The sequence below is a fragment of the Mirounga angustirostris genome, unplaced genomic scaffold (assembly GCF_029215605.1).
Source record: "Mirounga angustirostris isolate CCGP_5_RB_7025 unplaced genomic scaffold, mMirAng1.0.hap1 SCAF_5, whole genome shotgun sequence".
In the NCBI taxonomy this organism is placed as follows: Eukaryota; Metazoa; Chordata; class Mammalia; order Carnivora; family Phocidae; genus Mirounga; species Mirounga angustirostris.
In genome coordinates, this window is record NW_026991713.1 from 170,895,340 (window position 1) to 171,015,523 (window position 120,184).

Genomic DNA, 120,184 nt, shown 5'->3' on the forward strand with positions numbered 1-120,184 from the left:
TAGGTGAGTCTTCTGTGCACCATCATTTACCTTGATCATGGCCTTACCTGTGGGAATCCTGGGTGGCCTCAGTGGAGGTCCTGTGGTTTTAGAGCAAGTTTTGAGTTCGTCTCTGTTAAGTACCCCCACAGATATTACTAAGCCTGGGACCAACAGTTATGTTAATCTCTCGGTTTTAGGTTTCACAGAGGAGCGTCCCTGTGAATCTATTTTTTTTTTCTTTTTTTTTCTTTAAAGATTTTATTTATTTATTTGACAGAGAGAGACACAGCGAGAGAGGGAACACAAGCAGGGGGAATGGGAGAGGGAGAAGCAGGCTTCCCGCAGAGCAGGGAGCCCGACGCGGGGCTTGATCCCAGGACCCTGGGATCATGACCTGAGCTGAAGGCAGATGCTTAACGAACGACTGAGCCACCCAGGCGCCCCGTCCCTGTGAATCTAAAACTTGTGTAAGCACTGGCTCATTGTAAGAAACCCTCAGGAGGGATTTTTAAAAATTCTACCAGCCAGGTTGAGAAAGGCAGATTTCTTTCTTGTCCTTCTGTGCCTAAAGGTCCTTTCTTTTCTTCCTTCCTTTCCTTCTCTCTCTTTCTCTAAGATTTTTTTATTTATTTGAGAGAGAGACAGCATGAGCAGGGGGCAGGGGCAGAGAGAGAGGGAGAAGCAGACTCGTCACTAAGCGGGGAGCCTGATGCAGGGCCCTGATCCCAAGACCCTGAGATCATGACCCGAGCCGAAGGCAGGCACTTAACTGACTGAGCCACCAGGTACCACAAGGTCCGATTTCTTTTTCCCCAGCACATTATCCCACTGAGGGTACAGCCCCAGACAGCTTCAGCTATAGCTGGGGACTCCGTTTCAATGCCCACTTCCAACGCGTCACCTTCTCTGGATGACAACCAGCCCCCGGTTTCTGCTGGTGCCCTCACCACTCCCCCGGCCCCCCAGAGAGGGCAGTTGTGGCCCACTTCATTTCTGGTTGGAGATTTCCTTTTGTTTCTTAATTTCTTGGACTTAAAAGGATGTGGTTTGTTTCTTAACTTCTTGGATTTAAAAAGATACTGTTGGTGGGTTTTTTTGTTTGTTTGATTGTTTTTGTTTGAGTCTAACTCTCCTAGGTGTTTACAGCAGGATGGTTTTCAAGTTATACAATCCACTCTGTTGCTCGAAACAGAAGTCCAAACCTAAATACTTTTTTTTTTTTTTTTTTTTAAGAATCAGAATCATAAATTTTCAGAGCCCTCAAAGCAGGTAGAAGCTTGGCAGAACACAGCTTGGAAACCACCCATGGAGAAGGAAGAACTCAGCCTTCCTGCCACCTGCTTCCACATTTCCAGTCCTAGCACCCTCATGCTCTGGGACTTGGGGTAAGTTACTTAGCTTCTCTGAGCCATCCTTTTCCCTACAGGAAAGTTAGGAGAATCATGCCCACCTCCCAGGGCCTGGGACGACATTTAGAAAGTCCTGGCCCGGTGATGCTTGAGGTGGGAGTCTCTCTAAATGTCTTTGGTATAATCTTGAAAATTTTCTTAGGTGTAACACCCCTTTGCACCGCCCAGTGAATGGTGGCTGGCTGGTGACAAGTTCCCAGGAACAGAACCCGGGACACAGAGGTCCTGTCTCCTTTTCTGTTCATTTCTGGGAGGACAGCCCGGGGCTGGCCCCACCTGATGGCAGTACTCTGACCAGCCCCTGGCATGGACCCCTTGAGAAGGCACCCCACTCCCTCCCCACTGACCTTTCCAAGCAGCCCATTCATCCTGGGGTTGGGGTGTGGGCCGTGGTTACAGACGAATCCCCATCCTCCTCCCCCAGACCCCAAGCCCACGAGGGCGGACACCCCAGTGGAGGCGGCGACGCCCGGGGAAGGCCTCTGCGCAGGAAGAAAGGCATTTCTGTCTCGCTCTGAACCCGCCTCGGGTTTCGCACTTCCCCTCCCCTGGACAATCCCGACCTTCACCGTGAAGGAACTTTTGCAAACACACACGCGAGCGCATGTATTTTTGGAAGAAGGGGAAAAATTCCAAGAGAACCTCTGCTCGGTTAAAAATGAAGTGAAGATTATATTAAGAATGAAAGGCGAGCGGGGCCGCTCGGCGCACACAGAAGGCCCTTTCATCGCGCCCGGCCGCGCGCCGCGGGAAGCTGCCAACACAAACGCGGGCGGAACAGAACCTGCGGAGCCGCCGGCCGCGCTGCCAGGCCGCGTCCCGGCCGATCCGGGGCTGGCGCCGCTCCCGTTTCCGCTCTGCTGACGCGCCGAAATCGCGGGCGGCGGGGACCCCGGGAGCCGCGCGGGGAGAGCGCCTGGCCGGGCTGCGGGCGCGGCGTCCCCCGAGCGCCACCTGCGCGCGGGGGCCACCCTCCCCTCGCCCCGGGGCGGCCCAGGGTAGCGGGTCTCCGGACTTTGGGCCCCACCCCCGCCTGCCTCGCCTCGCCTCGCTGGGACCGCCCCTCGGCTCCGGGGCTGCTTGTCCTCATCCCGGGTCCCCCCCTTCCCCCGCGCATGGGGAGCGCTCAGGGGGCTCAAGGCCGCCTCCTCCGCGAAGCCCGCCTGGGTCATCCCTGCGCTGGACTCCTGCAGGGCTTCCTCGCGATCCTGGTTAGGTCCGAGCCCCTGCCCGGCAGGGTCTGTGTCCCTCCTGCAGCCCCTTACCCAGTGCGAGCCTTCCCCAGCCCCCAAACTTGTTCGTGGGGTGAAGAACGAACCCATGCCTGCCACAGGCTCCAATGGAAATCCCGCTGGAGGACGGGCAGCCTAAGGGTTTGCCAACTGGGAACTAACTCCCATTAATGTTGGGAAAGCCATGCAACCTCACCCCATACATTCTGTCATTTGGAATTGAAAAAGTCCCACTTAATCCCCTCACTATACCTGAAAAGTAAAGCCTGAGCACTTTTCACTTGATAATTGTGGCCTTGACAATGTGCAACCTGCTTCCCTCTCTGACCTTGAGTGGCCTTACACTCCTCCAGCACTTTACCATTTACAAAGGACTTTCAGGGGTGAGATCAGAGGTGATTCTCCCCCCCCCCCCCCCCGCCCCTTGCCCCAGGCCCGGCGCTGGATAAAGAAACTGAGGCTTTAGTATTAAGTGCCGCATCCGAGGTCACAAAGGCATAAAGGATGCCGGTGAACTGCAGCCAAGTTGTCTCAGACCATGGCACCCAGCCATGCTCCCTCTGTGCTCCTGTGCCCTCCCACCCGCTTGGCCTAGGACTGCCTGCTCTGGAACCCACACTCGGGGGGTCTCCACGGCTGTGTGGCTCTGGTCCTCCCTCCCTCCTCCTCTCTGCTCACCTCTGTGTGTGCCCGCCTAGCCGCCCCTCCTCTGAGCCGGCAGCCTGCTTTGGGTCCCTTGGTACTTGTACTCCTGACGCTGTGGGCTGGGCTTCTGCACGCCCACCCTACTCCTCCCTGTGCACAGCCTGCCCTATGCCACCTTAGATCTGCCTTTTAAATGTTTAGAGGGCAAAAGCCAGAAGAGGTGACAGTGGATGAGATTTGGGAGTGAAGGCAAGAGAGAGGAGACAAGCATGGGGGCGACTAGGTTTGCTCCTATCTGGGGTGTTACCACTAGCCAGCCTCAGGAGCATGAGAGAAAGGAGAGACCAGGGAGGGGTGGTCTCAGGGTCCCTGCGGGTACAGCGCTGAAGGTCCCGAGAGGGTGAGGCTGGAGGAGGAGGTCTGGGAGGCTCTGACGTAAAGATGGAGGCTGACGCCTTGGCAATCAGTGAGCTTGTCCAAGATGAACTCATTCATATGCAAGAGAAGATGACCCAGGACAGAACCCCAACATTTAAGGGGCTGGGGGAAGATGGGGAGAGGAGGAAAGGGCAGGAGGGAGGGGAGGAGGAGGGTCAGTGAAGGAAGCAGAGAGAATGGGAGAGTGGTTTGTAAAAGTGGCATGAGAAGGAATTTTAAGAAAGGAGTGTTCAAAACTGGTGGAAGATTACAGAGGTCTGTAGGAAACTTTCCAGAAGGAACCTTCTCACCAGTCAACTCAGGGGTCACTGAGGACCTAGGTCAGAGTGGTGTCCTTAGCATGGTGACAGTAATGGGCCAAGGGGCATGAGTGAGAGCGGACAACTGAAGCCTGGCTAGTTTGGGCTTACCAGACAGGAGAAAGACACACTGGAAACTACATAGTACAACCGAAAGAAATCAAAGGAGTCCTAAATGGAAAGACATCCATGTTCATGGATCGGGAAGATCAAATATCGTTAAAATGGCAACATTCCCCAACTTGATCTAGATTCAAATCCATCCCTACCACAGTTCCCCCAAAAGCTGTCTCTGTGCAGAAATAGACAAGCTGATCCCGAAAGTCATATGGAAAAATTCAGGAAACCTGGACTGTCTAAAACAAAAATGGAAAAAAAAAAAAAAGGAACAGTGCTGGAGAACTCACAGTTCCTGATTACAAAACTTACCACTAGGCTACAGTAATCAACACTGTATGGCTGCGGGCATGAGAATACAGACTTATAGATTAGTAAAATAGAACCAAGAGTTGAGAAAGAAACCCATGTATCTATGGTCAATTGATTTTTTAAAAAATATTTTATTTATTTGAGAGAGCACGAGCGGGGGGAGAGGCAGAGGGAGAAGCAGACTCCCCGCTGAGCAGGGAGCCCGATGCGGGGCTCGATCCCAGGACCCTGAGATCATGACCTGATCCGAAAGCAGACGCTTAACTGAGCCACCTAGGCGCCCCATGGCCAACTGATTTTTGACAAGGGTGCCAAGACCATTCAATGGGTCTTGAATCATTTGTTTTACAAATGGTGCTTGGAAACTGGATATCCATGTGCCAAAGAATGAAGTTGGACTCTTACTTCATACCATATACAAAAATTAACTCAAAATGGACCAACAGGGCGCCTGGGTGGCTCAGTTGGTTAAGCGACTGCCTTCGGCTCGGGTCATGATCCTGGGGTCCCGGGATCGAGTCCCACATCGGGCTCCCTGTTCAGCGGGGAGTCTGCTTCTCCCTCTGACCCTCCCCCCTCTCATGCTCTCTCTATCTCATTCTCTCTCTCAAATAAATAAATAAAATCTTAAAAAAAAAAAAAAAGGACCAACAACCTAAAGGTAAGAGCTAAAGCTATAAAGTTCTTAAAAGAAGACCTAGGGGTAAATCTTCATGACCTTCAATTTGGCAACAGTTTCTTGTTGACAATGACACCAATAGCAAGCAACAACAACAAAAGATAGATATATTTGGACAGCATCAAAACTCTTTTTTTTTTTTAAAGATTTTATTTATTTATTTGAGAGAGAGAATGAGAGAGAGAGAGAGAGAGAGAGAGCATGAGAAGCGGGAGGGTCAGAGGGAGAAGCAGACTCTCTGCCGAGCAGGGAGCCCGATGCGGGACTCGATCCCGGGACTCCAGGATCATGACCTGAGCCGAAGGCAGTGGCTTAATCAACTGAGCCACCCAGGCGCCCAGCATCAAAACTCTTGTGTTTCAAAGGACACCATCAAGAAAGTGGAAAGGCAAGCTACAGAATGGGAGAACAATTTTGTAAATCATAAATCTGATATGGGACTCATTTTGGAATGTATAAAGAACTCAGTAAAAAGACCAGTGACCCAATTAAAATACGGTCAAAGGACCTAAACAGATATTTCTTCAAAGAAGATATGTAAGTGGCTAATAAGCACATGAAAAGATGCTTGACTTCAGTTGTCATTAGGGAAATGCAAATCAGAACCACAATGAGATGCCATTTCGTGCTCACTAGCATGGCTATATTAAAAAGGAAAAAGAAGAAAGAAGAAAAAAAAGGAAAGAAAGAAAAAAGAAAAAAAGAAAAGAAAAAAAAGAAAGAAAAAAGGAAGGAGAGAAGGAGGGGAGAGGGAAGGAGAGGAAAGGAGAGGGAAGGAGAGGGAATGAGAGGGAAGGAGAGGGAAAGAGGAAAGAGGAAAAGGAAAGAAGAAAAGAAAAGAAAAGAGAAGAAGAAAAGAAGAAAAAGAAGAAAGAAAGAAAAGAAGAAGAAAGAAAAGAAGAAAAAGAAAGAAAAGAAGCAAGAAAAGAAGAAAAAAAAGAAGAAAGAAGAAAAAGAGCAAGTGTTAGTGAGGATGTGGAGAAACCAGAACACGCATACGTGGCTGGTGGTACAGCCTCTGTGGAAAACAGGACTGTTCCTCCAAAATTTACACATGGAATTATCATAGGACACAGTGATTCCATTCATAGGTATATACCCCAAAGAAGTGAAAACAGGTGTTCAAAAACATACATGAGTGCTAATAGTAGCCTTATGCGTAATAGCCAAAAAGTGGAAACAAACCAAATGTCTATCAGCCGATAAATGGATGAAGGAAGTGTATCCATACAATGGGATGCTATTCGACTGTAAAAAGGAACGAAGTCGTGACACATAGTATGACGTGGATGAACATTATGCTGAGCAAAAGAAGCCAGACACGGAAGGACAAATGTCGTAATAATTGCCTTTACACGAGATCTCCAGAATACATAAATCCATAGAGATAGACTAGTGGTTGTCAGAACCTAAAGGGAGGAGGGGAAAGGGAGTGACTGCAAATGGGTATGGCTCTTCTTTTGGGTGATCAAAATATCTTCTGATTAGAGAGGGTGATGGTTGGACAACTTTGTGATCATGCTTAAAAAAAAACAACCCACTAAATTGCATACTTTAAACGAGTGAAATTCATGGTATGTGAATCATCTCTTTTTTTCAACAAAGGAGAAATATATGAAGAGATCCTCTTATAAAAATTGTGAATTCCGGGTGCCTGGGTGGCTCAGATGGTTGAGCGTCTGCCTTCGGCTCAGGTCATGATCCCAGAGTCCTGGGATCGAGTCCCGCATCGGGCTCTCTGCTCCTTGGGAGCCTGCTTCTCCCTCTGCCTCTCTCTCTCTCTCAGTCTCTCATGAATAAATAAATAAAAATCTTTAAAAAAAAAAATTGTGAATTCCCCCAGCGACGGGGAAAAGGGACAGAGATTGGGTGAGGGGCAAGGGTTGACTGAATGGATGACATTTTCATGAAGTGATTGAACAGAATAGAATGAAAGTGGTCTGGCTGTGGCTGAGGAGAGGGGTGGGACCGAAGGAGTGTTCTGGTGGGAAGCAGAGGCTAGGCCGTGTGCAGAGGCAAGAGGGAAGGTCGGCTGATGACCCTCATGAGGTCAATTGCACAGACACAGGCAAGGGGCGGGGCCTTCGACTCCTCTGGGACCCAGGGGAGGGGGCGGGAGGGGCAAGAATACAGAAGAGGTAGGGGTGAGGAGAAAGGGGGACCTTTACCGTCTCTGTGGAAGAGAAGGCCAGGTCTCTGGGCCTGGAGAGCAGAATGGGGGTGCTTGGAGGGGAAGGGGGTTCTGAGCATCAGGGCGAGGCTAGGAAGGACCTCCTCATGGAATTGAAAAAGGAACCAGTGACGCATGAAAGGCTGCTGAGTAATTCTGTGGTTGGAAACGCACCTTGGTGATTTTCACATCCATTCCACGGAGCCTGAGTGAGGCTCTTTGTGCTCTGGGGACACTGTATTATTGATGGCCCGTAGCTATCGGCTGTGGCCATACAGGGAGGGGTTGGCCAGCCTGGGTGTCTGCTTTACCCCCCCAGCCCCCCCCAAGTCACCGAGAGGGGAGGAGGTAGTGGGGGTAGAGCTGCTCAGCCCTTGCAAAGGAACACAGTTGATGGTGCCCAAGGGAGTGGCCCCCGGGGCTGGGGAGTCGCTTCATATCTCGGGGGTGCGGACTGAATGGTTAGGGCCGTAAGAGGTGGCTGAGTCTGCTGTGGTCTTCAACCTTCCCAGCCAATGCCAAGTTTTGGACAACTATTCACAACCTGGGTTCAAACCCCCTCATTGCATTTCCCGCCCCTGATTGCTGTCTGCCGTGGCCCCTAGGGCTCCCCCCACACCGGAGGATGCCCATCCCATGTGGCTTATCACAAGCAGCACAGAGGGAGGTAGACCCTCATGAAAGTGGAGAGGCAGGGTGCAGAGCATGACTTTGTCCACATGCCCACGGCCCTTCTCTGGGTTGGTGACTGTCTGCAGATCTGGAGCCTGCAGACCTGCCTGGGGTCCGTGGCTGGGGTGTGAGCCAGCACGCACCAGGGGCCCCCGCCTGCTTTTTTTTTTTTTTAAGATTTTATTTATTTATTCATTAGAGACAGAGAGAGAGAGGCAGAGGGAGAAGCAGCCTCCCAAGGAGCAGGGAGCCTGATGCGGAACTCGATCCCAGGACCCTGAGATCATGACCTGAGCTGAAGGCAGACGCTTAACCGTCTGAGCCACCCAGGCGCCCACCCCCCGCCTGCTTTATGGGTCTGTCCCCAAGCCTGCCCCCAGCAGCACCTGTCTTGTCCCGTGTAGCGGTCACTGCACCCCCCTCCCCCATATGAGCTCATGGTCACAGTCACAGAAAAAAGGGTTTGTCTTTTTTCATCAAGGGTTCTTGAACCAGATTTTCTTGATTTCCTTTTCGGCAAACCAGTACAGACCCCTCATTTCCAAGCCACCTATTCTATTATTTTTCTGACTTGTCCATAAAGTTTTCATAATGAGATCTATGCATTCCTCCGACAAACTGGGGCTGGTGTCTATCAGAGGGCGCTGAGGGATGGGGAACCAAAGTCGGATGGAGTACGGTCGCTGCCCTCAAGAAGTTCTCACACCTGGGGAAGTTGGGTCAGACCATCTGATTCCTGCAGTGAGACGGGGACCCAGGCCTGGGCGTCATAGAAATAGCTATGTCAGGGTGGTCAGGAAGGGCTGCCTGGAGGAGGAGGGGCTTAAGCTGTAAGTTCCCCTCCCCCCCAGATTTATGCTTTTTTTTTAAGATTTTATTTGAGAGTGAGCGAGAGAGAGAGAGAGAGAGAGAGAGAGAGAGCACAAACAGGGGGAGGGGCAGAGGCAGAAGCAGGCTCCCCACTGAGCAAATCCCAGGACTCTGGGATCATGACCTGAACCGAAGGCAGATGCTTTACCGACTGAGCCACCCAGGCGCCCCTATGCATATATTTTTAACTATCTTATGTGTGCGGTTTTGTATAAAGAAATTAAAATGATTTTTAAAAACAGAAATATTTTAATACTAAAGAAGAAAGTTTCTGTGATTTTATTTGATGGATTGGGGGATAGAGAAATTCCCTCTTGTGCTGAGTGGCCCCTTTTCCGTGCTTGCTGGGACAGCCGATGGTGGCTAGGGACACATGTGTCTTCACTCCCAGTCCTGCCACTGTAGGCTTGGGAGACTTGGGGGCTTCCACTGGAAAGTTCCTATTTTCAACTAAGCTTTGGAAAAGGATTGGAAATGCAGTCTGGTTAGAGCAGCACAGAGGTGTGGACCGGTGTGAACAGTTAGCGACCGACGGACAGCAACTCAGTGGGGTTGGAAGGCAGAGAGCCTGGCAGACAGTGGCTGGAGGGGGGCCAGGCCTTCTGTGCTAAATCAGGGAGTTTGAACTTTATCTCAAAAGCTACTGGGAGCTACTGAAGCATTTAAGTCGGGGCAGGACAGAGCTAGCAGGTGGAGGAGGGATGGTGGAGCCCAGATTGGCTGGGGAGGCCAGCTGGGAAGGCCATCAAGGTTAGTGGAGGAGGGATGGTGGAGCCCAGACTGGCTGGGGAGGCCAGCTGGGAAGGCCATCAAGGTTAATGTCAGATTCACGCGTGGCAGAGATGAAGAGTTAGGGGCGACACCAGGGACATTAAGGAGGCAAAACTCTCAGCCCTGGAGACACGGGATGCGGCTGAGTGGGAGGGAGAAGAGCAGGACCCGGGAGTCTGGCTCAGGGGACTGAGGCGGGGGGGAGGGGGACAGGCGTGGCAGCAATTGAGGGAAATGACAATCTCCCTTCGGCCAGGGTGTTGAGGGACACTCTGTATGTGGGGGTCTCATGAGCTACATAGGGGTCCTCCCAATACAGGCCACACTGAACAAGCAGGAATGAGTTTGGGAAGCCTAGTCCTCAAGTTCAGGCAATGATGAGAAAACATCCCACTCACCCACCTCACAATTTGCCTCAAAATGTTCTTGGAAACCCACACGAGGTTTCCCATCCGGAATTTGGATTTGGATTCAGCTAGCGTACAAGGAGCACCCATTACTGAGTGAACACCCCTCCTGGCACAGTCCCCCTAGGGTCCCTACAGAGATGCCCAGTGACTTGGCAGAAGTTTGGGGTTCCGTCTGGGGTCATGTGGCCCCTTTTCTAGAAGCCCTCTTTTCTAACGTAGCCATTTGTCTGCAGGCTGTCTCCTGGTGCTGTCCTTGTTTCCTGGGGTTTCTCAAGAGCAGCCAAAGCCACACTCACCCCCAAGTCCCATCCCTTTCGGGATGTGGATTTGCTGGGCATTCCCCCCTCCCCATGTGAGCAGTGAGGGGAAGGTCAGTGGGAGGGAGCTGGTGAGGGAGCAGTACAGGAAATGGGGATCCGGCTGAAGGTCCCCCCCACCCCCCGCGGCTGTGCTTTTCGTTTGAAGGGAATTAATATCACGTTTTTAAGGAAGATAAAACATTTTTTGGTTTATTACAATATTTATATTCTATTGTATTATCTGCTGACATTTCTTTTTCTAGAACGTTTGCCTCCAAGGCCAAAACCATGAGTGCATGTGTGTAAACATGCACACACAGACACGGGCATTTTTTTGCTTAACGGAGGCTTTGGGTTAAGTCAGACCACTCATATTGTTACATCATTATCATTTCCAAAGAGTTGACCAAAGAGATTAGAGAGGTCAAGGTAAGCTTCTTAACCAGGTGAGGAAAGAGAAGGAAAGAGAGCAGTCTCTCCCTGCAGCCAGCCTGACCCTTGGACATGAGAGGATGAGGGATGTCGCTGGTTTCCCCAGGAGAAGGAGAGCCTCAGGACTCCCCACTGCCGACAGGAAGGTCTGGGTCTCTCAGCCAGACACACACAACCTTCTGGGGTCTGGTCTGCCCACGCTCAGCAAACCTTCAGGTCAAGTGGCCTCCCAGCTACGTTTGTCCCAGCACCTGAGCGACCATGCTGAGTGGGGGCGGGGGAGCAGAGGGAAGCCCAGGGCCCTTCTCAACAGGCCACCACCTCCCATAAAGGGTAGCTGCCGTGGCACATGAGCGCAAGTCACTTGCTGTGGCCAAGGCGGCCACGGTTTCTCTGAGGCCCCCTGGCTTGCTCGGGGAAGCATACAGTGAGTTATGTCGCCACCTATCGCCTGGTTTGCTCAGCAAGTCAGCCAGGGGAAAGAGAGGGGAAAGAACTCAAATCCTTCCTGAAGACAGCACCTGGCCTTGGGTGGAGACAGAGGGGAGAGAGTCTTGACGACCTAGGGGAAGGTTCAACCAGCCCTTGCTCGGCTCTAGCCACACGGCCTGGGGCAAGTCCTTCCTCCCCTGGGCTTCAGCCCCCTTCCCTCCGAGGAGATGCTAAGTGGCGTGGGTGCTGGCAGATCAGTGGGGAGGGTTAGAGTGAGGAAAGCAAGGCTCCCAGAGCCTGGGCTGAGCTCGGGCGGCTATGCGGGGGAAGGCTTGTGGAGGCCAGAGGCCCCGTCCCCACCAGTCCCGTGGCAGTGCTGAGGCAGGAAAGGCGGCAGCTCCACCCAGGCTCTCACAAGGAAGAGTTGGGAGACCCTCGGTTAGTTTATCCTTTTTTTTTGGAGAGGCAGAGAGAGACTATCTCAAGCAGGCTCCACGCCCAGCATGGAGCCCAGTGGGGCTCGATCCCACAACCCTGGGACCATGACCTGAGCTGAAATCAAGAGTCAGACCCTCAACTGACTGAGACCCCAGGCACCCCTCTCGGTTAGTTTGTTTTTTGGAGAGGAAGAGAGAGACTATCTCAAGCAGGCTCCATGCCCAGCGTGGAGCCCAATGAGGCTCGATCCCACAACTGCGGGACCCTGACCTGAGCTGAAATCAAGAGTCAGACCCTCAACTGACTGAGCCCCCCAGGCACCCCTCTCGGTTAGTTTTTTTTTTTTTGGAGAGGAAGAGAGAGACTATCTCAAGCATGGAGCCCAATGAGGCTTGATCCCACAACTGCAGGACCCTGACCTGAGCTGAAATCAAGAGTCAGACCCTCAACTGACTGAGCCCCCAGGCACCCCTCTCGGTTAGTTTGTTTTTTGGAGAGGAAGAGAGAGACTATCTTAAGCAGGCTCCATGCCCAGCGTGGAGCCCAGTGGGGCTCGATCCCACAACCCTGGGACCCTGACCTGAGCTGAAATCAAGAGTCAGACCCTCAACTGACTGAGCTCCCCCAGGGGCTCTCGGTTTCTTGACCTGCCCCCCAAGCCAGTTTCTTCCTCCCTTGGTAAGTTCGCCTCAGAGTCTCCCCAGGAATGACCAAAGCCCTCCCATGAGGGGCCTGATTGGCCCCACGGACAAGCAGCGTCCCCACCCCGCCACCACACAGCCCAAGTAGCCGTGGGAAGGCTGACTTCGTACCACCTCCCGATGCACACATCTCGTGAGAAGGCAAGACAAAGACCCACGCGGAGCAGGCCGACCCAGCGGTCTGAGCGGGAGGAGAGTCACAAAGCCGGAGGGCCGTGCAGACTGGTGAGACGCCAGGACTGAGGAGTGTCACGAGCTCGCGTCTCCGCACCTGCACTTACTGCCTCCGAACCCACGTCAGGTGAAAGGTGGTTTGCTGAGAACAAACCGCGTGACGTGGCCCGAGGGGTGGGCCAGACCAGCGCCCCCTGGAAGGCATCCATGCCTTGTGCCGCCCACGTGAGGAGCCCTTTCAGACGTGTTTTTGGACATCAGCCTATACAAGCTGGCTTCCTTGTTCTTCGCGTGTCCCCCTGGCAGAAGGAAGAGACGCCACTGTCCCACTCCGACACGCGTGGCGGGTTGGGAGCAGCCGGCTGGCGTTCCTTCAAGGCGCGCCCCGCAGTCCCAGATCCCAGCCCCGTGCCACCCCTCTGATGCATCCTCCGCGGATCCACGGCAGCCAGGTCCCCGGGTTTTGATGACGCTAATAATGCACGGAGACATTGTAAACTGTATAGAAGCCCTCAGAACAAAACGTGGAGGCCTTGGTCTCCCATGCTGCGCTGGTCGGAAGGGCCACTGCTAAGAGTGTGAAGCACATTCTCCCAGTTCTTTTTTTTTAAAGATTTTATTTATTTATGAGCGAGAGAATGAGAGAGAGAGAGAGAGCACATGAGAGGGGGGAGGGTCAGAGGGAGAAGCAGACTCCCCGCCGAGCAGGGAGCCCGATGCGGGACTCGATCCCGGGACTCCGGGATCATGACCTGAGCCGAAGGCAGTCGCTTAACCGACTGAGCCACCCAGGCGCCCACCACTCCCCTTTGAAGGGCTCACAGTTGCTCCCAATTCTGCCACATCCTCAATAGTGGTGTAGCAAACGGGCTTTTAGTCCACAAGTGTAAGTGGTTTTGAGAGACGGAGTCCTACAAGGGGGCACTGCTGGGTTGAGGAGCGGGTATTCTTTAACTTTTAATACATTCACGTGGTCTTCCCAAAAGGCTTCACCACACAGTGATCTTCCTGAAACACCCCTGTCAGGCCACCCCTCTGCTAAGGCTTCCAGCAAGTCTCCTCCGAGGGAAAGCCGGGGAAAGCTGCCGAGCAGGAGGTGGGCAGTGATGGGGCACTCCCACCCCTCCAGGGTGCTGTGTGCACCACACACGTGTGTACGTGCGTGTTGTGGGGGTGCAGGCCAGGCCGGGGAAAGGAGAGAAGCAGCCAGAACAGAGGCAGAGGAGGTCGGTGAGGGCTAAGGAGTGAAGACAGAGAGACACTTAAGACAGCGGGGCTTTGTGGTCACACCAGAGGCCAAGGACGAAAGGGCAGTTGGGTGGATGCCCTTGCTGGCTGTGGAGACAGGGCATGGCAGAGCAGGCTGGGTGGGGTGTACGTGTGGGGAAAGGTGGTGGTTTTGGTCTGGGCCCTCCTGAACCTGGAGGGACTGAGGGAGGTCTGACCCCAGGTGATCCCAGGTCAAGATCATGAGGCCTGAGACACCTGGGTGGCTCAGTCAATTGGGCATCTGCCTTTGGCTCGGGCCGTGGCGGAGCCCCACATGGGGCTCCCCACTCAGCAGAGGGTCTGCCTCTCTCTCTCCCTCTGCCTGCCGCTTTCCCTGCTTGTGCGCTTACATGCTGTGTGTCAAATAGATAAATCTTTTTTTAAAAAAGATTTTTATTTATTTATTGAGAGAAAGAGAATGATAGCATGAGAGGGAGGAGGGTCAGAGGGAGAAGCAGACTCCCCGCTGAGCAGGGAGCCCGATGTGGGACTCGATCCTGGGACTCCAGGATCATGACCTGAGCTGAAGGCAGTCGCTTAACCAACTGAGCCACCCAGGCGCCCCTAGATAAATAAAATCTTAAAAAAAAAAAAATCATGAGGCCTGGAGCAGATCTGGGAACCATCAGCAAGGTGTTCATGGCCTCTAGAGAAAATCATGCTTCTAAGGCTACCACTCCAGTCCCCGGGTTGAAGGAAGCCCCGGGGGGGGGGGGGGGGAGACAGGAGTCACCCAGGGGGCCTCTCAGCACCCTGCTTCCCCAGGAACAGAGGCAGCACCTCTTTCAGCTGATCCTGTTAGGAAGGGAGGCGCCAGAAGGTGGGAGCACAGACCAGGTGCCTCTTGGGTCAGGGAACGTGCTCAACCCTTGAGCAAGACAAGACCTGTGGTCTGGTTGGGTCACTTGTGAGTGGCTGATCGTGGGAACTCACTTGAAATGCTCTGTTTTTTGGAAGGGAGGGATGGTGGTAATGAGAAGAGTGAAAACAAAGGGCTGCCCAGGGTTGGGAGAAAATCAAGAGCTTCCAGCTGGGAAATTGAGGGACGAGATAAAGAGGGAACCACCCACTGGATTTGACTGCGTAGCAAGTCAGGGTGAGATGGTGGGAAGGCAGTGGGCTGGAGAGTAACCGGCGGCGAGTGGAGAAAGCCAGTGTAGACAACTCCCTTGAAGAAGGGTGGTCAGGATGGAAGATGAGGGTCAGGGAGGCTGCAGAGGGAGGATGCAGGACTGGTAAAAGGACCTAAGGGCAGTGTGGGTGCTGTAGGACTGGGTGCACTTACAGAGGATGAAACAAAGCTGTGGGGAGACTGCAGGGGTCAGGGCCAGAGCCCAGAAGGGGGCACCCCCGCCTCAGCACTGCAGGGAGCCAGGAAGGCCAGGCCAGGGGGGAACCAAGTGCCCAAGGACTGGTGGCTCCCAGGTTTCTCCAGGATTCATCCCAGAGCAGCAGCTCCCCACAGAAGGGAGCGGGCGAGGGAGCCCCATCTGAATGCTCAGGCATTTCCTTATTGGGTACATCAGAAAGAATTGCTCTGGCTCTTGCTGATCCAACCGGTCTTCATGAATGGCTGTCCCTCCACCCCACCTACTGACTTCACAAGTTTAGTTGAATTCACACAATTTATACTGGATCTTGCAAGGACAGAGAAAGGTTTTATTTATTTAGAACAAAAACATATGTAACATAATTCTCTAAAACAGAAAACCCTATAAAATACACAAAGTAATCTCTATTTGTATTTACCCAGGGACATTAACAGCCGGAAGGGGGGCTAGGACTGGGAGAAAAGCCAAGGACTAATTCCATTTAAGAAAAACAAGAAACTGCCTTTTAAAAAAATAGCATTTTTCTACTTGTCAGTAGCTACACTTTCCCCGACTCTGTGTATGAAAACGTGAAACAAAATAGCACCTGTGAAAACACATTTGAGCCGCGTCAGTCAGAGATGAGGCAATGACCGGGGCTGTGGAATTCCAGCCCCGACTTCTAAGCGCGTCCCTACAACACAGTGTGTGCTGGGGAGTTCTTTCTAGAAAGCCCCCCTAGCCCCAGTGATGGAGAACTCCAGCAGCCCGGCCACTCTCGTCTGTAGTTTAGTTGAAGAATCTAGGAATCAAACACAGCAGTTAGAAACGCAACAGGACTCAGCTGCCCGACGCAGAGCAATCACAATCTGGAGGTGCCACGTGTGGCCACGGCCACGCGTCCGAGAGCCAAAGCCGGCCCTGGGTCTGCGGTGACCGCACTGGGCAGGACCGGGGGACAGCGGCCCCTACTGGATGGGTTCTGGGAGACGGTAGCTGATTAACGTGGTGGCTCTGAAAGTTCAGATCAAAAACACAGGACAGTCTCCAAAGATCAGAACAGAAAGGACCCTAAGATCATCCAGCTCAACTTCATTTTTCAGATGAGGCCCCAAAAGAAAAGACTAATTTTTGAACGCAGGCAGAGCTTTATTCATTGCAATTTCTCGACTGTTCCCCAAGGAGTGACACTTCCTTAGCCATTTAAAGATGTGAACCCCCCCCCCCAAACAGCCGAATGCTTGCGGTAGCTGCTTTTCAACCGGCAACCACCAGCACCTGCCGCACAAACTGGGGCAGCACGAGCTGCTCGGGATGCAACCAAACCAGGAGCCCGGGGGAACCTGTTCCGGGCAGCTCCGGGCACAAGCGGCGTCACGCTGCCGGACAGACGACACGCACACTGGTGCGGAGAGACAGAGCTCCACCGTTCAAGTCCTGGGGGCCACCGCCTCCGCTCTGTGTCCCTCTGTCCCGAACCCGCGCTTCGAGCCTCACGCAGGTGCCGTCGCACGAGTGGGCTGGCGGCTTTCCCAGCGCTGCTGGAACAGAGGTGCGAGCATGGACACTTCTTCCTTCACGCGCAGCGGCGGTCTCAGGGGAGGGGACCTTGCCTGCGCACCCCCCCGCCCCCGGGGGGCAGCTGTAGCAGCCGGTGGCTACAATCCAAGGCGGGAGGGGGAAGGGGGAAGGCCAACGCCCCCTCCTCAAGTAGTTGATGTGGCTTCTCGCCTAAATCTACGTGGAGTGCTTTCTGTGCCTGTAAGGACTACGGCACTCGGCTCGTGAAGCCTTTGTTGGCTGGCCTTCGTCAGAAACTACAGAAAAATATGGCACCTATAAAATTCAACTTACAAATCTCAAAGGCACCGCTCTTATGGAACTCGTTTTTAGTGGGATAAAGAGATGAATAAACACACAAATCTAAGTGCTATAAAAAAACAAGCAGGCTACGGGGATGCAGAATGATGCACGGTGCTCTTCGACATGAAGTAACGCGAAGACCTCTCTCAGGGGACATTTACGCAGACGGAGCTCTGTGAACAGCCAGGAGAAGGGCTTTCCAGGCTACAGGAACACGGATGCAAAGGCCGGGAGTCCGAGACACGGCATGGCTGGGATGGAGTGAGCAAGGGGAAGAAAGACCGCGACACTGGACTGGCACCAGGCGCCAAGTCACTGGGGCCACGGAGCCCTCGGGCAGGACTTTCAGGTGCACCACTGGGAGTTCTGAGCAGAGAAACAACTTTTTAAGAAAAGAAAGGTGAGTCTGGCTGCTTTGCGGGGAAGAGACTGCAGGGGCATAAGAAGAGCAGTGGGGAGAGCAGTCCCCTCTAAGCTGGGCTCTCGGGCTACTCTGCCCAGCACCCCGAGGTGGCCGCTGCGAGGTGGTGCCAGGTTCCTGGTCCAGGCCTTTGGAGACTGGCATCTTCACTCTCCGTTGGGCAGCACCTCACGTCCCATTTATTCCTCCACGAACCCAAGCTGCCATGTAAGTGCAACCATTCTAAGGCCATCGCACTGGACGGGCCACGTGTGGGCTCCAGTCAACAGTCCACTCACCTGCCTGACTAGAGTGAGATCCCCTGCCCACAGCCACTGACGTGGGAAGCATTTGCTGTACTCTGCTGGGCGACCGGACAAGGAGAGGATGGGGGTATGACCACACAGGATGCATGACGGCGGAATCATCAAAAGCACCTGCCTGTCCAACCCCAAGCAAAGTCCTGGAGAAACAACACGCTGGCAGTAATCTCCTGATTATTGGCAGGATCTCTGATGCAATCACCCCGAGAAATGGCCAGCCCTGGTGCCAAAACCAATTTGACATTGCTTCTGATCACTGGCAACTGCTGTCCAGCTTGAGGCCCAGCAGGATTTGCAATGTTCAGGCTCAGAACCTACCGGTGAATCAAGACCGAGCTCAAGCCCCAGAGTCAGTAACGGGAGAGGGAGACTCACCGGAGCATCATGGAGCATGATTAAGTCATTCCACCACTAATGCTACCTGTTTGTCACACAAACAAGAGTCATTCTATTGTTAAAGTGAAGGAGTTAATTTACCCTGTATAGATGTGAACCCTTTGCTTCAGGTATCATATATGGTATTTTAAGTCCATAAACAGAAATTTTGGTATAATTATTTAAAAATAAAATCTTGAAAAAATAATCATCTCTGCACCCCAATGGGGCTCGAACCCACAACCCTGAGATCAAGAGTGGCACGCTCTACTGACCAAGGCAGCCAGGTGCTCTGGTTCAACTATTCAGGCATTTGAATAAAAAATACAGATCTAGGGGCGCCTGGGTGGCTCAGCTATTAAGCATCTGCCTTCGGCTCAGGTCACGATCCCAGGGTCCTGGGATCAAGCCCCGCATCGGGCTCCCTGCTCGGCGGGAAGCCTGCTTCTCCCTCTCCCACTCCCCCTGCTTGTGTTCCCTCTCTCGCTCTCTGTCAAATAAATAAATAAAATCTTTAAAAAAAAAATAAAGATCTAAGGGCGCCTGGGTGGCTCAGCTGGTTAGGTGTCTGCCTTTGGATCAGGTCATGATTCCAGGGTCCTGGGGTCGAGCCCCACATGGGGCTCCCTGCTCAGTGGAGAGCCTGTTTCTCCCTCTCCTGCTCTCTCTCTCAAATAAATAATCTTTTTTTGTGTGTGTGTGTTTTTTTTTTAAGACTTTATTTATTCATTTGAGACACACAGAGAGAGAGAGCATGAGCAGAGAGAGAGGGAGAAGGAGAAGCAGGCTCCCCGCTGAGCCAGGAGCCCGATGCGGGGCTCGATCCCAGGACTCTGGGATCATGACCTGAGCCGAAGGCAGACGCTTAGCCATCTGAGCCACCCAGGCGCCCCAATAATCTTTTTTTTTTAAATACTAGAAGGACACAGACATTTCTTGCTAGTTATGGAGAAATGTAAATAGACAATAAGCAAATGAGGAGAAGCTTCCCTACACAAATTCAAACATCAGAAAGGCACGACGGGGCCCCTCCCACAGGTAGCGGCACTTCTGCACTCTAGTCCACAGAAATGGGAGCATCAGCGCCTGGAGCCTGGGCAAAGCTGGCCGCCTTAGCACACCCAGCTGGGGAGCCCCCCCCATCCACAAGGTTATGCTTAGGCTTGTCCGCACCCCCTTCAATGGGGCTTTCGGGCTCTCCTTTTGCTTCCTTCCCAAGTCCAAAAGTCCCCCACACTCCACCCTCTCAGGCATCAAGCTGCCTATTAACCTGGGAGGAGGAGCAAATTTGGTCTCCTTTTACTTCAAACTCTTCTACTAAGTTTCAAGGTCTTTCATTAAACAATGTCCTAGAGATGTGCTTTCTTAGGGAAGGAACTGTTCTTTTGTGTACCTCTTCTGCTCTCCCAAAGCAACCAATTAAAAATGCACAATATTTCTATCCCTGCCACATCAAAGATTCAGTATTATAAAAACATTAACAGCAGGTCAAAGGGTAAAAAAAAAAAAAGCTTATCTTTGTGACAGGAAGCCGTCTGCTACCAATCACTCCTGATAGAAGCTTTTAATAAAAACCTTTCCTTAACATGATGAAAAGACGACTGTCTCAGCCCGAAGTTCACATCATGCCTACGAGTGGAGAGTGGCAGTCCCATCACAGCCAGGAAAGATGCGGGTGCTCAGGGCTGTCTTCATTTTCAACACTTCTGGAAGCACTAGCCCACATGTTTTGATGGGCTCTGAGTAAAATAAGAAATGCAACTGGTAGAAATATTTGGATATGATGATCATATACCTAGAACATCAGGAAAGCAACTGACCAACTAATGTGACAGAACTATCAAAAAACTAAAAAATTCACAAACGTGTTTGGTTACACAGAAACAGGCAATATTTATAGAAAGGACACCTGACTGTAAAGTTGCTTGACCAGGGACATGCTAATTCTAATGAGATCCCCTCTCAGATGCACCAAACTGGCAAAGATTAAACTAACAACAGAAATGACAGCAAAGCTATGGGACAGAATCTCTCAGATGCTACCAGAGGGGACATAATTGCTATAGCCACTGAAGAGATCAATTTAGCAATACCTAGTTCAGTTGAAGAAATACAGATCGCAACTCAAGGATACATTTAGTTAAGTGTCACAGAAAGCTCAGGTGTGGGGACAGTAACTACAAGGCCTCCTGCTACTGTTAATAATATTGTAAAACCGGGCACCTGGGTGGCTCAGTGGGTTAAGCATCTGCTTTGGCCTAGGTCATGATCCTGGGGTCCTGGGATCGAGCCCCACATCAGGCTCCCCTCCCTGCTCAGCTGGGAGTCTGCTTCTCCTTCTGCCTCTGCCCCTTCCCCACTACTTGTGCTCTTTTTCATGGGAAAAAGAATACTGTAATACCCTCCTAAGATGGAATGCTACTCGTTTTTTTTTAAGATTTTATTTGTCAGAGAGAGAGAGAGAGCACACGCGCACAAGCAGGGGGAGGGGCTGAGGGAGAGGGAGAAGCAGGCTCCCCACTGAGCAAGGAGCCTGGTGCAGGACTTGATCCCAGGACCCTGAGACCATGACCTGAGCTGAAGGCAGACCCTTAACTGACTGAGCCACCCAAGCGCCCCTAACTCATCGTTTTTTAAAAATGAGGTGGTAGTTCTTTGAGTGTTAACTTAGAGATCACCCAAAATGTATTTAAATTTTATTTATGTACTTTAAGCAATCTCTATGTCCAATGTGCAGCTTGAACTCATGGACCCCAAGGTCAAGAGTCACATGCTCTTCTGATTGAGCCAGTCAGGTGCCCCCAAAATGTATTTGAACACAGTATGGTACAAAATATAGGATTCTATTTGTGGGGAAGATTGCATATACACCCACATTCTCAAATATTCACAATAAACCCTGCAGGAAGGATGCACATAAAACCTCAACAGTGGTTACCTCTGGAGAGTGGGCTTGGGGACTGGGAGCTTTATACTTCACCCCCTCTTTTTTTTAAACTGTAAGCATATAGCATTTTATAATTTAAATACTGACAAAAAGTTGTGGGGGTGGGGTGGGTAGAAAGCACTGAAGTGCAGAATGCTGATAATTGTCAGACAGGTAATGCATACATGGGCAGATCGGCATGCCGGCCTTTTCTACCTTTAGGTTTGAAAATCTCAAGGAAAAGCTTAATAATAATCAACTGAAAAAAGAAAAAAATGTTTCAATCTAGTCTGTGTTCCATGAAATGACTTGACACATAAATCCTGTGATCAATATTCACTCAGCACAAAGATGTTCCCAGGAACGCTGATGGTAGAGATAACCAAAGGATCAGATAACCAAAGGATCATTTTAGGAGATTCAGTTAGTTGAATTTTCAAATTGGAACCAATAAGAAGTAACACTTTAGCATAAAAGAAAAGGTATCAAAATGGAAAAGTTCACATTTTGCAAATCCAATTCTCGTAGCACACTGAGGTGCAGTCAGAGAAAAAGGTCATCATGTCTCCACGGCTCAAGGAAAGATAAGCCTGGAGACCTACAAAGACAAAAGCAGCCAGACTTAGGCAGGGAACACAGACCAAGTTCCAACAGGCAGACTCCCGCTGAATATATGAATACTAAACAAGTGGCTTCCGAAGAGGACATACCCAGGCCTGGAGAAAAGGCAGCCAATGTGAAATCGGAACTCCAGCAAGGATATGATCGGTGTCTACAATAATTGCACATAATAGCGAGCAGTAATCAAAGAAGAGTGTGAAAGTGTAACAGAGAAGCCCAAGAAGTGATGTAATCCTGGAAGCCTGAGCCGGAGGCTGCAGAGCCCAGAATGTTGATGCTGGAGACCCGAGTACAAAGCCCTGGGGCCAGCCGGGCAGGGTGAGCAGGGTTCCCACGGAGTCTGGTGCCAGCCCCGCCCTGTCTCCCAGCGCCGTCCAGAGCACTTCCCTCTAGGGCCATGACAGGGAACCAGAGTGAACGACCGACCGTCAGCCTTGAGCGGCATCTATGAGGAACGTCGGCAACAGTGGGTCTTTGAAAAAATTGACGAGAGCTGCAGATCCCTCTTCAAAATCCCAGAAAATGCACAAACACTGTCCATAAAGGTGAAAATTCATAGCCCCTCTCTGAAGCTGTTCTCTTAACTGGTTCTTTCTTAAAACACATTACTCAGCCAATTGGAAGAACCTAGTCTGGGTATCTCGAGTGATTCAACTGAAGAGAAGAATGTGAGAAGGAGCCCTAGCCCATTCATACTCTGATGTGATGTTCTGGCCTGTAAGGTCCTCCTCCAATGCGTCTCTCCTGCTCCTGCCACGCAACTGTTCAAAGTGGACCCTCACTGCTGGGCCCTCCTTCATCTGCCGCTCCCCACCCTGGCCCTGGTTCTCTGGCTCCACACGGACCCTTACTATGCTGTCCAGGGTTGGCCTCTGCCTGGCGGTCGTCCGGCTCAGCAACCTGGCCCTCCCCTCGGCTACATCCCTCCACTTCTCACTGCTGGCATGCATCGGGGGCTATTCAGTGATCTTCCCTACCTGCTGGGGAATGCTGTCAAGCTCTCTGAGTGGTCCCCCAAGCCCAGGCTTTCTAGGCTTAAACTGATCCAGAGAGCACTGCCGGGCCCTCCCCCCAGTGGGGGTGGCCAGGACCCACCACACAGCCCTGCTGCACGTCCTCCAATGACCACTGTCAGAGCTCATGGCCCTCGGGTGCCACAGTGCCATGGTGAAGGCAGCAGGGTATATGGTCAAAGAGGTAAAAAGTGCCACCCAACTGCCACCTTCATTTCAAAACCAGGTTTGTATTTAATGATGCAACGGAAGCCCAGAGGGATTAATGGACTTGGCCAGGGTCACAGTAACGGAGTGAAGATAGAGGAGCCACATTTCCCGTTTCTCAAGCCCGTGATGAATGGTAAAGGGCACTTCCATAATTGCAGATTTTGAAAATTAGAAAAAGGAACCTAGTTATCTCCTGAAATTTAATTAAGTCGCCCTCACTGATTCCTTACCACAACAAACACAGAATCCACTGAAGGAAACCTTAGGAGGAAGCAGGTCTGGGGCCCATTACAGCTGCCAAGAGAGGATGTGAAGAGAGGTGAAGGGGCCAAAAACCCTGCCAGGGGAAATGTTTTCCCAGGAAGGGGCACAATGAAAAGGTGCCAACCTCAGTGGAGCTATTTATAGTCACACAACAAAGGGAGGACTTCAAGGATCCCTCCTGAGCTGGGAGAAAAGGCATTTCACAGATCTTCAAAAGATCAAGGGACCGTGTCTAACAGTTTGCCTGAAAAACGACATGGTCCTCATCTGACAACAAGAGAATGCCTGCCCGGCCCAGTTACCCTTGAGAAAATACAACTACATTTTGAAGAGAAAAAAAAAAGTGAAGATTCAGAGAAAGAAAATCTGACGAATTAATGATATATAAAATTACAAAAATACCTTATTATTTGTTTAGGACTCAGACAAATCTTACTGGAGACATGAAATGTCTTTATAGACTTAAGAGTAGATTTGAGAATTTCTTCTTAATCTCTTTGGGAAGAGCGGGGATTCAAATAAATTCCCCATCTAGATCCAGTCACATGCTGTGGGGAAACAATGATTGCCTCCCAGGGTTTTCCTGGCAAATGACCAGTCCAGCCCGGACACAGGAAGGCTATTTTGGAACAAGGGAACCCCTGACCCCAGAGGACACCTCTAGCTTCAGCGTTGGCATCAAGTTCTGTGGGGCCTGCTGCTTTAGTGCTCACTTCCGGCCGACTCTCTGAACCAGGATTAAATCTCAGAATTTCAGCTACTAAGAATGTACTCTCTGCAGCGTGGCCTTTATTCCCACCTGAGCCTCCGAGGAACTTCTCTGGCTTCCCAGAAAACATTTCTTATTTTTATTTATTTCTTTTTAATTTATTTGAGAGAGAGAACATGTGCATGGGAGGGGGGGGGGAAGGAGCAGAGGGAGAGGGACAAGCAGACTCCATGCTGGGTGCAGAGCCCAACGTGGGGCTTGATCTCTTGACCCGTGGAGATCATGACCTGAGCTGAAATCAAGAGTTGGTCGCTTAACTGACTGAGCCACCCAGGTTCCCTGAGACAACATTTAAAAAAAAATCTGTTAAGATACTCTTTTCCTGGGCGCCTGGGTGGCTCAGTTGGTTAAGCGACTGCCTTCGGCTCAGGTCATGATCCCGGAGTCCTGGGATCGAGCCCCACATCGGGCTTCCTGCTCAGCGGGGAGTCTGCTTCTCCCTCTGACCCTCTCCCCTTCTCATGCTGTTTCTCTCTCTCTCACATAAATAAAATCTTAAAAAAAAAAAATACTCTTCCTGAGGCTGCTCATGCAACATGGCTCAGTCCTCTTAATTCTACAGCTCAAAGGCTTCAGCTTAAGTATGGAAAGCTGAGAAAAAGGGAGAAACTCCTAAATACCTAAGAGAGGGAGAAAAATCCAGGGGCACCCAGTGGTAACACTCCAACTGAAAAAAGCTGCTGAATATACTTAAAGCTTCAGATTTCATCTGGGGTTTAAATTTCAAATCCAATGAAAATGGTCACAGTTGTTCATACATAAGCATAAAGACCTCCACAGGAAGGGTCTAATTCTCTGAGCTTCATTCCTTCCCAAATCTGCAAAGTGGAAACAATAATTTCTCCCTCAGAAATGTTGCGAAGATTAATGGGCTTGTGAATAGTGTGAAGCGTTGCAGACCTGGAATAATGCTCAGACTCTAGGAAGAACTGTTGAAAACCCTTCACCCCGAGCACTCCTGTTCACTCACTACAGACCTTGGCTTACTCCCACAGGTCAAACATAAGCATAATAGGAATTCCAAAAACCATACAGAAACAGTGACCTGTGTAACTATATACATACTCAAAACAGCTGGAAGAAGAGATTTGAACTTACAAAACATTTAATTAACATCCTTCACATGAAAAAGGGTTCTTACAAATCAATACTTAAAAAGACCCAAGAGAAGAGTAGGCAAAGGAGGTCAACAGGCAGTTCGCATAAAGAATATAGATGGCCAATAAACACACAAAAAGCTGCTCAACCTCACTAGAAATTGGGGATATACAGATTAAGATGACATAGCACTTGTATCCACTATTTCAGGGGGGGAAAATCCACCTGGGGAAAAACTGGGGAAGCCACTATAAGAGTTGGTACCCAGTGCAGAGGATCCTGAAACATTTTGATTGGTTCCCACCTGCTCAGCCTTAAGAAGGAGGAGTGGATACCCTGCCCGTGTATAAGAACTCCTGACCAATTTTTCAACTGCTACATTTTTTAAAAAAGATTTTATTTATTTATTTGGCAAAGAGAGACACAGCAAGAGAGGGAACACAAGCAGGGGGAGTGGGAGAGGGAGAAGCAGGCTTCCTGCGGAGCAGGGAGCCCGATGCGGGGCTTGATCCCAGAACCCTGGCATCATGACCTGAGCTGAAGGCAGACGCTTAATGACTGAGCCACCCAGGCGCCCCTCAACTGCTACATTTTTAAATGTGAATAGGCAACCAAGAAAACACCAACTATTTGTGGAAAGTCTGCAATATGGGAAAGAGAAAGGTCAAAGCAAACAGGCAGAAAAATAAACATTTCAGAGAACAAGAGACAATGTACAAGAATGGTCCTTAGCTTCTAGAGATACATAGGGAAATGGGAAATCCTGTGGATGAAATGATAGCATTACTGGGATCCACTTCCAATTAACCTGACAGTGCTAGGGGTAGGGAGGAAATGTGTGGGGTCAGAGATGGAAACATTGGCTTTATGTTGGTAACTGTTAAACCTAATGGCTGAATACACGGGAGAATCATTATTCTACTTGTCGAAGTTTGAGATTTTTCATAATACAAAAGTGTGTGTGTAGGGGGAACGTGGGATACTATGAAAAAGGGAAATTGGGAAAGATCTTGTGGTTTCAATATTTGACTGCTGAAATGAAAAAAGCCAACAAGAAAGAGATGGAAGATGTGGTATGTTTCCCTGGAGGGTGAGGGAGGAGGAGAGAAAACTTAAAAGAGACATAAAGGACATAAAGAATCCCTGCAGAAGGTCCAACATCCAACGAACAGGAGTCCTAGAACAAGAGAAGAGGGGGGGGGAAAAAGGGAGGAAAATTTCATTAAAGAAATCTGGAATTGCTTAGCTCTCAAGAACCTGAACCTCTAGAATTAAGGTGCCTATATAAAGGACTTGAGCTTCTGGGGGTACCTGGACACACTACTGTGAAATTTTAGAGAAGGTAAAAATAAAGAGAGATACTTTTACCAACATCTGGAGTTGCTGAGGAGGAGCTCTGAGAAGGGAGAGGAGTACAGACAGGAGAGCCATTTGGGGGTGGGGTGAGGTCTGAGGGGAGAGCTGTGAGGGCTAGGTGTAGAGGGAGGCACAGTGTGAGAGCAGAGATCTTTTAAATGGGGTCTGGGCAGGGGGACAGAACTAACTGGGGGGCAAGTCCTAAAAGGGGGAGAGTTTCTAATGAGGAAGGGAGCTTTCAACTGGGGGATAGGCTGTAAGTGGGGAGGGGGTTCTTTTCACTCTAAAATCTATACCCAGCTATGTGTCTGTAATCAAGTGTGAGTTGGACATATAAGGAGGTGAAAAATTTATCTCTTCTATATCCAGTTTTTGGATGTTACTTGAGAATATCAGAAGAAGGAAGTAAACCAAGAAAAGAGATCCAGTAGACAGTGGATTCGACCCAGGAGAAAAACAAAATCCCAGAATGGCAGCTATGCATCAGCCTATGGGACACTCTGTATAGACTGTTATATAAAACAGGACATTTCTAAGAGAAAGAACCCTGAGAAGAAAGGAGAGTCATTGACTAAATGGTACCACACAGTTTTTGAAGAGGTAAGGATAAAAGCAAACAGTTCAAGAAACAAAAACAAACGCAGTTTGAAATTGTAGGAAAAACAAAAGCTCTTAAAAGGGGCGCCTCGGTGGCTCATTCGTTAAACGTCCTGCCTTTGGCTCAGGTCATGATCTTGGGGTCCTGGGATCGAGCCCCGCATTGGGCTCCCTGCTTGGCGGGAAGCCTGCTTCTCCCTCTCCCACTCCCCCTGCTTGTGTTCCCTCTCTCGCTGTGTCTCTCTCTGTCAAATAAATAAATAAAATCTTAAAAAAACAACAACAACACAGCATTGGCTTTTCAGTTAGTAACAGTCTCATCATAAAGTGGAGCAGAGAAAATACTGTCTTTAGCTTATGAAATCAGAAACATCACTGTAATATTTTCATTACAATAATCTAACAGGGGCTGAGAACAGTGACCTAACTATAAAGGAGGAAAGAAATGGTATTGTATCATATCACAAGAAGTCAACCGATAAAAGTCCAAAACTGACCAAAAAAAAAAAATCAAGAAATCGCAGTATAAACATAACATTTAGCTACGTAGAATACGGAATATCTAGTTACGTGGAACAATCCCCAGGAGAAACAGAAGTTAAAATCGGTTTCCTTTGGTAAATGCTTTAGTATTTTTTTTTTCCAATGTGTGGCTCCAGATTTGACTCTGGCTCTTTCACTTACTAGCTACGTAACTGTGGCAGGTTAGCCTCTTCACGTCGAACTCATCGTTTATAAAACGGAGAGGACACCTATGTTCTAGAAATATTGAATTTATCCACGTAAAACATGTTAAGAGTACCTGACACATTGAATATGTTTAATAAATAGTTTGATCAAAATTAAACTATGAAAAAAATGAATAAACAGTAAGTAATGCTACCAAAACAATCTAGAAAAAAAGTAAGACAAACCGAAAGCCAAGTACATTAAAACCATGCCTAGGTAAGATGGCGGGTCGGGGAGTCTCCTCGGTCTATCCAAACCTACGAGTTAACCTTGTAAACTCGCTCAAGTTCTGCCTTCTCCAGGAAGCTTTCCCCATCACTCCTGGTGTGTACCAGGATCACCTCTGAACTTCCAATTCTGTCCCCCCACTGCCCCCTTAAAGCTTCTCTTCTCCAGAACAGCTTTAGTCCCTTCTTCCACTGCCCACAGGTCATCCTGTAGAGCCTTTGGCATTATGGTCCTCTTCCTCCTCCAGCCAAATTCCCACTTGGTACTAGAATCCTACTGACAGAAAGCTCCCTCTCAGCCTTTCCAGATGGGAGGCTTCATGCTCCTGCCTCCTTTCCATTCCTGCTCGTGTGTTTAACTCCAGGCTGTCATTGCCTCTCCAATACCTGCCACCTGCCCTTCCAATGTGCCCTTCCCCTGCCCCCCTTCAGAACCTGCTTAGCATGAGCTGGAAAGATCACATCTTTCCCCTCCTCTGAAACCTACAGAGCACAGCCCACACTCCAAAGAAGACTGAAATGCTGGGTGATCCACAACGGACCTCAGCTCTGAATTCCTGGTCTTCTCCCCACCGCTCACACCTGTGCCCAGTGCTGCCCTTCTTTGAGGCTGGGCTCAGCAGAGTTTTCCCCCTCTTCCTCCCCTTGCTCTCTGGGACAAGCGGCCTTCTTACTCGTCATTGCTCCCCACGTCCCTGCTCTGTGGTGCTAGGAAGGGGTGCCACTCATGGGTCTCTATACACCCAAACAGGCCAAAGTCCTGCTTTGGGATTTTTCAAACTGGAGCCCTGGCTGGTACAGGAAGAAGAGGGAGGTATGGGGTAGGGAAGAGTTCGCTCTCAAATAGAAAGGCTGTGGAAGGGACCCCTGTTCACGCTTTACGGTGGGAGAGCATGCAGCAGAGATGGGATGAGGTCCTCGAGGCCTTCAGAGCTGCAGGTCTCCACCTGCCCAAGGCCTGGCTGTTCAATAACTGATTCTGCGAGCTCCCCAAATCCCTTCAGCAAATCTCTTTTTTAGCTGATGCTAGCTGAAGACAGGTTTCTGTCACTGGCAAGGACGAGTGTCCTGACAGCCAATATGAGAGCCAGCCTGGAGGATATGGTTTCAAAGAGGCTGGTCTAGCATTTCAGCTATTTTACACTTGATCCAACCAACATTTACTGAGTGCCCGTCATGTGCTGGGCATGGTTTCAGATGCTAGAAAATACAAAGACAAAAAAAAGACGTGGTCTCTGATCTCACAAAATGTAGTCTGTTATGACCAGGAGCTTCGAGAACATAATTGAGAGAACACTCATTCTACCAGAAGGCTCAACATCTTGGAAAACAAGATGAAGACAGATCACTAGGATTTAACATCTTGGAAAATAACAAATTTTGTCAAAACTAGGTTGTCAAAAAAGAATCTGAAAACTTGGACATTTTAAGTAACTGACTAGTCACAAGTACAACAGAAAAAGAGCGTAGCAGAAAGAACACCAAAGACCCAGAAGCCAAAATATGTTACAATCTCAACAGCAGTGGGAGTAGAATAATAATGGCTATTTTAGACCGAAACACAGTCATTGGTAATTTGACAAAACACCCAAGACATAGGAATATCTGGGAAACCATCTAAAAACTCATCAGGTCCAAAATGCCTTGGAGACAGAGAAAGGGCAGGAGGAGGGGAGAGTAGAGACGACAAGAAGTAGCTGCCCTGCTGGATTTTCCCAGATCTGTTTCCAGGATGGACTGTGGAAGAACTGGGTCTTTGCTAAATGGCAGGACATGCCAGATGACAGTCCAAAATGTCTGGTAAGAAGCCAGCAAACCTCCCTTCCTGCTGCACATCAACAGCTGCCAAACAGGAGAAGTCCTCTGGCTCACGTCTCCGTTCAGAAGACCTACAAATACTCCAATGTCCCCGAAAGACCTGAAGGCCAGGGTCACAGGGTCAGAGTCCATGATAAAGGCAACGTTAACTTCTGATACCGACCGGTTGTTTTTGACAGGGCTGAGAACAGCAGTTTTTAGATCACTTGTGAAAATGTCTGGGATGAATAGGCCTTTTCACTGCCGCCTTCTCTCCAACCTCTTTTGTAGAGAGATGTAGGTAGCAACAAAGGGGAGATTTATTACCATGAGCCCATTCGGCAGCTGTTTTCTTGTTGCTCCTTGTTTAACTTCTCCCAAGAGAGCAGAGTTATCTACCCAGCTAAGCAGGTGTTGAAGGCAGGTGATTTTGTTTCCATTAATTTTCTTAAGTAATAGTAAACCAGACTAGAGAGTCCGCTCATGAACTCCCGGGGAAACCTTAACCCTATGGCTGCTAGACCACAGGGCGTCTGTTGCAGCTGGAAGGCTAGGTTCTGATCCCCGGTGGTTCTAACACCTTCCAATCTCTTGGACTAACAGTAAGCAGAACCTAAGAGTCCTGGCCCATCCCTGCCCCTCAACATCTGGATTTTGTCTTCGTTAACAATGTGTTCATTGTAAAGTGATGTTGGAGGCTTTCAGGAAAAACAGATTAAGAAAGGCATTCCTCTTCATTTCAAAGCCCAGATAAACCACCACATTAATGACTATACTCACAGCTTCATGTTCCAAGCTCCCGTGAGGGAGAGGTTAACATAAAACGGAGAAGTTTTTAATTTTAAAGCTTAATAACCTCCCAAACCTATCAATTTAACCTCAGTTCTGGGTGCACTTTGCAATCTTCTCCCTGATCTTCTTCACGAGAAGGCCCGTGGTATGTGCACTCCACAAGGAACTTTCGACTCCTCCCATCTATGCTCAATTGTAGACAGCCACTATTCAATAGTGGACTGAGGAGAACAACCAACCTTCCATGTGTTGGACAAAATCCTGAAGCCTATTATGCTTCAGCCCTTTGATTACCTTCAATTTTCTCCTACTGTAGAGCCGTTATCATAAGGAGCGAACATTCGGTGACACATCTCTTTCTCTTTATCTGTGTAGTCCCTGTAATAGCTGGAGACAGAAACATACACTAGTTAAAGTCTGTCTTTGCAGGAGGTGACATCTGGTGGTTGGAATACCACACTCAGGTCCAGAAATACTGAAAATTCAGCAGGTCCTGAAGTGAATTAGGAGGGGATGGAGAAGCCATGCTGGAGGTAGGGGAGCCAGGAAACTCCCCTCAGAGGGGACCGTAACAGTAAACCTCTACCTCAGAGGCTGTTCAAGAAGCCCTTGGACAGAAAGCCCACAACCTGAAAAGACTGCAGCCTTAAAGGCTGGGAGCCACTTTATAAGGGCTGCCAGGCTGAGCGTCTTGCCAAGTGGCCTCATACTCCGTGGCTTCTAAATTATCTTCAGATTTCTTTGCTAAAGAATGGTCAGATTCCAAAATTTCTACATTTAACTTATAAGTATCCTGACAGGATACTTCTCTTAAAAATTATTTTTGGTACCCTAGGTGGGACTGACAGGATACTTTTAAAAACCAGAAAAGGGGGATGCCTGGCTGGCTCAGTTGGTAGAGCATGCAACTCTGATCCTGGGGTTGTAAGTTTGAGCCCCACACTGGGTATAGAGATTACTTAAAAATAAGGTAGTTTTAAAATAAAAATCATTTCGGGCGCCTGGGTGGCTCAGATGGTTAAGCGTCTGCCTTCGGCTCAGGTCATGATCCCAGGGTCCTGGGATCGAGTCCCGCATCGGGCTCCCTGCTCCTTGGGAGCCTGCTTCTCCCTCTGCCTCTCTCTCTCTTTCTCTCTGTCTCTCATGAATAAATAAATAAAATCTTTAAATAAAAATAAAAATGAAATAAAATAAAATAAAAATCATTTCAGGAAAAAAAAAAAAAGGAAATTGCTGGACAGTCCTAGAAGGCCTGAAATATAACAAATGGATCTAAGTATAAGAGGTGCACACACCTCAGACTTTTTTAACATCAAAAGCTTTAACTAGCAATCTAGAGTAAATGTTTAATGTCAACAGGAGCAATACAGAAGAACAAAAACAAAACAAAACAAAACAAACCACCTAAAAAGACAGTGGATAGATTATGAGGTGTTGGAATTACAGACTATTTATATGCCAATATAGTCATTGTAGAAAACTTTGAAAACGACGTCTATAATCACAAAATGTTGTATTACTGAAACACTGGTACAGATTTTACTTGGGTAACAAGAAAGTCACCCTATGCATAGGAGTCAGACCTGAAAGATGCATTGCAGACCAAACAGGATCTGTAAGACAACTTTCTGCCATCTGTTAAGAACACTGGTTTTCAATTGATGGCAAGTAGGGAGGAGTAGCTGAAGAACAAGGCCCTTTTTAAAAATTACACTGGCCCACCTGTTTTAAGGTGCTTACTTTGGGGGTAGGAAGTGGGGAACAGACTTGTAGTCTGGAGGAAGCTGTTGGTTTAGCACTTCACAAAGTCAGCTCTAGGGGGCGCTGCCTCCCAACACATGCTGGGCAACATTCCCAAACAGTCCTTTACCCAGGTGGAGACACCAGAACCCCAGCCATGGCACTCGCCTCTTTCTTTGGTTTGTACTCCTGCAAACAGGTCTCACCTGGCCAGTTTCTTCAGCTCATTATTGATGTCATGATTGAAGGGCTGTTCCTGCTGGGCTCGGACTAGAAAATTTCGGGCCTTCTGATACTCAGTCATGAGTAGACAGGCCTGTCAAAGGTTAGTTTTAAAAACACACTTGGTTAGGAAAGACAGCATTTTTTCACTATCTTTTCCTGGGCATTCGTTCTCAAGTCCCTGGCCTCCAACACACCTGTCCACACCGGAAGAGGGCCTTAGCATTCTTCCGGTCGATGATCAGAGCTTGTTCTCCATAGCGCAAGGCTGTGGTAGGTCGCTCCAGCTTCAGGTACGTAAAGGACAGGTTAAGGAGAAGAAGAAGCTTGGCTGCTGCCACCAGATGCTGCTCTTCAGGGGGTGCTGATCGTCGGTGGAGAAGCAACAAGGCCTGTGGAGATGGAAAACAGGTAGTCAAGAGGAAGCACATAATCTTACTATTGAAAGCCTGAAGAATCAAAAAAAAAAAAAATTAGAGGTTAAAAAAAAATGAGCTCAACAAGTTGCAGGACATAATATCAATATATGAGAGGTAGTTGTAGGTCTATACTCCAGCAATAAACAATCCAAAAATGAAGAAAACCACTCCATTTACAACAGCATGAAGAGAAGTCACAATAAATTTAAAGTGTAAGAATTGAATATTGAAAACTACAAAATACTGTTGAAGACATTAAAGAAGATATAAATAAATAGAAACACATCCCATATTCATGGCTCAAAGGACTTAATATAGTTAAGGCAATATTCCCCAATTGATCTACAGATTCAAAGCAACCACTACCAAAATTTCAATAGCCTTTTTTGCAGAAATGGTCAAGCTGACCTGAAGATTCACATGCAAATTCAAGGGATGCCAAGGAGCCAAAACAGTATTTACAAAGAGAAAATGGAAGACTCACACTTCCAAATTTCAAAGCTTATGACAAAGCTACAGCAGCAAAGCCAGTGTGGTAATAGCATAAGGACACACATAGATCAATAGAATAGAATTAACAATGCAGACTGAGAGTCCAGAAATGAACCCATACTTCTGTAGTCAACTGATTTTTCAACAAGGGAACCAGCCCCATTCAACAGGAAAAAAGTAGTCTTTTCAAAAAAAGGTGCTGTGACAACTGGACGTCAACACGCAAAAGAGTGAGGTTGGATTCCCACTTCAAGCTACAAACACAAGTTAACAAAATGGATCATAGACCTAAACGTAGAAGCTAAACTGTAAGACTCTCAGAAGAAACCTTGACGTGTAAATCTTCATGACTTTGAATTAGACAATGGTTTCTTAGATATTACGTGAAAAGCACACATCACCAAAAGAATAAACTGGACTTCAAAAGTAAAAACTTCCGTGTTTCAAAGGACATTATCAAGAAAATGACTGAAGAAAAATCACTATAGCCATTACTTACTGGTTTAAGCTGATAACACAATTAATGGTCCATACCTACAGATAATTCTGTATCTTTAAATAAAAAGACATTCATACATTCCTGAAAAGAAAAAGAATGTAAAAACAAAACCCGCAGAATGGGAGAAAGTATTTGTAAATCATATTTTTAAAAAAATCTAGTATCCAGACAATATAAAGAACTTTTATAAGAATAAAAAGACAGAAAACCCAATTAAAAATGGGTAAAGAATATGAACTGACATTTCTCCAAAGATGACATACAAATAGCCAATCAACACATTAGTTATTGGGAAATGCAAATCAAACTTAACAAGATACTGCTTCATACCCACTAGGATGGCTATAATTCGAAAGATGGAAAATAAGTGTTGGTGATGATGTGGAGTAATTGGAACCCTCGTACTGTTGGTGGGAAAGTAAAGTGTTGCGGCCACTATGGAAAACGGTTTGGCAGTATTTCAAAAAGTTAAACATGGGAGTTACTACATGACCCAGCACTTGCACTCCTAGGTACAAACCCAAGAAAAATGAAAATCTGGGTCTACACAAGACCTTGTACACCAATGTAAAAAGCAACATTATTCACAGTAGCCAAAAAGAGGAAGCAATCCAAATGTCGACCAACTGATGAACAAAACACAGTAGGATCCACACAATATACTGCTCAGCCTTAAAATGAATGAAGTTTGGTATATGCTACAACACGGATGAACCTTGAAAACCTCATGCTAAGTGAAAGAAGCCAATCACAAAAGGACAATACTGTAGGATTCCATTCATAGGAGTACCCATGGCAGACAGACAAATTCCTAGAGGCATGAAGTAGAATGAAGATAACTGGGGCTGGAGGAGCAGGGAGAACTGGCAGTTACTGTTTAATGACTAAACAATGTTTGGGATGAGGAAAAAGTTCCAGAAATGGGTAGTGATGATGGCTGCATAACACTGAATGCATTTAAATGCCACTGGATGGTATAGCTGAAAATAACTGAAAAGACAAATTTAGTTCTCACTAGTGTTCTCACTAGTGTTATTAAAAAATAAAAAATTTTAAGACAGAATGGAGTATGAATACACATTACAACATGGATGAACCTTGAGAATATTTTGCCAACTGAAAGAAGCCAGGCGCAAAGCATCACACGTTTGATGATTCTGTTTACATAAAATGTCCAGGAATAGGCAAACCCACAGAAACAAAGTAAAACAGGGGCTACCAGGGTGTGTTGGGGGAATGGAATATAACTGCCAACAGGTACAGGGTTTTTTTTTTGAGGTGATGAAATGATCTGGAATTAGTGTTGATAGATGCACAACCTTACAAATACATGAAAAACCACTCACCTGTACACTTTAAAATGTGAATTTAGAAAAGCACAATCCCACGAGAACAAAGAATGAAAGGATCGATAGCAAACCCAAGATGTCAGAACAGATGGCAGAGTCATGACCGGAGAACGGAGGCCCACGTCCGAGGGGCTGGCCCTCCAGTGCAGAGCCGCAGGAACGGACAGAACCAGCGATCGGAACTGGCCAACAAGTGGGGCTGAGTAAGAGAGGACAACAAGATGGACATCGAGAGTAAAAAAAAGGAAAGCAGAAGCTCAATCCAGGAGGCCTAACAATTAACAAAGAGTCCCCAAAAAGAGAAGACAGAGACAAGGGCAAATTACCAAAGAAATAGCTCAAGAAAGTTTCCCAGAAGACAAGTTTCCTGAATGAAGTGATACACCCGGGGCTTAATACAACAAATTTTTAAACACACACAACCCCCACTGTAAAATTTATTAACACCAAAGGAAAAAAGATCCTTAAGTCTTTACAGAGAAAAAAGAGAAAAGGTCACATAGAAAAGAACAGGAACCTAAAAGACATCAGGCTTCCTCACAGCAACTGTAAAAGCTAGAATCAAACAGTATTCTTCAAATCTGACGAATAGTGACTGCATGCTAGAATTCTATACTCTGTTATGCCAACTGTTAAGCATGTGGTAAGTACAAGAATATTTTTAGAAATGCACGGATATACTTACTCTATCAACACAAGGGATAAGTGGAAAAAAGCAACAGGAAGTCCACAAACAGAATCACAGGGCAGCCCAGGACAAGAACTCTGAACCAGAACACCAGAGAGCAGAGGGAAAACACTAGTGAGAACTAAAGATCCACCTTCCAGAACGAGAAGTAGAAGATATTAAAAACAGCAACTAAAGCATGTCAAGTACCAACTCACAATGCCAGAAAAAGCTGCAAACTTAAAGAGGGCCTGGGAAATGAGACTAACGATGGAAGGACTGAACTGATCTTTCTTCATTGGAAAATTCTTTTCCCCCGTGTGAGCAGGCTCTGTCTCAAGAAACCTTACAACATTGATAGTTATCTGTGATTTGAGCCGACCGTGAGCCCAAGCCTGTACCCTTCATGTTTAGGACCTTGATTCCGTCAGCATTCCGAAGGACAACACACTCATCATGCACTCTCCTGTCTCTTGAGCATATGCATAGAAACGAAACGTCGTAAATACCATGAGCCACCTACCCCAAATCCTATCTCCCCCCTCCTCTAGCAGAGCCTTGAGTTCATTCACAGCAGTGGTATACAAATTAAACTACAGTTCCCAGATTCCTACACAGTTACTGGGGTCCACTGAATATAGGTCTGGCCAGTGATATAGAAAAGGAAGTCACTGGCTGAGGGGGTACTTCTGGAAAGCTCTTAACATAAATACACCAGACTCCTCTCCCCTCCCTTCTTCCTGCCTGGGTGACCATGTGATGCTACAGGACCATCTTGGGGTAAAAAAGGATATGTTTAAGGGTAGTGGAGCAGAAAGAGGGAATCTGGATTCCTTTACGGCTTCATAGAACTGACGTACCAGCGTTGGACTGCCTCCCTGCTCATTTGAAAAAAAATTTCAATTATGGTTTATTTTCATTAAATAATTAATTTTAGAACATGAGCTTGAGAGCGGGGGAGGGACGGAGGAAGAGAATCTTAAGCAGGCTCCACACCCCATGCAGCCTGACGCAGGGCTCGATCTCATGACCCTGAGATCATGACCTGAGCTGAAATCAAGAGTGGGGATGCTTAACCAACTGAGCCACCCAGGTGCCCCTAAATCTGGTTTAAAGTACAATTTTTCAAGATTCTGTTGCTTGCAGCTGAATGCAAATCCTGAATGAATGAGGCTCCCTTTACAAATGAGACAAAGTCAGAATGCTCCTAGACTCTAAACTGTCCTGTTTGCCTCTAGAACCTAGGGCAGAGTTTGGCATACAGAAAATGCTCATATTTGTTGAATGAGTCACAAAGCAAAAACAGTGAATTCCTGTCAGCATAATCTATGCAAGGAGCCAAACCACAATGAGAAGCCTGGTGAGAATGGAGTCACCTTATAGCTAGAAAAATCTCCACTGTCAGACAGGAAATGAAGATGGCAAATGGGATGGAAAATCAGTTGGTAGAGGACCAACTGATTTATTTTTTTTAAAGATTTTATTTATTTATTTGACAGAGAGAGATACAGTGAGAGAGAGAGCACAAGCAGGGGGAGTGGGAGAGGGAGAAGCAGGCTTCCCACTGAGCAGGGAGCCTGATGCGGGGCTCAATCCCAGGACCCTGGGATCATGACCTGAGCCGAAGGCAGATGCTTAATGACTGAGCCACCCAGGCACCCCTGGAATGAGAACTTTTAAAGACTTTTTACTGAAATACACACACACACACATACAGGTAATTACAAAAACAAGTGAACAGTTCAACAAACTTTCACAATCTGAACACACCCATGTAACCACATCCAGACACAAACACAGAACACAAACACAAATCCCATGTCCCCTCGCCTGGTCATTATCCCCGGCAGGAAGATTTTCTCAATGAGATTTTTCTTAAGGACTGCACGTGAAGAATAGGGACATATAAGAACTTTCAAAAAAAAAAAGAATGAAGCGGGGGAAATCGGAGGGGTAGACGAACCATGAGAGACGATGGACTCTGAAAAACAAACTGAGGGTTCTAGAGGGGAGGGGGGTGGGAGGATGGGTTAGCCTGGTGGTGGGTATTGAGGAGGGCACATTCTGCATGGAGCACTGGGTGTTATGCACAAACAATGAATCATGGAACACTTCATCTAAAACTAATGATGTAATGTATGGGGATTAACATAAGAATAAAAAAAAAGAACTTTCAAAAAAAAAAAAAGAATGTTTTCAGGGTCTAAATTCGTACTTCTAAAGCATCCTTACCCTCTTATATCTCACTTTGGCATCATAGAAACGATTTTGGCGGAAAAGGTAGTTGCCAAACTCCCGTTCAGTAGCTGCCACTTTTAGGACCTTCTGAAGTGGAAACTCATCTTGTTGCTCCTGAGGACCAAAGACAAGGACACCCAGCAAGGAAACTGAAAGCCACAACACCACGATGCAAGTGCTGTTATAGATGTTAGTTTTTCTCCTTCACATCGTGCACTTTCGTTTAGTGGCTGTGTGTGTGCCAAGCTCTGGGCTTGGTGACCCTGCAGAGGTCATCTCTGTGGCTCCCAGCAAAAGCTAAAGGTATTACTAGTCCCATTTTATACACTAGAGCCAAAAAGTGGTCTACTCCTTTGGTCCTTCCAGAGATGCTCCCTGAAGAATTAGAAACTGATGGAACTTGCCAAGCATGGAAAGCAGGTCTCACAACAACCATTTATCCAACAAGCATTTAACAGGTCTTCGTCTGCCCGGGACCCTACTGGTCTTCCTGGCCACAAAGTTGTACCCTGGGTACATGTCAATCACCCACAGAGCCTCTCTTCAAACACAATGTCCTGGCCTTATCCCTGCCTAGAGATTCTCAATCAGTACCCCACAGGTGCGCCTCAGGGATTTGCAAGAACCTCTGTTTTGTGGAAAGGTGAGAAAAAGGTAAGGGCCCTCACTTGAGGCGATGGCAGTTTAATGGGGGAGACATCATATCCAGATATAAACCTAGGTGGACATCTAAGGCCACACACACAGTTCGTGTGGGACAGCATGAGTGAGAGTGTGTATGGCTGCTGAAGAGATAACAAGCCCTAGTTCTGTGTGATGGGTTAAGTGAAAGGCTACAAGGCAAGGGAATGTTTAAAGTTATGGGGACAGAGGCCATGTGCCCCCATGGGCCTGGGACTTTCCCAGTCTACACCTGATGTCCTGGGATCTCAGCCAATTAATAATCTCCTTTGCTCTCAAGCATTTTAGGTTGGACAATAAAGTATATGTTCGCCCTAGTCGACCACTACCAATGCTTGCTAGAAACCAAATTTAATGTTGAGAAGCAAATGCTCATGGTCTTGCAGGGAGAACTAGGCAAAGGGTGACTAAAAATCACCTCAAACTGCTGGTTCAGAACAAACCCAAGGTTGGACCTCAGCCTAGTTCATCTGCCCACACACAGGAGTCATTACTAAGATGGATATGCACCAGGAAATAAGGGAACCCCCCCCCGCCACCACCACACAGGAGCCCCAGGGTGGAATGGGGGGCAGAGGATCACCATCAGAGAAAGGTAATTACCAAAAACACAAACCCATTCTCTCTTTTAAGTATGGACATCTATGCTCCAGAACTTACAGCTGAAAGAGCACAAAACTTGTCTGACTCAGCGGAGTCCAGGAAGTCAAGCAGCTCGATCTCAAACAGGACAGTGGTATTTGGGGGGATCAAAGGAGGGCAGCCCAGCGTTCCATAGGCATAGGTTGGTTTGAACAGAAACCTGGCCAGCTCTCCTCTCCTCATGCTCAGAAGGCCCAACTCCATGCCCCAGAGTGTAATATCTGGAAGAAGAACACGAAGAATTTGAAGTTTGCCCAGCATCCTGATCCAATGTCATCAATTTCTTCCCCCTTGAAGTCCAAATCTTTCCACATCATACTCCAAGCCTTCTGCACTACGGTCCCAACTCACTTTTCAGTCTGTTTCCCAATACCACCACCACCACCATTCCCAAACTCCAACTTTTTTTTTTTTAAAGATTTTATTTATTTGAGAGAGCGAGAATGAGAGAGAGAGAGAGAACACATGAGAAGGGGGAGGGTCAGAGGGAGAAGCAGACTCCCTGCCGAGCAGGGAGCCCGATGCGGGACTCGATCCCGGGACTCCAGGATCATGACCTGAGCCGCAGGCAGTCGCTTAACCAACTGAGCCGCCCAGGCGTCTCCCAAACTCCAACTTCTGTGGGCTCTGCAGCAACCTGGCTTCTCTACCCCTGTTCATACAGTTCCTTCTTCCTGCAAGGAAGTTCCTGCTTCCTCACCCCAGGCCCAGCTTCTATCCTCACTGAAATCTTACTCAAACTTCAAGGCTCATTTTAAATGCCCCCTCCTCCATAAAGCCTTTCCTGATCTTCCCGGCTGGAATCAATTGTGCCTTCATTAAGCACTCCCATAACACTACTTACACCTCCCAGGACCTCATCCAATTCAGTGAATGTGCTCAATCTCCTTACTCTAGCTGAGATGTTCTAATCATCTGAGCACATCTTCTGTTTTCACCATGCGTTATGGATATTAAGCCCCCGATAAACGTTGTTAACAAATGAACATGCCCCATAATTCTCAGGATGCAAAGGTAACCTTGCCAGGTAAACTCTCTCCCGAGTATCTATGCCTCAATGGGAAATGTGTAGGCGAACAGGGCTGGTTTAGCAAAACCCAGCCTCAGAAAAACCAACTCAAAGACTCCCTGCTCTGAAGCGTTTCCACAAAAAAATCCCTGCTTTTCTGGCTGCTCATGTCAACTTACCCTCTCCAAGTTTCATCAGCCGGGGCGTTTTCCTAAAGCAATTAGAATCAAAAGGCTTATCCATATGCTCCAGATATCCAGAATATTTCACTAGGACAGAAAACAAACAAACAAAACGGTACAAGGAAAATAATACCAAGAATGTGCACACCTCCATCTCACTGTTACAAAACAAAAAACAAAAAACAACAAAAAAACACGATGGAATTCGATGCGTTCAAACCATCTCCCACCCAGAGTGATAGGAAAAATCTTCGCTCAATGTTTGGACGCCTGCCCTTTGGCTGTTTCAGGAGTTTGGCTGGTGAGCCTCAATGTCCCTTGTTCGTAGCGGCCTCATGCAAAGGGGAGATGGGTTCCCTCGTTTCCCTTAAGAACGCGAAGTGTTAACAAAACAAGCGAGTTCTACCTTTTTTTAAAACATAACCTTCCCTCCCCACCTCCCAAGGTTAAGGTGCAGAACAGGCTTGGGCACTGGTACTTTTGCCTCGCCAGCTGGGAGGCAGATGGTACCTAGCACGGAAGCATCCGGGGTCACCAGCTCTCCAGCACCCTCTCGGATGACGTCCTTCAGCACGCCCCGGTCCCCGGAAATGTCCAGCATCCTTCGACTCAACCTCTGGTACGGAGACTTGCGGGGAGAGACACAAGACCTCAGAGCCCCCGGCTGGCACGCCGACCCCGGCACCCCACGTCCGTGACTCCGCGGCGCACAGACTCTCACCTGGCCGGAAGCGTTGTCCCCCTGCAGGACTCTTGGGTTCCGCGTGCTGCCCCCCATCGTCACGTTGCCTACCCGGCGGCTACGCGAGCCCTCAACCCCCTCGCCCTCCCCCTGGCGGTGGCCCAGCCACCCCTTTATACCCAGCCGCGCGCTCCCCACCGCGGCGCTCGGCTCAGGGGCCGCGAGGAGGCGCCGATCGCTTCGTGCCAACCGCCGCCAACCGCCACCAACCGCCCTGCGCCCTAGGGCGGCGCGCCTGAGCACGTGGCGGGGACTCACGGCGCGTGATGGGGCACGTGACGGGGAAGCGCAGAGCTGGACGGGCCACGTGACGGGGACGCCCCAGCGGGGTGGGGGCGCGGGGCATGATGGGAGATGCGGCGTTGGCACACGCAGCGCCGTGGGGTTTGTGGCGGGGCCTGCGGGAGCACCTGGCGGGGGACGCGTGGCTCGTGAGGAGGTAGGTGGAGGGAACCACGAGAGGCGCGGTGGGGAACGTGAAGGGTTCGCCTGTGGCAAGACGGGGCTCGCGGGGGGAATGTGGGGGGAACGAGAAGGGGCGCGTGGCTGGGGTGTGCAGTGGCAAGGCACGTGACAGGGGCGGGACAGCGTGAAGGGGCGCTCGACGCGGGAAGCTGTGCGAGCGGGACGTGTGGGATGGCGCGGGACAGGGGCCACCCGGGTGGTGGGGGGCACTGGGGACTGGGGGCGGGGCCTTGCAGGGGGTGGGGCCTGTGGCGGGAGCGCGCTGGGGAGAACGAGGTTCCAGAAAGGGTCTGCTGCCGGCAGCCGGCCGGCCCCACAGAAGTGGGTTATCCCCCCACTTTTTTTTTTTTTTTAAGATTTTATTTATTTATTTGACAGAGAATGAGAGAGAGGGCACATGAGAGTGGGGCGGGTCAGAGGGAGAAGCAGACTCCCTGCCGAGCAGGGAGCCCGATGCGGGACTCGATCCCGGGACTCCAGGATCATGACCTGAGCCGAAGGCAGTCGCTTAACCGACTGAGCCACCCAGGCGCCCCTATCCCCCCCACTTTTTCCACTTTCCCTCGTCCTCCTCCTGGTACCGGAGCCGTTGAGGCACAGACACAGGCCTTTCAAGCCCAAATGCCCAGGTCATGAGAAAACAAGGCGACGTTCCCTCACATCTCCCCTCATAAACCCGCAGAACCCGGACCCGCTCCCTGGCTGTTACGGGGTCGCAGGGCTCTTGTCTCACGGAGCCGAGGACCGGACCTCGTGGGTACGCAAGGGCTGAAGTGAGGTCAAAGTTGATTAAGTGAAGGTGAGAGCGGAAAGGAGAGAAGCTCCCTGGAGTGAGAGGGCGCCCGAGTGGGTTGCCACCCAGGTGCCCCGGTGGCAGACTTTCTTTTTTTTTTTTAAAGATTTTATTTATTTGATAGACACAGTGAGAGAGGGAACACAAGCAGGGGGGTGGGGTGGGAGAGGGAGAAGCAGGCTTCCAGCTGAGCAGGGAGCCCGATGCGGGGCTCGATCCCAGGACCCTGGGCTCATGACCTGAGCCGAAGGCAGACACCTAACGACTGAGCCACCCAGGTGCCCCAGTGGCAGACTTTCATGGAGAACTGACGGGGAAGCTTGTGGCCTTGAGTTTCCTGTGCCATCTTGGTTTGAGCATGGTCTCTTGATAACACGCTGATGACTTAATTGTTTGAGGTTTGGACATTTTCTAGGATTACACTGGACCCGCCGAAGAAAACTACTACTTAACGTTTAGGGCCAGGTGGTCTGTTTCCTTATCTCTTGTTCACCTGGCTTAGCGCTTCTGCCTGCCAGAAATAGTTTCAGAGCCCAGCCAGGGGCCCCCTACGTCTCCCTGCCTATACCTTAACCCTTTCCTTATTCATGGGGGTGCAAAGCAAGGATGGGCCTGATCCTGCCCCCTCTGGCTTGTTCCCTGGGTCCATCCTCGCTTGCCTACTCCAGGACTGAGAGGTCGCCCCTCTCTCCTGCACCAGTCTTGCCTTGACTACTGGGTCGTTTCTTCAGCTTAGATGTGTCCTAAAATGTCACATCTTAAGCCCCCCTTTGTCCCACGTCTCACAGGTGGTCCCGTTTCCTGCTCTTCACAGAAAAACTTTTCACAAGAGTTGCTTCGAAGGCTTTCGCAACGATTTTATGTCCATCCTTCATTTTCTCTTTGACCCACTTCAGTACCACTTGTCCCTGCTCCGTGTCACCAGCACTGTACTGAATGCCATAAGACACCTCTTTGTTCTCAGATTAATGGACTCTTGCCAGCATTTGATGAAGCTGACCTCTCCTTGAATGCTTTTTTCTTTTCTGTATTAGTTTCCTATCATCTTCACAATCGGTTACCAGAAAACTAGCTGTTTAGAGCAACAGGTATTTATGATCTCACCTATTTATCATCAGTTCTGTAGGTTAGAAATCTGACACCAGTCTCACTGGACTAAAATCAAGGCCTCAGCCTTAATAGAGGCTCTCGGGAAGAACCTGAAACCCATTCATGTTGATAAATCCAGATCCTTGGAGCTCTATACCTGAGGTCCTCACATCCTTGGCACTTATCAGCCAGGGGCCATATTTAACTCTTAGAGGCCCTCTCTCCTGCCCTTGCTCCTGGGCTCCCTACAGGTCAGAGTTAGCAACAGCATGCTGAATCTTCTCATGCTTTGAATCCTCTTGCCTCCTCTTCTGCATGCCTTCCTGACTCTTGCCCGGGAAAGTTCTCTACTGTTTCTTTTTAAATGTTTTTTTATTTAAAAAAAAAAAGGTTTAGGGGCGCCTGGGTGGCTCAGTCGTTAAGCGTCTGCCTTCGGCTCAGGTCATGATCCCAGGGTCCTGGGATCGAGCCCCGCATCGGGCTCCCTGCTCAGCGGGAAGCCTGCTTCTCCCTCTTCCACTCTCCCTGCTTGTGTTCCCTCTCTCACTGTGTCTCTCTCTGTCAAATAAATAAATAAAATCTTTTAAAAAAATAAATAAATAAATAAATTTAAAAAAAAGGTTTATTTAGGGCGTCTGGGTGGCTCAGATGGTTGAGCATCTGCCTTCGGCTCAGGTCATGATCCCAGGGTCCTGGGATCGAGCCCCGCATCGGGCTCCCTGCTCAGCGGGGAGCCTGCTTTACCCCTCCCTCTGCTTCTCCCCCTGCTCATGTTCTCTCTCTCTCTCTATCTTGAATGAATAAATAAAAAAAAAATATTTAAAAAATTTATTTATTTTTAGAGAAAGTGTGTGAGGGGGAGGGGCAGAGGGAGAGTGAGAATCCTCAAGCAACTCCCCACTGAGCATGGAGCCTGATGCAGGGCTCAATCTCAAGACTCTGAGATCATGACCTGAGCTAAAATCAGGAGTTGGACGCTTAACCAACTGCATCCAGTTCCCTACTGGTAAGGGGTCCCAAAAGTTTCCTGCTGTTGAGAGGTCATATGGATCTGCTTCCTGGTGACTACTCTCCTGATTTTCCTTCTACCTAACCAGCTGTATCTTTTCAATCATGCTCTTCTTCCTGATCTCTCTAGTAGCAGCCTCAGGGCTCTGTTCTTGGATGCTTACCCTTTTCTGTTCTTAATCCCAGAGAGAGCCTAGCCATTCCCACATTTAAATATGTGATGTACTTTAAACAGGTGGTATGTACCTGGCCAGTCTAGAGCCTTCCCTGAGTGCCAGAGCTCTGGGCTCCTGTGCCCAATTGCCTTTCTCAGTGGTTCTCAAAAGTGTAGTTCCCAGACCAGCAGCAGTGTTGTCTGGAAACTTGTTAAAAATGCAAATTCTTGAGCCCATCCCTGTGCTCCTGAATCAGAAACTCGGGCCAGAGGCCAGAAGTTTGTTTTTACAAGCACTCCAGGTGATTTGCTGAAGTCTGCAGACCACTGCTACTCAGTTGCTCCACCTGGATGTTCTCAGGTGTCTGACTAGATTTTCCCACCTCCTGTTTCACCTTGATCTTTTCTGTATCAGGCTTCACTATGTATCCACCCAGGTGCTAAAGTTAACTGTGTATCTACACAGTGGCCAGAGTGGTCTCTTAAAAATACCAGACAATATTTTCTTGCCTTAAAATCCTCCAGTAGCTCCCACTGCCCTTGAAATTGTTACTATTATTATTTTAATTTAAGTAGGCTCCATGCTGGGCCCCAACATTGGACTCAAATTCACGACCCTGAGATCAAGACCTGAGCTGAGATCAAGAGTCCTATGCTTAACCTACTGAGCCACCCAGGCTCCCCTGCCCTTGAAATTAAATCTAAACCTTTACCCTCCTCTGCAGGGACTTCTCTGGCAACCCCTCTGACCTCCTCTCCTGGAGTTCCCTCTCACTACGCTCCAGCTACTCAGGTCTCCTCTCTAGGGTAGCTCATACATACTGAACTCTTGTCTAGTCTTGGAGACTTTGCATTTGCTGCGCATTGCCTGATCTGCCCTCCTGTAGTCTTCTCGGTAGCTGGCATTTTTTTTTTTTATCCTTAAGGCCTCAGCTCAACCATCCATCCTCCCTGCCCTGCCCCTTTCTAATGTATGTCTCAAACAACCCATTACCTCCTGCCCTTTTTGTTCACTACACCGTTTACTTCCTGCATAGCATTTAGTACTATGATGTTGTCTTATTTATGATCCTATCCCACTCCTATCATTGTATTACAAATTCTGAAAGGACAGAAACCTCATTGGTCTTGTTCTCTGATGTCTCCCTAATGCTCAGGTTGGTGCTTGATACATAGCAGGTGCTCAGTAAATATTTGTTAAAATAATAAATTAGCTTTCTGCATAGCTGTGCCAGACCTTGGTCTTACTTGTCATGGAGCAGAGACTGCCCCCACTGGCAGACAGGAATGCTTAGGCCTATGGGGGTCCTGCAGGTCTAGAGCTCTCCCTTCCTTCCTTTCTTCCTTTTTATTCATCTAAACTTTTTTTTTTTTAGATTTTATTTTTTATTCATTTGAGAGAGAGAGAGAGAGAGCGCGCATGAGCAGGGGGGAGGGGCATGTAGAGGAAGAAGCAGGCTCCCCACTGGGCCTGACATGGGGCTCAATCCCAAGACCCTGGTATCATGACCCGAACTGAAGACAGACGCTTAACCAACAGCCACCCAGATACTCCTCTTTCTTTCTTTCCTTTTTTAAGATTGATTTATTGAGATGCCTGGCTGGCTCAGTCGGTTAAATGTCTGCCTTCAGCTCAGGTCATGATTCCAGGGTCCAGAGTTTGAGGCCTGCATCAGGCTTCTTGCTCAGCAGGGAGCCTGCTTCTCCCTCTGCCTCCCATTCCCTCTGCTTGTGCATGCTATCTCTCTCTCTCTGACAAATACATAAAATCTTTAAAAAAATAAAAATAAGATTGATTTATTTTTAGAGAGAGTGCGCATGCGAGTGTGGGAGGGGCAGAGGGAGAGAATCCCCAAGCAGACTCTATGCTGAGTGTGAGACCAGGGCTTGATCCCAGGACCCATGAGATCATGATCTGACCCAACACTAAGAGAGGCTTAACCGACTGAGCCACCTAGGCACCCTTAGAGCTCTTGTTTCATTTTCTTTCTTTTTTTTTTTTTAAGATTTTATTTATTTATTTGTCAGAGAGAGAGACAGAGACAGAGAATGTACAGACAGAGGGAGAAGCAGGCTCCATGCAGGACTTGATCCCAGAACCCTGGGATCATGACCTGAGCTGAAGGCAGACACTTTAACTGACTGAGCCACCCAGGCACCCCAGAGCTCTTGTTTCTTAACACTCCTAGAGACCCACTCTCACCTTTTTTCTAATCAGGAATTTTTACCACACTCTCATAGTATGTTAAGACTATAATGTTTATTGACTGTATAAAGAAATGTCACTGAACTTCTAAATCTCTGATAGACTTTATACAAAACGTTCATAATTCAATAATATTGAGTAAAGGAAGTGAGACACAAAAGAGCACATACTAGGTAATTCTGTTTATTTGAAATTCAAAACCAGGCTATGTTAATCTACGATGGTTAGAATCAGGTTAGTAGCTATCCTTGTTAGGGGGTTCTTACTGGGGAGCACATAGAGTGCCTTCTGGGTGCTAGAAACATGTTGAGAGTGAGTATACACGTGTAATGTGTACATCAAGCATGTAGTTAAGATTTGTGCCCTTTATAGAACTCCTATCTCAAAACATTGTATAAAAATACCTTCAAAAATAGATTCAGAAAGAATTGTGTCGAAGCATGGGTCCACTCCTGTTTGGGGTCTGTAAGGTGTGGCTGGGGACCCACTCAGTCTCCCCCACCTTCCCTAAAGCATGGCCAAGGTGAGCACCTGCATGTTGGAATTATCAGTGTTGCTGGCCGAAAGGAGGCTGCCTTCCCAGTCCCGTGATGTGGCCCAGTTTCCACCTGATTCTGGGCGACCTTGAGGACATGGGGGTGTTGCTGGGAAAGAGGAGGAGGAAAGGGGCAGAGACTAAGGGTGAAGCACGCGTTCAGCTGCAGTCCCCATGCCTCTTAGTGCCTCTGCCCATCCTGGGGAGAAGAAAAAACTGAGCAGATCTGTTGGACATCTCTGCAGATTCTGAGAAAGCAGGTAGTTCATTGTGGGAGCTCTCCCTAGGTCTGCTGCCAACTTCTACCTTGGTGCTTCTTCTCTCTCAGCGCCAGTCAGCTTTCACAGGGTCTCAGGCTCTCCAGAACAGCAGTCTCTGCTTTAGAATGACCTGGGGGGTGTTTGTTATAAATGTGGATTTCTGGGGCTCACTGAAAATGTGTGAAGGGGTGACTCAGGAATCTCTTTTAACTGTGCTTCCAATAGTTGCTCACCAGTTTGAGAACTGATCTAGAACATGGGAAGGACCTTTGCTTGTTTTTGCTGCCCATTGCTGGGTCCATGCAGCTGAGAGCACATTGTTGGTGTCACTCCACATGACCTTGCAGACGGCCCTTTCTGTGTTTACCTCCAAATCTGAGTGAAAAATATAGAATTCTTTGTTTCCAAGTGCGTTTCCCCCCAATTAAGCCCTTTGTTTTAAAGACAGAAAACAGACCCAAGGTCATAGGAGTTGAGATTGGAATCCAGGACTGGAGACCCTAAGGCACTCTGATTTCCAGTGGCACTTGCCAAGGGTTGGGGCCCCAGGGGGTGGAGGGAGCAGGTTTGAGTAAGCTGCCGTCTCTTCTAGCCGGGCACCGTGGATGGCGTGGCAGGTGAGTGTCCCTGAGCTGGAGGACCGCCTTCAGTGCCCCATCTGCCTGGAGGTCTTCAAGGAGCCCATGATGCTGCAGTGTGGCCACTCCTACTGCAAGGGCTGCCTGGTGTCCCTGTCCCGCCACCTGGACTCGGAGCTCCGCTGCCCAGTGTGCCGACAGGAGGTGGATAGCAGCAGCTCCCCGCCCAACGTCTCCCTGGCACGGGTGATTGAAGCCCTACAGTTCCCTGGGGGCCCAGAGCCCAAGGTCTGTGAGCACCACCGGAACCCGCTCAGCCTCTTCTGTGAGAGGGACCAGGAGCTCATCTGTGGCCTCTGTGGCCTGCTGGGCTCCCACCAGCATCACCGCGTCACGCCCGTCTCCACTGTCTACAGCCGCATGAAGGTGGGCAGTGAGGCTGCTGGGGGGGTGGGTTGCAGGGACACACCGAGCCTAGCTCTTACCCTCTCTGGCACCATTGCCTGGCAGAGAAGGGTCCCAGGCCAGGATGCCAGTTCCCTCCAGCCCTGTCCTGGAGCAGAGCTCATAGAGCATGCATCCATCCATCATGTTCTGTGCAGCTGTTCCAATCTCCAGGTGCTGGGCCCTACTGACCTGCATGATGGAGAGCCCCTTGTCAAGTGCTAGCCCCTTCCCTTGCTCGGTTTTTCTTTGTAGCTCTCATTCATATTTTGAGCGCTCCCCAGACGATGCATGAGGGCAAGGACTTTGTTTTGTTTCCTCAGGTATTTTCATGCCTAGAGCCATGCGTAGCATGTAAGTAAAAGCTCAAAGCGTATTTGCAGAAACAGTGGATTCCTGTTCTCGTGGACTTTTGCCTCAGATCTAGCAGGTCATCATTTAAGGTGAATGATGATGATGATACTCTCTTTGGTAAATATGTTGATCTAAGATTTACGAAGGGGTTGGGGTTATCATTGTACTTTACAAATGAGGAAACAGGCTCAGAGAAGAAGGTAAGGGTCTTACCTAAGGTCATACAGCTTGTCACTGGCAGAGCGAGGATGCTGACTGTGGCCGGTTTTCTTTCCATTGCAAAACAGATCAAAGAAGGGCAGGAAGGATTCTTGGAAGTGAATTGCTAGAGGGTACCTGGCATAGTGTTTGGGAGGGAGGGAGGGAGAGTAAAGGTAAGGAATGACAAAATACAGGTGATAGGGGTGGGAAAGAGAAAGAGCATCAAGACCTAAAGGCAGAGTTCCAGGGATTTCTTGGCTGAGTGCCCCGGGCAGCATTTCTTTGCTTCTTCAGTCCTGGAAGACAAGTATGAAACGTGCACAGGGCCAGCCCAGCCACCCACCGGCCCCTCTTGCCCACAGACGTTTACTCGGCACCTAACGTGTACTCGGTGTTGTGCTAAAGCCCGTAGTACAATAGAGGACAAGAGGTTTACCACAGCCTGGGAGTCTGGCAGAGAGTCGCATGTGTTGGGTGCTACTGTCAGGGTTAAGTACAGGCAATGGGGAGACCACCTCAAATGTAGCTCCGGCATGGTCTCGGGTGGTCAGGGAAGGTTTCCTGGAGGAAGCAGACTGCTGAACCAAGACCTGACCCACAAGGAGAAGTTGGTAGGAAAAGAAGGGGAGGAAAGCATTCCCTGTATAAAGACAGCCCTGCAAAAGATCAGGAGGGAAGGATATTTAAGAAATCGTAAGTTGTTCTTTTAAGCTCAGGGGAGAGTTAGCTAAGTGGAAGCCAGGTCATCGTAAGGCTTGTGTGACATGTGAAGGGATTTGTAGTTTATTCAGAGGACCATCCTGGTTGGGGGGGGGGGGCACTGGAGAGTTTTAAGCAGAGTCCTGATGTGGTCCAAGCACCCTGCCGGAGGGTGGACTGGAGAGTGAGGCTGGGGGGTAAGAGACTGGGAGTAATTACATATGGGTGGTAATTGAAGCTGCAGGAGTGGAGAAGACCAACCAGGAGAGCCTGCAGTGCGGTAGGGAAGACACGGATGATGCCACCAAGGAGCACGAGGGTTTAAGATTCAGGTAAATAGAGCACCCCAAAAGGGACAGAAAGAATCAACAGAGAGAGTAAGAACACTGGCTGAATATGGCCTCCTAGAAATCAGAACAGTGCTTTTTAATGAGAACAAGATCACTTGTGTGAAATGCTGCTGAGGATTAGAAAGCATCTGTTAGATTTAGCAGTAAGGATTGATTATCTTGGCAAGAGTAGTTTAGTGGAGTGTGAGAGGAGGAAGCCAAATTGCAGTGCAATGAAATTGAGCCTGTGTTTTATTAGCCCAGGAGAGAAGGAAACACACAGGAGCTCGCTCATCATTTCTGGCTTAGAGCCTGGGACTGCTTGGGTCCTGGTTTTAGATGTGGGTGTTTGTGATCCCAAGACTCTTCTCTGTGATGCAACAAAATTGTGTTCCTTTATTAGGTTCCATTTTATGCATTCCTGTTTTCCTCCTATTGATTGAGATCTTGAGGTTATTTATTTATTTGCATGATTTTTTTTTCTTCTCCCAGTGACCCAGTTTGACGGAGTAAGAGGGAAAGAACTAATCTCATCTCTCTCTGCCTCAAGAGAGTTACCACTAGAATTCTGTTCTTGGGTTGCTATGAGATCTTCTGATGCCTCATTATCCAGAGCAAGACCCTGTGTCCATTTACCCCTACAGTGGCTTTATTCTTTAATCAGCTCCTTTCCTGAAAGGCTTTTGTAGCTGGTTTCTTTCTTTTTTTTTAAGTTTATTTTTTTAGTAATGTCTGCACCCAGTGTGGGGCTTGAACTTACAACCGAGAGATCGAGAGTCACATACTCTTCCAACTGAGCCAGCCAGGTGCCCCTCTTGCCGCTGATTTCTGCTTGGGAACTATCTAAGCCAGAGACCGTGTATGCTCCATGGGCACAAACCAGCAGGGCTCCCTTTAAGTAGTGCAGCTGTTTGGGGGTCTAGGTGGTCCTGGTTGAACCCTTAAGACTCTGTCAGATTTGGGGCCAGGGAAGCCCAGGAGAAGGGAGTTTACTTCAGCCTGGGGAGGCCCTAAATCCAGGCTGGGCCCGAGTCTGCCAGGGAAGGATTTAGGTCTTTATAGGGAGTGGGGAATCTCCAGGTATAAGTGGGGCAACCGTATGCACCATTGGCCTTCCTTGGGGCCATCCTTTTTGTGATATCTTGATCAAATGCCCACTGATTCTAGACCTGCTGGTGACCAGAGAGTTTACTTGGTGGGTACCCAATGGCCAGCATTCCATTCAGGGAGTGTTGGCTTCAGACTGGTTATCGCCCCTCTTGGATGTTGTGTGGTGCCTTCCAGGTGGACAATGTTTAGCGTCCATCTCCATGTCCTGAAGAGGGATGACCTGGAGATCCTTTTCTGTCTGGGTAACTCCTGCCCTCAATGTGGAATATTCTTGAATAATCTTAACCTATTTTGGAGTCAAGAGTACCCGGGTAGCTCTTTCCCTGGTTCCACTGAGAGTGCTTGTGGCCATTAGGATGCTCCCTGGGGGCGCCTGGGTGGCTCAGTTGGTTAAGCGACTGCCTTCAGCTCAGGTCATGATGCCAGGGTCCTGGGATCGAGTCCCGCATCGGGCTCCCTGCTCTGCGGGGAGCCTGCTTCTCCCTTTCCCACTCCCCCTGCTTGTGTTCCCTCTCTCGCTGTGTCTCTCTCTGTCAAATAAATAAATAAAATCTTTCAAAAAAAAAAAAAAAAAAGGATGCTCCCTGGAAGGGTGAAGCCCAGGGCTGATCCCAAGGAGCTGAAACGGTGAAGGGGTCGGCTACTCATGAGGCCATGGTACATTGCCTCCAGGAGGACCTAGCGGCTCTCATCTCTGACCTGAAGCAGGAGCAGAAGAAGGTGGATGAGCATATTGCCAAACTGGTGAACAACAGGACCCGGATTGTTGTGAGTGCACTTTCCCTCTGTACCCTTACCCTGGGGCTGGCCACCTTCCCTTTCCTACGGAGCCCAGTTCTGATTTGTTCTTTACAGAAATCCATACCTTCATACAAAGCCAGAATTCAAAGCATTCCAGGACGGAGTGGGGGAAAGGGCAAATCGCCTCAGGGGAATCAACTCAGTTGTTAGGACTCTGTCCAAGTTGGCTGTGTCCCTCTTGTCCTTGGGAATGAGATAACACAGAACCTAAGTCCCAGAGGTAAACAGCTCAAAGTGTGGGCATGACTCTCCTGCTCTCTACGTCTATTTGACCTTGACAGTCTGGTGCCCGCCCGGTACCTCGGAGCAGAGGTGTGGAAAGGCTTGGTGGTTTTCTGCTTTTCCTGAGTGACAGGTACACTGGGGCTGGGAGGTGTTCTGAAAAAAAGATTCACGGCAGCTGTACTCTCAGTTTTGAAGGAGAAAAAACACTTTATTGATAGTATAAAAATGTAATAGAATCAGAAAGAAGAAAAGGGAAATCTGCGTATGGATGAGGGCAATAGTAAGCAGTAAAGGAGAATAAAACAGAGTTACATCAAATCGGGTACTTACAACATCCAGCCTCATTAGCTGGGGGAGCTCCATGGAGACGGCCAGGCTGGAGTCCCGATGGAGAGGCCTGGGTCAAGCATCCTCCCCTCAGGTGAGATTTCCAACTGACCATCCCCATAAGGACCGTATTTATAGGGCAAATGAAGTTAAACATGTGTTTGCCTATGTGCAGTTTGGAGCGAGCTGCATTCCTGCGTTATCATGTCTTTACATATTCAAGGAGCCTGTGCTGGGTGTGCTTGCCCCTTCTCCCAGATTCCATTCTGGGGGGCCAGCCCAGCCTGGAGCTAGAGTGGATGTAAGGCAAGATTTACAGCTCTTGGCATCCAGACCAGAAGGGTCAATTCTGGCCTGGAGGCCAGCTAATGTCCACTCATCAGGCTCCCAAGGTCACTCATGCAGCACGAGTCTCACAAACAACATTCTTCCACCTGCCTGCGTGTAAGTGCAGGTTGGGGGGTGGTCAGGTATGCAGGACAAATCCCAGAAAGGTCCATCCATACAGTCCAGGAGGGTTTGGAGCCTGGGCCCTGCAGGCAGTTGTGAAACAGGAGCCGGAGGCCAGTGTCCCCTGAGAGTCTTCTCCATTAACCTCCCCACCCTCAGAGGGAGACGGCATTACCCCTGCCCAGTGGAGGCTGAACTCAGGGTCAGACACGGAATCCTGGCTGTCTAAAGTCTGCTCTCCCAGGGCCTTGCAGACTTTTTTCAGTTGCGGAATCCTGTACTAAAGCTAAATCTGATATGCACATTTAATAGCAATATTACCCACCACCACCTCCCAGTAGTGACAAAGCAATAGCAGAGCCACTGTGTTTGAAATGGGAGCTGGGGGCCAGTCTCTCCCCTGCCTCTGTTGCCCTCCCCATGGCCACATGTGGGATGCCCAGGCACAGTGTGAACAGTGGGCAGGAGTCAGCCCTGCAACTCAACTACTAGAACCATCTCCAGTTGGAGGCCCAGGAAGGCCTAAGCTGCCAGGGCCTAGGGACACCGACGTCAGCCACAGCCAGGCAGTTCTGGCCGAGGTTCCAGCTGTGATCAGTTCCTCTTTGTCCCAGAATGAATCTGATGTCTTCAGCTGGGTGATTCGTCGTGAGTTCCAGGAGCTGCACCACCTGGTGGATGAGGAGAAGGCCCGCTGCCTGGAGGGGTTGGAGGGTCATACCCGTGGCCTTGTGGCCTCCCTGGACATGCAGATAGAGCAGGCCCAGGGCAGTCAGGAGCGGCTGGTCCAGGCCGAGCACGTGCTGGAGCAGTTCAGTAATGAGAGTCACCATGAGTTCATCCGGGTGAGTGGACAAGGGAGTGCCCCCCATGCCGAGGCTCCCAGGTCCCAAGAGTCTTCCTCATGCCTTAACCATCCTGTCTTGTCTTGCAGAAGTATCACTCCATGGCCTCCAGGTAATAACCTTGGAGGGAGCTCTCAGCTTGGATCTGGTGGCTCCTCTCCACCACTTCCTGCCTTCGGCTGTACCAGTGCCTTGGCAGCAGCTGCCCACATCTGGCTCTGTACTGAGCCCAGGGAACACAGATGAAAGCCATGCCCCTGCCTTTAAGGGTCTCAAAGACTGGTGGGCGGCAGATGGTGAGCTATGGTTACATCACTGTGGGTACCTAAAACCAAAGAAGTTCACACGAGCTACAGAAATAACAGGAGAAGGTGACTGGGGTTGCAGGTGGGGGGAATGGGTGAAGATGATGCATAGATGGACGAGCTTAGGGCAGAGGACAGGTGTTGACCAGGCAAGCAGAGTGGGGATTGGTCACGTGAAAAGGTAAAGTAAGGTGTGGGACTGGGGTATTTATTGTATGATGCAGGGCAGAACGGGCAATGAATGGGAGAGGTAAGAGCCAGAATGAGGGGCCATGAATCCTGAACCATAGTTTGTGGGAAGGGATTGAATCCATGTTCCAGTCCTAACAAATGAACAACCATGCAGTTCCTTGGCCTTCCTCAGACTCTGATTGTGAGAGTCACCTTGTTTTTTCAAATTTTCTTTGGTCTTAAGGACAGTTGCATTAGGAACATTAGTTTAAATGAATGGACAGTGAAGCTGATTGGGAGCAGGTGTCCACTCCAGCTGTGGCTAGGGGCCAGGGTCGCCCAATATAGGGCAGGGGTCCTCAAATGTTAGTGTGTATCAGGACCACATGGAGGGCTCATTACGTCAGATCGCTGGGCTCTAGTAATCACTTTCTGATTCAGCAGGTCTGGGGTGGGACCTGAGAAATTTGCATTTCTAGCAAGCTCCCAGGTGATGCTGCTGGTCTCGGGCCTGACCTGATGTAGAGTGTTTCCCCTTCTAGGAAGGGGGCAGGCACTCAGAGTGGGGTGGAGGGGAGGAAATGACAGACATCTTGAGCACACAGTCTTCTGAGCTGCTACTGGCTTGTTGTACTTGTGTAAGGGTAAAGGGGTGGGGTTGGTGTGCAGCTCCGCCATCATGGTGAACCGTCACCCTCAGAGCAGAGCTCCAGCAGGCCCGGCCTTTGGAAGGCACCTTCAGCCCCATCTCCTTCAAGCCAGGCCTCCACCAGGCTGACATCAAGTTGACCGTGTGGAAGAGGCTCTTCCGAAAAGTTCTGCCAGGTAAGGCTCCAGCCTGTTCTCTTTCCTGAGGGCTGCCCTGCAGGGTGGGCGCAGAAGACTGGAAGGTTGTTTGCGTGGGTTATGGTGAGAGCATGGCTTTGGGGTTCCACCAGACACCCCGGGCTCAAGCTCAGGTCCAACTCTTACTGGCCAAAGACAAGTTGTGTAATTTTTTTTTTTTTTAATTTTTAAAAAAGATTTTATTTATTTAAAGAGTGAGCGCTCGAGTTGGGGGAGGGGTAGAGGGGGAGAGAGAATCCCAAGCCGACTCCCCACTAAGCGCGGAGCCCAACCCAGGGCTTGATCTCACACCCTGAGATCATGACCTGAGCCGAAATTGAGAGTCGGGCACTTGATGGACTGAGCCATTCAGGCGCCCCGAGTGCACGCCCTTTTCCTTAACCAGAATGCCTCCCTCACAGCGATCCCATTTTTTTCCATGCTTCAGGAATTGTTCATGCATTCAGCAAGCATCCTTAGGGTTGCCTCTTCTGGGCCTGGCCCCTTAGAAGGCCCCTCGGATACAGGGATGAGGCCATTGCAGTTCCTCCCCTGAGGAGCTCAGGGCCTCCAATCAAACTCCTTTGTGGCAGGGTGTGCTGCCTTCTGTGTAGCTTGAAAACACTTCTTTGATCTTTCTTAGCCCCGGAGTCCCTCAAGCTAGACCCTGCCACCGCCCACCCCCTCCTGGAACTCTCCAAGGGCAACACGGTGGTGCAGTGCGGCCTTCTGGCCCAGCGGCGTGCCAGCCAACCCGAGCGCTTTGACTACAGTACTTGCGTCCTGGCCAGTCGGGGCTTCTCCTGGGGCCGTCACTACTGGGAGGTGGTGGTGGGCAACAAGAGCGACTGGCGCCTGGGGGTCATCAAGGGCACAGTGAGTCGCAAGGGCAAGCTGAGCAAGTCCCCAGAGAACGGCATGTGGCTCATTGGCCTGAAGGAGGGCCGGGTGTATGAGGCCTTTGGCTGCCCTCGGGTGCCCCTGCCTGTGGCCGGCCACCCCCACCGCATCGGCGTCTACTTGCACTATGAGCACGGAGAGCTCACTTTCTTTGATGCTGACCGCCCCGATGACTTGCGGCTGCTCTACACATTCCAGGCTGACTTCCAGGGCAAGCTCTACCCCATCCTGGACACATGCTGGCACGAAAGGGGCAGCAATGCACTGCCTATGGTGTTGCCCCCGCCCAGCGGGCCTGCCCACCTCACCCCCCCACAGCCCACCAAGCTGTAGGGTTGCTGGTGGGTCTTCTGGGTTCAGCGAGCAGAGATGAGGTTCTTTACTGTTTGGGAAGGTCTTCGTGCCTGTGTGTTCCTGGAAACACCTAATGATAAGAAAAGGACTCTAATCCCTTCCCTGTCAGCCAGGGGCATATTTATTAACCTTTTTGCCAGGTTATTCAGCTGCTTATTAACCAACAGAACCAGGCCTTGGTGTCCATGGGTTAAGATAGGCTTCCCTTGATCCCTGCTAACCATGCTTTCTGCTTACTCTCTTAACAGAAGGTGGAAACATTCCCACACATAATTTCTCTTTGTCATTGTGAACTTAAGGATAATAAATGTGACACTATCTTTAAATTATTTGCAAACATTAACTGCTGTGCATACATACTGTTTTATGCTCAGGTCTTTAAAAGCAGCTCCAACCTCTGGTCAGCCAGAAGTCCCCTCAACTCTGGGCTGGCTGGTCTGTGGTTAGAGTCACATCAATCACTCTGTTACTGCTGTCTTCAAAGACCTCTCTTGATCTCCCTCTCCATTGGTTGTTATGGAAATAACACTTCTTCAGAGCAGAAGCAAGTAGGGTCCAGACGGATGTGGCCTATCCCTGAAAGCTGCTGGACACGTGGGAGCGGGCCCAGAGCCTCAATCTGTTCATGGCGAGTCTGCCCCTGGCCACAGCTGATGGTGTCCGTCCAGACCAAAGCTGGGACAGCTGAATTCTCTCCCAAGAATTTGAAAGTTGGAAGAGAATGGCTGGGGCTGAGTCATCTGAGACCTAGTGCTTTAGAGAGAAGCTCCTCAGCCTTGTGCCACTGAGCTCTGTGGAGTTGCCTGAGCTACTTCTCTGGGGAACCACTCTGTCCTGGTGCCCTGGCACTTACCCACATTGGCCACACAGGCAGAGGCTTGACCTGCAAGCTAAGTGATCCTCTAGGAACCCGAGAGGATGGGAGGTTTGTGAGGCACTGACCTTATCCCATGGGAGACTGTCAGGACAGGTCACCTACCAAGATCTGATAAGCATGAAACTTTCTGCGCCGCCTCCCTCTGAGCAGAGCTGTAGACTATAAAACAGCTTAACTGCATCTAGAACTGGCTTCCCAGCAATGGGAAATCCCCCAACCCTCATTGTAGTCCTCCTGTTGTGTGCAACAAGGACCATGTGGAGCTGGCACCTTTGGCTAATCTTCTGCCTATGTAAGTAATAAGCTGTCTGAATCAAAAGGTGCTTGTTGTATCTTTACCGGCTGAATCTGTTGGGCCTTGGCCTTGGTTGCTGTGTGTTTGCCACCTTGCAGACCTGGTTTTTGGTTATGCAGCTCCTCAATTCCATGACTTGGCTGAAGATTGTGGCCCTCTCTATCCACTCTCCCTCCCTCCTCCCTTCTCCACCCTGTTCTCTGTCCTGGGAGACTGGCCCCAGTGGAATGCAAAACCCTCTGGCTTCCTGTTGGGTTTAGCAGATGGGAGGGACTGGCAGGAGATCCAAGGGCAGGAAAGGGAATTCAAGGTACTTATTTTTCTGGTTTCCTGCCTGCTGGGCTGTGCGTTTGCAGCTTTCCTCATCTGAAGATCCTTGGCAGGTGGCCCCTTCCTCTGTTGCTCCCCTTGTGCCTTCAGGCCTGGCAGTGAGCAGTGCTGTCACCAGCCCCAAGTACTGCACCACCTCTAGTTTCCCTTAAGTCTGACCATCCTTTCATAAAGACGTCCTTCTTTAAGATCACTTCAGCTACCATTGTGTGCCCACCTCTGCCCCCGCCAGCTGCTGACAGACACAGTGGCATACGTCTGCACTCACTTAGTAAATCCCCTCTTGTTTGGCTGGCCAGAGTTAGTGTTTGTGCTTGCAACCAAAAGATCCATTCAGTATGGAGAAGGCAGATGAAAGAGCAGTTCATTATGTGGAGTTGGCATTTAAGCTGAAAGAAGTGGAATACAGGCAGAGGAGAAGAGTTTTGGGGGGTCTAGTCCACAGAGGGATGCTGCAGCCAGAGCTGGACCTGCAGAGGGGGTGGAGGCTAGACCATGGAGGACCACTGATACTATCTTAGTGTATACTAACTTTGTTCTGTAGTAATGACAGCGTGGGAGTGGGAGAGTCTGCCCAGGGAGAAAATACTAGCTGACAGAAAGGAGGTCAGAGGATGGAACAGCAGAACTTAAGGAAGCAGCTTAGACAACGTTGCCAAAGAACTGTAGAAATGATAGAGAACTGGGAGGGAGTGCCAGCAGTAAAGATCATGGAAGCCAAAGCTTTCCAACAGAGAAGGTGTGCCCCGTAGTGCCGTGAAAACCCAGCCTCAGCAGGAAAGGCCTGAGGAATATTAGATTCTTGGTGGCCTTGGAGGAAGCCATGTCTGTGGACTAGCATGGGAGACAGACTGCAGGGGGTTACATAGTATGTGAGGAAGAAGTAAAGGCAATCACTGCTGATTCTTGTTTTAAGCAGCTGGACAGGGAAGGGAAGAAAACTGGGTCATGAGTTTGAGAGAAGGTGGGATTAAGAGAAGGCATTTTTAGGACAGAGGAGGCTACAACTTGTCCTACAGAAATACGTGAGCCACATGTGTAGGTTGAAGTTTTCTAGGGGTCACGTATTAGACATTTTAAGGCATAGGTCACCTAGCGTTCACATCTTGGCTCCTAATAGCCATTCTCCAATGAAGAGGAAGCAGGGCTCCTTGGAGAAATAGCTGGTTCTAGGACTGGGGCAGGAAATACCCTGAGCCATAAGCCGCTTGGAGTGCCAGGAAGCACTCACAAACAAAGGTGTGCAAAACCCCTACAATAATAGAGGCCTTTCAAAGGGACATGGGAGCCCATTGAAAGCACTCCTAGTGGCCAAAATGGGAAAAATGTGAGCGACAAAATAAAATAGTACAGGTTTCCCCGCTATCAGAAAGTAGAGTGTTTCTGTGAGATCTGTCATTAGCTGAAGTGGAGTAATGAGAATCAGCAATTACCATTACTTTATATGGAAACATTTTTTAGTGCTACCAGACCCCCCAAATTAACTGCTTTTAAGCTTTTCTTACCTTTGGATAAACCTTGCAAATGAATGCACACAGTCAATCGAGATAAAGCACAGTTCAGAGCTACGGAGGCTTGATGCTGAGATGCTGCGTTTGTAGATCTTGGGGAAGGAGCTTGGCAGCGTCACTCTCACTGGGGTGCGTGCTGCCTCTACAAGGGCTTGCGGCAAAACAATACTATTTTTACTTTTCCCCTTTTCTCATAAAAGTGAAAATCCTCTTAGGATTTCTTTCAGTTAACAAAAACAGGTACTACTCTAGGTCTTTCGTAAAAGTGAAGTGGTGTAATGCAAACTTTCAAAAAGGGGGGATAGGGGTGCCTGGGTGCTCAGTGGAGCATCCAACTCTTGATCTCAGCTCAGGTCTTGATCTCAGGGTGGTGAGATCAAGTCCCACATTGGGCTCCACACTGGGTGTGGAGCATACTTAAAAAAAAAAAAAAAAAAGCAAAGGATACCTGTACTGGATTACAACTCAAAAGTATAAAGTAAATATCCATGAGTCCATACTGATAAACGATTGGCTAATTAAATAAATCTGGGACAAGAGAGCATTCTGCAGAAGAATTCCAAATAATTTATGTAGCTACTTTGCCCTCAAAGAGGTAGAGTATAATCCCCTACTCCTTAAAGGGTGGGCTGTGCATAGTGACTTCTTTCCAGAGGGAACAGAGGGATAAAGACTAGTTTGCAGTGGAGAAGTGTGAATCTTAGCCAGGTGATCAAGGTTAACATCAACAGTGAAGGTCATGTTGATACTATATGCCCTTGATGTGATCTGATGAGGATGGTACTTTACCTGTAGTCTTCCAAAAACCCATAAGCCCAATCTGATAATGAGAAAAAAATTTTTAGAAAAATCCCAAATGAGAGACATTCTACAAAACACTGACCAGGATTCCTCAACACCATCAAGGTCATCAAAAATCAGGAAAGTCTGAGAAATTGTCACAGTCAAGGAGACGTGACAACTGAATTTAATGTGGTGTCCTAGATGAGCCTTCCGAACAGAAAATGGACATTAGGTAAAAGCTAAGAAAATCTGAGTCAACTGTGGACTTTATTAATATTGATGCACTTGTTAACCACTCACCTGAAGGAGTGGGGATTGGGATTGTTTTAGGATGGGTTAACTGGCACAGCTGGCTGTCCAGCTGTCCATACCAGTTTGTGCTCCATTCATTCACTTCTTCACTCGTGCAACAGATGTTAGGTCCTTACTGTAAGAAGAACACTGGTTTAGGAGGCACGGATAAATGAGTGTCAAACAGGATTTGCCCTCTTGGAGACAGAATAAATCATAACTACATATGGAACAGGTGCTGTGAAAATAAAATAGATGTTACTCAGTTGGGGGTGGGGTTTCCACTCAAAGATCACTATTAACCAACCTAGAGCCACAGGACTGGATTAAACGTTTAAACAATTTTGACATAGACTAGAGTCAGTTCCCTTGCAAAATGCTTGCTGATGTGCTGTTGGCAATACAGAGAGTGTACAGGCAGGAGTATTCTGGTCCATTGAGGCCTGTCTACTTGAATGCTTGAAGTACACATGTACTGGATTTACTCAACTTAATGTGTATCAGTAACCACATGGATGCTGGGGACAGAGGCAAATCCTACAAAATCCTTGTTCTCCCAGAGGTCAGCTGGGGAAACTTTCCTATAAATGAATTATTACAGTGCACGAAAAGCCAGCCGTTTGGAAACAAAGCACTCTTCCTCACAACACGTGCCAAACTGAATTCTAAACTGTTAAAGATTTAAGTGTGAAAAAATGAAGGCATAGTGATTGCTATTTGTAAAGATGTGAAGAAGAGGTTTCTAAGTATGACATCAAAGCCAGAAACCATAATTTAAAAAAATGAAAACACGTCCAAAATAAGCCACATTAAAAAGCAACAGTCAACTGTAGAAAAATATACCTAAGACGAGGTATATATTGTTAATATACAAAGGACACTAAGAGATGGTAGAAGAGTGACCAAAAGACATTAACGTGTTAGAATGCAAAGGATCAATGAACACAAAATATTCAAGCTCTATAACAAATTAAAACAGCAGGAAAATCCCATTGCCTATCTGACTGGCAGAGAGTGGAAGAAAAAAAAGGGAAGAGGTACGAAAAGGAGGGGAAAACGCTCTCCCAGCGCTCCACCTCACACAGGCCCTGGGAGCCCTGGAAGGGCACCGGGATTTCCGGGTCGGAACTTCCGTGCCCTTTGGCCCGGAAGTGCGGGCGGACAGGGCGGTGCCGAGGCGGGCGTGCTTCGCGACAGAGCCGTAAAGGCGCGTGGGAGCGAAGCATGGCGCTGTACGCGACGGCGGCGTCTGTGCTGGCGGGTGTGGAAAGCCGACGGGGCTCCATCAAGGGGCTGGTGTACGCCAGCAGCTTCCAGGTAGCGGGGTTCGTGGTTCGTGGTTCGGGCCCGGCGCGGGGGGAGAAGGGGGCTGCGGAGGGGGGCCAGCCGGCCCGGCCCCGCCTCAGCAGGTGTTCTTTCGGCCGCGCGCAGAACGTGAAGCAGCTGTACGCGCTCGTGTGCGAGACGCAGCGCTACTCCGCCGTGCTGGACGCCGTGATCGCCAGCGCCGGCCTCCTCCGCGCCGAGAAGAAGCTGCGGCCGCACCTGGCTAAGGTAGCGGGGCCGGGGGGCGGGGCGGGGCTGCGAGCCTCTCCGGACCTGGTCTCAGCGCCGTACGGTCCACGGCGTGACTTCAGCAAGTCGCCTCTGTGAAATGGGGATGAGCAGTCTCTAGCCGGGTCTTTATTTGAGGTCGGATGAAAGTGCTGTACCTTTGATCCTCGTGTGGCAATTAAGAACAGAATTGCTAAGTAGCCACGGCGGGGACTCTAGCTAAAACAAAAGGGTGGTGTTGACAAGGAAGAGGGTTAGGATCCGGGGCTCTGCTGGTGAGCAGCCCTGGGGAGACGGTGTGGGACAGGGAAGCAAGACACAGGGCTCAGCTCCCGTGTTTGCCGGTAATCTTTTGTGTGGTCTTGCGCAAAATACCTCACTTTAACCTGTTACTGCCTCGATAAGTGGCTTGGTTAGCGCCTCCAGTTCCGACGCTATACTTAGGGTTTTTTCTTGTTCTTTCCCCATCCCCAGGTGCTAGTGTATGAGTTGTTGTTGGGGAAAGGCTTCCGAGGGGGCGGGGGCCGATGGAAACCTTTGCTGGACCGGCACCAGGCAAGGCTGAAGGCTGAGCTGGCCCGGCTCAAGGTTCAGCGCCGTGTGAGCCGCAACGAGGATCTGTTGCAAGTGGGATCCAGGCCTGGCACAGGTGAGCTGGAAGGAGTTGTTGGGAGGAGGGTAGCTCTCGGGCCCTCAGAGGAGAGGGCCTCGATCCTGCTCACTCACTGCTGATTCCTAGCCTCCCAGGTGCCTCGATTTGTGCGGGTGAACACTCTCAAGACCAGCCTTGATGATGCAGTCGATTACTTCAAGAGGCAAGGTTTCTCCTATCAGGGTCGGGCTTCCAGGTGAGCTGAGAACCCTGCCTGGCTCCCTTCCTCTCTGGGGAGGTCCCTGGGGCCACTGGGAAACAGGGATCTGGAGGAGGAGAGAGGAGGGGTGGTGGTGACTGCACTGGTTTTCTCGTACTTTTCCAGCAGTTTCTCCCTCTCCTTCCAAGGCCTGGCTTTCTCCATCCCTTAACATTGATTCTCCTGGGAGTTCCATCTTACGTTCTTCTAATGTATCCATTTCTCTTGCTCTGACTCCTGTTTCTCCCCTGATGATTCATGTCTCCCAGTCTAGATTTCTCTCTGTATTCCCACCCTTAGTGTTCCTCAGACAGCGCAGCCACAGCGAGTGCCGGACTAAATTCATCTTCTCTCTGAACTTTGCACCTTCTTCTTTTTTAATTGTTAAATCCTGTTTATTCAAAATTCAAGACTTAGGAGAAATCCTTCCAAAACAGTGTGCTTAAACACACATTACTAGATTATTTTGTGGTGGTTTTGTTTTTTTCTGAGGTATAATTGACATGTAACATTAATTTTAGGGAGACAGTGTGATGACTTGATATGTGTGTATGTTGCAAAATAATGGCTACAATAAGTCTACCATTTATCACTACATGTAATTACAGAAAGTTTTTTTTCTTGCGATGAGAACTTTTTTTTAGGGGTGGGAGGGGCAGAGGGAGAGGGAGAGTCTCAAGCAGGCTCCATACCCTGTGTGGAGTCCGAAGCAGGGCTCAGGTCGATCTCACAACCCTGAGATCATGACTTGAGCCCGTATCAAGAGTCAGACGCTTCCCGGACTCAGCCACCCAGGTGCCCCCTCTTGTGATGAGAACTTTAAAGATCTCTTAGCATCTTTCAAATATACAGTACAGTATTTATTATAGTCACCATGTTGTGCACTAGATTCCTGGGACTTATGTATCTTATAACTGGGATTTTATACCTTTTGACTACCTTTACCCCTTTTGCAGTTCCCCTCCCCACAGTCATAAATCTGTTCTCTGTATTTATGAGTTGGTTTTTTTGTTTTCTTTTTTTTTTTTAAAGAGAGTCCATATATGAGTGAGAACATACAGCATTTGTCTTATATTCACTTAGCATAATATTCTCAAGGTCCATTCATGTGGTTGCAAATGGCAATATTTTATTTTTTGTGGCTGAATATTTGTGTGTGTACACGTGTGTATATAGTTACATGTTTTCTTTATTCATCTAACAGTTGACATTTAGGTTGTTCCATGTCTTGGCGATTCTAAATCTGCAGTAAACAGGGTCTGGATATCTTTTTTTTTTTTTTAAGATTTTATTTATTTATTTGAGAGAGAGAATGAGATAGAGCATGAGAGGGGGGAGGGTCAGAGGGAGAAGCAGACTCCCCGCCGAGCAGGGAGCCCGATGCGGGACTCGATCCCGGGACTCCAGGATCATGACCTGAGCCGAAGGCAGTCGCCTAACCAACTGAGCCACCCAGGCGCCCTGGATATCTTTTTGAATTAGTGTTTTCCTTTTCCTTGGATAAATACCTAGAAATGGAATTGCTGGATCATATGGTAGTTCTAGTTTTAATTTTTTGATGAACCTCTATACTGTTTTCCACAGTGGCCTCACCAGTTTACACTCCCACCAACAGTGCAAGAGGGTTCCCTTTTCCCACATCCTCACCAACACTTGTTGTTTCTTGTCTTTTTGGTAATAGCCATTCTGACAGGTGTGAGGTGAGAGCTCATTGTGGTTTTGATGTGCATTTCCCTGATGACTCATGATGTTCAGCTCCTTTTCATGTACCTGTTGGCCCTCTGTCTGTCTTTGGAAAAACTGTCTTTGTCCAGTTTCATTCTTTTGCTCGTGGCCTCCATTTTCCCAAAACCATTATTGAAGGGACTGTTTTTTCCCTGTTGTATATTCTTGGCTCCTTTGTCATAAATTAATCGACCATATAAGTATGGGTTTATTTCTGGGCTCTCTATTTTGTTTCATTGATCTGCGTGTCTGTCTTACGCCAGTACCAATACTGTTTTGATCTCTATAGCTTTGTAATATAGTTTGAAATCAGGGAGCGTGAGATCTCTAGCTTTCTCAGGATTGGTCTGGCTACTCGGGGTCCTTTGTGGTTCCATACAAATTTTAGGATTGTTCTGTGTCTGTAAAATTTCCATTGGAATTTGCTAGAGATTGCATTGGATCTGTAGATTGCTTTGGGTAGTATGGGCATTTTAACAATAATCTATGAGCATGGAGTGTCTTCATTTGTGTCATTTTCAGTTTCTTTTATCAGTATCTTACAGTTTCAGAGTACAGGCTTTTCACCACCTTGGTTGAATTTATTTCTAGGTTTTTGGGGTTTTTTGGATACAAGTGTAAATGGGATTGTTTTCTTAATTTCTCTTTCTGATAACGTTGGTTTGCAAACTCCTTGGGAGCCTTCCAGGTAGAATCTAAAACCAGCCCCCATACGCACAGGGCAAGGCCAGAGAGAGAACGAAGAAAGAGGCAGGCCGCTCCAGATTGACGTGGGGCGGGTTTAGTAATAAGGGAACTTCTATACAAGGCTTGGGCCAGGGCAGGGCGTGTGGTGCCCCCTTGGTGTCGCTCTTGGAGGGTTTCTCCTCTGTCCCTGTGTGGCGTGTATTGTGTGACAGTTACTCTTTGAGGGGGTGGCAGGCTCCCAGGTTCCCCAGATGGGGCGTTTGCCCTCAGCACTGGTTTGATTAGCCCTCAGGTGGAATTCACCCTTAAGAGTTTCACCTGGTAGGATACCGGACCCGGTGTGTTCCCTAGTCCTGGGGAGAGAGAGACCCCTTGTTCTCGGGCAGGGGGAGGTGCCTAGTTGGCAGCATCCAGAGACTTTCTTGATGGGCATCGTTGCTCAGGTTTTAAGGCTTTCCACAGGCTGACCGCTCTCTTCCGCTGGGGGCCCCCGCAGCAATGAGGTCAAGTCCATGTGCTTCCAGGTTCCATTCTCCAGACCCTTTCCGGTCCTTTGGGGGTGGCCTTTTGAGCTCCGTCTTGGTCCTGGGTCTCTCCCACAGCACCTGAATGTCTGTTGCACAAGTGGGCTCAGCGTGCCTCTGAGCAGCCCGTACCCTGTGCTGGGGGCCGACTGGAGCTCGCTTTCCTTCCTGCCATGACATGGCCCTATCAGGGCTTTCAGAGACCGGGGTGCAGGTGGCCTGTCTCGTTCCCAACTCCCTAAGAATTTGTTGGACTTCTCTGTAGATTCCTGGGGTCCCGCATGCCCAGGAAGGTCCCCCTCATTGGGCCAAGCCTCCCTGCAGGCTAGAACAATCCAGTATCTGAGGACATAACTACCTTGCACTTCCTGTAAGCGTGCCATGCAGCCCCCGCTGGAGGCCCCCTGCTGGAGGGCGGCAGGGTGCGTGCGGAGGTGGCTCCTTTCCTCCGGCCCCTGCACAGTTGGGGCAGCCATCGCTGTGCGGGATGCTCCCCCCGGCCTTCAGCTGGAACTCGGCAGCGTGTCCGCGAGCTCGGAGGGAGGAGACCCTCTTGTCAGGAGAGTTGCCCGAATCAGGGGGCTGCTCTTGCTTGCTCTTGTATTAGGGGTCTGCCGGTGCGGGGTGCTTCAGCCGTCCAAAGCCCTCCGCTTCCCCTCTCCTGGCCCCCCCCATTTGCTCTACCGCAGGGCCATCCGTGCAGTTTCTCCAGCGAGCGCGTTAAAGTGGCCTGCACTTTCGGGGTGTCCCTGTACTCACGCAGGGGTCCCCCAGCATCTGATGTAGGGGCTGCCCTGCGCCACACAGTGGTCACTGGCCAACTGGGGACTTCCCCCGCGGACCATGTGTTTGGTCTCCAGGCTGGCTCTCCCATGGTTGGGGTGCGATCTCGGGAGCTTCCTGGGTGCGATCTGAACTGGCCCCGCGATGCGGAGGGTAGGGAGCGACCAAGAAAGAGGCAGGCCGCTCTGGACAGGTAGGGGGCAGACTTCATAAGCAAGGGGACTTACTGGAAAGCTTGTCTGGGGCGGCAGCAAGCAAGACGTCTCCACGCCCACCTGCCAGAATCTTCGGAGTCTATACAGAGGTCTTCATGGGTTCGGCCTCCTGCCTTCCAGATGGTCTCTACACCCTATCGCTCTCTCAAGGCTGTGTCCTTGGGCAGCCTCGGGGAGTGGGGAAGGCAAGCAGGATGCACGTCCCAGGGACGGGGGTGAGGAGCCGGACTGTCCAGGTCCTGCCCCCGGCGGGTGGCCACATCACCTCTGTGACCTCCTCTAATAGTTTGTCATCTGTGTGTAAAAAACACAACAGATTTTCACATATGGATTTTGTATCCTGCTGCTTTACTGAATCTGCTTAAAAGTTCTAACAGTTTTTTGGTTGGAATTTTTAGGGTTTTCTGTATATGTCATCTGCAAATAGTTACAGTTTTTCCTTTCGAACTTGGATGCCTCTTACTTATCTTGCCTGATGTGCTGGCTAGGTTCTGTTGAGTAAAAGGGGCAGGAGGGGGCATCCTTGTCTTGTTCTGGATCCTAGAGGAAGGGCTTTCAGCTTTTCACCCCTGAGTATGTTAGCTGTGGGCTTTTCACATGTGGCCTGTATTATGTTGAGGTGTGTCCCCCGACACCCGCTCTGGTGAGCTTTTATCATGAATGGATGTTGAGTCTTGTTAGATGAGACGAGCAGGATCTCTGTCCTTCAGTTTGTGAATGTGGTGCCGGGTATGGTTGGCTTGCGGGTGTGGAAGCGTCCGGCGTCCCTGCACTTTGCGCCTCAGCGTTCCCTGTCGTCAGCGAACAGGTGGCGGCCAGGCTAGCAGCCGAGTCGTGTCTCCCGGTCACGCCCACCCTGCCCGCTGCACCTTTCTGTCCTCCCAGACCCTGCCTGTCATTTTCTGTCTTCATGGGCCGAAGAACCTCCTGGTCTCCCCACTTCCAGACTTCAGCTGTGGTTGGCTGCAGAAAGTTCTCCCAGCGGAAGACCCTTCGTGGGCTGGCCCCTGGGCTGTGCCCCCTGCTTCCCGGGCTGCGGTGCTCGCCTGCACCCCCGCACCTCCTCGGAGTTTGACAGCTCTGGGAAGTCGCCTCCACTCCCTCCCTTTCCCCTGCTGCCCATGGAGGCCAGGGTGGTGCAGGGGGGCCGGCCGCTTGGCCTGGGGCAGCCGCCTGCCCCGTGCTCCGTCCCCGAGCTCGGTGAGCGCGCCTTTTGCCCCCGCCCCTCACGCCAGCGCCCACCGGCCCCGCGTGTGTTTCCAAGCACTGACTGGCGTTTCGTGAGCGCCTCCCTTGTGCGGGCTGCTTTCCTAAGTGTCTCGGATGTCGTAACTCCGTCCTCAATGGCGACCGTGCCCCAGAAGCGCGAGGGGGTGAGACCCCCCCCCCCACCGCGCCCGCCCCCGGCAAACGGCGGCAGTGGGACCCCAGGGCTGGCCTGAGCGCCCACTCGTTCCCTCACCTGCCGCCTCTCCCTTTCTCCGTAGCAGCGCGAGAAACGTGGGGCCACAGGTAAGAGGCCCAGCCTGGCGCTCGGCCTGCGGCAGCTCCCAGCATGCTCGGTGCTTCTTGTTCCCTGGCAGCCTCGAGGACGCGCGGGCCCTCCGCGGCAGGTGCTTTCTTCTGGATCCCTTGTTGCCCGAGCTGCTGGTGTTTCCGGCCCAGACGGATCTGCACGACCACCCACTGTACCGGGCCGGTCACCTCATCCTACAGGACAAGGTGGGGCAGGCGGCCGGGGGGGCGGGGCGCGCACGCGTGGGCCGGCCGGGGGTCCCCGTGCCCCAGCGCTGCGCTCTGCCCGCCAGGCCAGCTGCCTCCCAGCCGCGCTGCTGGCCCCGCCCCCGGGCGCCCACGTCATCGACGCCTGTGCCGCCCCCGGCAACAAGACCAGTCACTTGGCCGCTCTCCTCCAGAACCAGGGGTGAGTGCCGCGGTCAGCCCGGGCCGGGGGACACGGTGCCAGTTCCGTCCTTGGAGGTCGGGCACTGTATTCCAGCCGGGCCCGGAGGCCCAGAGGAATTCCATCGGGACCTGTTGGTGCTGGAGCCCGACGCTCAGCTGCCCAGCGGGCGGCCGGTGGGAGATCTGAAGCCCCAGGGTCAGGTCCCTCCAACTGGACACTGTCCCTTCTTTCCTGTGCCCCGAATGGACGTGTTCCTGCCTGTCAGATCTGTGGGCCCTTAGGTGCCCGGTGATCCGCCCCAGCTCTCCCCTGTCCCCCAGGAAGATCTTTGCCTTTGACCTGGATGCCGGGCGCCTGGCGTCCATGGCTACCCTGCTGGCCCGGGCTGGGGTCTCGTGCTGCGAGCTGGCGGAGGAAGACTTCCTGGCGGTCTCACCCTCTGACCAGCGCTTCCGTCGGGTCCAGTACATCTTACTGGATCCTTCTTGTAGCGGCTCAGGTGAGATGGGGACAGAGTGTCTGAGGGACCTGCAGCTCCGGGGTCTGCGTTGGCCTCGTGAGAAGCAGAGCATCTCCGTTCGAAGTGAGGCCGTCTGCAGCTGACACGCTTTGTCCCTAGGAATGCCAGCCAGACAGCTGGAGGAGCCCGGGGCAGGCACCCCGAGCAAGGCACGGCTGCAGGCCCTGGCCGGGTTCCAGCAGCGAGCACTGCGCCACGCGCTCACCTTCCCCTCCCTGCAGCGCCTGGTCTACTCCACGTGCTCCCTCTGCCAGGAGGAGAATGAAGATGTGGTGCGCGACGCCCTGCAGCAGAACCCAGGGACCTTCAGGTAGCGGGGCGGGCGGGGGGAGGGGGTCCCGGGGAAGGGGGCTGCTCTCTTTTTACCCAGAACTCTGCCATTCTTCTCCACAGGCTAGCTCCCGTCCTACCCTCCTGGCCCCACCGAGGCCTCAGCACTTTCCCCGGGGCTGAACACTGCCTCCGGGCCTCCCCCGAGACCACGCTCACTGGTGGCTTCTTTGTTGCCGTTCTGGAAAGGGCAGAGGTGCCGAGGTGAGTGAGGGGCAGGCACGGGGGCTGCATGGAAGGCGCCGGAGGCCCGGGCTGCACCTAACTTAGGTACTTTCCTTCTAGCTCAGTCCCGCAGGCTGAAGCAGCGGCGCCCGAACCCACACCCAGCGCAGCCCCGCGGAGGAAGAGACGGCGCCAGGCCGTGGCTCCTGGCGCGCAGCCCCGCACACAGCAGGTCCGCAGGGCTTCTCCTTCTCGGGTGGGGAGGAAGAGCCCGCTCCTCCCCGCAGCTCAGCCAGCAGGTTTTTGAAAGGTTTTTTTTATTGCTTTAGAAAGGAAAGCGGTAACCCTGAATCTCCAGGGGGGGACAGAGTGGATTTCCTCGTCCTCTGGGTCCCTTCCCGGGGCCGTGTTCCTGCTGGTGAGAGAATTCTGCCCACAGAAATAAAAGGTGGGACACGGAATACGATAGATCACAGTTGTTTTTTATTCTTAATGACATAAGCAAGGAGAAAAATCTCACATTCATACTAAAAATTCCAACTAGACTCACAGGAATTAACTCTTTGTCATGGAAAGTCCCAGCCTCCCGTTCCTGTCCAGTGCACGTCCGTGTATACACACACACACACACACACACCCGTGTACACACCCCCCCCCCCCCCAAACACACACTCACTCGGGCTGCACCAGGACACCCTCTTCCGGGGGCTCCCGGACCAACCGTCCTGCCGGTGGAACCGAGGTAACTAGCTCAGAGTGCTGTGGCGAAGAGGGGCCTACCTTCCGTCAGCTGCCCGCGGAAGCTTGCTTTCTAGACCCGTGCGCCCCCCACCCCCCGCCCCCCGCCCCTAACAGGGATTTGGGACATGAGGTGCAGGCCTCTCCCTCAGCTCCACGCGCAGGGAAGTCAGGCCCGCGGGGCGACGGGGATGGCCATGACCGTCGCCTGCCATACACAGCACTCAACCTCGGTCACGGGTGAGGGGGGACTAGTTACATCTACGTCACATTATTTATAAAATAAGAGTTACATTTTATATCGTGTGTCCTGAAGGAGCTCCGGCCCCTCAGGAGAGCTGCCGAGGACAGCATCTGAGCCTCTCACGGGCATAACTTACCTATACAGCTAATTCCTAGTCAATAGCATTTATACTTAACCACCTCAGTGAACCAAGCTTGAAGGAATTTAAAAGGCAATTTAGCTTAAATACAAAAATAAATTTTTATTTTGTTAAAAAATGTTTAAATATTTTTTTCTTTTAATTTAGACACACGCATTCATACTTCTCCCAAAGAGGATGGGCATGGCAGCAAGGCTCTTGGGCCCGGGGTAGGTGATCTGGGAACAGAGGAGGGAGGGGGGGAGGGGGGAGGAACCTGAAGAATTCTGAAGTGTGGTTCACTACTTTTGGTTTTCTACCACATCCTGGGGCGGATCTAGCCCACGGCGGGGGTGGGAGGGAAACGGCGGAGGGAAGAGGTCTTTGCTTCCCCTCGGCCCCATCCTCTAGGGCTGCCAGCCCTTAAAGTCAAAACACCATTTGCAAATCCAGGAGTCAGCACGTGTAGCCATAAAGTGGTGCTACTTCCCACATTCAATTAGCGAGGCCCCAGAAACTTGGAACAGTTAAGTCCGGCACTACCAACATGCCGCCACTCATACGATTCAATTCTTCCTCCAAACTCGATTCAAAGAGCAATGGACATGAGCATCAGACGGTAACACAGGACAAGGCTTTGAACATACAACCCGGGGGGGGGGGGCGGCGCGAGGCGGGCGAGGAGGCAGCTGAACAGTGGGGGGACGTCCTGCCTGCTCCGGGCGCTTCCCCCCTGCAGCTGCCAGGCTAACAGTCTTGAGCCACCAAGCTTTTAGGGGCCAAACTGGCAGAGGGTGGGGGACGAAACATTGACTCGGACTTGGCAGGAGCAGCACCCACTGGGGTCTCCAAGGCAAAGCGAAATTCGGGGCCACTTAAAAAGGAGTGGATCCTGCAAGGAACCGGTGAGGAACAAAGCAGCAAGAGAGGGGGAAGCAGGGTCCCCTAACGGGCCCCGGGGAGAACCACTTCTTATAGGCAAGCCAAGCAAGGTAAAGCTGCGGGGCTGACCCAGCTCCCCGACTCCCGTCCCCAGCGGCGACAAGGGCGAGGGCTGTGCCTGCGACCCCCCCTCCCCCCGCCAAGCTGGCTCTTGCGGGGAGCGGCGGGAACACACCACACAGGAGTCAGGGAAGGAGGGGACCATATGTACAGATGTTCTTGCGCTCTCCAGCCTCACCGCGGAGCTGTTCAAGTACGGGGAGCGGGCTGCGGCCCCTGCCCCCTCGAGGAGCGGGACGGCCACCAGGGCTGCCGCTGCCTCCCCGCTGGCGGAAGCCAGAGATGGGGGCGGGGGGTGGTTGCTCTATGGAACTAGAAGGGTCAGAGGCTCTTCCTAGCAGGTGCTGAGGTCCACATTTGGGCAAGGAGTGGCGGGGACGGAAGGGGGCCAAAGGCTATTTCTTGCGGGCGTGCTGCCTGCGGGCCTGCAGTCGCTGCCGAGCCCCCGGGGTCTTGGATCCTGCACCAATGGAAAAGGAAGGGGCCGCCGAGCCTGGAAAGATGCAACAAGGTCTCATCAGGGCAGCTGCTGCCTGGGGCACTTCCGCGGGCACCCCAATCTTTGGAAGGTTAGGCTAGCAGAAGGCCGGGTACTAAACCGGGCCTCCCAAAACCATGTCAGTTGCTGGGGGTGCGGGGGGTGGAGAGGGACTAGTAAAAATGCAGAATCCCAGATCCTCTGCGAGTGAGAGGGAAGGCATTGTTACCTGGCTTTCCAGTGGTAGGGAACGTTCCCCCCAACTCCATGGGCTGGGCTGTGCTGGCCTTCCAGCCGGGCCACATCTTTCTCGGGCTTATGAGGCTGATCTTTCCCGGGGAGGGGGGCCCCAGAGCAAGAACCTGCCGAGACCCCCTCCCTCTCTGGAGAAATAGGACACGCTGGCACCGAGGGGACTTGCTGCTTACCGAAATGTCCGACTCCAACAAAGCCTTGGGTGGGTGTTGAGGATGCCCCAAAGGAGAGACCACTGCCTGACGCGCCCACCCCGGGGGCAGGGGTGTTCTGACCAAAGGTGGGTGTGGAGGTGCCTAGAACGAAGAGACCGCAGAAAACTAGCCACTAGGCCAGTGCCCAGAGGGCGTCCCGGGCCGGGTACTGAAGCTGGGGGGCGACCCCACAGGGCACCTCCGCCCTGGCCCCCCGTGCTGGCTCACCCCAGTGGTGGGGACTGCCGCTCTCCCCACTGGCTGCGGCCGAGCCAAAGCCCCGCAGCGCTGCCCTCTGGCCTAAAGAGCAGAGTCTGCATTTCCGTGGCCACCAAAGCACAGGAGAGGGGGACACTCAGTTTAACCAGGTTACTTCCCTCTGGGGGCTGAGTTCTCCCCCCTCTCCCCGTTTACCTGTCCCTCACTCCAGAAACCTGAGCCTTCCACCAAACACGCCCACCCCCCCATGGGTCCTCTCGCCTTCCCATGGCCACACCAGACCGCCTCTGCCCTCGCCACCAGAGGTCCACTGTCCATCCCACCACTGCCTCCCGACCGCCCGCAGGGAGGGCTGGCCTCCTCGCTCCCGCCCTGGGCCTGCCATCTTGCTGTCTGCCCCCACCCCTGCCCCCTACGGTTGCCCCTCACCGCCACCAGGGGCCATCCTAGCTCCCAGAGGACCCCCAGGTCCCTGCACCCCCCCCCCCACAGGAACCTGTTGGAGCTGCCACAGGCGGGGTCTCCCTGCCCCCCAGCATTCATGTGAATGTTGCTGCACCGTCTGGCCTCACCTCAAATTCATTACCCCAATTGTCCGGCGCTCAGAACTTCCTGACAATTCTACTAGGTTCTCATTACGTTCCTTTGCTCACCCTCCAAATGACCACTTCGAGAGGCCCTCGTCTGTACACACACCTCCCCAGTCCACTCTCACATTTAAGAACACAAATCATCAGGATCAGAACTCTGTGAGTCACCTGCCGTGGGGCAGCTAAGATCACTTCATTCTCCTGAAATTCTACAGGGATCTCCCTCTGTACTTAAAATCCAAATTTAACCCTTAAGCCCTGCATGACCTTCAAGGTGGCCTGCCTCTCCACAGCATTTTGGATCATTTCCATTTTTAGATCCTCAAGCCGCACCTTGCTTTTTGTCTGTTCCTGACCAGAGCGAGCTTGCTCCTGCCCCTGGGCCTTTGCACCAGCGCCCGTGTGCCCGAAAAGCGTGCTCTCACACACACACCTACCCACCACACTCCCAGTCCCTGTGCCCAACACAGAGAATCGGCTTCAATTTGCCCCGAGAGGCCCACCCTCCTCGACTACCCGAGGAGCTCCTCCACGGCCACTCGGGACGCACTGCCCCCTGCCCGGAGGCTTCCCGCTCCCTGAGCCCGTGTCTAACTACTGACCTTCAGCCCCGGCCCGGCCAGACCGTGGTGCGCTGTCGGCGAGGGGGCCGCGCTGGCACTTAGACCGGCGCCCGGTGCGGCGGACCGAGGCCATTCCCGAGCTTACCTCCAAACACAGGTTTGCTCTCGGGCGTGCCGGCCACATTGAAGGCAAAGGGTGTGCTCTGACTGGGCGCGCCCAGCGTGCTCTGACTCAAGCCTCCTCCGAAAGGGGTCGTGCCGCCGGCGCTCCCACTCTGTCCCGTGCCAAAGCTGAACGCTCCGGAGGTGCCGGGGGCGGCCACGTTGATCCCAAAGCTCCCGCCGCCGGCCGTGCCGGCGGATCCCCCAAACGTGAAGGGCGACAGCGTCGTGCCGCCGAACACCGAGCCGCTCGTCCCGCTGCTGGTGGTCTGGGTCGTAGCTCCGAAGCCCGCGGTGGTGGCCGCCCCGAAGGAGAACACGGGCGTGCCGCTGCCGAAGGCAGGCTGGGTGCTGGCGGCCGTGCCGAAGGCGGAGGCGGCGGGCTTCAGGCCGCCGAAAGCGGACTGCGCGGCGCTGCCGAAGGCGGGCTGGGCCGGGCCGGGCGCCGGGGTGGCGGCCGGGGCCGGGGCCGCGGAGTTCGCGAACGCGAAAGAGCTGCCGAAGCCGGGGGCCACGGCGGGCTTGGCGGGCCCCTGCTGCTGCCCGTTGGCGGCCCCGAACGCGGGCTGGGGGTTGGCGCCCGGGTACGACGGCGGCGCGGGCTTGGGGCTCGAGCCGAAGGGAATGTGGAAGGCCGGGGCGGCGGCGGCGGCGGCGGCGGCGGCCGTGGTGAAGGTCAGGGCCGGCGGGCTGCTGGTGGCGGGCGCGGGCGCGGTGAGGCCGCCGCCGAAGCCGCCGAAGCTGGAGGGGCCGCCGCTACCGGCAGCTGTCTGCGCGGCGCCGGGGACGGACTGGCCGAAGGTGGTGACGGCCGTCGACGCGGGCGCGGCAGGGGGCTTGCCGAACTGGAACACGGAGCCCACGGCCGGGCTAAAGCTGGCGCCGGAGGCCGGGGGCGCCCCGAAGAGGAAAGGCGCGGCAGCGGAGGTGGTGGTGCTGGTCACGCCGCTCACGCCAAAGCTGAACGTGGGCTTCGAAGCCGAGTCCGCCGACGTGCTGGCCGTGCTCGCGGGAGCCACGGGAGCCACGGCTGAGGCGGCAGTGGCCTGGCCGGCGAAGAGAGGGCCGCTCGTGGCAGTGGCTGGAGCAGCGGTCTGACCGAAGAAGGGAGCGGACAAGGGCGCAGAGGTAGGGGGCCCCATGCTGCTGAAGACGGGCTTGAAGGTGGGCTGAGGGCTGCTAGCAGGTGCAGGGAGGGCGGAGCTGGAAGGTGCCGTGGTGGGGACCTTGGAGGGGCTGGACGGCAAGGGGCTCTCGTTCTCGCTTTTTGGCGGGGCCGCAAAGATGGGCTTGAACATGGGGGATGCTGAAGACACAGCGGGGGCGGCAGACGCAGGGGGGTCAGCGGGTGGGGTGCTCAGCATTCCCAACAGAAGACTCTCCTTGGGGGTGGGGGACCGGGCAGCCGGGGCTGGGGATTTGGCAGATGTCTCAGCCTGAGGAGCCGGAGGTGACCTGGTGGTGTCAGTGGCTGGTGTCGGGGATGCAGCAGGGGTCAGCCCCAAGAAAGTGGCTGCATTTTTGGAGTCCGAGGAAGTGCCTGGAAGGGGCCCTGACTGTGAAGAGCCAAGAGGGGCCAGAAGGCTGGGTGTCTTCGGAGGCAAAGGGGCCACAGTGGTTGCCACTCCAGTGGATTCTGGGAAGAAGAGAGAACGTGAATTCTGAATACCTCCGACGTGATGGCATTCAATGCTTCTGTGCCCCCCTCGCCCTCCTGCTCGGCGCAGTGCTAGGGCTCCCAAGTTAAGTCAACAAATGTGACCCCATCTATACCACAAACCCTTCAGGTATCCACTCCGTAAAATCAACGCGGTGTTCACTATTTCCACCCTTCACAGACCATAAGATACAACAGAATACGATTTGGCCTAAGTGGGGGTTAACTGTGTGGAAACTAAGGAAAACCCAATCACCCAAACTCAAGTCCACTTAATTGCCTAGATGCACCTTACTCACCCCAGAAAGACTGACTGCATTTGCCTACCGTGTGCCGAGTGCGGAGCACAGAGCTGCACAGAAGGGTCCCTCCCCCAGGCCCTGGGAGAGGCCGATGCCTGACAGAGCCCCCCATGTGAGATGTGAGGAAGTGCAACGAGCGGACGTGGGCACATGCAGTGCCGTGACGGACCCCTGGAGACCTCAAGGGCAAAGGACGCCATCCTCTCGTGCCTGTGGTCTAAAGGCACGCGGCGGGACCTCCAACCATGTGCTCTCCCATTTCCATTTCAGAAAGCCTCACGCCTCACAAGCTAAGTGTTACTCGCATATTACTGAGGATGACGACAAGGCTCCCAACAGCTCAGGAAGGGAGTTTCAAGTCATGAACCACGGGACTCCTAAAGTGAGGCCGCCGACCCCAGCTTTAAGTATCGCCGCCCCCATCCCGAAAGCTTCCCGATTAGAGACTTCTGAAGCTCTTCAGCGCACACCAGCTCGGGTTTGGTGAGCCACAGCAGGCTCCAGCTCCCAGATTTCCGGGGACTGGCAGGCGAGCTGCTTTTACTTCAGGGGAAACCTAGGTCCTTCTGTGCTCCGGGGCCGGGGGCTCTCCCACTCACCCGGGGCAGACGATAGGCCGGCACAACTCTGCATCTTCTTCAAGCTCTCCAGCAGCGGGCTGCTGCACGGGGCTGGGAGGGTGGCTGGGGAGGCGGCGGTCCCAGCAGCGGGCAGGGTAAACGTCAGAGAAGGCTGAGTGGCAGGGGGCTTCTCGGCGACAGAGCTCGAGGCGGTATCTAAGCAAGGAAGAAAGATCGTGTTGGGTAATTCTCTCCGGGAGTACACCAGAGAACACAGGGCGCTCGGGATCCACTTATCTGGAAATGCCTCCCCAACGCCAGTGCCCACGGTTCCCGCTAACACCGAGGACCCAAATGGATTTCTCAGATGAGAAGGATCCAACTAAAACCCCAGGAAACGACTCCTTTCCAGAGCGTGGAGCTGGTCGGTCTTCCTTACCGGTCCCGTCTGCCAGGGCCTTGTTAAACCACTGCAGCGAAGCTCTCTTTTCCAGATCGAGGTCTTCGGCAGTGATGGAGTAGCCAAGCTGGGGAGGGGGTGGCTGCCAGGGAGGAAGACGAGAGGCCCGTCAGTCAGAGAAGCTGGAGGAGGCCTGTGTTCAGCTTCCCGAGAACTGGGGAGCGCTGTGCTGGGGCGGACGGGTGTGGCCGGACAGAGCCCTACCAGCGTCAGCCGGGCCCCTCGCCGCGACGGCAGCAACTGGACCCTCCGCCTGCGCCGCCCGGAGCTGCCAGGTGTGGGCGGGGAGCTGCACGAGGTCTGCGCCTTCCACGTGCTTGTATCTGCAGCTAAAGAAACAACACGGGCTTGTCTTCTTCCTCTTCCCTTCCAGAAACGGCTAGGTTTGTCTATCCACCCGGCTTCCCACCCTCTCTTCACTGGGTACCTCTGAAAGGTCGCATCTTCCGTGCTTGGGGCCCTGGGTAGTGTGTGCAAGATTATTTCTGACTGGAGGGCATAAAGAGGGATCTGCCCCAAACGCAGGCAGACGAGTGCGTACTACCGGCCCGCCCGCAGATTCCGGCACCTCGGCTGACCGCCAGCCCCAGTGACGCCGGGCCGCGACGTCGATCTGCCCGCGCCACAGACTACAAACCTCTGACTGGACAGGCCCCACACGCAGCGACGCTCGGCGCGTGTTCTCGGAGCCTCTAGAAACACGCCCACCACAAGTCACTCTCGTGCGCTTATCCACCTACCCTTTTCTCCCGGGGCCTCCTTGTCTGTTGCCAACGGGGTTGAAGAACTGGAGCGATGAGAAAGCTCGTCTTCTCTGCGGGTGGAAGAGGCACAGGTGTGCTTAGAAACACCTCCTGACTCGGGCTCCGGTGCCGGTGAAGCGTCTGCCTTCGGCTCGGGTCACGATCCCGGGGTCCTGGGATCGAGCCCCGCATCGGGCTCCCTGCTCCGCGGGGAGCCTGCTTCTCCCTCTGCCCCCCAACCCCGGCTTGTGCTCTCTCACTGCTTCTAATAAATCTTTAAAAAGAAAAAAAAAGAAAGAAAGAAAAGAAAAAGAAAAAGAAAGTCCTCCCGACAGAGTACTGGGTAACTTCTTACACCCTCCTAACTACCAACTGGCCAAAGTCCAGACCATCATGATTTAAGATCAAAGTATGCCAAGACAAAAAATTTAAGAAATCAAAAGAAAATTCCTACAAAACGAAGGGAGGCAGTTCACGGACGCCATGGAGAAACCTTTGTCTTACAGCAAGCACAACACAATAACCTTCAAAACCTTACTTTCAACCTGCCAATCCCTGCGAGCTGTCACACATCTGACCCCAAGAGCAGCGTTCTAGTCGACTTTCGGTGCCTAGAGGGTCAGCCGGAGTCTAGAACGTGAGCTCTCCTGCCCCTGACGTAACTCACTCTGCTCCCTGCACACCCCGGCTGCTCCAGCTGCAGAATGAGGAAGAGAGCCAGAGACTCTAGGGTCAGCATGAAGACTGTAAGAGAGGAGAGTAGTTCAGGCAGGTATTTTCCCTGTCCTTCTAGATGGCGATTTCTTTGACTCTCCAAATCACAGCTGCAGGAAGCCTAAGAGCCAAGCACGTGTCCTTCCTTTCCTGCCCTTTTGTGAATCTGCAGGCAAGTCAGGACTCATTACCTTATTTTCTTTGCTGGCCTCTCGGGGGTCTGGGAGCGGGACGAGGCGGGGCTGGAGAACGGCGACGAGCTGGGGCCACTCCTCTTCCAAAGCTGAAAGGCAGAAAGCAGAGACACAACTGAGTCTACAGGACAATATAACTCTCTGTTCTGTTCATCACTGCTATCAAGTCTCCTTTTCAGTAACTTTAACATTTCTTTATGGGGTGACTGGCTGCCTCAGGCAGTAGAGCGTGTGACTCTTAATCTTGGGGTTGTGGGTTTAAGCCCCATGTTGGGTGTAGAGATTACTTAAAACAAAATCTTAAAAAAAACACAGGCGCCTGGGTGGCTCAGTCGTTAAGCCTCTGCCTTCAGCTCAGGTCACGATCTCAGGGTCCTGGGATCGAGCCCCGCATCGGGCCCCCTGCTCTGTGGGGAGCCTGCTTCTCCCTCTCTCTCTGCTGCTCCGCCTGCTCGTGCTCCCTGTCAACTAAATAAATAAAAATTCTTAAAAAAACAAAACAAAACGATTTCTTTGTGAAGGAAGGCCCCTGAAGGAAAGTCAATTGCCAGTATTAACTATGGGGGTGGGGGGGGCAATAATCTGAACAAGTAAGGGAAAGTGAAATAATAAATGTACAAGGAGCAAATGTATACATTGCATACATTAAAAAGTGGAATGTCACACTCAGTCATGGTTTAGAGCCATGATGCTTACAAGTTTACACTGCCTTACAGAAATGATAAAATTAAGAAACTTTTCCAACCCTTCCCCCCAAAAACCCTATCACAGCAAAGATAAGCCAGTAAACTGATTTAGTCCTTTCATTAAATTTTCAGTTTTACTTCAACTTTTTTTAAAATGTGCTACCATGATTCATGACTTTTGCAGCATCTCTGGTATTTACTGTTAAATAATAATTACCCAGACACCTGTCTTTTCCACCAGGCAGTCCCGATGACAAAGACGGTCTATTCTCCCCTCGCCTCCTGCGAAGCAGGCTTGCAGCAAAGTGACCGACGAGAGCCGGCACTCTGCACACAGCTGCATTCAGTCTTCAGCCGAATTACAACAATCCTAGCACTGCAGACCTTTTTCTCACTGAGAAGCTTCTAGTGATTTCTTAACTCCGTAACAGTTATGTAAAGGGCAGCTGGGTGGCTCAGTCTGCTGAGTGTCCAACTCTCGGTTTTGGCTCAGGTCATGACTCCAGGGTTGTGAGATGGAGACCTGTGCTCTGTGGGAAGTCTGCCTGAGAGTCTCGCCTTCTCTGCCCCCCCCCCCCCCCCACTGGCACGTGTGCTCTACAATAAATAAATCTTAAAAAAAAGAGAGAAAAGCTCTCTGTATAAAAGCACTGCCCTGTAGCAAGAGACCCCACTGTACACCACTGGAATTTCCAACCGTACCAACAGTTCCACAAAACAGACATAAAACCTATGTGGGCAGGAAATAAAAACATCCCCAAGCAAAACAAAAACCAGAAAATTAAAAGGCAAACAATTTCAATAAGAGTTAATATCTGTTACATGTAAACATGGGAGTCCTGCAACTCCACTTAAATATAATGAACATATCTAATGAAAAGTAAGATAAAGATATAAATCATAAAAAGAAATAGTCAATCCGTGTATCTAGCAATCAGTTTAGTTCTGCATTGTAATTCAATTTTTAATTAGCTGACTTCTCACTTCAGAGAGGCACTAGACCTTCACACTTGACAAAGAATGCAAAGATGAGCTAAGCGCTCCATCACCAAGGGACTGACAATGTGGAAAGGAGATGGGCGAGTACACAAACTGACCGTGAACAACCGAAAGGTAGCAGAGGTCTCTACACAGGAGCCTCAGGAGAGAGATGACACAGCGCTGGTTAGAAGAATCGGTAAAGGAGGGAGGTGACATCTAAGAGCCTTTCACGACGTCACAAAAAGCACCTGCAGAGACAAGCCGCACAGGCTTGCAATGGGACGGACACGTCATCCCACAGCGGGAACAGAACAAGGAAGGGAAGGCACCAGGAGGTATTAGGTGCTCCAAGAAGGTGGTAAATGTCCTAGTCTGGCTGACAGATCATACAAAGGACTAACTGGGCACGAGGTCAGAGAGGAAAGCTGGGGTTTGAAGCACTGAAGGCAAGGGTAAATATTCCTACTTTGGAAAATGACAAGTCTCCTAAGACATGGATATATCAAGGCCATGCACAAAGAGGTCAGAGGACACTTTACTTCTTCTAGAATTGGTCCCCGTCTAACATGTGTAATGATTTTATAATTTCAAAGCTAGAGTTTCTAGTTCGGGCAGCTGTAGATTTGGCTACTTCCTAGCGTTCCCTTGGAAAAATACAGTTAGTCAAAGATCTCGACTGCCACCTGCACCAAATTTAAGGGCTGTCACCGATACTGACTAAATCCCTACCTCAGGACGTTTGTTTTGTCTTTTTTTCTCCAAGAGAAGCTTCAACATAAAGAACTTTCACATTACTTTAATCTCCTCTTCCTAATACCGACTTCTGAGAATTTAGCGTATGTGCAAATACCGCACGGGAGCAGGGGGCCGGTAGCTACTGGGACCACCAGACGGCGCTTACTGTTCGCGGCTGCACTTCCGGCAGGAGGTCACAGGCTCCACCCTGGAGTGAGGGCGCTGATCACAAACTCGGACTCTCTTGCAGGCAACGGCTATGTTGTTCTAGAGCAACACTCCCACCAGGGACAAGCAGCAAATGCTGGAGAAGATGCGGCCCCCATGTGTGAAGGTACGGCGGTGCTGGGGAAGAGCTACCAGGCCGGTGAGACTTCGTGGAGACAAGAGGAGGAGCCAAGGGGTGAGCCCCCCCCCCCCATTTAGGGCTCCTTTTTCTCTCGGTGACTGCAAATTCCCAAAGGAAAAGCTGCAGTTGGGAGACTGAGAAAAGCTTTTATCAGTCTCACGGGGTTGGAAAGACAAAAATGAATTCAGGGCTTTCCGAAGTACAGGGTCCCTAATATGACCTAAAGCTTTTGGTTGAGATCCTCAAGGCTCCGTACGGGAAGAGAGGGGAAATCAGAAATAAACCAGCCCTCACAAGACCTGACAACTCAGAATCATGTCAAGTCTGCCCAGACGGAAGTCATCTGTCCCTATCCTAGCTACTGCCAGAGGTAAAATAAAAAAGTAAAACCTCTCTGGAGGAAGATACCATCATTCAGAGATTCAAGTTATTGTTACTTTTTTTTTCAATGTCTGACAGAGAAATACAGCAACAAAAATCAAGTATATAAGAAAGTAATATTTAACCAATACCCCAGAGGAAAAAAGCAGACATCAGAAACAGACCACAGAAGATTCAAATATTGGAGTTATTGAACAAGACTTCAGAAGAACTATTATAAAAATTTAAGTGACAATATGGAGAATCCTGGCAGACAAATGGTAACTATAAGAAAGAGAACAACAGTGATTTAAGAATGCACTGTATGGGCTAAAATAGCACATAACTAAAGAAAATCAGTAGACTAGACAACGGAAGAACTGGGGGAGGGGGGAGACAAATGTTGGGAAACACAGACAGACAGACAAGACAGACATGGGACAAAAGGAAAAGGTCTAACATGTGTCTTCAAACACCGAGACAGGGGAGAAAACAGGGCAGAACAACATCTGAAGAGAAAATGGTTGAGGTGTTTCAAAACCGTCAAAAGACCTCAAGCCACGTGACAAACTCCAAGGAACATAAACCATAAGTGAGCACTTCATGAAATTTCTTCTCAAGTGAAGTTGAAACATTTACCAAAACTGAACATGTGCTGGGCCACAGAGCAAATCTACTTCAAGGATTGATAGGAGCACATCCTGTGAGCTAGTGGAATTTAGTTAAAAACCAGTAACAGAAAGATAACTAGACAACTGTTTTGAAATTAAGCAATGTATTTCTAAGCACAGAAATCAAAGAACTCAAAACGGAAATCAGAAAGTATCTGAACTGAATGAAAATGAAAAATACTTCTACTTCAAGACTGTGGTAAGCACCTAAGGTTTACAGGAAATGTACAACCTTTGATATATATATATATATTAGAAAAGGGAAAAGGCTGAAAAAAACCCAGTGACCTAAGAATCTGGATTAAAGAATTACAGGGACACCTAGGTGACTCAGTTGGTGAACTGTCTGCTTTCACCTCAAGTCATGGTCCCAGGGTCCTGGCATCAAGCCCCGCCTCAGGCTCCATGCTCAGCGGGGAGCCTGCTTCTCCTTCTGCCTGCTCACTGCTCCCCCTGCTTGTGCTCTCTTTCTCTTTCTGACAAATAAATAAAATCTTAAAAAAAAGAAAGAAAGAAAGAAAGAAATCCCAGCAAGTGGAACATGAAAAAAAAGAAAGGGCGCCTGAGGGGCTCAGTTGGTTAAGCATCCAACTCTTGCTCTCAGCTCAGGTCTCGAGTTCAAGCCCCACGGCTCCAAGCTGGGCATGGAGCCTACTTAAAAAAAAGAAAAAAAAGGTCTCTTGCTGCAGCAACGCGAGTGGGAGCACCAGGCGCCGGGCTCAGAGTGGAACTCCACGGATCGCTTTAAGAAAATGGCAGACAAGCCGGACATGGGGGAAATTGCCGGCTTCGATAAGGCCAAGCTGAAGAAAACAGAGACGCAGAAGAACACCCTGCTGACCAAAGAGACCACTGAGCAGAAGCGGAGTGAAATTTCCTAAGATCCTAGAGGATTCCCCACCCCCGTCATCTTTGAGACACCCCAGTCGTGATGTGGAGGAAGAAGAGCCACCTGCAAGATGGACATGAGTGACAGGCTGCACTGTGAACCCGGGCACTCTGTGCCGACACCACCGGCCTGCGTGTCTCTGAGGGGACCCCCCCCCCAATCAGACTGCCAAATTCTCCGGTTTGCCCTGGGATATTATAGCAAATTATTTGTACGTTTAATGAAAATAAAACACACCTCATGCCATGGCAAAAAAAAAAAAAAGGAAATCGTATCTAGAAGGGCAGAAATTAAATAGAACAACACGTAATAGAGTGACTCCTAAAATTGGTTATTTGAGGATACAACCCTGAAAAAGGAACTTCCTTAATCCAATAGAGTATTTACCAAAAAAACTGTATCAGGGTGCCTGAGTGGTACAGTCAGTTAAGTGGCTGACTCCTGGTTTTGTGATCTCAGGGTCGTGGGATCGAGCCCTATGTTGAGCTCCACGCTCAGCTTGGAGTCTGCTTGAGACTCTCTCCCCCACCCATGCATTCTCTCCAAATTAAATAAATAAATCTTTAAAAAAACCAAAAAAACCCTCACAACAACCCTATATCAAACAGCATATATAACAGGAAATGTGGAGAGCACTCCCTTTGAGATCAAGAAAATAAGGATGTTTGCTGTCACTTCTATTCAACATTGTACTTCAGGTCTTAACCAAATACAGTAAGGCATAAAAACTATAAAGGAAAGAGGGAAAAAAGCTGTCATTGTAGACAACATGATGTACACACAAAAATCCTAAAGAATATACAGATGATTACGGAATTTAGCAAATTTTCTAAATATGATAATCAGTTGTATTTGTATATATCAGCAACAGATTATACACCATTTACAACAGCATCAAAAAATATACCTAGGAATAAGTTTAATATGTAAAACCACTACACAGGGCAGTTAGAAATGATGTAAATAAGTGAAAGATATACCATGTTCATGGATTGGAAGATTCAACACTGTAAAAATGTAATCTCTCTCCAAAATAACTGGTAGATTAAAGGCAGTCTTAATATCTCACAAGTGTCCATTCTTTCTTTTAGTGGAAATTGACGAGCTGATTCTAAACTTACAGAGAAATGCAAAGGGTCAAGATCCAAGACAATTCTGAAGAGGAATAAGAGAAATAAGAAGTTGGATGACTTATTCTACTACATATCAAAACTAAAAGACTGTGTGGCACAGTGTAGGGAAAAAAGACAGGTACAGGGCAAAAAAACAGACAATGGAACAGAACAGAATCTAGAAATGGAGCCACATATATACACTTAAATTATAACTAAGGCAGTGCCACAGAACAAAGGAAAGGGATGGTCCAACCTTTCAATTAATGTTGCTTACTAAGTCAAGTGGTATTTTGATTGCTACTTCACACCGTATACAAAAATCAACTTCAGGTGGATTATAGATCCAAATGTGAAAAGAAAAAGAATAAAGCTTCTAGAAGATAGCATATCATCATCATGACTTTAGGTAGACAAAGAGTTCCTAAACAGCACACACAATACACTAACCGTAAGTGTAAAGTGAAGAAAATGAAGTGGTGAGACACAGAGTAGGATAGTGATTTGTTGCAACACGTACAATTTAGAGAAAGCTTGTATCTAGAATATATAAAGAATTTCTATAAATCAGTAACAAAAAGACAAACAACTTAATAGAAAAGGGCCAAGAAACTTGAATAGGCACTTCATAAAAAAGGAAGTACAAACGGCTAATGAACAGTTCATACCTCTATTTCATTAGCAATCAGCAATTACAATACAACCACAAATTACAACCACAATGGAATTTGGTTACCACAACGGGTAATTAAAGAGACTGGCAACATCAAGTGTTAGGATGTATAACCACAGGAACAAAATCTCACTGCAGTGGTCAAGAGTATTAACTGAAATGTAACTTTAAAAAATGGTCCAGGGGCACCTGGGTGGCTCAGTCGTTAAGCGTCTGCCTTCAGCTCAGGTCATGATCCCAGGGTCCTGGGATCGAGCCCCACATCAGGCTCCCTACTCTGCAGGAAGCCTACTTCTCACTCTCCCACTCCCCCTGCTTGTGTTCTCTCTCTCTGTGTCAAATAAAATCTTTAAAAAAAAAAAAAAAAAAAAAGGTCCAACAACATCTACTACAACTGAGCACTTCACATACTTTATATATGTGCACCAAAAGACTTAATACCAACATTACGCATAATAGCTCTAAACTGGAAACCCAATGTCCAACAGCAGGAGAAAAAACGTAATTATGGTATATTCGTGTAAAGAAAATGAATTTCATGAAAGACTTGCTGCTACATGTAACAACCTGGATGCATCTCACAAGGAAAATAGTGAAAGAAGCCAAACACAAAAGAAAGCATATCCTGGTCTTCATTTATATAAAGTTTAAAAATAGGGAAAACTATAAGGTGCTAATACTCAAGAAGGAAGGAGGAGGTATGAGAGGGGCTTCTGGGTGTTGAAAATGATTTATTACTTGACTGGTTACATGAAGCTGTACACTTAAGGTACTTTTCTACATTATTAAAAAAATTAAATATAGATTTGACACAGAATACTATGCAATATATGATTTAAAAAGAGACAAAAAAGCACATACGTGATGATCTCATTTGTGTAACACAGACCAAAAATTCTCTGCATTATCTGTGTTCACACACCTAGTACGAATGTTAACAACAGGTACCTAATGGGACGGAGACTGGGACAGCCAGGACAGGGGAATCTTATTTTACTTAACAGTTACCTATACTTAAAAACTTTTTGAAACCAGGAAAGTTACTACATGCAGCATGTCATACATTCCAACAAGCAGAGTACACAGTAGAAAGTTTTCCTTCTACCTCAACAGTTATTCCTGGTTTCTAATAAAATCTATCAAAAGTATTCTATGCACAAATAACAAAGAACACTATACACACAATTCTGCACCTTGCTTTTGTTCTGTATTTTTGAATTCCCATCAGTGCCTCTTAAGCTACCTTATTCTTTTTGATAGCTACATAGTATTGCAACTTATGGAAATATTGTTACTTAACCAGCCCCCCCCCCCCAGAAGGTACCTTTACATTGTTTCCAAGCTTCTGCTATTAAAATGCTACAATCAACATCCTTCTATATGCTTCTGAGTATATGTATAGAATTAATTCCTAAAAACAAACCTGCTGGATCAAAGGGTACATGCATCTCTAATACTGATAATTACTGCCACACTGCTCTCCAGAGAACTGTATGAATGGACACTCCCATCAGCAATGCATGAGAAGCCTGTTCTTACAAATACTTTTATGGTTTTTATTTTACATTTGTATCTTTAATTCATTTGGAATATATTTCTCTAATATATGAAAATCGGCCCAAACTCACTCTTAAGAGACACAAATATGGGGTGCCTGGGTGGCTCAGTGGCTTAAGCATCCGACTCTTTTTATTTCAGCTCTGGTCGTGGGATCCAGCCCTGCGTCATGCTCTGTGCTTCGCGTGGATTCTCTCCCTCCCTCTGCTTCCCCACCCCCCGACATGCACATGCTCTCCAAATAAAATCTTAAAAAAGCGACACACACATACACACACACTGTTCCTCACCTAACTGGTAAAAACCCAAAGCTATGACAACCTAATCTATTGGCGTGACTATGGAGAAGTCGTCACTCATATAATGCTAATGGGAATGCTAATGGTACATCCTCTAAGGAGGGAAATTTAAAAATATCTAGTGAAACTACATGCATCTAACTGTTGGCCTGGGAAATCAGTATTCCAGGCCATCTATCCGAGAAGTGTAATGGCCAGAGAGTGAAATGACATTGTGAGTTAAAGCGTTACCTGCAGTACCACCTGTCACAGCAGAAAACTGAGCTCAATGTTCATCAACAGAGCACAAGAGTAACTGCACTTACTGTAGGAGGAAAGATGAAGCAAGGCTCAAACTTGTACATATTACTGCCTCACGTGTTAGAAGGTGGGGTTTACAGATAGACATGGATTTGCATATAGTTTTAAGAAAAAAAAAGACAGTGGAAGAATAGCCAAAAAGTAATAAAAATAGGAAGGGAACAATGTGGAGCAGAAAGAGGTTGAAATTGTGAACTTCTCTGAGTGTATTTTGTTTTCTCATATGTTCTCTGGAACAATTTTTATTTTATTTATATTTATTTACATTTATGTTTACTTACATTATTTATTTTTATTTTTAATTTTTTAAAAGTAGGCTCCATGCCCAGCGTGGAGCCCAAAGCGGGGCTTGAACTCACAACCCTCAGATCAAGATCCGAGCTGAGATAGAGAGTCAACTGAGCCACCCAGGCACGCCAGAACAATTTTTTTTTTTTTTAATTTTACTTTTAAGTAATCTTTACACCCATGGTGGGGCTGGAACTCACGACCCTGAGATCAAGAGTCACATAATCCACTGACCGAGTGGGACGCCTGGGTGGCTCAGTCGGTTAAGCGGCTGCCTTCGGCCCAGGTCATAATCCCAGGGTCCTGGGATCGAGTCCCACATCAGGCTCCTCAGGGAGCCTGCTTCTCCCTCTCTCTCCTTCTGCTTGTGCTGTCAAATAAATAAAATCTTTAAAAAAAAAAAAATCCACCGACTGAAGCAGCCAGGCGCCCCTGTTCTTTGGGACAATTTAAGTATTTTATTTTACATAAATAAAAACAAACTGTATTAAAAAAAAAAAACATTAAAATATACTGAACAAACCTTACTGTATATCAAGTTGGTGGTGTACCCAACTGAGAACACTGAATTCAGTGGTTCAGCTGGTTAAGTGTCTGACTCTTGATTTCAGCACAGGTCATGATTTTGGGGTGGTGAGATCGAGCTCCATGTCAGGCTCTGTGCACTCAGTGCAGAGTCTACTCTAGATTCTCTCTCTCCCTTTGCCCCTTCCCCTGTTTGTGCTTTCTCTAAAAGAAATAAAATCTTCAAACATAAAAACGTAAAATCAAAGAAATTATGTAAAAAGTTCTGTGATCCTAAATCTGAACTTGAAATATCAATATGAACTAATGACTGAGAGTTCTCTTTCTAAAGGATATGTGTAATTTTAACTCTCCTAGAATCCAGACTGTAGTCTATAAAAATCATTTCCAACTGAAAAAAAGGAAGGCTACTTGGACATATAGCCAACTTCAGTTGGAGTTGGAAATGTACAAGATGGATTTTTTTTCAAAGCTAAAAAGCAACAAAGTTATTTATCAAAAACTACTGGGATCAAAACAAAAGGATATAGGAGCCAATTTGAAAGGGCTCCCACTGGCCAAAAGTGGAAAACTTTGTGCCTCAAAAAAAGTGAAATGTCTATACAAACTCAGAAGTTCATAAAGATAATCACAACACCCAAAAACTCATAGGTCACTTCTGGAGTTGGCTCTGGCATCAGCGCCTTCTTATTACCTAGATACTCCCACAGGTAGGATATGTTCTCCTGTACAGAATTTCAGTTAATAAATGCAGAGGAAATGACAGAATTAGATTACTACCATTTTGCAATCTAATAAAACCGTGGACCTAGGCAAAGATGATAAATGGATGCTAAAATCGTCAGATGAAAAACTCATAGAAAAATGAAAATGGAAGAATCTGACTGAAACAGCTGAGCCCAGGGATCATTACCAACCTCACAAAAGGGAGGCAGCCAGTCCTCACGTGATCCTGGTGTGATGCAATCACAGGGATGTGATGTTCTGCTAAAATAACTGAACCTGAATCTAATCAAGTCTCAGGACTCAAATTCCCATTTACAGGCAACATAGGGGATCGTGTATATGTTAAAAAGATACCATGACGATGGAAACTTAATCTAGAATGTGGGAAATTCCACAGAACAAAATGATCCAGTTTTTTCAAAGGCATGAAAAAAATAGTAGTATTATAGATTTAAAGAGTCTAAGAGACCTAGGAACCAAATGTAAAGAACTGATGTTTAGTCCCTCAAACAAAGGAACTGTAGTAAGACAGTTTGGGATAACACAGGCAATCTGAACATGGAGCAGTATTAACAAATATTAAGGAATAATTATTGCTTAAGAGGAATAATGCCAATGTGGTTATCAATGTTTATAAAAAGTTTTAAATACACTGAAGTCCCTATACGTGAAATGACAGGTTTGTAAATTTACTGTAAAACACAAGGGCAAAAACAGGGTGGGGTGGACTGATGGAACAAGACAGACAAAACGCTGGTAACTAACAAGTGAAGCTATAGGGAGGGAGGTCCATTAGATTCCCTTTCCTTTTGCGTACATTTTAAATTTGACATAATAGAAAGATTTTAAAGAACAGGTAAGTACAGGCATACTTCGTTTTACTGCACTTTGCAAATGCTGTTGTTTTTTTTTTTTAAGATTTTATTTATTTGACAGAGAGAGACACAGCGAGAGAGGGAACACAAGCAGGGGGAGTGGGAGAGGGAGAAGCAGGCTTCCCGCTGAGCAGGGGGCCCGATGTGGGGCTCGATCCGGGGATGATGACCTGAGCCGAAGGCAGACACTTAACGACTGAGCCACCCAGGCGCCCCTGCAAATGCTGTTTTTAACAAATTGAAGGTTTGTGGCAAATCTACTTCAAGCAAGTCTATCAGTGCCATTTTCCTAACAGCATTTGCTCACTTCATGTCTCTGTCTCACATTTTGGTTAAGTATTGCAGTATTTCCAACTTTTTATTATTATTCTCTTTGTTACAATGATCTGTGATGAGGGATCTTTGATGCTACTATTGTAATTGTTTTGAGGAGCCACAAACCACGCCCTTATAAGGCGGCTGACTTAAATAAGTGTGCTCTGATTGTGCCATTAACTGGCAGTTCTCCCATCTCTCTCCCTCTTCGCCGAGATAGTACAATATTGCAATTATACCAGGTAACGACCCTACAGCGGCCTCTTAAGTGTTCAAGTGAAAGGAGGAGTCGCACGACTCACACTTTAAATCAAAAGTTACAAATGATCAAGCTTAGTAAGGAAGGCAGGTCAAAAGCCGAGACATGCTGAAAGGTAGGCTTCTTGCACTCAACAGCCAAGTTGTGAATGCAAAGGAAAAGTTCTTGAAGGAAATGAAAAGTACTACCCTAATGAACACATGAATGATAAGAAAGTGAAAAGGCCTTATTGTTGACATGAAGAAAGTCTGAATGGTCTGGGTGGAAGATCAAACCAGCCATACCATTGCCTTAAGCCAAAGCCTAAACCAGGGCAAGGCCTAACTTCAATTCCAGGAAGGCTGAGAGGTGAGGAAGCTGCTGGAGACAAGTCTGGAGCTAGCAGAAGCTGACTCAGTGAGGTTTCAGGGAAGAAGTCATCTCCGTAACAAGGGGAAGCAGCAGGCGCTGATGTAGAAGCCGCAGGAGGTCATCCAGAAGATCTAGCTAAAATCATTCATGAAGGGGTCTATACCAAACAATGGAATTGCAACAGAGCCTATACTGGAAGAAGATGCCATCTAGGACCTTCATAACTACAGAGAAGTCAGTGCCTGGCTTGAAAGCTTCAAAGGACAGGCTGACGCTCTTATTAGGGGCCAATGCGACCGGTGACTTTAAATTGAAGCCAGTACTCACCATTCTGAAAATCCTAGGGCTCTTGAGAATTATTCTCAATCTGCCTGTTGTGGTGATTATTCCTACAACTACTCAAGCTTAGGCCTTCATTTTTCATTTATGTTATTGTAAAAGCCTTCTGGATTACCTCATCTCAAAAGTTTTCTCCCCTCAAAACTCTTCCTCCTTGAACGCTTTATTTTTTTCTCACTACCATATATAGGGTACCCACTTACTGACATGCATTGTAATGGATATTTTTCAAGCACTGTCTTCAATCTTTATAATAATCCTTGGGAGATGAGAAATAGAAAGTTGAAGTGATTTACCTCCCGAGGCCCTATAGCTACTAAGTGTCAGAGGCAAAATCTGAATCCAAGTCTGTCTGGTAGCAAAGCTTGTTCTGTCCCCTAGGCCATACTGCATCCTCTTTCTAAGAAAGAACTGCAATTTTTTCTAAAAAATAATTTTAAAATATTACAATATTTTGAAAACTTTTCACTCAATTCTCAATGACGATAGGATGAATTTTATGATCCAGTGCAATCTGGACTGAATCTACCTTTTCAATCAAATTAATATCATTTATTGAATTATTCATTCTTTGTCCATTTATCTACAATACTGGCTGTTTTGTATCAGCTGTCCCCATATGTACTGGTTTACTTTCTGGGCTTTCTATTGTTCCCCGGGTCTAAGTTACCATTCAAGGGTTTGTATCTTCTGTTAGCTCAGAGGCAATCCCAGTATCTGACGGGTGGAAGGTGGTTAGTAAACACTGGCTCATCAATTAACGCTCGGAGCACCTTTCCCCCATGCCACAAGAAGAACGTACCTGAGAGAAACCTCGAGTTGAACTGTAAGAACTGGTAATGGCATTGCGGCTGGAGCTAGGGATGCCACCTGTGTACGTGCTCGTCAGGGAGCTCACAGAAGAGGTGCGAGATCTCTTATTCGAGGGGTCGTCGGAGCTTTGGGAATTGAGACCTCTCTTCAGAGAGCCAGGCCTAACAAAAAAGAAAAAGGCAGTGAGTGTGCTATTTAAGGCAACATTCTTTTAAGGCTTCATCCATGGTCACAAAATATTTCTTAAATAAACTTAATAAAAAAGGATAAAGCTCTTAATGCTATTGTTACCACTTCAGCTAAATACCTTGGGCAAGTCAGGAAGGGAAAGCCAAATATTTAAAAAATTAAACGTATGACTCCATTTGTATAATATTCTAGAAAAAACTGCACGCTAATCTACAGTGACAAAAAGCACATCAGTGGATGCCTGGGGCTGGGGGCAGGACTGGAGGGAGGCGTTACTAAGGAGCAAGGGGTAACTTTTGAAGGTGATAGTTATGTTTATTACCTTGGCTATGGCAATGGTTTAACAGGTGTATACAGGTCAGAACTTATCAGACTGTACACTTTAAAAAGGCACAGTTTATTATAATGTTAGTTACATGTCAATAAACCTACTAAAAAAACCAGAGTTAAGAGGAACCAACCAATTTTTTTAAGCTTCCAACAGAACATCTTTCCTGTAGAATAGTCACCCAACCTTTGTTACAATGTAGACAACTCACTTTCTCCCACAGTGATGAATGTCAACCATGGACTAGTTTATTCTTACACTGGATGAAAATATATTTCCTCTTTCACCTATTTCACCTATGGATCTATTTGGAGTCAAACCGAACAAATGTTAGCCTTTTCTTCATGTGACTTCCCTCTCATTTCCTTATTCCCCTTGAGATTTTTCTCCCTTGGGCTAATACTTTAAACTTTCAAAACCCACTCATGTACGGCCACCACTCTGTAACATATTACAATTGCTTCATTCGGAATGACTGTTAGGTTGTGTTTATGGTCTCTTACAGTGCAGGCCACGGAACCAAGCACAACACTACACGGACAATGTGAGCAGAACTCAGGACAGCAGGAACCTCCGCCCCCCTCCCCACGTGCTCCATTCTGGTCTTTGTTCTGCTATCAGCATAGACTGGGAGCACATTAGCTCTTTTGGCAGCCTTGTCACTCTCTTGACTCAATAAGCATGTAAGTTACCTCACGTCTTTTCACACAGATTTCCAAGACACTTTCCCTCTCATCCAACCCCTAAATGTATTTAAACTCAATTGTACAAACTTAACATTTATCTTAAATTTCATACTGTTGCACTTTAACCGTCGCACAAACCTGTTTATATACGTAGTTATTAAATATATTTACAATCTCTCTTAGCCTTACCATATTTTTATCCATATTAAGGAAAAAATATTAAAAGAAATTAGACAATAGTTATTGTGGAACATTACTCAAAATGTTCCTCTCTGATGTCAAAGACTTGAACCTGGGCTAATAAAGCAATGCAAAAAAACACAGAGGAAAATCTCTGTAGGACAACAGCTCTGACAGGGCCCTTCCCCAGCCTACCTCAGTCAGATGGATTCTCACTTACTTAGGCACAAAAGCAGCAGGGACTCCATTGGCCACCAGGGGCTCAAATGCTGAATGTCCGCTCCCACTGCTATCATGGCGCCTGTGACAAATCAAGAAACCCTCAATTAAATGAACTGACTTTTTTTCCCTAGAGCATCCTCTCATACTCCTGGAACCTTATACTGTTTCTATGGCACACAGAAATGGCTAGACAAGAAGAAGCCGCTTCAAATCCTAGAGACTCTGAAGGGCAGACTTAGTCTAAGACTGTCCTCTAATAACGAGGATACAAATGCTCCAAGACCTTTTGAACTTATTCAGGTGTTATGATTTGCTAACTTCTCTCCCAAGTGCTACTATCACAGTACCCGACCGTCCACAAACAAAAAACAAAAAACAAAAACATTTTAGGGGCTAACCCACACATCCCATAGTGCTCTAGAGGTTAATATGGCAAGTCTGTTAGGGAAAACTTCACATATCACACATAAGGGCCTACGCATGGTCCCATAATCACTGCTTTCTCCAAGTGTGAGAAAGATAGTACAGAATCCTCAGTTATAGGCTCACTGGGGTCAAGAAAAATTTTAACCTTGGCGAATATGAGAGACTTATCTGGATCATAAGGAAGATGATTCCCTTTCCCACCTCCCCCACTCCTTGCCACCCCTGCTTAGCCAGTTGACATCAGTTCAAATTGCTCACCTATAAATCATCTCTACTCATCATTAGATCTTCCTATGTCACATAAAAACACTTCCATTTATTAATATCTCCCTACCTAACTTTGCACTGGTAGTACCAAAGACGGCCAACTTTGTAGGATATGAACAATCTGGTCTAGGTAATGGTTACATTTAACAAGTGTGGGGTCCACTGTCTCCTCAGAGTGCTTCCTTGACCAATGTATAGAAAGAAACCCCCTTCTCATTATCTGTTATAGCATCCTGTTGTATTTTTTTTTTTTTTACTTCTATACACATACAATCTAGAATTCCTTATTTTATTATCCAAGTCCCATGGGGACTCTGTCTTACTCATTGCTCTATCCACAGTACCTGGAGTAGGTCCAGGCACACATTAGGTGCTCAATCTGTCAAATTAAAAGATGCGTGAAATTCTTAACTGATTCTTGGAAAGCAGTTATGCATCATACCTAGTGACTTCAACCTCTGCTCTTTCCACACTTAGAGGAGACAGATTGCTTATTCCATTTTCATTAAAATATCAGAAACCAAATAATGAAATTGGTTTTACTCTCATTACTGATAAATCTACATTATTCCAGTCTTCACTTTGCTTCGCCAAGCATTTCCTCCAGCACAAATAGGACATTCGAATGGTGGTTACCCAAATAATTAAGCAACACAAGCTACTGAAGGGAAGATTTTTAGCATTCCCTCTAAAAAAAATAAAATTTAGCACATTTGTATCAAAAGTATGAGGCTAACATGGCTAACAGCTGTCAGCTTATCTCTTAATACTTGTGGAAAAGGTTAAGTTATAAAATTTAACCTGTACCGTAGGAAACTAACAGCATTAAACCCCTTGTTACCAAGCTCTTCCATGGAATGCAAAGAAGGGCACCTACTGAAGCTCAGAAACTGTGGAGTTGGTCTCTGTTTCTTCTTGGGAGTGATCTGTATATCAACAAATCACAGGAGTCTGTGTGGGAGGCCTGTTTAGTACTCTGCGGGGCCTGTTACCTTCTTTTATTTTCCTGGCTATCAGAAAATATTTGGTCTTCCTCCTCCACTGTCCTTTTCTTCCTCTCCTTGAGGGCACTCAGTACAGTCTCTTTTGCACATGGGTCTGGAGCATTACTTGATGGTGAGGACAGTGTTGAGTTGATTGTCTGCTCTGGTCTGTAATGAAAAACAAGATTCTGGCATTAAGATATGTTAATAACCATGCATATAGCACGGACTTCAGTCACTGGAAATCAGAAGCTATCTAATAAGCAAAAGTATACACTGATAGAAACTGCCCTTAGAATTAAAGCTACCGTCTAAGGCCAAAACAAAAAATGCTGTTCAAGGACTAGAGTTAGGGATTTCTCATTCAAATAAGAACTTCTTCCCTTTTTTGCTTTATAGTTCTTTTGTCAGAGGAACGGCTGTGGAAGAATAAGTGGAAATAAACAGGAAAGTTTATTCTGCCAGCAGTAATACTCACATTGGCGAACGAGTCCATTTACTATCCGGAGGAGCAATCCTCACTGTCACTGGGCTGCACACCATTTTGGAATTACGAGGAGACAGCACAGCCTTCTTGTGATAACCATTCCAGCACACTGTAGGAAGTACGCCCAGAAGGGAATACTGGGCCTGCTGGATTGGATATCGTCTTCGAGGTGTTATCACAAACCGGTGTGATAAACTCCCACAATCCCTAGGGAGAATGGGAAACACATTATAGAACCAAAGAAGCCTGAAGGAATGGCAGAAATGTAAATTACTAAAGAATCACGTGGGTTCAGTTATCTTCCAGAGAGCTTAAACTGCTTTAAAAAAAAAAAAAGGTTTTATTTATTTATTTAGAGAGAGAAAGCTAGCACACGCGGGGGAGGGGCAGAAGACTAGGGAGAGAAAAATCTCAAGCAGACTACACCCTGAGCATGCAGAGCCTGATGCGGGACTTCCTCTCACAACCTTGAGATCACGACTGGAGCCGAAACCGAGTCGCAGGCTCAACTGACTGAGCCACCCAGGCGCCCCTTAAACTGCTTTTTGAGCCACAAAAAAACCCACAGCATTTTTATGGCAACGTTCCCCCATTCCATCTAAGGATGGAAAGTGGCAGCTGCTTAGCAGCTGTCCCTACAATGGACTTCAACAACTTTGAGAGGGAAATTGAAAACCCTGCCCACACAAGTAAAACTGCGATGGAAGAAAAGTGCGCGTTAGGACATGCAAGGAGGAACTTTTAAAAAATTCTTAAATCTTTTCAATCTTTTATGCTGAGTCATAAGTAATAAACATCCAAAGTCAAACATTTTTGACACCTAAGTTCATCTTTCAACTGAATGTACTTATTGATAATCTAGTATTTTCACCAAAGTTTTGTATTCTCTTGTAATGCTCAGCTATTGGGACTAAATGGAAAAGCCTCTTTAATTTGATCACCTTTATCAATCAAGTTTTATATCAAAAGAAGGGTCTCCTGGGAACACCTCTTTGAGCTCGGCTAACTGACCTAATTGCTCTTATTGGTCCAAAGGAAAAATACAACAAAATATACCATATTATCTACTCTAGAAAGGTCAAGATACTTTCACCATAAGTAGGGATATTTTAGTAACTTATCAAGTATTTTTCTAAACGCGGTTTTAAAAACTGTAAAGAAGGGAACAGCTCTGGCATCACATCTCATTCCAAAGGCTCAAGGAAGGCAGGGGACGACTGACACACACCAAGGTGTTTCAAGAAGACAAAGCGACACGGAATCCACTTTTGACTTAATGAAAAAGAAAATCAGATTTAAAAAGTCAGGCTCTCCATTCAAAGCCAGTCGACAGGAGGGGGTGGGAAAGATGAGCAGATCTTACCGGAGGGAAGGCCTCCTAGAGGATCGGAGAAGAGGAGTGGGGAGAGAGGGGTAAATGTGGTGCACACGATGGGCCGAGGGCGCGGGCGGCGCGGCGCGGGCGGGAGTGCGGCGGCGGCCAGGCCTCTCCAGCAGGTCCCTGGCCTCCGGGGCGGGGGCAGGCTGCGGGGGGCCGGGCTTGCCCAGGTAACTGCCCATGAGGAGCAGTTCGGCGGGGTCCGGTCCTTCGAGCAGGGACCTCGGCTCTAGGAGATTTCCGTTCACCGCCGACTTGGCTGGAGGCGAGGCGTGCAGGGTTCGCTGACGCCGCGCGTTCCTAACGAGCGAGGAGAGGGCGCGCGAACCGCGGGGCTCGCGGCTCAGTCCCCACCAGGCCGCGGTGGCCCCCACGGCCAGCCAGGCCAGCGCCGCCGCCGCCGGCACCAGGTACAGCACGAGGCCGAACAGCGACAGGCCGAGGAGCGCCGCCCCGGCAGGGCCGCCGCAGCCCCCGCCCCGGCTCCGGCCGTCCCTGCCGCTCGCTATCGGCCTCCGCCGCTCGCCTCCGCCAGCCGCCGCAGCCGCCGGAGACATCGCGGCTCCGCGCCGCGGAGAAGACTTAAATATCCCAGCGTGCACCGCGCCGCGCGCCGCGTCACCGCGCGCTGGCTGCGTCACTGCGCAGGCGACTCGTACGCGCGACTGCTGCGGGCAACGCCGCTGCTGCCTGGCAACGCGCTAGACCCGACCCCACTCTGCAAATGCGGCCCCCAGAAACAGCGAGGTCGTCTTCTCGAGGCTTCCTCGCGTACACCGCGCGGCACCCATCCCGAGGTGACCCGATAGAAGAGTCGCGTTAAAAATAAAAGCTCCGGAAAGCGACCACTCAAGTAATGCTTGATCCATGTTGTTTTGTAGAGGGCTGAACTCCCCGGAAGAGGTTGTTACCGGGCACGTTTTTCACGATTGCTACCAAAGGTGGTGAGTTTTTCAGGTGCCCTCTTTCTGCCAAAGGGGGTTTACGTGCACAGCAACAGTGAAAAGCCAGACCAGCCCAAAACAACCACTCTTGTTAAATGTGGATCTAATTCTTTTTTTTTTTTATTAAAGATTCTGTTTATTTATTTGACAGAGAGATAGCGAGAGCAGGAACACAAACGGGGGAGTGGGAGAGGGAGAAGCAGGTTTCCCGCAGAGCAGGGAGCCCGATGTGGGGCTCAATCCCAGGACTCTGGGACCACGACCCGAGCCGAAGGCAGACACCCAATGACTGAGCCACCCAGGCGCCCCTAAATGTGGATCTAATTCTAATAAATTCCCGATCAAGCAGTCTAATAGTCTAATATATTGCGGATCAAACCTGAAGCTGCAAGCTAAGTTTGATTTCCTGCCGTACAAATTGGTTAAGTGAAACAGTTATCTACCAAATTTCACATCATGGTTCAGAATCGGGTAGATTTTGAGGATTTGTGATCAATTTACCTATGTTAAATTTGATGGTCTGGGAAAATGGATTAGTGGTTGGCGAGGGCTGGGGAGTGTGTTGGGGGTCGGAAATGGAGAATGACTGCTAAAGGGTAGGGTTTTCTTTTTGAGGGGGGACAAAAAAGTTTTAAAATTAGATTATGGTGGTGGTTGCACAACCCTGTGAATTCTACGGTATGTGAATTATAGCTTAATAAAAGCATTAAAAAAAAACCTTGGTGGTCTGCCAATTCAGATTTTGATCTAGCTCAGCTTCCTTGGCCATTCATTCACTCCACTACTGATAGACATGAAAGGGAAAAAGACAGGGTCTCTGATTTCTAGAAGCCTTCTGTTTAGTGGATAAGAAAGATGTGTAAGTAGAAAGCTTTGATTCATTGTGGCCAGCATGATAACAGAGGCACAAAAAAGAGAGGGAATGATAAGGGGGAAGACAGACTGGGAGGTGTTTCTTGAGGAGACAAGAACTGGGTTCAAGGCAGATGCAGGAGCACTGTGCAGAAGCACAGAGATGGAAAGGAGTATGGCTGGAAATTGGGAGGTCTGAGGGAGTAGAGAGGTTAGAATGATAGGCAGGGCTCAGTAAAGAGGTCTCTGGAGCAACCTCAAGAGATGAGAAAGGCAGTCAGTTCTCCCCAACCCACTGCGAGGGTAATTCTGCTTCTGTTTGATTTCACCAAAGACTTCATTTGAAAAGAAAAGGGGATGGGCTGTTTTACTTAGGAAGAAATCTCAGCAGCAGCAGTGGAAGAGTGGGACAAGAGCCCAGCTGCAGCGAGTTAAACTATGGATGGAAGACCAGGAAGTGGAGGCACAGTGAGTGCAGATTTCCCATTCACGGAATCTGGATAAGGAAGAACAAAGTATCTAGCGCAGCAAGGGTCCTTAAATTATCATACATTACTGGTATTTACAGGAGGAGCCAGACGTAAAAGCCATCAGTGTACACATGCCGTAAGACAAAGATTACTTGGGAATTAATGTACATAGAGAGGTCTGAGACTTGAGCCCCACGGCACTCCCGTGTTTAGGGGTCGAAGAAATAAACACACAAACCTGCAAATCATTTAGTAAAATATAAATATGACTACATTAAGATTTAACACTTCTGTAGGGGGGGGAAGACAACACAGGTGCTAAAAGACAAGCTAAGACTGAGAAGAAACAACTAACTCATACAAAAAAACCTCATAAAGGGGCGCCTGGGTGGTTCAGTTGGTTAAGCGACTGCCTTCGGCTCAGGTCATGATCCCAGGGTCCTGGGATCGAGTCCCACATCGGGCTCCCAGCTCAGCGGGAAGCCTGCTTCTCCCTCTCCCACTCCCCCTGCTTGTGTTCCTGCTCTCACTGTCTCTGTCTCTGTCAAATAAATAAATAAATAAAATCTTTAAAAAAAACACACACACAAAAAAAACCCTCATATAACTCATATTTAAAAACCATGTAACTAGAATTTATAAGGAACTCCTAAGAATCAGCACAAAAAGACTCAACTGTAAAAAAAGGACAAGTGATATAAAAATGTAATTTATTGAATAGGAAACCCAAGTGGCCAATAATAAATAAATACATATTTACATGTATATCTGTATATACCTCACTAGTAATCTAGGAAGGCTCTACTGAAGTAACAAGAAACCATTGTGCATTCCTTTGCATAAGCAGAAAAAATTTAATAGTTCAACAAGATCACATTTTGGCAAGGATGTGGAACAAATGGAATGGACATGTTGTTTGTGGATACATAAAACTGTAATTTGGAAAGCAATTTGGCAATATAAGACTGAAGAAATAGGTACCTTATAACCTTGCAATTCCATTTCTGCGTACAAAGACAGTCATTGCAGCATCATTTGTATTACTGACAATTTGAACACACCTAAATGTCTAATGTCTACCAACCCAAGAATGGAGGAATAGTGGTATAATTCATATAATAAAATATTATAAAAGCAGCTGAAAATTAACCACCTTTCCAGCCATAATTAAGGGATTCCAGGCTAGTCCTCCCACCATGAACAGGTATAAAAATGGACAAAACTTATGAAGCAACTACTTTCAGACAAAGAACAATAGGAAGGGCAAGACTGATCCCTGAGAGGAAACTCATGAAGTAAGCCCCTAAAATCACCGAGTTCCTCTAAGTGGGGACAATTTCCCAAGTGTAGTGCAGACAGCTAGAGTATGAGCAGAGTGGGGAGATCTGAGGAGGCAAAAATAGACTTCAAGACAGCTGAAACTGCTGGAAACCACTGGGCAGAGCAACAGAAAGGAGGGTGTCATGCAGACAGGGAATTCCAGAAGTCTATGTGTGAGTCCCCTAAAAATCCGTGGCTGAAACTGGCATGATGATTAATTTTATGTCTCAACTTGACTGAGCCTCAGAGTGCCCAGGTACTTGGTTAAAGATTATTTTGAGGTTAGTCTATGAGAGTATTTCTGGATGAGATTAACATTTGAATTGGTAGACTAAGTAAAGAAGATTGATCTTCCACAGTGGGTAGGCCTCAGCAAATCTGTTGAAGGCCTGAATAGAACAAAAGGCCTGGGTAAGAATTCTCTCTGCCTGGCTTTTAGCTGGGACATTTGTCTTCTCGCTTCTGCTTTCAGACTTGAACTTGGAACTCACACTATTGGCTCTTTTGCTTCTTAGGCCTTTGGCCTTGGACAAAACTATACCATTGGCTCTCCTGGGTCTCCAGCTTGTCGACTACAGATCTTAGGACTTCTCAGCCTCCATACTGCATGAACCAATTCCTGATAATAAGTGTGTGTGTGTGTATCCATCCTATTGGCTCTGTTTCTCTGGAGAACTCTAAATAATACAGCCAGGCGGTATATGCACAGAGAGACTCCCTGAGGCTTACTAGAAAGCAAAGTACTAAATGGGTTAAGATTAGAACAGAGATATTAAAGTTAGGGCAATCCTGGGGTAAGAGCATTGCCAGGGGAGTTCTGGTCTTACCAAAATGGAGAGATCTCATAAGTGCATCTTTAACATCCTTGGAATACAGTTGAAACAGCAGAAAGGTTACAACTTGAGGTAAGGATCATAGTCTAGACTAAGATCTATTCTAGGTCTGCCTTAATAAATTCTAAAATCAAACCATGACAAGATCCATAGGAAACAAGTTTGGAGGTTGAGTCTCGCCAACTTAGTGGGGCTTGGGAAACACTCTAGGCTCTTCAGTGATGTATAAAGACAAAACAAAACCAAGTATAAACAAGTGTAAGGTCATTAGCCAATAATTACATTGCCTGCCAGAACAAGAATCCATACACCTCATGGAGAAATAACAGACTTCACAGTATTGTTCACAACGTACAATATTCAGTAAAAGCCCGTTAGACATACAAAGAAACAAAACAATGTGATCCATAGTCAAGAAAAAAAGTAGCATATAGAAATGAACCCAAGGCGGTCTAAATGTTAGACTTAGCCAACCAAGATCTTAGTGAACTATTATAAATATATCCAAAGAATTAAAGGAAAGCATGGTCTTAATAAGTAAATAGATAAGGAATCTGCCCAGAAATGGAAATTATAAGGAAGAAACTAACAAATGCTAAAACTAAAAAATAATTGAAAATGTTTACTAGATAAGCTTACCAGCAGATTGGAGACAGGAAAATAAAGTCAGTGGACTCAAAGGTCAGCAGAGTAATCTCATAATGAACAGACCCTCCAGGATCTATGAATCAGTATCAAATAGTCTACCATACGTGCAACTGGACTCTCAGAAGGAAACGTGAGACTGGGGCAGAAAGATATATTTAAAAAATAATGTCTAAATTGCCCCAATGTGGTGAAAAATTACAGCTTAAAGATCCATGAAGCTGAACAAACTACAAAGCAACTAAAACAACTGCAGCTTCTAATCAGAAACAAGGTAGGCTAGGGGTGCCTGGGTGCCTCAGTCGGTTAAGCGGCTGCCTTCAGCTCAGGTCATGATCCCAGGGTCCTGGGATCGAGCCCCGCATCAGGCTCCCTGCTCGGCGGGGAGTCTGCTTCTCCCTCTCCCTCTGTCTGCCGCTCTGCCTACTTACACTGTCTATCTCTGTTAAATAAATAAATAAATAAATAAATAAAATCTTTAAAAAAAAACAACAAGGTAGGCTAGAGGACAATGAGAGAGTTTTTTAAGTGCCAGGGGGGTGGGCGCCTGGGTGGCTCAGTTGGTTAAGCAACTGCCTTCAGCTCAGGTCATGATCCCAGGGTCCTGGGATCGAGTCCCGCATCAGGCTCCCTGCTCTGCGGGGAGCCTGCTTCTCCCTCTCCCACTCCCCCTGCTTGTGTTCCCTCTCTCGCTGTGTCTCTCTCTGTCAAATAAATAAATAAAATCTTTAAATAAATAAATAAATAAATAAATAAATGCCAGGGGGATGAAGGGTGGTGAATCTTGTCATCCCAGAATTCTATGTTCAAGCAGAAAATCTTTCAAAAATGAAAATAAAATAAAGACACTTCCTGATAAATGAAATCTAAGAGAATTTATCACTGGCAGAACTGTACAAGGAATGTTAAAGGCTGCCCTTTAGACCAAAGGGAGCTAAGACCAGGTGGAAATGTGGAACTATCCGAAGGAATGGAGACCATCATGGTAAACAAGTAGGTGAATGTAAAAGACTATTTTTTCATGATTTACTTTAAGAACTGATTGTTTCAAGTAAAAATAAAGAGACGTTGTATAGGTGGATATAACAAATACAGAAGGAAAAGATGTAATAACCACTGAAAGCTGGGTTGTGGGGAGGGTAAGTGTAATTATACTATTGTAAGGTTATTACATTTGTTATATGGAAAGCAGGAAGTGGGACATTTGAAGTGCCAGGTCTGACATGAGAGGGGTATGGTGAAATAGAAATAGCAAAGTGATGTGTAAAGGTATTTGATAGTGACTATATCCTGGATCATAAGAGAAGTCTTAATAAATGTAAAAGAATTGATATAAAACAAAGTGCATTCTCTGAGCATAATGGAATTGAACTAGAAAATCAATAACAAACAAAAGGAGAATCTCCACTTGATAATTAAACAATACAATCTAATTAATCCATGAGTCAAATAGCAAGTCTCAAGGGACCTTAGAAAATATTTTGAAATGAATTAAAATGAAAATATAATGTATCAAAATCTAGAATAGGGGCTTTTACTTCCGACAAAAATGGAACAACAGATTTACCCTCTGACCTAGAACAACAACAAAAACAAAAACCAGACAATATATGAAACGGTGGTTTCCAAGACTACAAATTAGACAAGGGGCAATGATCACTAAGTTAAGAAACAACATGAGCCCTATGATCATCACAGCTTACTGCTTGAGTTTCTAGGCAGTGTTACAGAAAGGAGGGAACTGAGGAAGAGCCCAGTGGATTTCCTGACTTGAAATACAGGGCTAAGAGTTTGGAGAGATCAAAACAGCTAAAGTTTAAAAGAACACCAGAGAGAAGGGAACTGTGAAAAGAGTTCCCAGAGATCTACAGAGGTTTCTCTTGAGTATTTAGCCAGTACTCAAGAGTATATGTTTATGGGGAAACTACCCAATGCCAAAGAAAAAAACATCCAAAAGTATTAAAAGAAACAGGATCTGACACTAACAAAGGGTCAAGAATCATGTCTATTCTCACCAGCCAGACTGTGAAAAGTTATAATAGGATATTAGGTGTACTCAAGAAGGTGCTGCCTTAGTAATAGGAAATAAACAGCCTTACACTGAGCACTGCTCTGGACCTACCTTGTAGATCATAAAAGCAAAACCTGAAAGGATCAAACTGTTTCCAACAGTCTTACCTGTACCCCAAAACAAAGTTCAAGAAAATGTACGGGACTAAAAAAATGACCAGCACTCAACAAGGTAAAATTCAGTGTCTGGCATCCAGAAAAAAAATTACTAGGCATGTAAACAAGGAGGGAAATAGCTCATCAAGAGGAGAGTAATCAATCGAAACTGACCCAGAACTGACACGTTAAAATTATCAGAGGACAGTAAAAATTATTTAACTGTATTCCATATATTCAAAAAGATAACTAGAGATGAGGAAAAATATAAGAAGAAATAGTAGCCTAAAACTTCCCAAACATAATAAAAAATACACATCCTCATATCTGAAGCTCAATCTTAAGTACAAGAAACAAAGAGAACTATAACAAGTCACATCATAACCGAATTGTTCAAAACCAGGGATACAGATAAGACCCCAAAGACAGCTAGAGAAAACAGACGTGTTACTTACATAGGAACAAAGATAAGGATAATACCAAATTTCTTCTTGGAAACAATGCAAAGGAGAAGACAGCAGAGTAAAAACTTTAAAGTACTGATAGAAAAAAACTGTAAATCTAGGATGATAGACCTAGTGAAAATATCAAAGGTGAGATAAAGCGGTCTTCAGACATACAAAAGCTAAAAGAATTCATCACTACCAAACTAATAGTATAAGAAATGTTAAAAGATGCCCTTCAGGCAGAAGGAAAACAATCCCAGATGGAAACCTGGATCTACACAAAGGAATGAATTCAGTGAGAGCACTGGAAATGGTAACTGCATAGGTAGGTATCTATGACCTTCCCTCCTCATTATTTAAGTCTCTTTAAGACACAGTGGAGTGACCTAAGCCAAATAGCAGAGGAGGCAGCTTCGAGCTCCCATCCTCCAACAGAAACAACAAACAAGAAGTAACTGTTAGAACCAACTTTATCAGAACTCTGGAAAACAATCTAAGGTTTACATCAACCAAACAAATACTGAATCAAGAAAACAGCAATTTTAAAGTGGTGAAAAGCCTTGTGGTTTGGTTTGGTTTGGTTACTTGCCCTTCTAACTCACCCACTCCCCATTTGGCAGCAATCTTGAAGACAGAAACCTACATTCCCAGTGTGGGAACCTAGTCACTGGTTCCACAGGGATTACAGTAGATCCTTTTTGCAAATTACTGTGTGTATCTGCTGTATGTTGGGGCTACCTGAGGGAATGATGCAGGAACTCATCTCTATTTTAACAAACTTGGAATTCACTAAGGCTAGAAAAGCAATGGGCATTGCTTGAAAACATCGCAAGGAAAACAACCACAGATGCATCGCACAAAAGGTTACAGTTGAGACACACAATGAACCACTGTTACAGACTGAATTTTGTTTCCCCAAAATATATATGCTGAACCCCAATCCTCAATGTAACTCTATTTGGAGATAGGTTATTATTTAAATTTTTAAAAAAGATTTATTTACCTGACAGAGAGAGAGAGAGCACGCACAAACAGGGGGAGTGGGAGAGGGAGAAGGGCTCCCGCTGAGAAAGGAGCCCGATGTGGGACTCCATCCCAGGACCCTGGGATCATGACCTGAGCTGAAGGCAGATGCTTAATCAACTGAGTCACCCAGGTGCACCAGAGATAGGTTCTTTAAAAAGGTAATTAAACTTCAGTGAAGTCATATGGGTGAAGCCCTAATCCAAGATGACTAGTGTCCTTATAAGAAGAGGTAGAAATGACTCAGTTGGTTAAGCATCCGACTCTTGGTTTTGGCTCAGGTCATGATCTCAGGGTCCTGGGACTGAGCCCCACGTCAGGCTCCCAGCTCAGCTGGGAGTCTGCTTGAGGATTCTCTTGCTCTGCCCCTCTCCGTCCTCCTCCCTAAAATAAATGAATAAATCTTAAAAAAAAAAAAAAAAAAAAAAAAGACAACGTAGAGACCCTAGGGATGTTTGTGTACAGAGAAAGGCCATGTGAGAACACAGCAAGAATATGGACATCTGCAACCAAGAAGAGAGGACTCAGGAGAAGACAGCCCTAACAACACATTGATCTTGGACTCTGAGCATCTAAGAACTGTGAAAAAATTAATTTCTATTGTTTAAGCCATCTAGTCTGGTATTTTGTTATGGCAATCCCCTAGCAGACTAATACAGACTGCCTGAAGTATGGGAGGGAAAGCCGGGGAGTTTCTTTGGGAAATCAGGGCATTTATAATCACCCATGTATAAGAGAGAATTTAGAACACCACATGCATGCCCAGGGCAAGATGTGTGCTCAGAATATATCTGACAAGACCCTAAGTTTTCACCTTGGTCTGATACCTAGGATCAGTAGAGGCCTGGATAAGTGTTAAAAAAAAAAAAAAAAAAAAGCAGCATGGTGACAATCTACAAAGACTAAGAGAAGTGGGTTTTTTTCCTTCTATATTAAGCTCCTGGTATTCACGGACCTCTCTATCAAACCATTAGCTGAACATAAGCCAACATGACTGAGACTTCAGTGACCACACATGACAAGGATATAGTCTGCAAAAATAGTTTGGAAAAGTCACAAAACAAGTGGACTATTACAGCCTTCAATGATTTAATTTTTTAAAAAGCACAACCAACAGCAGGGCAGGGGAGATCAGATTTCCAGAATTACTACATTATAATATACAAATGTCCAATGACATTGTCAGTAACAATCACAAGCCATGCAAAGAAACAGGACAGTATGGTCCACTCAAAGTAACAAAAATAAATGGGCAGAGATTGTCCCTGAGGGCGCCCAGCCCTTAGACTTACCAAAGATTTTAAAAGAAAGTATTAAATATGCTCAAGAACTAAAGGGATATGATGTATGAACAAAATGAAGATATTGATAAAGAGATAAATTACAAAAAGGAACCAAAGAGAAATTCTGAAGCTAAAAAGTACGTTAACTGAAATAAAACATTCATTAGATGGTTTCAAGAGCAGATTTGAGCAGGCAGAAGTTCAATCACCGAACTTGACTGAAATTATCCAGTCTGAGGAGCAGAAAGAAAAAAGATTGAGAAAAAATGAACAGAGACTAAGAGACTTGTGGTACAACAACAAGACCAACATGTGCATTATGGGAGTCTCAGAGGAGAGAAAGAGAAACAGAAAGAATATTTGAAAAAATAATGGTCAGAACTTTCCAAATTTGGTGAAAGATATGAATCAGCACATCCAAGAAGTCAACAAACTCTAAATAAAATAAGCTCAAAGAGATGCACACCAAGACACATTATAATCAAACCGTATAAAGACAAAGTCTTGAAAGCAGAAAGACAGAAGCAACTTGTCAAGTACAAGGGATCCTCAATAAGACTAGCAACTGATTTATCATCTGAAACCATGGAAGCCAGAAGGCAGTGAGGTACTATATTTAAAGTGGTGAAAGACAGCTGCACTCCCATGTTTACTACAGCGTTATTTACAACAGCCAAGATGTGGAAACAACCTAAGTACCCATCAGTGGATGGATGGATAAAAAAGATGTGATATGTGCATGCCATGAAATACTACTCAGTCATCAGAAAAGGAAATCCTGCCATTTAAGATAACATGGATGGACCCTGAGGGCATTACGCTAAGTGAGGTAAGTCAGCGAAAGACAAATACTGCATGATATTATATGTGGAATCCCCAAAATTCCAACCTCTTAGAAACAAAGAGTAGAATGGGGATTACTAGGTGCTGGAGGGTGGAGGAAAGAAGGAGACGTTGTTTAAGTGTACAAACTTGCGACTAATAGAAAAATGACTTCTGGAGATCTAAGGCACAACACAGTGGTTACAGTCAACAACACTGTATTATAAACTTCAAAGATGCTAAGAGACTAGAACTTAGTTGTTCTCACCATAAAAACAATGTTAATTATGTGACACGACAGAAGTCTTAGTTAAAGCTATAATGGGAGTCTTACTGCAATACACAAATGCATTAAATCAACACACTGTAACCTTGAACTTACACAGTGTTCTGTGTTTATGTCTCAATTAAAAAAAAAGTGTCAAAAGAAAACACCTGTCAACCAAGAATTCTATATCCAGGAAAGTTTTCCTTTAAAAATCAAAAAGAAATTAACTTATTCACAGTTACAAAAACTGTGGAAGTTCAATAACACTAGATCCCCATGCATAAAATGCTAAAGTAAGTCCTTTTGATGGAAATGAAAGGATATGAGTTAGGAACTTAAAGCCATATGAAGAAACAAAGATATCTGGTAAAGGTAACTATATGGGCATATAGAAAAACCAGTATTATTGTATTTTGGTTAGTAGCTCTGTGTTTTATTTCTTTTTTATATATATTTTATTTATTTATTTATAGAGAGATAGAGAAAACAAGTAGGCAGAGCAGCAGGCAGAGGAAGAGGGAGAAGCAGGCTCTCCACTGAGCAGGGAGCCCAATGCAGGGCTGGATCCCAGGGCCCTGGGATCATGACCTGAGCAGAAGGTAGCCGCTTTAACCAACTGAGCCACCTGGGCACCCTCCATGTTTTCTTTCTTACATAATTTGAAGGACAAATGCATTAAAAGTAATTATAAATCTGTATTATTGGGCACACCATATACAGAGATGTAATCTGTGACAACAATAATGGGGGGTGGAGTTATATAGGAGCAGAGTTTTTGTGTGCTATTAAAGTTGTTATCAATTCAAACTAGATTGTTATACATTTAGGATGTTGAATGTAATTCCATGGTAACCACAAAGAAAATGTTTTTTCAAATACCTGCAAAAAGAAATGAGAGGGAATCAAAATGGTTCACTACAAAAAAATTAAATACAAAAGAAGGCAAAAAAAAAAGAAGGAAAAAAATGAAGGACAAAAAAAGTATAACTTTGGGCTCCCTGCTCAGCGGGGAGTCTGCTTCTCCCTCTGACCCTCATCCCTCTCATTCTCTCTCTCTGTCATTCTCTCTCTCAAAAGTAAATAAAATTAAAAAAAAAAAAAAAAAAAAAGGGCGCCTGGGTGGCTCAGTTGGTTAAGCGACTGCCTTCGGCTCAGGTCATGATCCTGGAGTCCCTGGATTGAGTCCCGCATCGGGCTCCCTGCTCAGTGGGGAGTCTGCTTCTCCCTCTGACCCTCACCCCTCTTGTTCTCTCTCTCTGTCACTCTCTCTCTCAAAAGTAAAAAAAAAAAAAAGTATAACACAGAAAACAAATAGGAAAAAGGAAAAGTCCTTCCTTATAAGTAATTGCTTTAAATATAAATTAAGCAAAGATTGGCAGAATGAATAAACACATCCAACTAGGTGCTGTCTACAAAAGACTCACTGTATTTTTTTTATTTTGGGGGGGAGGGAGGAAGGGGGGAGGGGTAGAGAGAGAGAGAAGACAGAATCTTAAGCAGGCTCCACACCCAGTGCAGAGCCCGACATGGGGCTTGATCTCACAACCCTGTGATCATGACCTGAGCTGAGATCCAGAATTGGAAGCTTAACTGACTAAGCCACCGCGGCGCCCCAAGACACACTTTAGACACAAAGACACTAAAAGGCTGAAAAATGAAAGGTTGGAAAATACATTTCATGCCAATAGTAACCATGAGAGACCGGCAGTTGCAACTATAGTAATATTAGGCAAAAAAGACTTTAAGTAAAAAATCATTATGGGGTGCCTGGGTGGTGGCTTAGTTGGTTAACCGTCTGCCTTTGGCTCAGGTCATGTCAGGGTCCTGGGATTGAGCCCCATGTCAGGCTCCCTGCTCAGCAGGGGGTCTGCTTCTTCCTCTCCCTCTCCGCCCCCCACCCCTCCGCTAGTGCACTCCCGCTCTCTCTCAAATAAATAAAATCTTTAAACAAAACAAAACAAAAAGAACTATTATGAGACAGAGACATTACCTATTGATAAAAGGGCCAATTTTATCAAGAAGATATAACATATATGTAACCAAAAAAAAAAAAAACAGCGCCCCAAATTATATGAAGCAAAAACTGAAGGAATTGAAGGAAGAAATGGACAGTTCTGCCCTAACAGTTAGACTTCAATATACTACTTTAAATGGACAGACTATCTATACAGAAGCTCGACAGGGAAATAGAGCACCTGAACAACACTATAAACCATCTACACCTAAAAGACAGACATAGACCACTGTACCCAACAATAGTAGAATACATATCCTTCTTAAGTACACATGGAATATTTTCTAGGATACAGCATAAGTTAGACCACAAACTAAGTCTTGATAAATTTTAAAAGATTGAAGTCATACCATTCATCTTCTCACACCACAAAGGAATAAAGATAGAAATCAGTAACAGAAGGAAAATTGAAAAAAATCACAAGTAGTGGAAATTAAACAACACTCTTAAATAAACGGTGGGTCAAGGAAGAAATCACAAATCAAATGAAAACATAACATAATTAAATTTATGGGATGCTGTGAGGGCAGTGCTCAGAAAGAAATGTATAGTTGTAAATGCCTACATTTAAAATGAGGAAAGATCTCAAATCAATAACCTAACTTTATACCATGGAGAAGTAGGAAAAAAAGAGCTAACTACCTACAAAGCTAGCAGAAGAAAGGAAATAATAATGATTAGAATAGAGATTAATGATATACAGAGTAGAAAACAATAGAGAATCAATAAAACCAAAAAGTTGGTTCTTTGGAAATATCAACAAAATGGGCAAACCTATAGATAGACTGACAAAAAAAAGAGAAGACATAACTAAAATCAGAAATGAAAGTGGGACACTACTACCAACCTTAGAGAAATAAAAAAGGATTATAAGAGAATACCATGAATACACCAACAAATGAGATAATCTAAATGAAATGGACAATTGCCTAGCAATATGCAAATTAAGCCAACTGAAGGTGGACTAGAAATCTTTAATTTTTATTTAAATTCTAGTTACTTAACATTACAGTGCAATATTGGTTTCAGGAGTAGAATTCAGTGATTCATCACTTACATACAACATCCAGTGCTCATCACAATAAGTGCCCTCCTTAATACCCATCACCCATCTAGCCCATCCCCTAACTACCTCCCTCCATCAACCCTCAGTTTGTTCTCTATTGTTAAGAGTTTCTTATGGTGGGGCGCCTGGGTGGCTCAGTCATTAAGCGTCTGCCTTTGGCTCAGGTCATGATCCCAGGGTCCTGGGATTGAGCCCCGCATCAGGCTCCCTGCTCAGCGGGAAGCCTGCTTCTCCCTCTCCCATTCCCCCTGCTTTTGTTCCCTCTCTTGCTGTATCTCCCTCTGTCAAATAAATAAATAAAATCTTAAAAAAAAAAAAAAGAGTTTCTTATGGTTTGTTTCCCTCTCTTTTTCCCCCCTTCCATACGTTCATCTGTTTTGTTTCTTAAATTCCACATATGAGTGAAATCATATGGTATTTGTCTTTCTCTGACTGATTTATTTTGCTAGAATAGAAATCTCAATAGACCTATAACAAATAAAAGGACTGGAGTGCCTGGGTGGCACTGACTCTTGGGTTTCAGCTCAGGTCATGATCTCAGCATTGTGAGACTGAGCCCCGCATGGCTCCACACTCAAGGTGGAGTCTGCTTGGGATTTTCTCTCTCCTTCTCCCTCTCCCCCTCCCCCCAGTTGCATGCACTCTCTAAATACATAAATAAACAAAATATATATTTTTTAAAGTAAAAAGACTGAATCAATAATTAAAAACCTCCCAACAAATAACGATGAGAACCAGATGGCTTCACTGGTGAATTCTACCAAAAATTTAAAGAATTACCACCAACTATTCTCAAATTCTTCCAAAAAATAGAAGAGGAGGGAACATTTTGTAAGTCATTCTATGAGAGCAGATACCAAAACCAGATAAAGACATTATAAGAAAACTATAGACCAATATCCTTTATGAAGACAGATGCAAAAATCCTGAACAAAATACCAGCAAACCAAATCTGGCATATAAAAACCATTATACACCATGACCAAGTGGTATTTATCCTAAGGATGTAAGGCTGGTTCAATATATGAAAATCAATGTAATACATCACATTAATCAAACAAAGGAAAAATACAGAAGCATCTCAATTAATGCAGAAAAGACATTTGACAAAATCCAACATCCTGTCATGATAAGAACTCTCAGAAAAGCAAAAATAGAAAATTCCTCAACTGGATAAAAGGTATTTATGAAAACTCCATGTTTAATAGCAAATTTAGTGGTGGAAGACTGAAACTGTACCTGTAAGATCAAGAACAAGAAAAGGATGCACACTTTAGCCACTGCTGCTCAACACTCAACTAGAAGTTCTAGCCAGAGATACTAGACAAGAAAAAGAAATAAAATACATTCAAATTCCAAAGGAAACAGTAACATCATCTCTATTTGTAGAAGACATGATCCTATACAGAAAATCCCAAAAAATTCGTAAGAAAGCCACTAGAGCTTATAATAAACAAAATCAACAATGTTGTAGGGTATAAGATCAACTTACAGAATCAATTGTGTTAAACTGTGTTTGTATACATCAGCAATAAATAATCCAAAAAAGAAATTAAGAAAGCAATTCCTTTTACAGTAGAATCTAAGACACTAAAATACCTAGGAATAAATTTAACCAAAGATTTGTACACTGAAAACTACAAAATACTGCTGAAAGAAATTAAAGAAGACCTAAACAAATAGAAAGACATCCCCTGTTGATCAGAAGACTTACTACTGTTAAGACAACAATACTACCCAAAGCAATCTACAAATTCAAGGCAATCCCTATCAGAATTTCAACAGCTTTTTTTTTGTAGAAATAGAAAAGTCAACCCTCAAATTCATATGGAATTGCAAGGGTTCCAAATATGCAAAACAAAACTGAAAAAGAATCAACTAACCTAAATATGAAAGTTAAGAGCATAAAATTTCCACAAAGAAAACACAGGGGTAAATCTTTATGACCTTGGATTTCATATCAAAAGCATTAACAACAAAAGAAAAACTAAGGGCGCCTGGGTGGCTCAGTTGGTTAAGCCTCCAACTCTTGGTTTTGGCTCAGGTCATGATCTCAGGGTTGTGAGATCAAGCCCTGCATCAGGCTCCATACTCAGCTGGGGGCCTGCTTGAGATTCTCCCTCTCTCTCTCCTCCTCCCTCCCCACTCTCTCTCCCCCTCCCTCCCCACTCCCTCTCCCCCTCCCTCCCCACTCTCTCTCCCTCGCATGCACTCTCTCTAAAATAATCTTTAAAAAAGGAAAGAAAAACTAAATTGGGCTTCAACAAAATAAAAAACTTCTGTGCATCAAAGGTGATTATCAGGAATGTGCAAAGACAATCCACAGAATGGGAGAAAATATTTGCAGATCCGATATCTGATCAGAGTTTAACATCCAGAATATATAGCAAGTCTCTACAACTCAACAACAAAAAGAGGAATAGTGCAATTAAAAAATAAGCAAAGGACTCATATAGATACTTCTCAAAAGATACACAAATGGCCAAAAAGGACATGAAATCAGTATCACTAGTCATTAGAGAAATGTAAATCAAAACCACTATGAGATACCATTTCATACCTACTGGGGTATAATAATATTTTAAGAAAGGAAAGTAAGTGTTGGTGAGGATGTGGAGAAACTGGAACCCTCAAATATGGCTGTGGAAAAAAGTTTGGCAGTTCCAAAAAAAAAATAAAAAATATAATTACCATATATCCAGTATCCTCACTTCTGGGTATATAGCCAAAGGAAATGAAATCACAATCTTGAAGAGAGAGCTGTCTCCATGTTCATCAGACCATTATTCACAATGAGTAAGACATGGAAATAACCTAAGTGTCCATCTATGGGTGACTGCATGAAGACAATTTGGTATGTACATAGAATGGAGTATTCAGCCATAAAAAGAAGGAAATCCTGCTTTTTGTGACAACATGGATGGACCTTGAGGGAATTATGCTAAGTGAAATAAGTCAGAGACAAATACTGTATGTCCTCACTTATATGTGGAATCTAAAAAAATCAAACTCATAGAAATAGAGAGTAGAATGGCGCTTGCCAGGGCCTGGGGGTGGTGACGGAAATGGAGATATGTTGGCCAAAGGGTACAGAGTACAAACTTTCAGCTATGAATGAATAGGTTCTGGGGATATATTATGATGACAATAATTAACAATACTGTATTGTATACTTGAAATCTGTTACGAGAGTAGTTCTTCAATATCATCACCACACATACACACACACTTAGTGAGGAAAGACTTGGACAAGGTAAGGATGTCCACTCTCATTAGTTCCATTCAACATTATGAGGGCAATCAAGGCAAGAAAAAGAATGAAATAACATACGAATTGGAAAGGAAGAAGTAAAAATGTTCCTTATTTGCAGATCACAGGATTTGTGTTCAGAGAAAATTTGGTGCAATCTACAAAAGAACTGCTAGAGCTAATGAGTGAACTGAGCAAGAGTACATGAAACAAAACGGGATCAGTATATAAAAATCAATTACAGCAAAATTAAAATTATATACTTAAAAATACAATACCAATTATAATAGCATAAAACATGAAATATTTAAAATTTAACAAAATACATGCAAAACTTCTACACTAAAACATTACACAAATCTGCAAAACATTTTTGAGAGAAATTAAAGAAAACCTAAATAAATGGAGAGATATATGTTCATGGATTGGAAGAATCAATATTGTTAAGATAGCCATTATCCTTATGTTGAACTATAGATTCGGTGCAGTACCAATGAAAATCCCAGTAGGTTTTTTTTCCTTGTAGAAATCAACTAACTGATTTAAAATATATATGGAAAAGAACCCAGAATAGCCATATCAATTTTGACATAAGAAATAACAATAACAAAGTTGGAGGACTTACACTACCTGACTTGAAGACTACAGTAAAAGTTATAGCAGTGAAGACAGTATGCTGTTTATTGGCATAAACAGACATACAGTTTACGGGAACAGAAGAGAGAATCCAGAAAAAAAGACTAATATATAGGTAGTTGGCTGATGTCCTATATTGGCACCATTGTAATTCAATGGCGAAGATGCCGGAATACTGGATGTATTAGTTCTCTATTACTGCAGAACAATTATTCCACAATTTAGTGGCTTAAATCAACATTTATCTTACAGTTTCTGTGAGTCAGGAATTTGAGAGTGGCTTACCTGGGTGGTTCTGGCTCAGGAGCTCTCATGAGGTGGCAGTCAAGGCATCAGTGAGGGCTGCAGTCATATGAAGGTTCAGCTAGTGCTGCCGGATTTGCTTTCAAGATAGCTGACTCATTTAGTATTCAGAGAACGCCCCAGTTCCTTGCCAGCCATTGGCAGAAGGCCTCAGTTCTTTACCATGTGGACCTCTCCATAAGGTTGGTTCATTGTCCTCAACATGCGGCATCTGGCTTCCCACACGGTGAGTAATCCAAGGAGAGAGAGCAAGGGGGAAGCCAAAATGCCTTTCATGCCTTAATTTTGGGTCACACACCATCATTTCTATCACATTCTGTTCATTAAAATCAAGTCATTAAGGGCACCTGGGTGGCTCAGTTGGTTAAGCGACTGCCTTCGGCTCAGGTCATGATCGAGTCCCGCATCGGGCTCCCTGCTCGGCAGGGAGTCTGCTTCTCCCTCTGACCCTCCCCCCTCTCATGTGCTCTCTCTCATTCTCTCTCTCTCAAATAAATAAATAAAATCTTTAAAAAAAAAAAAAATCAAGTCATTAAGTACAGCCCACACCTAAGAAGAATTAGGTTCTATCTTTTGAAGACAGGAGTATCAAAGAATTTGTGAGCATATTATAAAATGCCCACACTAGATATCCATTTGGAACAAAATTAACCTCAGGCCCCACCTCACACCATACACAAAAAATTAATTCAAAATGGACCAGAGAGGGGCACCTGGTTGGCTCAGTCGGTAGAGCATGTTAATCTTGGTCTAAGGGTCTTGAGTTTGAGTTCCACCTTGGGCACAGAGGTTACTTAAAAAAAAAAAAAAAAGGATCAGAAAAGTAAATAAAGGGCAAAACTATAAAATTTCTAGAAGGAAACATAGGAGACAATCTTTGTGACCTTTGCGTGCCAAAAGCACTTACTGTTAAAGATAATTCAATGTTGTACATATAGAATATGGATAAATGTCAAAAACAATGTTAAGTGGAAAAAACAAAGTAGCATAATGATACATGCAAAATTAAAGGATACTAAATAATAATATACCTAATATGGATACCTATATATATAAAGATAATAATTGCATGCATGGGAAGAAAACACACAACTTCAACATTATGTTCACCCCTGGAAAGGAAGAGAAAGAAGGGAATGGCATCCAGGTGGCATACACAAAGGAACTTCAATTGTATCACTAATGCATTGTTATTTTTATTTTGTTTATTTATTTTTAAAGATTTTATTTTTGAGAGAGAGCGTGTGTGCATGAGAGAGAGTGCACATTAGTGGGGGGGAGGGGCAGAGGGAGAGGGAGAAGTGGACTCCCTGCTGAGCAGGAAGCCCCATGTGGGACTGACCCCAGGATCCTGAAATCATGACCTGAGCCGAAGGCAGATGCTTAACCGACTGAGCCACTTAGGCGCCCTGTATTGTTATTTTTAAAGATTTGAAACATGGCAAAATATAAATATTTGGTATATGTAGGTGACAGATAATATAATATTCATTATATTATCCTCTGTATATTTCTGAGGTTTGAAATACTTCATACTAAAAAACATTTTTAAAGGATCCAGTGGATTTGGCAATGGGAGGTTATTGGTGAACCTGACTAGAAAAATCCCTATTTTTATTATTTATATTATTATTTATATTGGGGTCAGCAAACTATGGCCTGCAAGCAGGCCACCAGTTTCTATAAATAAAGTTTCACTGGAACAGAGGCACCCCCTTAGATGATGTACAGTCTGTGGCTGCTTGCCTACCACAGCAGCAGAGCTGAGTAGTGACAGAGACCATATGGCCTCTACGCCTAAAATATTAATTACCTGGCTCTGATTTATATCATCTACAGTGCTTGGCTTAATGTCTTAAACATGGTAAGCTCTTAAGAAATGTGCTCGTGCTCCCAAACAGCGCACGTTGTTTACTTTGTTCAGTAAGTATTAGTTGAGCTCCTACTAACTGCCAGATAATGCTGTAGGCCCCGATTATAGTCAACAAGACAGAACTGGTCCCTACACTCTAATTTCTTTGTTCCGAGATTCAGGTTGCCTTGAAGTATAATATAGTACTTAATTGTGCTACTTCCCAGTAGAGGGCAGCCTGAAGCTTTTCCTTAATGGCACCGTCATAGCTGTTAACCCTGCAATCTATACCACCTGTGAACTGTCGTGAAGGACAAAATACCAGACTACCTAAGGTCTTATTCTCTCAAGACTGTCATTGACAAAATTATAAAATGGGTCAAGTTTGTCTTTGGAACTCCTGGCCTCCTGTTTCTTCACCTTTTCTTACAGGCAGGCACCACTTGCAAGTGAAAAAGGTGGCAGAACCAATCAAGTACATCTCACACCAATAGATCAGTCAGATTCCTGGGGAGGGAGAGAAGATTCCTGGGGAGGGAGGGATCAACCTGGTAAGCACAAACTGCAGACCAGAAGCTAGCCTGGACGCAGAAACATGTGGGTGCCTGCTTGCACATACAGACACCAACATGAACGTGTACCCACATTAAAAGAAGAAACACATACCTCCTATTCATTAATTCACTAGTTCTTGTGCACCCACTGCCTTCTTTGTGCCGCACAAGAAATAGCAATGAGCACTGCAGACACAGGACCAGCTCGCAATACAGTTTAACAGGGAAGTCAGACAGTACACACATAGAAATGCACGGAAAGTACAGAAGTAGGAAAGAAAAAGACTGTTTCAGTTACTAACAGCGTAAGAAACCAATAAAATGTGTAGTGGTATAAAACAATCATTTTGTCTTTCTTTCTTTCTTTCTTGCAGGGAGAGACAGAGAGAGCGAGCTCAAGTGGGAGGGGCAGAGGGAGACTCTCAAGCAGACTCCACACTAAGCGCAGAGCCTGACTTGGGGATCGATCTCCCAATCCTGAGATCACAACCTGAGCTGAAACCAAGAGTCAGACGCTGAACTGACTGCGCCACCCAGGGGCCCCAAACAGTCATTTTCTGATCCTCAGGGATTCTGTGATTCCAGTGCACTGGCTTGTTTCTGGTCTGCAATGCCTGGGAACTCAGCTAGGAAGACTTTTTTTTTTTTTTTAATGTTTTATTTATTTATTTGACAGAGACATAGCGAGAGAGGGAACACAAGCAGGGGGAGTAGGAGAGGAAGAAGCAGGCTTCCCCGCGGAGCAGGGAGCCGGATGTGGGGCTCGATCCCAGGGTCCTGGGATCAGGACCTGAGCCGAAGGCAGACGCTTAACGACTGAGCCACCCAGGCGCCCCTCAGCTAGGAAGACTTAAAGGCTAGGGGTGCTTGATGGTAGGGGGCTGGAATCATCTAGATGCATCTTCGCCCACACAGCTAGTGGCTGATGCTGGCGTCAGCTGGGACCTCTGCTGAACTGTGGGCTGGAACAGATACACATTTCTTCTGCCTATTGTCTCTCCATATTGGTTAGCTTGAGCTCCTTCAGAATAGGGCAGCTTAGTTGAAAGAGCAAGCACTCCCAGAGAAAAAGGTGGATGTGCACGGCATTTTGATGATCTAGACTGGGAAGTACCACAGAGTCGCTTCTGTCCTACTGTATTTGGTCAAGGCAATCTCAAAGACCTGCACAGGTTCTAGGGGAAGAGACATACTGCCACTGGCACGTGACGGAAGCAGCAGAAAGATTATATTGTAAGAAGAGCAAGCGGAATGGGAGATATTACTGTGGCCACCTTCAGAAAATACACTCTGCCCCAGGCTGTCCTGCTAGCACAGGATGGGGAGTACAACTTAGCCAGAGGCCCATCAGCAAAGGCCTCTATGAGGAAGTCTTGTCTGAGGTGGAGGGGATCGGGGGCTAAGAGGAGCCTGAGGAAGAGTTTCAGACGGCGGTGGGTGAAAGGCTGCAGTCCAAAGAGAGGCTGGTGTGTGGGAATGCTGGGTTTCAGTGTATCGAAAGAAGAGGCAAGGGAAAAGTGCTGCAAGGGGAAGATACGCAGGGAAGATTCTGTGTGCTCTGGGTTATGCTCTCTGTGCTGGACCCCTAAGAATAGCAGCAGCCTCCAGGCAGTGGTGTCCTAGGAAAAGAGAAGCTGGAGAGGACAGGAGCAAACTGGTGACAGTAGGGGAAAAGGTGCATGGTTTAGCTGCCACCCTACCCCAGAGGTCCCAGTATGGAAGATGAAACTGAATCTGGCCAAGTCTTACCCAGACAAAGTAACAGAAGTCTGGAGACATCTAACAGATGCCAGAGGCAGCTGGAAATAGAGGCTGCACAGGTCTATCAGCAACACAGTGGAGGCGGGGAGATCCAGCACGTTTGCAGTAATTCAAGTTGCCATCACTCAGGCATCTGCTACCCTGTATTCCTTGCCC

The 120,184-nt window shown here is 47.6% G+C and overlaps 5 protein-coding genes across 15 annotated transcripts; 3 read left to right on the forward strand and 2 right to left on the reverse strand.

The window, feature by feature from the left end:
* Positions 1-15,412: 15,412 nt before the first annotated feature.
* FKBP6 (FKBP prolyl isomerase family member 6 (inactive)) lies at positions 15,413-41,492 on the reverse strand. 2 transcript variants are annotated; one of them, XM_045872079.2, is made up of 9 exons: positions 41,283-41,492; positions 41,072-41,189; positions 40,559-40,648; positions 39,389-39,591; positions 38,042-38,161; positions 32,581-32,775; positions 32,368-32,477; positions 30,716-30,808; positions 15,413-15,863 (listed from the first exon to the last, which is right to left on the reverse strand). In XM_045872079.2, exons 1-8 carry the CDS (start codon positions 41,337-41,339, stop codon positions 30,718-30,720), a joined length of 984 nt encoding a protein of 327 aa, XP_045728035.1. In that variant the 5' UTR covers positions 41,340-41,492; the 3' UTR covers positions 15,413-15,863; positions 30,716-30,717. The 2 variants fall into 2 exon arrangements, with proteins under 2 accessions (XP_045728035.1, XP_064446453.1); XM_064590383.1 differs by lacking the exon at positions 38,042-38,161 and having other exon boundaries at positions 15,414-15,863; positions 41,072-41,492.
* Positions 41,493-48,418: 6,926 nt separating this feature from the next.
* Positions 48,419-57,133, forward strand: LOC123842927 (E3 ubiquitin-protein ligase TRIM50). The gene is made up of 6 exons (XM_045872089.2): positions 48,419-48,817; positions 52,201-52,296; positions 53,946-54,176; positions 54,266-54,288; positions 55,353-55,477; positions 56,121-57,133. The coding sequence occupies exons 1-6, from the start codon at positions 48,419-48,421 to the stop codon at positions 56,708-56,710; spliced, it is 1,464 nt and encodes a 487-aa protein (XP_045728045.1). The 3' UTR covers positions 56,711-57,133.
* Positions 57,134-61,977: 4,844 nt separating this feature from the next.
* NSUN5 (NOP2/Sun RNA methyltransferase 5) lies at positions 61,978-71,437 on the forward strand. Of its 8 annotated transcripts, XR_010411990.1 has the most exons (11): positions 61,978-62,135; positions 62,250-62,372; positions 62,847-63,021; positions 63,112-63,220; positions 68,645-69,081; positions 69,329-69,562; positions 69,683-69,893; positions 69,977-70,117; positions 70,199-70,310; positions 70,408-70,526; positions 71,347-71,437. XR_010411990.1 is itself a non-coding variant. In XM_064593138.1 (10 exons), exons 1-10 carry the CDS (start codon positions 62,043-62,045, stop codon positions 70,420-70,422), a joined length of 1,650 nt encoding a protein of 549 aa, XP_064449208.1. In that variant the 5' UTR covers positions 61,978-62,042; the 3' UTR covers positions 70,423-70,544. The 8 variants fall into 8 exon arrangements, 7 of the variants coding, with proteins under 7 accessions (XP_064449208.1, XP_064449210.1, XP_064449211.1 ...); XM_064593138.1 differs by lacking the exon at positions 71,347-71,437 and having other exon boundaries at positions 70,408-70,544; XM_064593140.1 differs by lacking the exon at positions 71,347-71,437 and having other exon boundaries at positions 68,645-68,879; positions 68,966-69,081; positions 69,384-69,562; positions 70,199-70,544.
* LOC123844745 (nuclear envelope pore membrane protein POM 121C-like) lies at positions 70,540-116,283 on the reverse strand. 3 transcript variants are annotated; one of them, XM_045875551.3, is made up of 13 exons: positions 97,506-98,119; positions 96,134-96,349; positions 95,665-95,823; positions 93,978-94,058; positions 92,364-92,535; positions 79,269-79,360; positions 78,361-78,434; positions 77,825-77,949; positions 77,600-77,702; positions 77,200-77,376; positions 74,625-76,277; positions 73,087-73,209; positions 70,540-72,673 (listed from the first exon to the last, which is right to left on the reverse strand). In XM_045875551.3, exons 1-13 carry the CDS (start codon positions 98,075-98,077, stop codon positions 72,576-72,578), a joined length of 3,645 nt encoding a protein of 1,214 aa, XP_045731507.2. In that variant the 5' UTR covers positions 98,078-98,119; the 3' UTR covers positions 70,540-72,575. The 3 variants fall into 3 exon arrangements, with proteins under 3 accessions (XP_045731507.2, XP_054363620.2, XP_054363619.2); XM_054507645.2 differs by lacking the exons at positions 70,540-72,673; positions 97,506-98,119 and adding an exon at positions 115,844-116,283 and having other exon boundaries at positions 72,715-73,209; XM_054507644.2 differs by lacking the exon at positions 70,540-72,673 and having other exon boundaries at positions 72,715-73,209; positions 97,506-98,116.
* Positions 82,825-84,277, forward strand: LOC123844747 (thymosin beta-10-like). The gene has a single exon (XM_054507646.2). It carries the CDS (start codon positions 83,806-83,808, stop codon positions 83,932-83,934), a length of 129 nt encoding a protein of 42 aa, XP_054363621.1. The 5' UTR covers positions 82,825-83,805; the 3' UTR covers positions 83,935-84,277.
* Positions 116,284-120,184: the final 3,901 nt, after the last annotated feature.

What these genes read in the sequence shown, in the direction of transcription:
- NSUN5 (XM_064593135.1), top strand. Translation starts at nt 62,043, where the DNA reads ATGGCGCTGTACGCGACGGCGGCGTCTGTGCTGGCGGGTGTGGAAAGC. An exon ending in GCTCTCCTCCAGAACCAGGG is followed by an intron (nt 69,082 to 69,328) that starts GTGAGTGCCGCG and finishes CCTGCCTGTCAG; the next exon opens with ATCTGTGGGCCCTTAGGTGC. An exon ending in TCCTTCTTGTAGCGGCTCAG is followed by an intron (nt 69,563 to 69,682) that starts GTGAGATGGGGA and finishes CTTTGTCCCTAG; the next exon opens with GAATGCCAGCCAGACAGCTG.
- FKBP6 (XM_045872079.2), bottom strand. Translation starts at nt 41,339, where the DNA reads ATGGGGGGCAGCACGCGGAACCCAAGAGTCCTGCAGGGGGACAACGCT. An exon ending in CCCGGATGCTTCCGTGCTAG is followed by an intron (nt 40,649 to 41,071) that starts GTACCATCTGCC and finishes TTTCTGTCCTAG; the next exon opens with TGAAATATTCTGGATATCTG. An exon ending in GAGCTGAAGAAACTGGCCAG is followed by an intron (nt 30,809 to 32,367) that starts GTGAGACCTGTT and finishes TTCTGTCTCCAG; the next exon opens with CTATTACAGGGACTACACAG.
- LOC123844747 (XM_054507646.2), top strand. Translation starts at nt 83,806, where the DNA reads ATGGCAGACAAGCCGGACATGGGGGAAATTGCCGGCTTCGATAAGGCC.
- LOC123844745 (XM_054507644.2), bottom strand. Translation starts at nt 98,077, where the DNA reads ATGTCTCCGGCGGCTGCGGCGGCTGGCGGAGGCGAGCGGCGGAGGCCG. An exon ending in AGGCCAGCAAAGAAAATAAG is followed by an intron (nt 78,435 to 79,268) that starts GTAATGAGTCCT and finishes TTCCACCCGCAG; the next exon opens with AGAAGACGAGCTTTCTCATC. An exon ending in GGAGGCCCCGGGAGAAAAGG is followed by an intron (nt 77,950 to 78,360) that starts GTAGGTGGATAA and finishes TTGTTTCTTTAG; the next exon opens with CTGCAGATACAAGCACGTGG.
- LOC123842927 (XM_045872089.2), top strand. Translation starts at nt 48,419, where the DNA reads ATGGCGTGGCAGGTGAGTGTCCCTGAGCTGGAGGACCGCCTTCAGTGC. An exon ending in ACAACAGGACCCGGATTGTT is followed by an intron (nt 52,297 to 53,945) that starts GTGAGTGCACTT and finishes TCTTTGTCCCAG; the next exon opens with AATGAATCTGATGTCTTCAG. An exon ending in GTCACCATGAGTTCATCCGG is followed by an intron (nt 54,177 to 54,265) that starts GTGAGTGGACAA and finishes CTTGTCTTGCAG; the next exon opens with AAGTATCACTCCATGGCCTC.